Source organism: Oenanthe melanoleuca, chromosome 2 (genome assembly GCF_029582105.1).
Source record: "Oenanthe melanoleuca isolate GR-GAL-2019-014 chromosome 2, OMel1.0, whole genome shotgun sequence".
NCBI lineage: Eukaryota > Metazoa > Chordata > Aves > Passeriformes > Muscicapidae > Oenanthe > Oenanthe melanoleuca.
The window spans coordinates 126,834,335-126,978,513 of record NC_079335.1 but is presented as its reverse complement, the minus strand read 5'-3'; the positions used below and the strand labels follow the sequence as shown (position 1 = coordinate 126,978,513).

Sequence of the window (144,179 nt, the reverse complement as noted above, 5' to 3'; positions counted from 1 at the left end):
CCCACTTCAGTTCTCCAGTTGCTGTTTCTTTTCTGTTACCAAAAGAGTAGAAATTAGAGGGAGACACAGCATTCACTTCAACTGGTGAACAGTTCAGCAGCTTAGTCAGTGGATCAACAGATAACAGATGATGGAAGGGTCTGATAAAACAAGCAAGTATAGTTAAAGGATCCAGTATTTCCTCTACCTCAAAAGGCTAACAAAAGTGCTTCATCTTTTAACTCATGAACTGAGAACTACAGAAAACTTCAGTAAACACGAATTCAGATTTTTCAGAAACAGATGTAGCAGACCTGACAGCAAAATTGGCTGCAAGTAGCTAGGCTGGATAAAGTTGCAAGGCTGTTCTGTACTGCTAAGGAGCAGCAGTATATTGTACCTATATATGTTTGTACTCTCTTAAGTCAGTAAAGAAATTTCCATTGATTGAAAAGATAGCTCCAGGCTTTATATTCCTGCATAATTACAATGGCAATACAAGTAGTATGCATACAGAAATAAAAAAAAATTAACCTATTAGTTTTCTTGGAGGGTTGTTAAATAAATACCTTCTGTTTAATAAGATACCATACCTTGCAGAGCTGTATTAAATTTCAGTCTTTTATATATTTCTGCAGAATTCTGCACTGCACATCTATGGCTTTCAGAGCACTGTAGTTAGCATCAAAGAAGTTTTTTGTTAATGTGAAGGTTGCTGTTGAACTAAGTATATTAGCAACTAATCTTAGCTGAGCAAGAAGACTGCCAACAGCTATTTTAAAAATAGTTTACCTAAACAGTAAGAATATTTCTACCCCTACAAGCTCCAAGTTTGTGCATTGCTGCTGATAGGAAAGATATACGAGCAGTAAGACTCATCTCCACTAAGTTTCCATCTACTCTTCAAAAATGCTTATTCTTGTGCCTTCATTCATGTTACATTTCTTTTATGATCTGCTAAAGCAAAAATGAAAACAACCAAACTATGAATCAGTGAAATAGCACATTTTCTCCTTTTATATTATAAGAGCTTACACCTTTTTTTATTTACTAGTCAGTAAATCTAAGCAAACTACGTGCAAGAGAAGGAAACATTGCCAAAACTTTCTGTAGGAAAACCATTAGGAAAAAGCCTGTGATTTTATAGTTTGTAAGTGCTGTTTAGCTTTATCTATGTAAAACCTGTACTCAAAGCACAAATAATTGAATCTAAAAGTATTTAGGCAGTCTGTTTTTGAGATAATTGTTTATCAAATTGACCAGAATTGTCTCATAGGTTCCTGGTCTTCTCTTGCCTTCTTCTGTCTGTCTGTTTTGTTGCACTTGGGGGATGTCAGGTTTGGGCACTCCTGATTCTGCTCTCTGATGCCAGAGCCCTGTATCACATCAGTCCCTCATGTCCCTGCTGCCCCAGGCTGCTTTAACACCCAACATGCTCCCCAGGAGCAATGCCAGATCTTCCAGCAGGACATTGGTGGTCCTGAGCTCTAGGACAAGGGCTCTCAGCTGCTATAAGCATGAAAAGAAAAGCCAAAACAGGGGCACTTCATGAAGTGCCATCACCATTTAATTTCCCAGAGGCTTAGCTGGTTTGAGAAACTCCATCTCACACTGCACTTTTCATAATTGCCTTTCTCAGGAGCTGCTTTCTCTGCCACCAGTCCCATCCCTGGCTAACTTGTTAATTAACTTTTTTTTTTTCTGCTGACAAGCAGGACAGACTTAGCAAATTCCTTGGTGTCTACAGACAGTAATTTGAAAACTACTGATCATTATATTCACTGCTAGCAGAGAAAAAAAAAAAAAAAAAAAAACAGTATGCAGCCTTTTAATTTAGGCCTGCTGTAGACATCAAGATTTTTTCATCATTGGAAGTCTTCTTTTTCCAAAATTTACCTCAAAAAATTTACCTCAAAATCTACCTCAAATCTTTCCACTTATAGATTTTTGATATGTTTATCAGGCTATATTTTTTTCAGTTTAAGCAGTCTTCAGCAAACAGTGAATTCTCAAAAGACTATAAAGAAAATTAACTACTTTTGAGTTAGACCAAACTTTACATGGGTATTAAGATGCAGAGATTCCCATTCCTATGTAAGGATTAAGAAGACAAGTAGTAAAAGTTTGTAAAAGTTGTAGTAGGGGATTTCTGAGTCCTCTGAATTACATTTAGAATGTAATTGATCTTTATATTTCAAATTATTATTCCTCAAACCTTTTGAATTTAATTTAGTTACTTCTCTGCCTTTCATGCATCACTTAATGGCTTTTTGGAGAAAAATAATCGATGTAAAAAAATGCATTTCATGACTAATAAAAATGTAATTCCATAAAGATTGATTAAACTTTTGGGAAATATTCCAATCTACCAGAAACCTTGAATACCCACAGCTCCAGCTAAAGTCAGAGTGATACATGCCTGTTCAGTACCTCCAAAAAATCAGGCCCATAACCAGCTCCTCTCCTCTCCAGTTCTGCAGTATCACTTGGAAAAGTTTTGTTAATCTTACTGAGATTATCTGGCATCTCTTAGTTGTTAGTTTTTTTCATTTTCTCTCCTTAACCCTGCACAGGTCTGCCTAAAATAGACATTCCCCATCATTTAAGCATCATAATTAGATTTTCAAACACCTAATCACACTATAACCTTTTTCTGATTGCTCTTTAACAATGCTCTTTCTTTAACAGTCTAACAAGGCTCTATGCAGTTCTTGTGAGAACAATACTATATATTAATTTCTATTTTCTTTTTTATCCACCTTGCTTTCTTGTTTATTTTGATACTGTGAGTGCCTTTTCTCTTCAGACTACCCCCAAAGTCATGCAGATCCCTCTCTCTGTACCTGTTATGCAGGTCCCTCTCACAAGAACAGTGGTTAGGTACAGTGAGGTTGTGTTTAAGGGTCTCACTAAGATTTCAGAAATGCTGCTCTGCCAAGGGCAGTACAGACCTGTCCCCCAAAATGAAGGGTCAGTGTGCCTGGATTGATCACACTGCTCCCCTACTGCAGGCCACTGTGCTGGTGTCCTGTTCCCCTACAGTGTATTTTATTCAGCATTCCTTGACCTTGCACACACCAAGTTTTGTAACTTGTACACTCTACGTTTCATAACCCTGAATTTGACTGTTCTAAATAACTGCCTGTCATCTCCAGATTTGACTAATGCGCAAATCTCTTTCTCTTCCTATATATTCTTTATATGTAGAATTTAAACATGTGAAGAGCACTTGGGCATTCAGCTGCTAACCTTGTGTCATGATTGGAGTGGAGAAAAGGTGAGAGCCTAAGTTAAAAACCTGTCAGAGCACTCTGAAGTAACCATGCATGGTTTTATTTATTCTTATGGAATACCTGAATGACTATTAGCTTTAAAAGGAGAAGGCACGAAATGAGATTAAAAGTCAGTGACTTATCAGCATGTCCTAATTTACCTGAGGATTTTCCACTGGGCTTGAACAGGACATCCAGCCTTAATAAGGATATTATCCCAAAAAAGCACCCATCCAAACCCTTGATGGGTTTACAGGCCATATCCAGTCTTGTAAACAAGATGTACTTGTTTTTAAAAAAAAAAAAAAAAAAAAAAAAAAAAAATAAATCAAATCTAGGATAAGGTTATCAGAAAGAGATTTTCAGTGTATGGTTTGTAGGATTAGCCCCAAATAATGACTGAGATTGATAATATTCCTTTTTTACTGAGGAGGGAGAATGCCAGACTGTCTTCACTGAAGAAAAGAATGAGAATGAGACTGATGCAGGAGGAAAGCTCCACATAAATTATTTAGCAGGGCCACAATTGAAAGGAGTCCAAGTAAAGGCTCTATAAGATGGAGGGGGGAAGGCAGGGAAAGCAGCCAACCCCTAAGGGAGCCCATGCCATCTTCTTACCTGAAAGGAAAAAAAAATCAGGCAAATAAGTAACAGGATTTAACTAGATCAGCTAATGCAAGACAGCATAAAAAAATAGAAAATTACCAACTGTTTGGGCTATAGAAGTTTTTTACTGCCAAGGGAAAGGTGAATGCCCTCTGGTGTGTCCTGTCTCCCAGAGGAGCATGCAAGGAAAAAATCATGTGAAAAGGTGAGTCTGAGCTGTGGTGATGTCTCTCTGCTGTTATATTTAGCTAATTTGAAGGACCATGGATACAGACACTAGTTAGTACAGCAAAATGAGTCATGATGGACAGCAATTAAAGGATTGAGAACCTCACAGAGCACAGAGGAGGGAAAATCAGATTCCTGTGATGTATTAGCCTGTGGAATAATCTCCTAAGGGAAATCATACTTACCTAAAGGTGCATGGACAACCAGTACAATTTATGGAAGAGTGTGCAGGAAGTCAGCACTGACCCCATATTGGCCCAAAGAAGTGAAAAGTGGCCTGAGACCTTTCCTCCTGCTCCCAACTTCGAGCCTGGGCTCTGAGCACTCCTCTGTGAAACAAAACATGAACAAATATCTCATCTGTTCCAAACCTCAGACAATAGGTGCACTAAAAATAGATTTTCTCTGCATCTTCTTTGCACTTTTTTTTTCATGTTTTGCAGTTTAGATGCCATTTCTTACACATTTTTAATACCACTGTATTTTGGCTTATTCTCAGGAGTAATTAAAATCTAGTTCTCCCTTAATCTGGGTTTCTTAAAGTAGAGAAATCTCCAGCCACAGATGAAGTGTTGAATATCAATTTGTAGCCTCTTAAGATCCAACTGTATTACTCCAGCTAAAGTGTACTATGTAGAGTTATTATTTAAGGGTTGGAAGAGAAAAAGAGATATTAAAACAAAAATAAACAAAAGCCAATCTTTTATTTTCCTCCCTTTCCAAAACTCTTACCAATTTTGCAAAGAATCCAATTTAATGAGAATAAAATAGCTCATTGAAATTAATAAACAGTATTTTGTTTTCCTTGCCTGTATAGATTGCTTTCAGTTTAATTTGTTAAGAAAAGTGTCCTGATAGAGCCCTACTAAAGGAAAATCCACTCTTGCACTCAATCATTGCATTATTATAGACCAAAGTGAATAAAAAATATCTGAAGAATGCTTAAGGGAGACACAAGCTTCATTAAGAAAATAATCCACTGCAATATGATAAAACATAAGGTAGCTACTCACTCTACCATGGCACAGATGAGGACTTTGTTTTAAATCCATAGCAGATTGAATTTTTGCATGATGTTTTCTTTAAACTGCCTTCCTTAATCTAGAAATACATTAAAATACTCATCTGCCAGCTGTGCTGTTTTCAGCTGTAGCAAACTGATGATTAGTATCCTCCTGACATTATTTTCTTCACATGAAATAAAACATGACTGTCACAGTATTACAGAAAAGGAAAAAAAATTAAAGTTCTTTATGTCTTGTCCTGGGGTTTTTATCTTATCCTTGAATTATTTCCATAATTAACAGGTCTGCTACAATTAAGCATATTTGCAAATATGTTTGGTGCAGAAATGTAAAAACCTGAGTTTGCCAAGATTAGAAAAAAAGCCAGTAACATTTCAGTCTTACAAATTTGTAGAAATGCTTTTCACAGCCACCAAAAATGACTATATTCAGTGTGAAAGCTTGTGACATTCTGTGATACACTGATGGTCAAATCCAGCCCACTGACATCAGAAGGCAAAAAGCATTTTTTACTATGTCTGTTCTTCATTTTCAGCCTCCAAGGTCATTTCAAGAACTCCCTATACCAGCTTAAGAATGAGACTTTATGCTTTAACTATACTTTATGCTTAAAGATACATTTTATCCTGACATACTGTTGACAATTGGCAAGTATTAAATGCACTAGGACTTTTTCTTTTACTTTGATATAGATGACAGAGTAATCAAAACCACAGAACTAAGTGCAACAAAAAAATTCACTTTTCTATCTCATTTTTAAGCATATACTGCATACAATTTTTGATCCTAAGTGCAAAATAAAACTAACATGCCAAAATCCCTTAGTCCATCTAAGCTACAACTATATTAGCAAGCAATACAGACTAACAGAAGTGGCTCTGTGAAGAGAAATAGCTGGAGAGGACCTGTCATCCTCCCTGCTCATATTGCACAGGGGTTTTTCTGCATCAAACAAGCTGTGTTCTGCTCTCACAGATTGACTGCCAGCTCATCACTGGTGAACTCCTGGAGAGCATCTTCCAGTTAAGTTCCACACAAAGGGAATGGTGCTCTGAGGCTGCTCCACAGTGCAAACTGAAGCAAAGTACAGGAGCACATTTGAGAGGCTCACTGAATTCAGTGGGTGATCCATGGATATCCTGTTCCTTTATTCCTCCCTCAAAGCTAAAACCCCCTGGAGTGCTGCTCTATATGTGGTTCAGAGGATGAATCTTCAGACATTGCAGACTGCACTGAATCCCACTTTTCCTCTTAACACATTGGGTGGCACTGCAAGAAAACAAGTTTTTGTGGCACAGCCCATCAGGAGAAGGCTTCTGCCAGAACAGATTTCAGAACTGCTTCAACCTGTCAAACACTTTTACCTTTCACTTCAGAATAGGTGGGAAGGCTTCAGATACCTGTGGTAAAAATGTACTAATCCTGGGTGAGACCTCGAGCACTCTGGCTTCCTGATCTGGGTTCTTTTATCCTGGAGAATTACAGGCTAAGTCTTTCACTGCCCACTCCCCACAAAAGCTCAGTGCAGTCATGGAACATCATCATCACTGCCTTCAGCAGCTGCCAGAAGGAACTTGCAGTAAGTAGATTCTCCATGACTCTCTTGTCCTTGGCCATTTTGCTGAGGCACCAGTGGCTCTGACAGTAGTTTTGCAGCATGGGCACTTCTCTGATTGTAATCCATTGGCTTTCTTCACATGTATCATCAAAAAGCCACCAGGTGAGGGTTTGGATTTTTTTACTCTTTCACCTAGGGGCAGATCTGAGTTGCTGACCTTGGAATGAAGGGCTCTTACATTTCAGTATCATGCTTCCCAAGAGAAGCTGTAACTCAGGCTGCTGAAATACCTAACAATTTGATTTCTCGAGGCAGTCACTGAACAAACTTCTTTTTAACAGCAAAACAGCACTACTCTGGCCTACCCACACAGATCATCTCTTCTGTTAAAGACAGAAATGTGATCTTCACCCAGATCATTGCAAATACTTCTACTGATGTTATCCTTTTCCTTCATAACAGAAAAAGGTCCACCTCAAACCCACCCCAAATCTTTCTCAGATGCAGTCATATGGAGAAATCTGATTTTTCTCCTTTGATTTTAGACAAGAAAGAAAATCATGGCTTATAATAGGCTGTCATTTTTTTGTTTTAGATGTGGTCACTCCAGCTCTAGTAGAAGGGTTAGGGTAGCTCTTTTGCTCTACTCCAGAGGAGGAATACCAAAGGTAAAAGTTAGATGTTTTGTACTTCATCAGATTGCAAACTGGCAAGTACACTTTAATCCACTGGCACAGTTCCTACTTTTCTGCCACTACTCCCAGGGCAATGTCACTGTCACCTGGAGCAGTCACTGATAACCTGCAAAATGTAGTTAGTGTGTTTGTGACATGAAGGACAGGAGAGGGAATGGATCTGCAATCTACAGTGAAAATAGGACAGCATCTCAGTGATAGCACAGGCTTGGCTTCCAAAATTTTAGGAACAAAGTAGAAGAGCTGTCTTTAGCAATTTTTCCTTCTTAGAGGAAACCAGCCTTCATGGGGAAAGCGAGATGAAGACATGAGAACTATGAGGCAAGTAAAAGAATAACATCACAAGCAATGGAACATCTGAAATACTTTCTAGGTACATGGTCAGGACAAGAGGAACAAATAGGAATAACTCAGAGGCTTTAATAATTTGTATAATTAGTGCCACAAATATATTCCTAGTGGAATATAGTAAATACACAAGGAAACACTTAGGGAAGAGAAGCACCTGAGATGCTGGGGTGGAGGAGTTATTTATCAAGAGCACTTTCACTTATGGTGAATGACAGATTCAATGGTTTCTGGGATAGAAAAAAGAGATTTTAAGGCAGTATCTCCTTTTCTAAAACAATGAGAGGCTGTTGGATATGGTTGTTTAGAGACAACCCAAGGGAGGCAGCCTGCTGGTGACTGGGACATGACTTTACTTATTTTGGAATAATTACATTGTAAGGCTCAAAATATTTGCTGCATTTACTGGAGACAGTCTTGTCTTTGGAAGGAAAATTATTAGGACAGTAGCTATTTTTAAATGATTCTGCAAGGGGCAGAAAATCATTTGGGTTAAGGAGATACTGTTGGAAACAGGAAAAAAAAGGCTACAAAATATTGACAGCACTTTGAGAAAGCAGACATCAGCAGAAATGATTTATTATCAGGTCTTTTGCATGGATAATTTGGATTTTTTTTAAAAAGTGAGAGTCCTGGTGGTTACTGGAAACATTATGCCAATGGCACAACTGAAACTATCTCAAAGATAAGAATTCTAATAGAAGACATTTTGACTCTATTAGTAGCAGTCTAGTGATCTGAAAATGGGAAAAGGACCTGCACACAGAAGGAAAGCAAGGGCATATATCTTAAGGATATAAAAGAATTGCTCAGATACATTAAATTCAGCAAGGCTAAGGCTGAGTTGCAATTAACAGGGGACATAACAAGCAACAATAAAAGATTCTACAAGTACATGACACATTAAAGAAGTAAAAGGAAGTATGAAGGAGATAAAATAATGAATGACTCAAGGAAGGCCATTGCATTCAATGCATTCTTTCAATTTTCAAATAGATGTTAACTATGATCCAATACTTAATTAAATTAAATTTTTAAAGGAGATAGCTCCTCTTCCTGAATATGGGTGAGAACATTGAAAAAGATAGAGATTTTCAATTTAGCTTAGTTCAATGACTTTCAATTAAGTAACCTTAACAAAGCAACCCCTGTAATCTCTGAATCATAGCACTTACCTTGGAGAGCTGATGAAGAAGAGTAGAATTCCCTGAAGAGAAATAGAGGGCAATCACAATGTCACACTTCAAAAAGGGGAAAATATCTCTGCTTGGGAGGATACAAACCAGTCCTTGAACTGTTCTTCCTTGAAAGATTCTGGGGCAATTTACTAGAAATTCTTTTCTAAGGCACAAAACAGTAAGTTGGTAATAAAAAAAGAGAAAATATGAACTTAGAAGGAAGAAATCATGTAAAATTGACATAATTTCTTTCTTTGATTGCTGGCCTAACTGGATAAGGGAAAAGACACAGCTGTGATATATTTGGACTTTAATAAGGCTTTCCTAATATCTAAAATAATTTAAATGTTCTAGTATGCAAACCAGAGAACTAACTTCTAGATGTAATCATGTTCAGGGGGGTTGAAAAAACTGTAGAGAACATGATCTGTAAGGGGAGATTAAGGAAAATCACAACAGTTTTGTCTAACAAAGAACTGTAACAATAACATTTTTTAGTGTATCAAAAATTTTTTATATGCAATCGTCAGTATGAATATCTATAAGAGGCAATATATATTAAAGTTGAGACAGAAAAGCTTGAATTGCAACATAGGAGATTGGGGCTTGATATTGGAACAAGCATTTGTCCTTTGAAGAGTAGCTGAAACACCATAATGGAGTGCCTGCTTTCTCTGGGCATGTAATACTTTTGTTTAGAGAAGTTTTCATTCACTTGCTTTGCATAAGTGGTGATAGCAATATTTCAAAGAAGTCCTGTTGCCTTCAAGCAATGATTGCTTCTTGGATCTACCAAAAGCCTGCTAAAACTTGAGAATTATGCAATTCACACAGGACTTACAGAGACAACTAATCTTTAACCCCAAAATTTATGAGAAAATTGTTCCTTGTTCAGCAGCAGCATAACCTTGAATTCAATTGGAGCTCCCTGTTTGGTTTGGCCCACACATACAGGCAGTTCTGCTTTTCTGGTCACTCAGAACTGGCCATCCTGTGCTGCAAGGTATATAAATCCCTTTTAAGCCCCTGTGGGATTCAGGACAATGCCCAGATGTGCAGAAGGTGGAGATTTCACCACACACTAAAAGCACAAGGAAGAAATTTCATGGAACAAAAAGGCACCAGCCTATGTTTTGTACCATGATTCACTGCTTTTAATACTTATAAAATATGTCCTTGAGGAAGCTCCTGCTATAGTCTTCTAGAAGCTGCTGTAACCCTCAGGGTTGAGACTGACTCTAAGTCAGATTTGGTGCTCACCTTTAGAAGTATTACTTCCAGAACAAAGCTGGGGCCTGATTTATTGTGCATCAAGTGTGTATTGTCCTGTACCTTTCCTAGGATGCACAGGCTCACAGTAAGGCTGCTGTATCTTTCACTGTGGTTTTTGTGTACAACAAAGAGTAAAGATTGGGATGGAGGGTCACTCCTGAGTTCCCAGCAGACTGAGTTTTCCCTGCACTCCATCACACAGAGCCCAGGGTGCATGGTGCCCTAAGTGTTTTGTTAGACTTTACAAGCATTTCTCAAACTGATAGCATCCTACATGGCCAAAAGCAAGGTCTAGTGAGTGGAGCTAACAGCATGTCAATACAATGATTTAGCATATTCACTGAAACACTCTGCATGCACAGGGTGTCTGGCTTCCTGGTGCAGAAAGAGAAATATCCAATGAGGGAGAATCCAGAAAGCAGTCAGCCAAATGAGAGAGGATGGGATGTAAAAATATGACCTATTTCAGCATCAGCTGTTCAGAGTCTACAATACAGTCAGTGGTAAATTGTTCTCAGCTTTTTAATATCTCTGAGACTTACTTTAAAATGCTAGGAAATTAATGATTAGAAAATTAAAATTTAATGCATTGCTTATCTAATTCCTGAAATAATAGTGGAAACCTACCATTCAAGCATCCTTGTATCCTTTAGAAACCTCCTCATTTACATATGACACTCTCCATTGCTCATTTATTTCAAATAGCAGCCACTTGAACCTTTCTTTCTGGTTTTTGGTGTTTAGGATGGGGGATTTTGGGTGGGTTTTTTGTTATATTTTCCTTAAAATAGAGCATTTTCAATTGATATTCTGACATCTTTGTTTCTTCTCTTTATAAATACTCACCAGGTTTTCTCAAATGCTTTCATTATTCAGATTTCTTTTGTTGAATTATTTCTTAATATAGATCCTTCCTGTATTTTTCCACTAGAACCTGATGTTCCAGTAAAAAAAATGGAATTGCTTGAATTACACATCTGTCTTTTCTGCATACCATCCAGACTTTTATACAAGTTTCCATTTTTGAAGAAATCTTACAAGAATTGCAGAAAAACAATAGAAAAGTTACATCTGATCTCAACTCTCTATATACCTTTTTTTTTCTGATGACAGGTATTTGTGACTCACTTGAATAGTTTGCAAGATTTTCCTGATTACTGCATCATTTTCTAAAAGATACAAGAGTTTTTGACCACACTGTCTAGTAACTTAAAAATAGGGAAGAAGGAAAGGAATGAAAATGAGGACAGAAAATAAATCCTTTTAACCAGGGTTCTAGTGCCTTTGCAAAACATTATTATCCATAAGTGTGTGAAAGGACAAATATAAATATGAAAGCCTGAAACTACCACAAATAGGAATTACATTCCTGCTAAGAGCTGTACTAAAGACTCGGTGACTGTTCACTCCCTGATAAAAAGCTGAGACTTGACTTCCTCTGCTTTTTTTGTTGGTTTGTATTTTTTTTTCTCATTGTTTCCCAGATTTTCCACTTGTCATGTCCTTCCCCCCTGGTCTCTTCTCTAACACCACGGGCTGCAGCAGCAGTGGAAGATGGCAGAACCGACCATGAAGAACTGATCACAGATGGACCTAAGTCAGCAAATCTTGTGCTCCAGCTTTGAGGAGAGGTGGGTCAGCCTTCCAAAGGTTTATAAATTGAAGGAACCTGTGACAAAACCAGGGAATTCTGCCCCGTGTTGGTTCACATTCCTTTATACCCTCCTTTAAAACACAAAGCAAAAGATCAGCCTGAAGACTTTGAAGGACTTTTTTTAGCCACATCCTTTTCTTTCTGAAGAACTTTGTGAAGTATATTACATCAACAGTGGGGGGAAAAAAACAAAAAGGAAAAAGCCATCCAGCTTACTGGTATTGAAATGCTCTCATATGTATTCACCAGTTTATCCAGTCCTTACCACCCCGGGGCAGCATGCATTGTATTTATAGTTGAGAAATTCACTAATATTTTCTCCACTCTAGGAAGTTTCCACTGCACTCATCTTGCATTGTCTCTAGATAATAATAGTATTGTAAACACCAGTGACTGGCCAGTGGCAGGTTATTCCTTTGAAGAGCTTCTCTTCAGACTAGCACACAGAATCTTTACCTTTTGTCAATGACATAAAACACATGGCATAGCAGATGCCATAGCCTGGATACCAGCATAATGCTTATCTTTCTGTTCTTCTGTATTTGTGGTAAATCAGTGAAAACACAATAAAAATAATTAAAAGCATGTTTCCACTTACTTAAAAGATAATTCTATGGAGCCAAATGAAAGAACTTATTTAACAAAATATACCTCACTGTAAAAAACATATATAAAAGCAATATTGTCACCAATACAAACAATAGAATCTAAAAAAAAACTTAGTTTGACTATGTATTTACATTTTCATTGCTGACATTCTTTTTTTTTATTATTATCACCTTATTCAAAAGTCCAGCTATGCTCACATATTCAAGAAAATGTGCATTTATCCAGCCAGGTTCAGACTTAAACCTTAGAGGTCTTTGTTTAAGTTAATTTTACAATCATTATCATGTGCTTTCCCCCTTTGTGTTCTGACAATTGTACTGAAGATGATATAACTGCAGCACATAAATTTAATAACACTGTCCCATAATAAACACTGAAATGTTGTCATCACCACCTCTCCATACAAACACAAAAAACTCTACCTTATTTTATGTCATTTAATATTTCTATAAGGATCTATTTCAGATTTTAAACCCTTCATATCGTCTATCTCATTATAGTGATCTCTATCACTAGATAAAAGAATGTTTTGGCTTAGCCAAACACTAAAATATTAAATAAAAGTAAATTCAAATAACTTATTTATCGCTAATATAAGTTGAATTTATTTGCACAAAAATTGAGAATTAATTTAACCCAAAGTGTCTCTTAAAACTGGGAAATCATATTTGAGGGTGATTGTGCTGACTGTGCCTGCTTCAGTGGTACAAAAGGAATTTGCTTCTTTTCTATTCATTTTCAGCATTTTAGAAAATAGAGCTTCTAAATACAAAAATGAATGTAGGTGACAGATGTTGAACATTATGAAAGGTGATTTTTGCTGGACAAAATAGTAGAAATAATTTCATATACTGTGAAAATCACGGACCTAATAAAAGTTTCATTTTGTGGACAATCAAATTTTTTGGTGAAGAGAACTACTTAAAATAGTTGAAATCCAATTCTGTGTCTCTTTCAAGAGCTGAAAATGTAATAATTCTCCAACAGCACCCATGTTCAAGCACAAGTTTGAAGTCAGATATTAGGACCTTTTAAATAGAAGGTACAATTTGAAGAGGAACAGCCCACTGGTAAAAACAAAATATTTTCCTTGAGATTCTGTACATGTACAAGGGATATAATTTGTTTATCATGCTTTATCTGAGGACCAGGAGCCAGGATATAATGACCATGCTTACATTTTGAAACAAAACAGGCGGAATGCCAGGAAAGAAGAGCTTAAAAAAAAAGACTGGCACTTGTAGCTAGCTGATAAAATTTTATGAGCCTAAAGCCATAGAATTTTAGGGAATATTTCTGTTCAACAGAATTTGGTTCTGCTCTGCCTGAAGCAAATGCTGGGGGTAAAAAATTAAAAGTTTAACTAAAAAAAAAATCCAAATATGACTGCTCACAGTTTAGCAGGAGTCAAGTATGCTTTACAGGTGGTATTTAACAAGCAAAGAGAACATATGGCCACCACTGCCTTCATAGAATTCAGTCACTTATAAAATATATGTTCTTCTGCTTTGCTGAGTAGCTAAATATCATTATCTCATCATGCTCTGAGGTGGAAAGCCCACCAGGTTACAAATGGTCATGGTATAAAGAAGAACAAACACCAAGTCAGAGTCGTGGTTATTTATTGTTATCTTTGATACTTACCTCCTGTTTTGGTTTTTTCTTTCTGCAGGCATTCTAGAACCTTTAAAATCTCTAAAAAAAAAACAAAAACAAACAAACAAAAAAAAAAACTCAAAACAAACCACAGCATTTTCTTTTCTTATAGAAATCTTTAATGTTTTGTTAAGAATTGAATTCTAGTTTGAAGGTCATTTTAGGAACTGTTGGAACAAGTCATGTTGGTGCTTAAGACCTGATTCAGCCAATTATTTTTGCATGTGTTCCTTTCAAAGTACACAAACAGTCATCCTAAAAGAACTTTTCAAACTGAATATTTTGCAAATGATTCTGCCAATATTTATAGTCTCCAGCACAGCCATATTTTGAATCCTGATAGTCACACACTATGTTTATGTTCCAGAAAATCCAAAATGGATCTGTGCTGTGTTTAAACCCTGAGGCTGCACATTGGTCTGTGACTTTCAGCATTTCTTTCAACCCTGCACACACATTTATATGTGGCCCTATAGAAGTTAAATAAGAAATCAGACTCTGTGTCTTACACTGTCCCCCAGATACTGTTGAACAGACAGGAGTGAAGATCCAGGACTGCTGGGAAAGCTTTAACATTAACATTTTCTCAGAGCAGAGCAGGGCCTGCATTGAACACACTGAAAAATGACATGACTGCATTGGAACAAGAATGATGGAGCAGAAAATCTAATTCTTGCTGTATTCAAGAGGCCCTGTGCTAACCAATGTACAAAATGAAAAAACTCATTGCTCCAAAAAGCTAATAAAATAATCAAGAAGTATATTTTTAGTAGCCTGAGATGGAGAAAATGGGATGCAGTATGACCATGTACTATAGAAGTGGGATATTTTAGATATATATATGTATGGTAGGATCTCTTAAGAAACAGTCTTTGAATAACTAAAAAATAAAAATAAAAATAAAGTAATTTTACAATGTTAATCTCCCACTGCAACAACACACTTTCAGACTATTTTTCAAGTTGACTAATGTTGATAATATAATGTTTAATAATGTTTAATGTTGATAATATTTACCCATCCAATCCTACAGGGAACACTGACAAAAAACCCACCTGATTACAGTGTGAAACCTTCCAAGAGTGGCCTGGACTTTGCCCAGCTGTCTTCTGCTATTTTTCTAGCACTTTTCAGATTTCATGTTATAAACTTAATTTTGGAGCAGTATTATACACATTTATTTGATTTCCTGCACTTTCCTCCTGGCAAAGAAAAAGAAAAGTGAACCAGTATTGACAAAGATGGCTTATATAGATAGGTGATTAGAAGATAGGACATCAATCTTATTCCATCATGATGAAGTAATATGCATGGTGGGCACAACTGCAACCAATGAATAAAATATTTAATTTTAACACTATGGTAAATGAGAAAAAAAGCAAAGAATGCAGCAATTTTGGATAAATAAATGAGTGAACTTCCATAAACTATCTGAAGGGATTTTTTCATCTAGTGTAGAAAAACTGCAACAAGACTTGTTAAAATAATCAAATGGTTTTTTATATGCAGAAGGAGAAGAAACAGAACAAGCAAAAAGGATGTAGAAGCTATTCAGACTCTGTTCCTGTTAGAAAACAAAATATTAAATCAATATCTTGAGTGAGAAGTTCAGTAGCTGTAAATCAAAATGGTATAATGGAAAGACATTGCTTTACTCTACCTGAAGATTTGGACCTCTAACATTTTGCTGTAAGTAGGAAGACCTTTAAAAATATTCATCTTATTATTATCTGTAACAATATCTATCTGTAATATTATCCACAAACTACAGATGTCAATTAGATACTGACTAATTACCCACACTTGAGAAGTTTCTTCATTGTGACAGCAAATTACTCTAGGCAAAGGTAGATCAAAAAAAACAAAATATGAGGATCAAGCAATACCTAAAAGCATGTGTCCAAAATTAGATAAAAGACTTTTAATTTATGCCAGCACAAAGATGAAAATCTACATTTCATTTCTCCAATGTGATCAATGCCCTCCTTTAACAGATGCCAAGAAAGCTCACACACCAGTAGAAGAAAAGGAATTTTACATTTGCATCTCCACTGAACTTTTAACTTAAACTCTCTGCCCTTCCTATTGGCCCAGTCTTTTTCCTCCATTGCTTCTCACAGGATTCAACATACATAATATTAACTGTGCAAATCAAACAGAAGGTTCTTCCAGCACACATCTTCCACAAAAAAAAAGTCCTTGGGTTGTGCTGGAAGAAACACAAAGAAACCTCTTTAGGAGATGCAGGATGTGTTCATGCTGGTATTTAGGGTCAAGCTTAAGGTTAGTTCTCAGCTATACTGAGACATATAATCCACCTTGCTGCAACATGGCCCACTTAGTGCCATCAACATTGACATCTTTGACAGCCAAAGTAGGCCCTCTGTCCAATTTAACATGCAGTCTGCTTTTTAGGCTAGTCCTTGACAAAGACAGAAAGTGATTTAGGATTATAAAGCAGAAGCAGAGCATAGAGGGATCACTGCTGGCAGAACTCTAGACTCATGACCACCAAAGCAAAGCTAATTTGGAACAATTTCGGAAATTGCAGAGAGCATCAAGCTCATGGAAAAGCAGCAGTAAGATCAGTCTAATCAGGATGGGCAGGTGATGGACTGTGAGATGGATAGCAACAGGAGGTGGGCTTCAGAATAAACTTCAGGTCTACCTTGCATATGAAAGTACCACTGTCTTGCATGTATGTTCTAATCTACCCAGCTTTGCTACATAACTGTAATTCATCCTGTTGAAATGTTACTTTTGGAAAGCATTTAGAAAATACAGCAGTTTTGTTTTGTTTGTTTTGCCATTGCCTCAAGGACCACTGAGCAGCTGGTGGACACCCAACATCCCTCATGTATGGCTCCCACTGCCTCCTCCATGAGAGCCCAAAGGTAGAGGAGGATCTCCAGTGATAAAGAGGCAATGGTCAGTCCTGATGACAGAAATAAGAGTGAAAACCTGAGATCTGCTTTTTTTCCCCCTTCATTTCACCTCCAAACATAAATTTTATCACCAGTTTTCTCCTGAGAGCATGTTCCATGATGATGAACTATAAAAATGCAGTTGTTTCTCATTGCTATTGTGTGAACTCAAGAAAATGTGCCTTCCTTTGTGATGTTACATTGTCAAAATGAAGTCTTATATCAGTCAAGGTATAAACAAAACGAAGTTGATTTTTCATTTGACTTCCAGATAAATCATTAATTATAGCAGAGACCAGATCCAATTGGGTTTAGGTGCCTTTAAGAATAAAGGTGTTAGCAGTGTAAAATATGTATGTCAGGTTTCAACAAAAAGGACATTTGGCTAACAAGCTGTAAGCTGTTCAGAGATGCAAGTCAGCATTATTTCTATCTTATTTAAAGGAAGTTTTTTTTTGGGGGGGGCAGCTGTTAGTCATAATCTGAAGTTCATTTTTAATTGGAGCACTTAACTTTACCATAATAATTTTATATGCTGCATCTTCTTAGCTGACTAGCATTAACTGTGTTCATCCAAGGTGCCAGTCACCTTGCTGTCTGTATTAATCACTTAACCATTGAAATGTACCTTCACTTTGCCTTAGGAAACAAATAAAAATTATAAACTATTATTAATTCAGTGGTCAAGCTGCTTTCGTATCATTGTTTGGATTAGAAAAAGCTACATAGGATTTTAGACCCACTTGTAGTTCTACAATCATGTGCTTTGTCCCATACCTCATCAATTAGTTCTTTGGAGTTATTCACAGCAGTTTCAGGGCTGTTCTAAACAATATTTCTAACCTACAGATACTCAAGATATTTTGAATACGCGTATTTTCAGGAACCACACTTTCCCATCCTCAAAGATCCAATGTCAGATTGACATTGTCATAATATCATTGAGAAATATACATGGGCCTACTTAGCTAGCCTGTTCATCTGGGATTTATTGTTATTTAGTGCTCTGAGACAGGTGCAAAGCAAAGTTAACATGCTAAGAAACCAGGAGCTGTAACACTGTTAGAAAAAGCAGTCATCAGAAAAGTACAGACTTCCATTAACTTCATTTTATGAAATACAGATAATTTTATTTATCCTGTGTGATTATCATCCTCTTCTTACTTACTATATAGCTGCAAAAAAAAAAAAAAGTGAGAAGGTTTTGGGTTTTTTGTAGCTGGATTAATGAAGTTACATTTCAAACAAAGCTGAAGTTCAGGATCCCACAGACTCTCCAAACCTGTGGTCTGGTCAATGAGCAGTTTACAGAGAGGAAAAGGGAAGGCTAGTTTGAAACAGCATGCATATGGAAGTAACAGCATTGTCACCAAACTGAGGGCAGTAAGCACTTCAGGTGAAGACATCTGATTAGCTAGTGCTTTTAAAGATGCTGTTTCATCTTTAGACAGCAGTTCCACATCAACTGTACCTCAACAGTGAAGCACACATCATCAAAGTGCCTTTTCCCACCTACTTTCAGCTGCAAAAGTCAAGTTCATGCTTAGTGACTTTTCCCCATGACCTGGTTAAGCATGGTTTGACTGATTTCTACTTTGATCACCATTCTCTTGCAGTGAGGGCAAGCCAGAAATCCTATTAGCTCAGGGTGACTCTCAAAAGGCAGCTCCTCCCAGAGTCATGCAGTGATAAGAATATCTTGTGATTCTTTTAGAAATCACACCTAAGATGTGCTGGGTCCTTGCTTAGCTACCTGTTTTGCATGCCTGCTTCCACACAGTGTGGATGCCCTTACAGTCACTTGCAGTTTGTAGAAAAGATGAGGTTCAGGCATCCGTGATTCACAGCAGGAGAAAGCAAATTCTTCCCAAGACCATGTATTTGGCATCCTGTCACTTATATCACACATTTCTGACAGAGATAGCCTATCTTCTGCCTGCTGATAGGGAGACACAAAGCTGAAGTCAATGAATCTTTCATACAGGAAACTGCAGTTCATCACTAACATAATGTGGAACAGCCCCTACCCACTGAAAGTGTGATTTTCTCTCAGGTAAAAGGATGTCTATTTCATCATTATGTCATGATTTTTAGGTTTTTTTTAGAGACAGCAATGATATTTTAAAATAAGGAAGGAATTTATTTCTGACAGTAACAAAAAATTAATATGGAAGAATACTCTCAGGACAACAGCTATTATTAGCAGCCATTTCCTGTTACTTATTTCTATATATCTAATGCAGCAGGATTCCTTCCAGACCAAAGTCACAAGGGTTGCATAGTCCTCACATAGATGCATTGTTCCAATCCATCCCATCTCAAAAACACTTCATCCAATATTTGGTACTCTCCATGAAGGAACCTGTTTTCCCACACAGTCTATACAGGAGTTCAGAGATACATAACTATGGTAAATTAGTTTTTTGACTGGCTAATGGCACAAGAACCAGATATCTTCATAGACCTATTTTACAATTTGAAAATATTTTTACATTTTAAAGATCCTTCACATAATTTCAGAAGATTTCATATGGAATAAGACCTTTGCTTGGCCAGTTGGATAGACTAATACATGGTTCATAATCCAATATAATTATGTAATATCTCTTGTCAGTAGAGACTGCAAAACAATAGTGAAACAGCAACTGGATAATTGACATCAAAATACAGAAATACTTAGAGGGAAGACATGCAGGGAAAGCCAAATCCCATTAAGAATGGAGTCTAAGGTGACAGTGCCAAGCCAGCTAGCTGTTCCCACCAAAGTTAGCAGAAATGTTTACAAGAGCAGGACACCCAAAAATCAAACTATTTAGCAAGACAACAAGAATTAATTTAGAAGTCAAGCAGGACTGATTTTCAAAGGCACTGCTTACTCAGGCTTTTTCTCCAAGCCTCAAAGAAATAGAGGTGAACTAGAATATAGTTTTTAAAAACAGGACATTTAACTAGAAAACTCAATATGTATTTAAGTCTCAGAGAATCAATTTAGAAAATCTCTATCCTTTATTTTCTTGGGTAAAGCAAATAATGCTAGCCTGTCACAGCTGCCAAATGCACAGCAGGGAAGTGAGACCCTCTTCAAAGTAAAAGTTATCATCAGTAAAATATGGTTGTAAAATTTATGTGCTCTCAAAGCAAACCTAAGCCTTCTACATAAAACTTAGAGAAAACAGGAAAAGCAGAGTGTGGAAGGCAGCAGAATGAAGGCAAACACAACAAATTTTAAATGGAGTTTGAAGCTCGGACCAAAGCTACAGTCTTTGGACCTCAGTGAAATTTTATTTGAGCACAGTAGTGACTTTCATGACTGCTCTAATTCACAGGAATGTGTCCCTGGAGAGTGCACTGACAGCTATTATCCTCCAGGGTGCTGCAGAATAAGACCCCCAAGTGGCTTTGCAGGGGGACTTTTCGAGTGCAGCCAGTGTGTCACCGCAGGCAGCACGCATGCAGCAAGCACCATGACCTGTGTGCACCATCCTGATCCTGGAAAATATAGCTCTTATTTTTGCTCTCATCTTACCTGTTGATTTTTTTTATCTGAAAAGACCCCTGTTACAGAAGTTGTAGCTCAAAATCTGGGGATGTTTATTTCCTCTGAAGTGATAAATGGGCAATTCATAACAGGGCTGGTTTGAGAGCCAGCAATCAATACAGGAACTAAAGTATGGTTTAGATGGCTGCTCTGGATTTCATCTGTGTGCACAGACAACCATAACACAAAACCACCAGTATCAGAGTATTATGTGGTTACCTCATCTCTCTTTCCTAAGGGACACTGCCCTTCATCAGTGTCATCAACAAATCAATTGGTCGCTGTCTGTAAGTGCTCATCTTGTCTTTTGCTGGAAATGTATTGCAACCATTTTTCTGTTACATTTCACATAAAAGGGATTTGCTGAAGCTCTGCAACTGGGATAAACCAAAGAACCGATTTACTGAAATAGCTTAGAAATGGTTTAATATTGCAGTGGTGCCAACAAAGCAGATTTTTAAAAATATCCTTTTGACAACAAAAGAAAAAAATCCATTCCAAAGCTATGCATGAAGGGAATCTTTTTGAAAAAGTTTTCCCACCTGTCTAATGGGAAAAACAACATTCACCTGAAGAGTGATGGGATTTGGATCTACAAAGATTTCACTATTAACTGTATTTTCAAAAGTGAAGTGACAACCAACGCTATGAAATAAAAATATCTTCACCTTGACAAACCCAACAGAAAGGAAAAATGAAAATAAACAGAAAAATATGAAGCCATGTTTAGTTCTTCTGCAGAGTCTCAGTTTTCCTATATTTATAGCTTTTGACTCCTTTAGCAAAATTTCCATTGGTCAATCCATGACCTGCCAAAGCTATTCAAAATGCCTTGATTCTTGGCTTCAGAGCTGTAATTCTGTGATTCTGTGAATTCTTTATTCCACAGATGTTATCTGAAGTGATCTGTGCCCTTTGAGCACTATTTTCCACAGCAGATCACAAGTATTATGCCACAGCAATGGCCATCAGATTCCATGAGCCAACAACACCAACACCTGCAATGCAAGGACTGCAAAACCACTCAATAGAAATCTATCCTGCAAAAAGGAGAGGAGAGTTTGTGCTTATGTTTCTCTGGACTTCAGAAGTAGTTTCTAGTGGAGAAACTGGAATAGCAATAGAAGTATGATTAAAGATTCTTACACTCACTATAATTTAGATCCTTTTCACATCTGCTCCTAATGTAATTTCTCTCCAGTTTCTTCACTACCTGTTTGACAACAAACTAAAATGAATTAAGGAAATAATTAAACAAAAACTGAATTTACTTTAGCAAAAAGAGAAAGGGCTTAAACTTTTTAAATTGGTGTGGATAATTTTCAAGACTGTGCCCTATTACAGATTGAAGGATCACATTAAGAATTTTCCTTAGAGTAATCAAGCTCCAGTTTCTTCAAAAACTTCTGAAGAAAGCAAAGTGTTAATAATAGCAAAGAGTACAAAAATATTACATATAAAGGGCCAAAGTCTATAGCATAATGAAATGAAAGCATGTCTGCAAATTCAGTCAAGGTAAAGGCAAACATTTCCATTGCATATTACTTTAAAAGAAGATAAAGAGCACTGAATCAATAAATCACTGAAAAGATTATTATTTTGTACAAGCTGAAGGTCAGTGCAGGTCATTCCCACTAAAGCAGACAGACCTTGTTAATTTAATCCAGCAGATTTGTCAGGGAAACCAAACAGGAATTTAATCAGCAGCAGAAGGTGGTGAACATCTCTGAAAATTGAATAATCATTGTGCCAGACAGTAAACATCATTACAGAAGGAAAAAAAGGAAAGAACAAAAGTTTCCCCTTTTCATACTGTTCATTAACTTCTTCAAACAGGTAATAAATGATTTAAAACATCTGTCTCTGGAAAACAAAAACACCAAGTGAGAGCAGTTGGTCAATAGTTTAGCACATTTATGATATTTTACTTCTCTTGACCAAGGCTCTTTCTTTTTCTGTATTTTAATTCTTTCTTTAAAAGCTGTCTCATGAAGTAATATTGCTACTGTTCTAATTTTATAAAAAGAGATTAATTCACTGTTTCAGCTCTTATCTGTTCATGGGGAGACAAGAAAATCAAATGCTCTCAAATACATTTTCCCATATTTTTCAAAAATTGTTCAATATGGGAGGCTGACATTTGAAGCACTTCAGCACAGTATATGTCAGCATTTTGTTTGGGGGTTAAATTATTTTTTCATTTTCATTAAACTTCTTCTACCAAAATCACTTCTCTAAATCAGTCTTTCTGTTTCTATCTATGTCTAATTTAATATTTTTCTTCCCATATATATTATAGACTCACATCATAAGAGGATAAATTCTGCCCTTAATAAGCAGAAGTTCAGGTAAGCTGATGTGGTAAAATACTCCATGTCTTCCACTGACATAGGACTTAATCCTTTTGGTTTAGAAAAGAAATTCATAAAATGGAAATTTGGATTCTAAACTAAAATAAATCATTTGCTGAAGTCACTCAGATGACTCTGTATCCAGTAAAGTTAGGTTAATTTGTAGAGACCTCATACTAACAGTATTTAAATTTCAGACTTATGCTAAAATAAAGAGAAAAAATCTCCATTGGAAAGATTTTTCTGAAACAATCTTATATAATTGAAAAATCAGTGGGTCAGAATTCCAGGATTATATATTGATACATTAATATCTACAGGAGAGAGTTATTATATCTCAATTTCTCCACAAAATTTCATTTCATAATTTGCATAATATTAATGTATGCAAATTTTCAGAAAATTCTATCGGTATACTAATTTTTCCATTTTTAGGAAATAAAACATTTTCTTTTATTTTAAAAGCAGAAATACCACTTTCTATTCCAATGTGAAATCAGTAGGCCTTTAGGCCATTGCCACTTAAGTAAAAACCCCACTGTGCCCCCCAAATACCTTTTTCTGAATCAAGAAGACACACAGCCACAAACTGAACTATGCAGGTTTTCCACCTCAGTTAAAATAAATGTGAGACTAGTGAAATAAATAGGAGATTTGTATCAAACATTTTACATTTACATTGGTAGGATAAGAAAACTTATAAATTCTGAATGGGTTCTGCTGGCCTGATCTGACACTTCCATTGGTTAAAAGGAAGCCAGTTTGTAGGTTAAAAATTCCTGGACTTTATTAATTCAGTGCTTATTTTCACTTGAAATAGTTATGCTGTTAGTGACAAGAAGTAAAATGTGCTGAAATTATCTTTGATGATGCTCGAGGTGTAAATCACCTCTTTCATCTACAACAATTTAAAAGTACTGCAAGCATCTTGCTACTCTATCACAGAAATAAGATTTCTGCTCAACTCCTTGGCAGGATCCAACTAGCACATAGCATAAATTAAATACTACTGGCACAGCCAAGGATGTGGAGACAAATTTCAAGGCATTGGTAATTCCAGAAAACAAGAACCTTTTAATCAGCTCCCTCAAGGCAAGCACACTCAGCATAGCACACTCATACAAAGTAATTTTACCTAAGTATGCTGAGAGAAACTTGGGGAACTGCAGCATTTCAGAGAATTCAGGAATGTTTCTGAGGTACTGCACTCAGAATGCTCTGTTTACTTAGATTTTTTCATGCTGTGTTCCATGAAGAACCTGAAGTAGGTCCACTGCTGCTTGTGTATGCAGAGCACCACAGCAGAGGCAAAAAGCATTTCAAAGGTGCTGTCTTGTCAGAGGGCACATCCCAGAAATGATCTGTAGGATGTATCTACATTGTTCTTTCAGCTCAGACCAGGACAGCCTTTGAACTGGGACCCCAGCCAGTTTACTTGCTGCTCTGTGTGCCACATGTGAGAGTGGCTCTGGGTCACACCAGCTGTTAGTGGGGTCCAGGGCAGGACCCACGTGAGAGCAGCAAAACCCTCACACTCACATCCAGCTGTGAGCTCCTCTGCACCAGATGTTGTGCCCTGCTCATCCACCCCTGCTCCATTGCAGCACCTGCATACAGGGACACAGCCAGACTAATTTGGGACAGACTGGGATGGCAATCAGTGATTTCCTTCACAAATTCTGAGACTAACTTTTGGGCAAAGGGCAATTTCAATCTGCTGCATGGATGTACTTTATTTACCATAGAATTTCTCCAGTGTGTTCCATGTATCTAACACCACGCTGTAACCTCTATCCATGGTGTTAGAAAACTGTGATTTTCTAAAGAAATGAGACACCAAAAACCTATCAAATTTTATTGGAAGCTGGGCACCTTACTGCTGAGGAAAAATCTTCAATTATCATGTGGTAGGTTAACTAAAATGCCTTGTATTACCATCTTTTCTGTAAAAGAAAAATATATGCTACAAAAAACACTTGAGTAGCAAACCCACTGCTTGCTAGAAATTCCTGGTGTTTTGCTTTCTCTACACAGCTTGCCCTTAACAGTTGCCATTGAGTTAGACCTCTATATTACAAAATGTGCAGGCAAATGCAAGCTTGGTTCCAAGAGTATCTGCTATTAGTATGCACACTTTAAGGGGCACAGCTTTGCTAAACCAGTATCTGTGACTAGAGAGGACCCACTAGGCATTCTCAGTTCTATCTCCATGCAAACATGTGTCATCTCAGTGTTGTACTTCACTCTATTTGTGGAGAAAACCTTCCAGGTAAAAAATGGATACTTTGAATTTTCAATAAAGATTTTGATGTAGAGAGTCTTAAAAGATAGTGTATAAGATTATTGCCTGCATCTTCTTCCTGAAGCAAAATGTTACAAAAATAAAGCTAATTTTCAAAGTTGTTTTAGAGATAAATGATTCATACCTATCAGCTATGAAAAACCAGAGAGTTACAATAGAAAAAAAAGGGGGATGCAGTGAATTTAACAGAAATGCCACATGGTTCTTTTTTAATGATGCTGATATTTTAATCCTAGAACACAGGTTTGCAAGGCTGAGAAATAAAAGCCTCCTAATTATTTTGCTTTTTAAAGAATGCCTCTCATTCTTCAATAAATCTTTTAAAATTTATTATTTGCATATCAATAAATAATCGATTTTTTTAAATTGTGATCATACAAACATTTCTGAGATGTGGATCACAGCCAAGGAAATGGTCTCTTAATTTCATTTTGTGGGTTACAGTTGTTTTGCAGCATTCTAAGCCTTTATGTATTTATTTCCCCCCAGTGTGTTTTGCTGTTGAGATCTAAGGTTTAGCTCATGACAAAGAATTTGAGTCCCCCATCACCTCTGTATCTAACAGCACACAGCATAGCAAAAGGCTAACACACTCCATGGGGATTCAAAGTTCAGGGGAAAATATCACCTCTGTAGGTTTTGGAATCACACTCCTTAGAAGACAGGTCCAATAAAAGCAGTGGGTGTGCAAACTCTTAGCCTCTTGAAAAGAATGCCTCCAGAGATACTCTGAATCCATCAGTTCTGAGCCTTTCCTATTTGTTTCCTAAAGAGATAATGATTTACTGATTTTGGGACATACTACTTAGAGCTGAGCAAGAAGAAAATTAATATTACTATTGGTTATAATTCTGCCTCTGAAAGACAGAAAAAAAATATATTGTAAAAAATATTTGGTTGAACTTTCTCCCTCTCTGAATAAATTATAACAGGCTGCTCTTCTGCTAATCTTACAAAAATAGAACATGAACAATCTCAGAACTGGGATCTTAAACAGGAAAAATACTGATTATCTTTATTATTTTAGAGCATTGGAAAATTTGCCAGGATATCATACTATGGAGGAAAATATAGAGATGATGCACTATATTTCTGACCAGGGAGGAAGGATGTCAAGTTGAATTTTCAGCTATCTTTTTGAAGATTATGTATAGTCTGTGGAACCTGTTTAACTACAGTAAAATAATTATTGTATATAGGCAATTGTATATATTGTATATATACATGTATATATATAATTGTATATATTGTATATAGGCAATATATTGTATATAGGCAATTATAAAAATTTTAACCCTAGGAGAGAACCTTTTAGAACAAGCCCTTCAGCCACTTTAAATCATCTTTGCATAAACAGGGGATGAGTCAAGTAACACATTTATACAGATTTTCTTTAACTTTTTTCCCAGACTCTTACCTGTTCATGGGGAAGGAATTTTCCTGGAGGTGCATGTAAAAAGAGGGTAAAAGGTGACCTGTGCAGCATATTGCCCCACAGGAACTTGGAAGGGTTTTCCATGAGGCTTGTGTGTTTGGAGTGGGGCTGTGTGAGTCTCTTGCCTCGAGTCCTTTGGTCCTACCTTCTTGAATACTCTGCAACAAATTTACAGTAAAGAACTTGAAAAAAGCAGAGTTAAGCTTATATGTGAAAATCCATAATGAGAGGAGCACTGCTTCAAGTGCACCTGAGAGAACAGAGCACAGCTGCTGTCTTGTTCATCTGTCTGTACAACCAAAGCAGCTAAAGCAGGCCCATCTTCAAGGTATTTATTCAGTTTGTTGTAATGAGTGGCACCACTTCCCACTGTTCAGCTGTTTCCAAAGGGTCAGAGACAATCTCCCTAGTAAGAGAAGACAGCACACCTACGTGTCATGTATGAACTAGTGGGTTAAGAGTAACACCAACCTGTCCTGATCTCACAGAGTTCCTTAGTGATTGAGAGAACAAAGCTTTTCTCTGGTTTTATCTGAAGGAAACTATGAAGTACTGAAATCAGTTGGCCTTTCATGGCAGATTGTTCACTCTGTAATTTAATCTATAGACTTGATCATGTGAGTAAAAATGAAACCTTAAAAGGTTCTGAAAAGGATACTAGATCCTCACCAAATGTAATGTTAAAGATAAGTGATATTTGTGGAAACCCCATTAAGACAATGCCTGGTTTTGATTTTGCATATATCCTTGGCTTTTCCACAGGACATGGACATTTCTGATACCCTGCATTAGCTTTTTATGGTAGAATGAGCTTTTCCTTAAATTAACATACCTTGTTAATAACAGCATTTAAAAGTAACATCTTTAGAGATGTAACAATTTATTTGAAGCATCCAGATAAAATGAACAGCTATTCTAATGATGCCATCTAAAGAATTTACTAATCATGTGGATTGTGTCCCTCTTTCCACTGTGGAGGTTTAAGCAAAACACAGGAATGATTCAGGTACTGGGCAAAATAATTTTCAAGTTGTAAAATGAACATCTTTCTTGATCCTACTTATTTTGTCACTTTGAATGAAACACTGACAGCCTGCTCAAGGTCAGTTGAATGGAGGCCTCCCCACAATTTCCTTTCAATACTACTGGTAGTATTAACAAAAGGCATATAGGATTTCTCAAGATTATCAACATGTGCCTCTAAATGAGTTTCTGCTTTCAATACACATAAAAAAGAGTCTGAATTCAAAAAGTATTGGCTTCTTCCTAAATATGCCAAGTCCAGTGAAGCTGCAGTTTCAATCTTTAATACAATCTCCCTGTGTAGAAACAACTGCTGAAGTGGAAGTGCTCAGCAATAAAATTTTACACTGCACAATTTCTCAAATTCTGACCCTCTTTACTAAAAGCAAAATGGCTATAAACTGGTTAAAAGGGAAGTGGGATGAGAATACATGATAACATTGCAAAAAAATATTCACTGGTCATGTTAAAACCAGCTGGAACATGAAGAGTTCCTTGAAAGAGATATGACATAGAGCTTTTACACTTATAACTCTGTCTTCTTAGAAATATTTGTGCTATAACAAGGAAAATGAAAGTAATGCACAATTATGAACACATGAAGAAGAAACTGAGCCGCCAAAGTAATGGACATTATGAAAGAAGTATGGAAACAAATTGCAGGAGGTCACAGAAGCTGTGGTTGCTGCACTCAGAGAGTGCACTTACGAAAAGAGACTTTCCCATGAAAGGCCCTTAGCTCCCATCTATTCTTCTGAGCTCTGCTCATGTGAAAAATGAGTATATGCTGAATACAGTCTTTGGAGCTCTGTGTCCACCTACTTCTGCCTCTGTGCCATGGGTTCCCAGATCCTGCAGGCTCCTTCACTCCCATGTCCTTTACAATACTGTGCCCCTGAAACACTTGTCTTCCTTCTCACAGCCTTTCTTTGGTTTTTGATTGTTTTCTTATGTTATTGCTTTGATTAATCATTTTAAATTACTAATCAGCAGACAACCAGCCCATTTAACCAACTGTCAATGTGCTGGTTCTTCCTTTCATTTTCTACTCAGTTTATTGCCATATACAATAATTAATGGAGCTCAGCATTCCTTGATAGATAGCTGTTCAATATAATTTCAACTTTACAAGCAGCACTTCAAAGCATTCCTCTGAAACTGGAGATGTAGCTACTCCCAAACCTTTTTGCCTACCTTAGGAGAGAGCTATAAAACACATTTTCCCTGCAGAAGTTTTTCCTGTGGTTGGGCTGTGAACAACTCTTCTCTGTGTCTGTCATCTGTTATATTAATTGTGTTCCCTATAGAGTTGTTTATTTCAGCTTCATTTATCTACTTATTTAATTTACAGCTGTTGTATATGCAATTAGGCAATTATTACTATATTCTTGATGCTAGATTTTTCGTTGGCTATTATTATACTTTGTTAGCTACACTGTGGAGTGCTGGAAATTAATTTCTTTCTCTGAAGATCTATTTGCTTCATTCTTCTAATCTAGAATAAAAGTTCCCCCAATAACAGGAAACTAGGATATAATATTAATATGGCTGTGTATTGCAGAGGTACTTTGAAATGTGCTGAACACACCTAGAGCATTTTCTGAATGGGATGAATATAAATGCACATCCAGTGTCTGTTTTAAAGAAAGTGATCCAATTTTCTGTACCCACCTATCCAGTTCAGGACCTTGGAAGCAGTTTCTCTTTCTGAACAGCTGTTTCAGAGAGAGACCTAACACAGAAGAAAATCTCATCTGTAGCTCTTTCTCTAGTGTTTTCTACCAGCTGTTTTCAACAACTCCCACACGTGTTGTGTTATAAACCCAAGGGATGTGACAGCCCTCATTTCCTTTGGAAGCAAATTAAGGACCCTGAGAGGCTCTTGAATTCCATTCCAGCATCTGACTTTGCAGCTTGGAAGCACTGGATGTCACAACTCCCATCTCCCTGCATGTGGGTGTATTTATTGAATACTAATGGCAGCTGGCTTGAAGCTGAGAGCTGAAGAGAGGTAGGCAGCCCCTTGAATTGACATCAGAATTATCCCCACTTACCTTTATGCTTTTAGCAATAGAGGAGCACAAGACTGATCTCAATCCACTTGAATTATGAGGATTTAATTTTAAAAGATAAGATGAAAAACAACACTTGTTTTGATCTTGCAAGAGCACACTTCAATCCAAGGACATTTCTTCTAAAGTATTTGATGAGTGAACTGAACTCAGTGATCTCATGATCATGCCACACAATTCATGTGCTTAACTTAACTTTCACCCTGAATCTTTTAGCACACAAAACAGCAGAAGCAAAGGAAACAGGGATTTCTGTTGCTGTACAGAAATAAAGTTATTTGTCACATGGACCAATAAAAGGTTATTTGACATCAGGCAGAATCCTAAGAGAAATGGAATTCCATGTGTGTGTTACTCATATGCTAACACAGCTATTCCCTTGCTCAGTATTCTAAGGGTGCTTTTCTAAAAGTCTCATGGACTGACAAACCTTGATTTCTTATGAATCTGTGCTATTTTGGCACACCCATGGTAAGATCACAGTGCACTTCTGATTGTCATTCATCAGGCTTCATGACTTCTATTTCTGCCATAATTGAGCATATTTGTGAATCTTTATAGTTTCAATTAAAATTTTCTCAATCAATTCCAATCTAATAATCCTCTACCTTTAAAAAACACTGTAACTTGTTTTCTAGCATTAATTTCATGAGTGAAAGTTGAAGGATATATATATAAAATTATACAACAATTTTATGCTATTAATTGCTATGATTTTATTGGATTTACAGGTTTTCTACAGATTTCTCATTATCTACAGATTTCTTATTATCTACAGTCCATGCTTCCTGCAGACCACTTAGTCCAAGATATCAGAAAATTTTCCCAAATAATGCAAATTTTCCCTGATGCGAAGAAACTGTTTTAGTCTTTTCTCTGACCAGCAAGATTCAAATTTACACAAATCTCTGTGAACAGATCACATGACACATTCCCTTTATGACCTCTATTTTCCTTAATTGCCCCTAAAAGCAGCCTAGTTTTATGCAACCATAATTAAACTCTCATCCTGTTTTCAGACATCCTTTGGCATCCTACTTATAATTAACTACTTTGTGAGTTTTCCCTCTCTAACTTTCTTTCCTTAATACTTCCCTCCTTCTGTTTTCCCTGTTTACCATTTGTTTTTGTCTTTCTAATCACTTAGTATCATTAGAAGCATATTCATCATTTATTTTTGGAACCTGGTTCAACATTCATTTTCCTCTATCAGTTTCTATCTGTCACATGAAAATTGAAAGCCTTGTTAAAGGTATCAAGTTTATTATTTTATATAATATATCTCTTATTTATCCATGACTACCATGGTGCAACTGAGTTCAGTCACTTTTGAAACAGTACATGAGCAGATTATGTCTCCAGTCAGGGGAGAAAACGCCTTTGATCTATGAACATGTCAAAGACAGGATGTTACATTGCAGGAGGAAAAACAAAATGAAAAGCAGATTTTAACTGTGGGAGGAAAAAAATCCACAGCATCAGAGTTTCCACACTGTTGTCAATTGTTCCACTGCAGTAATTGTCTGTTAGAGTCACACTCTTATGAAATTAATTTCTCAGAGAGTAGCACACCACATAGGAAAGCTGATTTCTGTGCCCCTAATTCTATTATGTTAAGGGTCAAAAACATTCCTGTGCCCACAGGGTTCCACATATCTGAATAAGAGAAGGCCCTGTTGGCCATAAAAACAGGGTTTTATACCAGATATGCTCTCAGAAATTACAAATACAGCAAAACAATGTGCAGCAGGTGATTGGGGTATGCACAGCTGAAGTCTATGCACAAGAATCATGTTATCTGATTTTTGGACTTCTCATGCAGTGTCTGTTACAATACCCATCTCCAAGAATAGATTATATATAATGGAACAAACTCCACATATTTCTAGAGAGGTCTGAATTTCTGTTTGTCCAGCAGTCCAATGAGACAAAAATCAGAGAGCAATGGTATTTCTGGAAGATTGAGAGCATGTGAAAGGGCATGTGGGAGTTACTGTAAGGCAGGAATCTGGGATACAGGAACATTTCTTGATCTTGAAGTGGGCAAAGAAGCTTAAAAGAAAATATTTTGAGAAGAGAGTCCTGAATTGGCCTGGCAACTAAAGATCTCAGCAAACATCAGATGGCACCAGAGAGATTGAAAGCTAGTAACTGAAAAATGAGGAGGAAATATTTTCATAACAATGTTTAACTAAAAGTCTGTTCAAATAGAATCCAGTGAGCTCTCAGAGTCATTTTCATGGTTTCTCTTGCATTTCTACAATCTATTAAGTAAATTTTTGAATAGCAGCACTCCAAAAACTAGTACCCAGCTAGTAAAGGGAGCCTCAGAATCCTTTCTTTTCTGGCCTTATTTAAGTCCTTGTAAGAGGAAAAAAGCCCCTCAACCTCTAAAATCAACAACAATGGAACATTAGTCATAAATTTAATGCAAAAAATAAAATAGTTTTGGAGTGAATACTAAGGCAAGTTTGTGTGGACTTGATTTTGGACAAATCCAGAGAGGATCCAAGCTGTGTGATCTCCATGGACCTCACTGGGATGAAGACCAGATAATCCTCTAGATGAGCAGTAATGACAATCATACAGAACTCAAGGTGTTTTATAGGTCCAAAATCAGAGAGATCCTATACATCTTTACTATGTTCCTTTGCTAAAACTAAAAAAAAAAAAAAAAAAAAAAAAAAAAAAAAAAAAAATAATAATAATAATAATAATAATAATTATAATATATTGGAAAGAATTCACAAAATCCTCTCAATTTGAAACAGTGGATCTCTGGTGGAGACAACCAGTGAATGGACTCAAAGAGAAAAAAGGAATAGGAATATAGGAATGTAGCAGACAGAACCATCTGCAGCCAGAGAATAAGATCTGGAAGGCAGAATCTAGTCTTCATTTTGACTTTAATAACAGAAAGAAAAGGGAATCCTGGATTCCCAGCAGAGTGGGACAATGACAATTGCACAATGTGCATGTTTAAAAGGATGTTGTGAAATCCAAGGCAAAGATCAAAGAGATTGTTTAATAAATCAAAATTGGATTGTTCCATACAGCTGCATAATAGCAAATATAAAACTTCTAAATATAGGCAGGAAAAATTAACAATTCAATAATATTAATGGCTTGATAACCTTAAAAATTAAGACCTGAAACTAAATAAAATGTGATATAAAAATCCTGCTTGAATTTACTAAAGGTAAATCATGCCAGATCCTTCTTGAATAAGATAATTGATTTTTAAGACTGAAAAGATGTGGACAAAGTTGTCTTCAAGAAATTTTCCTGCATTCACCCTAGGAGAAATCATCAGTTAAAATAAAGGCAGGGATTACAAGAATTAAAGGTAGGCAAAAACTGACTGAAAATGAAATAATAGTCAGTTGTTCTGAAAAGAACAGTTGTCATTGTAGTGGAGTTTCTTAATTAACAGTTGCCATTAATGACCACAACATGGTAGAATAATTTTTAAAAGCTATCTGGTTGGATGCCTGTAAACTTGCACAGGAAGAAATAGTGTACTGGAAAACAAATAAAATTTTTATAGGAAAAGGTACAAAGCCCCACAGTCAGGGCATAATAAGTATTTCTGCCATAACCTGGGAGATCATTGTAAGGGAAATGCTAATAAGGAAGGAAAAGAACATTGCAGTCTTGAACTGTTGGTTAGTTTTAGACATGACATTTGCCTACTGCTGCAATGCCTCCATGGAAAGCACAGATATGATTCTGGGTTATATCAGATGAAGCCAGCACTCCTGTGGGAATATGGAAATTACTGCTGTATTACCAGATGCCACTGAGAACTTACCTAGGCAGACATCTTTCTTCTCAAAAACTGTGAACTCAAGCTGGAAAGATGCTGAGATTTTTTGGAGGATAGAGAAACACTACAGTGAACACTATAAGGACTTGGCCTGTTTATCTTAGCAAAATGAAAGTGAGAAGTAAAAAAGATGGGTCTCTATTAGGAGGATAAACACCTGAGAAAATAATAACTAATTCAGACAAAATGCAACAAGAACACTGGGATAAATGGATAAATGTGGTTATGAATACATTTAATTAGGAAATTAGAAGAGGATTTGTCTACAGAGGAGATGGTTACATTCAGAATTCAAAATATATCCTTCAAATCAAATTCTGCTTAAAGATATGAGGGCACAGTGACTTTGCATTGCTACTGCCTACTTAATGTAAACTGGGGGAACATACCACACCCATCTTATCTAAGGGTCACTATTGTCCACAAATAGGAATTTTATCTCCACAAGGACAACTGACTAAGTCCTTAACATATAAAAAGGAAGTATTTACATTTGAAAGAGAATAAGACTTACATACATGGGGTAACAGGAAACTCGTGTTTTAAAAATTCTGACACTTCAGACACCTTTAATTCTTAGACTCAGAACTCACCAGCAAGTGCTCTGCTTTCTTAGTTTTTCTTCCTAAAAAAAACTACTGTGCTGTGTCAGGAAAATTATTTGCAAACTTTGTAGGATTAAGATTCAATTCCTATTCAATTAACGGAGCACTTTGTGAATCTGCCACCCAAAAAAATACTTTTAGCATGCTTTGGGTATTAACCAAATCATTTTTTGAAAAGTGTAATGGATAAAGTATCTGTGACATACTTCAAAAAACATTGTGTTTGTGTCCTGCTGGGGCTGCATTTTTATTTAAAATTCTTTATGTATTTCCTGCTCTGGCTGTCAAAGGGTTGTCAACACATCCCCTTAATTATTTATTAAACACTTTTAGCTTTCCTCTTTTTTTTGTCTTTGTTTTTTTAATCAAACCAAACAAATTGTGTCAACACAAGAAAAAAAATATTAAACATGAGAACGGATGAAAATATTCTCTCAGTGATTGGATGGTTGTATATTGAACACAGAACACAGTAGTTCCTCTGCACTGATTAATATGGCACAAACTAAAACAAACACAGGGCAAATAGACACGCAAAAATAGGACAAATAAAGTCAGAGAGAAAAATATGCAAGGTGAAGAAGAGAGGAAAATAATACAGAAAAGAGTTATATGGATTTAACTCCAGCTGTTCATCAAAGTCTCCAACTACAAAATCCTTTAACTGATTCAAGGCGACTAAAATTCTTTAAAAAGTGCTTTTCATTCAGAATTCTTTTTCATATCTCACAATCTACAAAACTTTAGTAAATTGTTTGCTTTACACTGTATAGAGACAACATTTATTAAGGTCAGTGAGTGTGAGAATCACACTGGTGTCAGACCTGAACTCTGGAAGAGATGACTTGAAAAAAAACTTACTTGATATTTCTTCCCCTACACCTTCAATATCAATCAGCTGGCTCAACTTTTATTTCTTAAGGCCCCTGAAATGGCCAAGGCATTAAAAGATTCTTTCTGTTAAATTTGAATGAGATATACACAACAGTCAAAGTATGCTCCTTTTATCTCCTGTGTTGCTTTTTTTCATTCTAAGTGTGCAAAGTGTTCTTGTTATATTCTCTAACTTTATGTGTGTCTCTGTCTACTGGTGCATTTGCACATGTGTGTGTATAAATAATCCATATATATATATATATAAACTTTTATAATACATAAAGTTTTTTCTATGTAAGTATATTTTTATAATTTTATAATACTTTTCTGTGTGAGCTTTGGTGTGTCAGCAGAAACTAACACTGTGTGGTTGGCAGTCCACATAAATAGTATCACTTTCAGGAAGAAGAGGATTTGGGTATTTCAGTGACATAAATATTTTGGGACTTCATTCTGATGTGATATATCTAAACATATCACCTTATTTAAGAATATGCTAGACTTTTTGGCAGCTCCAGATAGGTGGAATCCAGGCCTCAGTTACTAACAGAGATATTTTTGGAGGTGTATATATACATGTAAGGCAGCCAGTCTTTTCTGAACCTTTCTCTTCAATTTTTAGCTTGAAATTTTCTCTATATGGGATGAAGCCTAAATTGATGTTGATACACTAAGTTGGCCTTTATCTGACAGGTCTAATGAATACTGCAGATTAACTAAAATTCAAAGTCCAGAACCATAAATAATGGAACTAGAGTACAGTGGCATTTCATTTGTGATAGAAAGTAGATATTGTATGGCCTGTTTTAATACAAATATGATACCACTACAGCTTCAGAAGCCAAATAGTGTCAGGGTAAGGGTAAGAAGGTGGTTCTCATTTTTAGGAGTATCCCCATTTTCTGAAATTACTATAGAGGGAGGAATCTCCCTAAGGCTTACTTAATCTTGGTAGAAACAATAATTTCCATTTTTTTTTTTCTCAGAGAATCTGAGAGGAAATACCTTAATTTAGCCAATTCTCAGTGCTTAGTGCAATACTGGCATTGATGTTGTGTGCTGGTTTTGCTGGAGTGCAGTTAATTTTCTTCACAGTAGCTATCATGGAGCTGCATTTTGGACTTGTGCTGAAAACAGGATTTCTATTGCAGAGATAGTTCAGTTATTGATGAGCACTGCACAGATCCCTCCTTCCTTCTCTTGCCCCAAAGTTCTGTGCTAAGGATGAGCCCATATGGTCTGGGATGTCCACTGGGTCATTGGGGTCAGGGGTCCTGGTGTGTTCCCTCCTGATTCTTTGTGCACCCAAGGGTGGGTGGGGTGAGGAGCAGAAAAAACCTTGACACTGTATAAGTGCTGCTCATTAATAGCAAATCTCCATATTATCAACACTGTTCTTACCACAAATCCAAAATGGAATTCCACACCAGCTACTGTGGAGAAAAATAATTCTACCCCAGCCCAAACCAGCCCATTCAGCTATTTTCACTTCCTAGCATTAATATCCTAGATATTTCAATGTCATTTGCCAAACCTGAAAATTGTATTTCATCTATCCTACAGCAAAGAATTTTCTGCAACATTTGCACACATATTATGTACACAGCCCTCACAATTTGAAAGCAAGTCTGCATGGGTTTTAGAACCAGACATCATCTGCAAAAAAACTTTTTATTGCTGCATGCATGATATAACTTACAGAAAACAGCAGAATACAGAAGAGTAGCAAAGACTTTCCCTCTTTAATGAAAAAGATTCTGAAATCTAATTATATATTATTTGCTCTAATGAGGGGTTAATATACAACAATTTAATCTGAATCTTAAAAGGGGCACTGGATCCTTTTCCTTCAGGGGTTAGGAAAAAAAATCCCAACCAACTCTGTCTTTTTTTAGTGCCCAGCAGAAATGCTACAAAGCATTCCTTCAGACTCCTACAAAGCACAATTACAATTTAATTTATGAGTTGTCCATCTCTTGCCAAAATAGGATAAATTTGACCTGATTTATGTGTCCAATTAGAGTAATAAGAGGTTTGGGGGTTTTTTCAGTTTACGAGCCAAGGGCTCTGGCAGAACCTGTGTGTCATAATATAGCAAATAAATTGAGCAGTAATTTGTGCCATTCACAGGTACCTTCCAAACTTCTGTAATGGAGGTTCTTCAACTTTGTTAATTGTTACAACTCTGTTGTAAATTCTGGTTTTGCTTACCAAAATGTCTTTGAGAACTGGGAGGTACAATGGCTAATTCTACTCAGCAGGCTTACTGTTTTTATTAGCACCCACTCACCATTGGGGTTTTCACCACTATAACTCTTCCATAATTTAATCTAAACATTTTTCTTTTTAAAAAATGCCAGATTGGCAAAACGACATTCACAAATCCTGTGCCTATCTACAAAGTAGTGCCAGATTTTTGGAATCCATGAGGATATCCACAAATGGTATGAAGACTTCACAAAATTTGTATTCTGTGGTTGCAAAGAGACCACATTAAAGGCTTGGGGAGAGGGAGGGTGGAGTTACAAAATAGAAGTTGAAAGCTGCTGTCAAACTGAGCTGACTTAGGCACAGTTTCAGGCCAAACCCTCAAACAATCTTATTGAGGATAAGAGGCAGATTAGCTACTGTGGTTTGACTCTGCTCCAACACAGTTGATCCCAAGGTCAAGTAGACCAGATGAAAAAGTCTTGCAGGAACTTGCTTCATTCCTCACACTCATGGTAAGATCTGTCCAGGGTCTGCTGCCTTTAGATGGTTGCTCACTGGACCAATTTCTGCATTTAATAGGCTGCAGACCAGCTCCTGGCTTACCAGAAAAGCACATGTTCCTTAAAAACACTATTTTGTGTGCAGGTTGTCCCAAGGAAGCTGTTTCACATAAATTATTTTTACATTCAAAGACATTATAAATCCCTAAATTCTCAGCTTCACTCAAATTTCCCCTATAATACTATGTGAGTATGAAAGGTTAAAGCACAATAAATGCTAGTTTTTGAAGACAAGGTTTCTACAATTAATAAGAAACTTTTAAACTGGATTGCAAATAGTAAAACACTCAATAATTCACACCTAAACTTTAACAGAAAAATGGTTTCTTCTTAGGAGCTCAAGAAATAATAGTCACCCAAAAACTCTTGTTGCAGAAGCTAAGGGTGCAGAATTCATCAAATTACTCCATCTGCTGGCTGATTTCCTCCAATCCTGGATGATTTCTCTTAGCTATGTATTCTTGTCCCTTTTTAATGCAAATGAAACATTCAAAGCTTGATCAGTGTCCTTTCAAAGCAAATGAAATATTCAGGGTTGCCTTTGATATTCAAAGCACTTCCTGGAATCATGACTCCCTCTTTTCTCTCCATTTCCAGTTTAAGAAGATCTTTGTGTTGCAATTTTAACATATTCTTTCTTCTACAGAAGGCACAAGACAAATGTTTTAACACTTTAGTGACTTTACTAGCCTTTCTATGTTGCACATCATAAGAAGTATAAATTATCCAACAATTTGACTAATCTTGTGATTTTTGGTGTGTTTCTGTTGTTCCATGGAACATTCATGACACGTTAGAAATACAGATGTCCTACTCTTTAACAGAGTACTCAGAGGTTGTGCCTTTTTCCCATCCTTCCCACCCTGTAACTTTCCTACTGCTTAGTCTTCCCTGGACCCTAAACTGAACTATTTACAGCAATTCTGCTTCTTCATAAGCCAGTGTCTTCCTGTATCTTGTATTCAGTCATGCTCATCCAGTATTCATGCAGGACAGCCCCATGCACCCCCTTTTCAGGACTTGTCCACAGGTACACAATTTTCTGTACAGCCTTTTCTCCCTCATGCTTTCAATACAATTTTCTGAATATCACCACAGCCACCCATCTGCAAACACACTGTGAATTTTTTTGCACTGGGACCATCCATTATAGCCTATCAATATGTCTGTATTTAAACTGATTGCACTTCTAGTTTCTTCAAGGTGTTGAGCTAGTGCATGAGTAAATAAAAGTGTACCTCTAAAGAACCAAAGTACGATTTTCTATATTAAATTATCACAATCTACACATTTCCTAATTTATGTGAAGATTTTGAGAGAGATGTAGCTCTAAGATTAAGGTTTTTGTGGTCCCCAGTATGCTTTCTTGAAATTTCAATTCTTGCAGGTCAGGCACATTCTGAAATAGCAAAATACAATAAGCAAAAATATTTGCAGTCTTGAATCAGGACAAGCAGAATTGCTATTCTAGAAGTTCAAATTGATCAAGGCAACAACTGCTAAGTGCAGACACATAGCAAGCTGCTGGAAGTTCTCCACTTCACTAATAAAATAACAGCACTTTAAATTAAATCCACTTGGGCTTGAAACTGTCTGAGTGAACACCTAGGTTTCTTTGACATTAAATTAATTACTTTAGTGTTTGCTCATAATAACCCCCAGACTTACCAGCACCAACCTGAGGCACCTGTTGTGCTTGGTCCCAGGTTCCACTAAGCAAGAGTTCAAGCCTTTCCTCATCTTCCTGGGCTGCTTCTCCATGCAAGTGTTGAGGATGCTCCCCTTCCAGGCCATGCTCCCATGCCTGTGCTGGAGATGACTCTAGATAAGAGTCACCACATGTTTCTGTGGGTTTCATCAGAGGGCCCCAGTTCAAAAGACAACAAAGAAAAATTATTCAGCACACAGATCACAAGTATGTTTATCAGTTTGCATCCTGACAAGGTTGAGACCAACACTCACAAATGGAAGAATGGATCAATGTTTCTCTGCAAGGAGACTTGTGCAACCCAAACTGCTGATTGCTTTACCTCAGGGAGGAAAGGAATGCAGAGCTCAAATAAAAAACTGAGTCACTATCCCTCCTTACCAACACCTCCTAAGCAAATTAAAGCTGCCATCCCATTCTGGAAGTCACAGAGAACAGTGAGACAGAAACATATATATTGCCTTGAAATGAATCCCCTTAGCACACAGCTGGAGCAGCACAACAAAATGTAATTTATGTCTGTTACCACCGACTTGAGCTAGCTCAGCTCGAGAACTCAAGAAGATACAAGTTCCAGGAACTTTTGTGTGAGAGAGCACTTTTGTTCAGATAAAACCACTCCTGCCTTTTTGTGCACCAAAGAAAGGGTGGAAGAAACTTATTGTTGGAACAGAAATACGGGGAAATTAAAGCAAAAAAGACACAAGGCATATCCAGTGATGGAATTTATATAAGAATTTGGTACATTGCCTTCCACTTCTCAATAAAAGTAGCATCTATTCGATGGAGGTATTTCTTTTATCTACTCTAACAAGACTTTTACATTTCAGACACAACACCAAGCTGAATTCTGACTGTAAGACTCAGATTTCAGTGTAGTTCACCAAGGCAAATTGTGCAGATATAATCTGTCTGTAAGTATCTACCAAAGAGAGCACATCAAGTTCACAATGTGCCTTTAGCATATCTTTGCAATTCCTTTTATGTGATGTAGTGCATGAAATGACATTTAAAACAGGTTTAGATACAAAAGGTATGTCAAATATAAAGATAATACCATGTGAATTCTATGTTGAAATCAGTATTATAATGATATCTAACAAAAAGTCCTTGGCAGATTAGTTAAAGGAAAAGAAGCTGAACTGAACTGACCTGAACTGAACTGAACTGAACTGAATGGTCTTTTCAGCGTTTTTATTTTCATTTCATGTCAGGAAATTTGCATAATTAATTGAAAGCACCATCAACAAGACAAATTAAAATAATGCCTCTTCCTTCTTTTTGCCAAGGAGATGAGCATTTTCTCTGTTAAGTTTAGGTGGAAAAAAAAGCTTCCTTGAAAACTTGGAAAATGTAAAGGGCACATAATCTATATGCTTCATACCTGCATCTGCACAGATATGCTTGTATTTATATAGTACTCAAGTTTTTTATACATACATAACTATTTCTGACTCAAGCCAACCAATGCTTTGACTGAAAGGATGCATTTCAACCTTTTCACATCATCATTATATTTTCTTTTCTCAGGAGATCAAGTAGATTACATGTGAGTGAGACACATTCTATTCCTGGAAAGGTCAGTATCTCTGACACTGTGAGAGGATCATCTTATAAGAATTGGACACTGATACATCTGTCTGTCACCAGTCCATCTGTCCATGACTATAGTCAAGGATTCAAGCAGCTCAGCTTAAATATAAGAGTCTTAATGCATCAGTGTGAACTCATCAGTTAACATAGCCAAGCCAAACCAGATTAAGTAAGGATAATAATTGAAAAGAAGATCATTTGAGATCTTCAGTCAGAACACAGGAGGATTGACTAAGAAGATTACTAAACCTAATACTTAGTCCAGTTTCACACCTTCACCTGACATGAAGCAGAGACATCTCACATCCACCTAGAAGCAAAGGGTGAAAAGGAGAGTCAGCATCAGCTAGAAGAGGTGTGAAAGAATGTCAGCTCAGGTTGTAGTTTGTTGTACAAAGTGGAGTAGCCCAGTTGGCAGCTCTGTGTCTGAGCTTGCTTGCTTGCTTTGGCAGCATAAAAAAAAGAGAGGGAAAACTCCATGGCCTCAAGATGTCATAAAGGGTGTCCTTTGTATCAATTGCACTTACTATACTAGCAAAAAAATGAACTTGTACTTCATTAGGAAAAAATATCTCTGCAGTTAAATAACATGTGAGTGCATCAAATAATATTCCCTGAGCATCATGTTCAGTTGTCCTGTGTAAACTTCTGCTCTCATTCATGGTCTCTGTGGTCTCCAAACTCTGTCTTATCACCAACACAACAATCACACCTACTCCAAAATAATGTAACTAAACTTCTTAAAGTGAATTACCGTGTTCTGCAAAAAGCTCATCTTCAGATACTGAGGTGCATTGCAGGAATAAAAGCTCTTCTGATCTGCTGCATGATAAAGCACTACAACTCTAGTATAGTTTTCCAATTTCCTCTTAGGTAGAACCTTTAAGTTACACCTTTCCCCAGTGCAGTCCTTTAATTTAAAATTGATTTTCTCATCAAAAAAACGTGGTCTAATTGCATAAGAGGCTCCATAGCTCAATGAACAATTAGTAGTATTCAGCGTGTTTCAGTCTCAAAGCAGCAGATGTCAACAGCCTCGCAGATTTCAGATACACAAATCAATCAGACAACATCTGAAAACTAGAAAGAGCTTGGTTTATATTAGTCTAACAACTAACAACAGCTTAGTATATATTTTGAGCAAAATGCATTTGAAAAGAACACATCACTTCCCACTTATAAGTTGTATGTTCTTTTCATTCAGGTCTTTAACTTTATCTCCCAAGGTGTAAGAAGAAAAATGTTCTCAATAGGAAGAAAGGTGAAGCTTTGTTTAGGCTCTCAATGTGAAGTCTTGTACCAAGGGTATAAGAAGGAACATGAGAAATTGGACAAAGGGGCTTAGTAATTGTTTAAACCAGAATTAAATTTTTTTTGAAAAAAAATTAGATACTCCCGTTGGCAAGAAAGGGTCCAGCTAAGATAAGCTCTGCAAAAAAAACACCTTGCTATCATTAAATATTCATAATTGATAGCTCTAAATTGTTCTTTCTTTATCCCTCTTACATGCTGCTTTCCTGGTTCTACCATTTTGGCTGCTAATTTTCTTTTTGTCCTGTGATAATGCATAAAAGTTATTGTGAAAGCAGTGTGACCATACTGTGAGTTTAATGTGCACCTCTTGCTGTTATTAGATGGGGCTGCAGGGCAGGCCTGCTTGGGTTTGCTGCCTGGGAATTCCATTATGTAACAAACACAGCTAAAGCCGATAACAGCTTTAGATAAATATCTAATTGAAGATATTTTTCTGTCTGCAGGGGAAAGTAAAAAGCATTCACTACATACCTTGAGAGGGAAATAAACAGCATGAACTAAGGAGGATAACCTGAAAGGAGATGTGTTTTGTACACAACAGGACAAGCTAAGTCATCAGTCCTTTGTATAACAAAAGTTGCAGACAAAGATTATAATTGGACATTGATAATAACAGGAGTTATTATTCAAAGGTTTTTTCAAACCAACCATTACCAGAGATTCTCTATGCCCCACTTTGAAGCTTTAACAGACACTGATAAGGTTTGCCACCCCCTGACTGGGCTCCAACTATCTCATAAAAGCTGCATTTTCTTTGCAAATCCCCTGTCCTTTCAAGTTCCCAGTCCAAGGCACAATTTACAGCACAGTCAAGCTCCTTATCAGGGCTGGATCCAGGCATGCATCCAGTCAACCCTCAGCACTGCAGCTCTCCCAGAGGGAAACCCAGGCAGGATGGGCAAATGGATGTTATCAGCTAAGCATGGCAGCAGCCAGTGCTGATTCTTGCCATTACTGATGCTGATATTGTGTATGTGGCAGTAGGGAAAATTTTTCCTCAGCACAACTTTTATGTATTCTAAGGAAAGCTGTAGCTGAAACAGTATCCAAACTCTAAGTATAAAGTGCAGTACAACTACAATGCTAATTGTACCTTATATATTCCATAACATGTAGGACTTAGAGAACCATGCTTTAGATTTGTAATTTTCACATTTGGAACTAAAAGGGTTGTACCCAATGTGTAAGATTAAGGACAATATGTACTTGAGTACACACTTCCCAAAGAAGTTCACTAAAATTCAAGTACCACTGTCTTTTTGACGTTTCAGCTTATATATATAAATTGTATTTGAAGCAACTCTAAAAATATCACAGATTGCCTTCCTTTTCTGAAAACTGTCAACATGAATTTTCCTGGTTTAATCTATTTTTTTTCTCTACAATGAAGTCCTTCCCTCTCCATTTAAATATGAAAAATTTATCTGTTTTCATCCACATAAATCTCTTTCCAAACAACTGGGTTTTTTTATCCACCATATAAGAGATGAATTTCAGATTACCAGTGACCTCATCCAAAGGCTTTAAATTTTGGAGTTACTTCAAGTTTATATGGAATAGTATCAATGCAACCAAAGACTTCTTCATCTTTTTTTAACTGAAGGACTGCTTAAGATTTTTTAAATCTCCAGAAACTACACCCACTATTTTTTGGCAGCTGGGAAAGTAGGTGGTTGTTTTGTTGTTTACAAATAATTATTTTTCTTTTATAGCTATAGAGGAAAAGAAATACTGTTTATCCCCTGCAGACTGTCTTCCAGAAGGCAGGAGGTTTCTGCACCACTAATTGCAACACACAAGAGGGACAAGTTTTTAAATATATACTTATTAAACTCAGGTCAGATTTCAGAATATGACATCTTTTATCTCATCCAGAACACAGTATTTTGTCTTTGTTTTTCTGTCATTTCCAGCAGAGAGCTGTATTTTCCATTTGCTGCAAGGGTGCTGTCAGGAACATGGAGGCATTTCCTTAATTCCACAACGGAATCTGAACTCATTTCAACACTGAGTTTCCTCCTGATGGGGAGAACCAACGCCTTGGTCACTTTCCAGCCTCAACTGGACATGCCCAGAGCACATCCTTCCTGCATCTAGAGCTCTTTATGTGCAGCAGTGATAGCAGCAGTGCAGGGGAGAGGGGGAAATTGATGCCATTGAGAGGGGCATGCATTCCCTTAGAGCCAAAGCTGATGAGAGAACTCTGCAACAGCAGAAGATCCACAATAAAAAGTCCCATCTCAGGGAGCCAAATCAACAGTGCTGCAATTTTTTTCTATGCCACACAGCACAGAGGAAGCAGCACAGGCTACAGCCATCTCACATGTAAGTCCACATTCAGGCATTTCCAGAACCCATTCCAGTGGGGAAGCAGCTCTGCTGACTACAAAACAGCTGTGAGTTTCTCAGTAGCCACTCCAATACCCCCAGGTAGCTACTTAAAAAAAAGGATATAGCTCAAAAAAGTGCCTCACAGCATGAACTCAACAAAAATAGCAATTTCCATGTGTTGGTCTCTGCAAGTGTTTAACTATATGTTTATGATGTCTCTATCTCCTTGATTTCATTTAATCTGTTCAGGGTTCATCAACAGTTTGCAAAGAATTTAATTATGACAAGTTAACTAAGTAGTTGCAATTGCCATCAAAACTGCACAAACATTCCAAACTGAGCTAATCTAAGAAATCTACAGCTGTGAGTCCTTGGACACAAGCTCATTTAATAAATTCAGAAAATTTATTATTCAGAAAGATATGTGATTCATGTAAATATATGTAATGTATTTCATGTCAGTGGTTTCCCCTGGTTGTCTTGAACTATATTGAGAAGAGAAAAAAAAAAATGTTAAATACATATACCAAAAGCTGGGAAGGCAGGAAAAGCATTTTCCAATTCCTGGTGTGAAAATAAAGGATTGCTCTCTGTAAAGTAAGGATTGATTTTCCCATCCTCAATGTCAAGCTAATTTGTTTCTAATTTTAATGGGATTAACCTACACCAAATTATCCATTGGCTTTTAAGAATACAGCATCTTAAAATACTGCAGGATTTGTGCATTTAACTTCCAGCTTATTTCAGGCTTAAAAAATAGTGGGATCTGATGAATATCATGTGATGCCAAGTAAATCTGGACTGCATGGCATGAAAATTCCCTTGCAAAGAAATTTATTACACAGTGCTGCAGCTTCCCAGAGGACAGGCTGTCAGTTTTTGAAGCTGTCTGGATCACACATTCAGAAGGATACTGGCTAACAGCGTTGTTTAACCTCTCTTCACAAGGAGAACCACTTACAGTTTTGTAAAAAGAGGGTTCTCACAATGCATTCTAATGCCCAACCAAATAAAAATCTGACTAAATCTTGAATATTTATTTTTTAATTCACTTTTCCTGCTATTTTATTTGCTTACTTCATTTTTTATATGCTAAAGAAATCATAACTTATTTTAAGATATTTTTTTCCGAAGAGAAGTTTGTGATGTCTTAAAGATCAAGTGATCTATGGATTCAGAGTTGTGAAAAGCAGACATACAAATAAATGAAGCTGTCTTTAAATGTCCCTACTTTCCACAATGTATTTGACTAATATTCAGGAAAAAATGCACTGGAAAAACACAGAGATAACAAAAGACAGGAATTTGCAGGAATTCAACCTTGCCGATGGGCTAAACCCAGAAACAAAATCAGAGTGTTTCAGCAATGACATTAATATATGTGTGTGTGTTCTTCAATTTTATGTTTCTGTGCAAGTGAGGAACAATTTAAGAACATAAAAGAAAGCTAAGCCCCAGGGTAATACTACTTGAATAAGACGTTATCCCTTTAATTATTATTTTCTATAGAGAACAACTAGATTATTTAGCTACAGTCATAACTAGTAAGTATAAAAAAAGAAATAATTTTTTAAGACAAATCAGTTTCTGGGGCAAAAGAGTGCAATGTCATGGGTGTTACTTAGCTGGATGAACATTTGGCAGGCAGAGGAAGGGCCATAGATGAGGTGCCCCAAAGCCACCAGGGAACAAACCCCCTGAGGGGCTGCAGCCAGCAGCACAGCATGCAGAGATTCCACCATGGGCCAAAGAGGTCAAGTGCTGGCTCCTCCTGTGCTCTCAGACAGAGCCAGGACCAGAAGAGCAAAGGCTGTTTAGCCATGTAGACTGTGCACAGGGAGTGATGGATGGGCAGTGCCTTGGGTGTTCCCATCCCACCCGAGCCCTCTGTCATCCATTCTCTGAGCACTCGGCAATGCCAAGGCAAAGCCATGCTTTTCCTGTCTTGCACACAGCTCACTCAGGTCAATAGAAGACTTTTATCAAGCAGTAAGTTATTCAATAAGCCAAACTTCTTTTGGAGTTTCAGAGTGCATTAGCACGCAACCTAACTGGAAACTTTTTTAACAATAACATTCTTAAAGCTTAGGCGAAGCAGATTTTCCTTTTAAACTCTTTTCTGTTCTAATGTAGGATTGTGTATTTTGTGTGTCTTCAATGCCACCTTGTGGTCAAACGTTCTTCTTATTGCTTTTCTTTTTTAAATTATTTTTGCATTTTTACTTTTTAAAAACAGTACACAAATAGAAATGCAACAAAAAAGAAAAAAAACCAAACTCTAAATAAAAAAAAATATATCCAAAAGGATATCCAGACCAGAATGTGCAAGATGATACAAATACAACTTTTCAGTCTCAACATTTTCAAAGTCTAAACCAAGAAAAAAGAAAGAAAAAAACCAGAAAGCAAAAAACACCACACAACATAAAGAACAAGAAAAAGGTCAGACAAGAAAAAAAATCCAAATTTATTTTACTCTGAAGTCAGTTACAGAAAAGTTCATTGCTGTTGATTCACAGCCCTCCTGGGGTACTTGGATTGAACACAAATTTATGAAGTCTCTGGATATGCTGACTTAAGAGCTAGTGTCTACTTGTTTTCTCTCCACAGATCAATAGCTCCCACTATATACTTGTTTTCTTCTGATATTTAACTACTCTTTCATCATCATTAGAACTCACATTTGTTAATGTACAGCAGAATCCTATTTAACAATGAAGGCTGCTTGGTGTCATAGGATTGTATATATAACATTTAATAGATAATTACTACAAATATTTTAATGTAAAGTTTAAACAGCAACAGAGCTTAAAATGCAACTGGAGAAGACTTTACTGTACAAAGACATATAGCAAAGGGGTTATTCCTGACCAAAGTATTGATAATTCCAAAGAAAATGCACAATATCATTACATTTGTTGATTCCCATAACCTGCAATGGCCTTCAGCATTGTGGAGCCTCAAAAATCGTGGAACTGGCAGTCACCTCTCTCCATTTACTTCCTGAAGTCTCAGCAGAGAAGCACAAAGGCCAAGAGGATGGATGGCTATCACCATATATATCATTATATAGCTACCCCATTATTTCCATGCTGTGAATGTTTCATATGAGACCAGCTCTGACTGGTAATACTTAATTTTAAGGCTGCTCTAACGTGTGCTGCATGGTGGCAGACCATCAGACATTCCTAATCCCCAACAGCCTTTTCTCAAAAACATCACCCAAGTCATCCACTATCCCCAGGAGGCATAACCCAAAATCTGCTTCCAATTGAAACTATTTCACATAATAATAAATCATAAAAAATGTTCATGCAAGAAAGATGAACATTGTTTTAGCTTGTACCTCCACAAAAGAGTGAAGTATTTATCACATGCTGAGACCAACTGGCTTTAGGACATGGAGTACACCTGCTCATTTTTTAAGGGCTGAACTCTTCCTTCATTAACAAAATGTTACATAGTTCAGGAAGCAGCATAGCTACTGTCTGGCAGCCACGGAGTGCATGAATTAATTGAAATCAGTAAGAAACCAGAACACCTTGAGCATGGATACACTTCCTCTATTCAACTGGGTAAGAATAAGGATGTGTGTGAAGAACCTCTGGGAAGAGCACATACAAGTAACAGAAGCATTTGTACTTTGGTGCTACAGACTTAGTGAACTCTCAGGCTTACACTTTAGCACATCCCAAGACTGGTAAGCACAGCAATTGCTACTGTTCTTCTCTGCTGCAGTATTTGCCCTTAGTGACCTCAAAGTATTTTCATAGATATCAGGATGACCATCCTCATATTAAAGGGGAAACAGAGACACAAAGCAGTGATCTTTTCCAAAGGCATCCCATCAGCTGTCCAAAGTGGCCAAGAAGGAAGTCACCAGTCCTACTCCAGGATGTTTCCTCAGTCTGGCTTGTGCCTCCCACCAGCCACAGGACAGCCCCTCTAAAAAGGCTCCTCAGGACATTGCCCAGGGCAGTGTCTGGCTCAGGGGACAGACATTTGGCTGAGACAACAGATACTCTGAAGTAGCTGGGAAGCACTGTTGTGTTGGGGTTTATACTTCTGTACATGTCTTCCAGATAAAATATGAGCATGATGGAAGATACCACTCTGAAATCTCCCTCCAGCATTAATAATCTCTTTTATGCTCTGGGATTTGTCAAAGTTTTGATGAGCAGCATGTGCTGGCTCAAATGCTGGCACCTTTCTTTTCAACACCCTTGATGACTTGGTGAACTTCAGTTCATAGTGGATTTATGAAGTAAACACCTATTATAGAAAAAAAAATCAACTACTGAAAATCAAAATTAAATAACCTCAATGAAAATATTATTTTGCTTTACTTCTTATCTCACCTTCCTGTGTCTTTCACAGTAAGTTTATGCCTCCCTTATGAAGTATTTAATTACAGAGATTACATTGCTTAATTCTAAGTGTTTATTACTTCAGGAGGACTGTTTCATGTCATCCTGTTAGTTTAGGAATAGACACTTTCGTTTTTATTCATGTTGGACATGGCTTAACCCATTTCAGTAATTAAAACAGATTTACTCCTGCTATAAAAACCATAATTGATACAACATTTTAATTCCCATTTGTTGCTGGGAGTGGTAGTTGTATTCACGCTCTGACTTCACGCCTTGTTACAATTTGACAGCAGCTTAACAAGTTATTGAACACCAACTGAGTTATGGTAACTTCAGATCTTCCTTTTCTTAATGCACAGCAGACGTGAGATGCTGCAGCAAAACATAAACTAGGAAATACCCAGGAAGCCAAAACCCCTCAGGAAGGCACTGTGCATGCCCAGCATGGAAATCACAGCTGCCTTCCTGCCTCGTGCTCAGCTCAGAGAGCACTGAGCCTGACCCGACTGCATTTTGGAGCTTTTGGGGTCAGAGCTCCTCACTAAGGACCAGTCAGTGCCAAAGTATCTGCCCTTGACCTCAATCACCTTTTGGTCAGGCTTTCATCCCTACAAAAACCATGTGGAAAGCTTGGCTGCTGCAAGCTGGAAGTTCTTTGGGCTGTATCAAGATAGGATGTTCTGGCACTGTAGGTAATTTAATAATAGTAGTACTGGGGGAGAGCAAAAAAGAACTTTTCAAAGAACCCAAACAAGGTAAGACCCAACACTGAATATTTGTTTATTTGCTCTTACCCAGAGTTTTTATCATATTAGAGGATTTCATGCAGTTTTTTTCTCAAAATAAAGTCACCCACATCCAAGTTTCCTGTTTCTCCCAGATAAAACAAAATATTTGAATAAGGACAATAGAAATAACTTCTCAGTTCATTTTTGGACATTAACAAACTAAACAAACAAACAACCCCATGCTGATATTGGAGTTTTACTCTTCAGGCCACAGAACATGGCCAACCATGGAGGGGGGAGAGTAGAAGCTGTTTTCCAGAATTAGAGCAGTGTTATACATTTTCCAAAGTATGCTGTTCTGAAGAGGGAAGGTTGTCACAGGAAACAGCTGGCCATGTGGAAAAGTCAACAGCTGGGATGAGGAGAGAGAATATAAAGGAAGCTGCTGTTCCTTCCCTTGAGCCAAAATATAACTTTATGTGTTTCAGAGATATCAACATGAATTTGTGAATGAAAGCAGAGGTGGTCAGCATGGCAGTAAGGGGAGAAGCTATTTAATGAGTGAGTTTTGTCATTTCCCATGCTATCAAAACCCAAAAGCCTTTCTAGCAGAAAAAGGGCTTGCTAGCATATGGATTAATTTTGCTCCTGTGTATTACACAGAAAGTGCTGCTGTTCAAGAGTAAAAGTAAAACTAAGAGTATTTTTATGCAATATTTAAAGGAACACAACCTCTTTCAGAATGGAATATTATGTTATGTCACACAAAAATTAAATTGTCCCATAACTTACTGAGGAATTTCCACACTCTATAGGGTTAAGCCATATTCTTTTGTGATGCTAAAGAAGGAACAATTCCACCAACAAAAACATATTAGTGCCAAGCAGATGTGATGCTGAATCACCTCCACAACAGTAGAATTAGGCACCACTACCAATCATTTTCAAATTATTGACTCAATTTTATATACACTCTGACTTCTTCCTCAGCTCCAATGCAGTCCTGTTTATTCCAATCCACATGCACCACTCTACACCAAACAGCTTCAATGTTTCATTTAGTACTTCTAACTCTACAGCATTTTACAGCAGGAAGAAAGACTTATATGGGAAAAGAGTATTTCTTTTTCTTTTGTATAATTTCTAGCCCTTTTCTTAGTTACAACTGCATGTATATCAGTATTTACTCATTTATGAAGATTCTTGCAACATCTGAATTTTCTGTGTGAGCTTGCATTTGAAATTAATGTATTATCAGAAGAACTTTTTCATCACCATTTTACTTTGCTCTACTGATCTGTTAAATGTGTTACACCTCTCTTCCTTTCAAAGGCATTATAAAAAACCTGACCTGTCATTATTTTCATAGGTTTAAAAATAACTATGTATGCTTTATACAAATTAACTGTGCAAAAAAACATACTAAGAATTTGAGTTTTTTCTTCAGCGCCAAAGCAGTATTAATAGGGCAGAACTCAGTAAGAATATAACCAAAATTTGAAAAAATTCTAAAATTTATTTTTATAACTTTACCAGCACCATTATTGAAATGTACTAAATTCTTTCAACTACTTTTATTTCAGAGGCTTTCAGATAATATAGAAGCACATTATTTGAATTACTTTTAAACAAGACAGTCAGGGCAAGTAATGAAAATCAGGATTTTCAATTTCTGTCAACATAAAATAGCACTTGTGAGCCAAAAATTAAATAACACTAGACTATAAAACACAAAGGATACTAAATTACTAAATTACATCTATTCAGAGTACTTTATTTTAACTTTCTCCTCTAAGTTGTATTTTGGTACCGTGTATTAGAATGATTTTTGTTTTGCTGAAAGCTTTAAATTTACAAGAAGTGGGAGTTGGTAGAATTGGGAAAGGTTTAGTCCTGAGTCAATCAAAAGGAGTATCTTCTTACAAAGATAAAAAAGGTTTATAGTTCACCACACTAGTTTATTAATGAACATTCATTAAATACCATCACAGCAGTCATTAGGCAAGTTCCTCAGACACTGAGGCATCCTTGAGCATATCAGCCTACTTCAGTTTCTTAGGCATGCAAAGCACCACAACACCTAAAAGGCAGACAAATGCCTTACAGAATGGAATTCACAAAGCTCCAGTTTTTTTAGGCAATAAGTAAAAAACGTGCTTGTAATCATTGGGGATTTCTTAAGTGAGAGTAAAGGATAAATAGCAGTGCTCAACCCCTTGTAGATCACCTGCATATTTAGGACCATAGTTCCTGTCTTTGAAGTCTCTATTTTTTTCATGAACCACTGACTAACTAAGTCAGGACAATGTTATCAGCTGACACAGATTAGGAAGGGAAAAAATAGTATGTTGTAGTTTATGCCAAAACCAGGGCTATTACAGATCTTTATAGACAATCAGGGAACTATATTAATAAATCATTTTAAGAAAACCATGTTTCCTTAGCTTTGCTGCTCTTTATGAATGCTCAAACTGGATTTCTCTACACTGTTCCATCTTCTAATATAGTTTTTGAAACTAGATAGGAGACAAGATACATGTAACTTTTCTAGTAAGTAATTTGAAGAGCTTCTGACTTGACTTTCATCTCTTTGTGAAGTGATTGCCAAACTTAAATTTGTCAGCCTGCAATGATTAAATCCAGGTCAGTGTCTATCTTTTCTTTCACCACACTTTCCCTGCCTCCATTTTCATTGAGATCTCAATTAGAATTGGCTGAGATAGAATTTTCAGAGGACCATTAATGGTAAGTCACCCTAGGTCACCAACTCTAGTCAAACAAGTGTGCCAAAGTAAAGAGCAAAATAGCAGAAAACCAACTTCTACTCTAGAATTCAAGTATGGGCAATAACCAAACAAAAAAGAAATTAACCTAAAGGAGATCTCTGACTACATTTCTTCTGATATAAAGTTCTCATCAAGCTCTTGTGCCTTCACTCAACCTCTATATTCAAGTTAATGCACTCTCAAGTCCAGTTCCTGAAGCCATCCATACTCATTAGGGTAGAGTTTCACTTCAGTCTTTTCACAATCAAAGCAATCTCAACCACAGCCCATCAGGAATATTTCTTTTAAGTTTAAATGGAATTTCATGTGTTTCACTTTGTACCCTTTGCCTCTTGCTCTGTCATCGAGAAATGTCTGTCTCTTCTTTACTCCCTGGTATTTACACATAGATACAATATCCCCATGCCTTCACTCTTCCAAGCCCAATTCAGCCCATCTTTGCTTATGTCAGCTGCTCCAGCTCTCTAATTGTTTTTGTCAGCTCTTGCTGGACGCATACAAGTATGAAGAGACAGAACTGTACACAGCATTCTAGATGTGGGCTGACAGATGAGGAGAACTTCTTCTCTCAACCCTCTGGCAGTTCTCTGCTTCCTGCAGCCCAGGAACTGAACAATTCATTGTTCCAAGGGTGCTCATGTTCATTTGGTATCTCCAAGGACTTTCTGCCAAGCTTCTTTCCAGCTGGTCAGCCACCAGCCTGTTCTGGTGTATGGGTTTATTTCCTCCCAAGTGCAGGACTTAGCTGAACTTCACATTGGCCCACTTCTCCAGCCTGCTGAACCAGCTCTGAATGATAGCAGAACCATTTGGTACATCCACCACTCCACCCAGTTTTTGTGTCTCCTGCAAAGCTCATTTGTGACAGGTTGGCTGTTAGATGGAAGTTTACAGCTTTTCTCTGGAACCTGCAGCATGCTAGAGCCTGCTGTTCTTGCTCTGCTTGAGCTCCTTGTCTGTTCCAGCTCTGCCTCATTTCCTGCTCCAGTTATTTTTTGAGTCCCTGCTCTGCTTCTAGAGTAGACCAGTGCCCCAGGCAGTGGGAATAAGTCCAAACAAATATCTCATTTTAGATATAATCTCTTGGATTATTTCTGACAATTAGCTTCAGCTATCCAGTGTTGTTTGTAGCATGAAGTTAGTCACATAGAATAGTGCTTCTGGATGGCAGGAACATTTTAATTTTGACCACAGACAGTATTCTTGAACAGTCAGAATCCTAAACTAGAATCCAGCATTAAGTTTTGGACAAAAGGTCCTTTGTATATAAGAAAACTGCTCAGATTTAAAAAGAACTTACAATTGATATATAATATAAATATTAGCAGCAAAATTGTTGACAATCAATTTCAAATCTACCAAAATATCCAACTTAACAAGCTCTAATTAGCACAATTATTGCCATATTGAAGACTGAAGTGTAATTGTGTTGTCAGTCTTTGCATGTGAGCAAAAATTCCCTTACCAGTCAACCATAACAAATGCATTCATGCAGTAGTTCCACATAAAAAGTATTTTTCCAAAATTGGATGGCAGACAACTTTGCTTTATTAAAATTAATTATGGTATCATTTGATTAATATATTTAAGTAATTTCAAATGCATCAGCAGGTTCTGCTCCACAGTTGTCTAGATTGTATCAAATTTCTAACAACCATCTGATAAACTTAGGGTCCTTATAAGTACCTCAGTACCTTTTACATAGTGTTTGAGGGTTCTCCCACCTGCTCACTTCACAAAGACATTTTAGTAACCAAGAAATTATTATAAATTCTGACAAAGCAAATTCCTTTATTCTTTCAAATATCTCTTTAAGCTTAGGAAGGAGTTGCTATTACAATGGCATCCGGCAGCTGAGACTGCTGTCATCACACTGCACAGTTATCACCACAGCCTGCATCCAAACCATCACCCTCTCATTACATTCCTAAAACCACGTTCATTCCACCTTCCTCCCCTGTCACCCATCACCTGTCTCCTTCTGTTTGTAATGTGAAACCTACTTCATGGCCTGCAGAGAAGGTGTCAGTGCCCATGGTTTGTGTTTGCACCCCATCTGACACCAGGGACTGGGGTTTGTAGGAATTAAAGCGATAGGGAAAAAGAACTGCAGGTTTTTGTTGTAGGTGTAGTGCCAAAAAATTCCTTACAAACTGTAAGGAGTTTAAAATATGATACTGAAACAAGATTTTATGATAAATTTCTGAGGTAGACAACCTGGGAAAGAAATGGCTGTGGGAAGATTATTACAACATCCTGACAATTTTGTGTCACCACACGCCTTTGTAATTTCACACGGGAAGTATAATGACATTAGAATGTCATTCCTAAACCCCTGTTCTGTTTTGACTGGGGTAGAGTTCATTTTCTTCACAATGGCTGGCATGGGGCTGTGGTTTGGATGTGCACTGCAATCAGCATTGATAATAGATTTATTTTGTTATTGCTGAGCCGGGCTTGCACAAAGACCTTTTCTGCTCTTCACAGCACCCCATCTGTGAGAGGTCTGAGGATGCACAGGAAGCTGGGAGGGGACACAGCCAGGACAGCCAACCCCAGCTGACCCAAGCAAACCCCCAGACCATACAGCATCATGCTCAGCATATAGAGCTGGAGGGGAAAGATGGAAGGGGGGATGCTTGGAGTGATGGTGTTTGTCTTCCCAAGTCACCACTACGTTTGATGAAGCCCTGCGTCCCTGGAGGTGGCTGAGCACCTGCATGCCCACGGGAAGTGGCTTTGCTTTGCTTGTGAACAGAGCTTTTTTCTTACTTATCAAAATGCCCATGAGTTTTCTTACTTTTATCTTCCCAATCCACTTCTCCATCCCATTGAGGTGGGGGGGTGAGGAAGCTGCTGCCTGGAGCTTGGTTGCTGGCTGGGGTTAGACAATGACCACCACAAAATCCATCAAAGAACCACAGCTATGAGCAATAACCCATACTTTTCCACAAGGTATGTTCCAAAGCATTTTAATTTCAATGGACTCTTGTAGAAATACTGAAAAACCCTCTCTTTTTTAACAATTAGAGTTAACAAATACCTGTATATACCACAGCAGAAAATATATCACTGCTGTTTGCTATCACATAAACAGATTTAGGCAAAAAGGTTTCTTGTAAAAAAAATCTGCATGACCAATACTCTGTCATTGTTCAGTAACCCTTTCCCTGTGAGTCTATTCCTTTCCATGTATTTTTTATATTTTGCAGCCTTGAAGTGTGTCAGGGCTGTTGTGGCTTTGTTAATCTTTATATAAATTACTGTTATTTTTATTATCACTGCTTTCATTATTATAAGTATTTTAAGGCAGCCAGCTCTATACTCCAGTGGCATGTGTGTGGTAATATTCTGAAATAAACAGGACACCACAGAGAAGTACCACAGCTGCCTCAAGGGATAACAGTACAATTGTAGATGTTATGTAAGCAAAAGTAACAAACACACTGGGAAGGGCAAGCATTTCTTTAAAAGTGTGTGATTATACCTAAGGAATATCACTATGTCTGATTCAATCAATTTTTTTTCTTAAATATAAAACAAATTCTTTTGTGTTGCTTCCAAGAAACAACATGCATTATCAGAAAGGAATGCTGTGAAAGGTGTTAGTTCAAAAAATTAAGAATGGAAGTGCTTTCTGTATTTGTCTATAAATTATATACTTGAAATCCAGAATGCAATTTTTACAGGGAATGAGAAAATAAAATACTGCTATTCTCCTCTACTTTGAGTTGTTTTTCAACTCATTTCATTGAACTTTAACTGTGGCAGTCACATGGTCTTTACTTGTACTTTCAACAACATCTAAAAGTATCACTGTTAAAAAAAAATTTGATTTGCTTTGTTGAGTCATGTGGTTTTGTTTATTTCTCATAATTCAAGAGAAGTAGTACACAGTTTTGTTACTTATGCATGTTGGATGAGATTGAACAGCCCTCTCAAACAATCTTGAGCCTCTCTGTTTTTTTACTGTAGTTATTTTCCTCAGCTTCCCATTACTTGGCACCGGTGACTTAAATCCTCCAGAGGAATTCAACTATTTCAAGTAGCTTGAGTGCCACTACTTTGAATCAGGATTTGTGAGATAAATCCAAGCCAAGTAAGAAATTTGTTTGACTTTAACAATGTTACTCACTAAGAACAGCTGGTCCTTTACTACATACTCATTCAGCAGGGAATACACCAGTTGTATGCTTATCTGATCTCCTTCTGACATATTCCCTTGGATAAAGAACTTATTAAATGACAGTAAACCAAATATGCTGTCTGATGTCTCTGTTCTCAAATGGCCTTAGTCCATAAGGGACAAGCATTCTCTACCAGCTGCATCTGCAACTCCTACTCACAACATGAACACAGAGCATTCGCCACTTCCATTTCCAACTCCTATTTAGGAGTCAACACTGCAGTTTCTTAGGCTGTAATTTTCAAAATCAGGTTAGATTTGGTAGCATTTCAAAATGAAATTTCAAGTTGTTTCATAATTTTCCAAATTCATACATGATTCTTTGTAGCACCTACATTTTTATGTTCCTTTTCACAGGCTGCTGAGTTTGAGGATTTTGAGCAAGACTCCTCTTGGTGTTATCTCACTTATTTTCATAGGCAAAAAAATTAATGCAGTTAAATTTTGTGTGCACTGTCTCACTCAAAGGAAGACCTCTGTCAATATCAGATCAAGTCTTAAGCTGCAATAAGAAGAGCACTGCCAGCTGGTCAAGGCAGGTCATTCTTCCCCTTCCCTCAGCCCCCTGAGACTCATCTGCATTGCTGTGTTCAGTTCTGGACTTTTCACTACAAGCAAGACACAGGTGTACTGAAACTGCTTCTGTGCAGGTCATCATAAAGAGGACTAAAGCACTGAAACACTTCTCCTACAATGAGAGGATGAGAGAGCTGGAACTATTCAGCCTGGAGATCAGAAGGCTTATGGATGCTCTTAACAAGACATACGAATACCTGAGGGAGGAAGACAGTAAAGAATATGGAATCACACTCTTCTCAGTAGAGTTCAAAGGAAAGACAAGGAGCAATGGACACAATGACGATTTTCACTATCTTCTCAGTGAAGAATATTTCCCTAGTACCCAGTGTGAACCTTCAAACTGCCATTTGTGATGTCTGACTGTTTTTACACTCACTGGCACTACCAACAGGAGTTGGGCTTCCTCACCCTTGTACTTTCCCTTCAAGTACGGAGGGTAGTATGTCATCCCTTAGTCTGTTCTTCACCAGATGAAACAAGCCCAGTTTTCCCACAGCTCTCCCCAGGGAGCATGAGCTGTGAGCCCTTTACCACCTTGGTGAGCCTCTAGTGAACGCCTCAAGTGCCATCCTGGAAACTCAGCCACCATTTAAGTGTTTCAAGCTGGCTGAACCCAGCCCACTTGCACTTGGTTAAATTACAGGGAAAGGTTTCCACCTTTCCACACCAGTTTCCTCTCTGTAGCATCATTTCTGAGTCACCCAAGAGCATGCTGTAGTCATCTTGCTGACAATAATAGTTACACTCAGCTTACTCAACAAGTTCTGAGCAAGATTGTGAATGTGGTTATATGTAGGTCTGTGAGTTACTGGAACACTGAACCATTTTCCCACCATTTGGCAAGTTGTTCTCAGAACTCCTAGTCTAAAGAGCGGTTGCAGAAGCAGACAAATTGTCCTGACCACAGACTTCTCCATGTAAAAACTCTGATGAAACTGTTATCAAGATTAAAGAACTGTCTGCCAATCTTGTCAATTATGCAATATTTATTTCTTCCATAAAATGTAATTAAGCATTCCTTCATGTTCTTTGTTAACATCACACACAGACTTTGATCAGAATATAGAAGGAATAAAACACAAACGGGCTAAGACAGTGTCACCAGAGTATTTTTGTTCTCTGGAAAAAATTCTGACACACTTCAGCAACCACAAAAGTAGTATTCTTTCTCCCTAAGCTCCTACAAGAGTTAAAGCATATTGACACTATTCCAAACCTCTGGAGCTAGCCAAACCTGCACAATTTTACATTCTTGTCAGTGACATCATGCCCATTTTGCATGTTCCAAGAGAAATTATCTCATTTTGAATCAACTCCTGATTCCTGTGGTGTTTCCTACCTTCAGCCTTAGACTGTTACAAAGCACATCTCAATACCAGTTCAAGGCTGTGAACATGCAGTGGCATCATCTGGGTGTAATGGTCTGCAGGACTGCCATGCAGTTTGCTTTCCAGTAACCATCCTAATATAAGTGGTACTTTGAGTGACATGGAAGTCATGCCTTAGGGTAGGCATGAAAGGAAAGATTTCACTAGCATTTGAATCTATTTCCACTTTGTCAGCACCCACATAAAATCAGCTTTCCATTTTTATTCACAGACAGGCACCTAATAGTACTCAAGATGCAGACTAGAGAGGAGATTGCTTGTCCAGAGATACCTAGAAGCATCTGTGCAGAGCAGCTTACCAGGTACTTATTTAATAGCCAGCTTCACACTTTGGCTGCCTTTTCATCTCATCTTCTGAGAATGCATATGCAGGAGCTGAGCTCTTGTGTGTTTAATGGAAAGGCTAAGGATACCTTAAGGATATTCTGTCTTTAAGATAGTCTGTTCTATTCTGGAGACTGGATGTCCAGATACTGCAATCTCTCAGCATCTTGAGCTACCTTTTATAAATGTAGCTCCCATAACACTAGCTTACACCAGGGCTTCTGAGCAGTGCTTTGCCAAGGAGTTCACTCGGGACATGCTTTTAGCCCCCTGTACGGCAAAGTCTCCCTAGCCGGGCTGGGAGCGCCCGGCACACCTTGTCTCAGGCAGCCTCCTCCCCTGCGCTCCCACCGCCAGGCGTCACCCTGCTGATGGCAACGGGAAAAACCCCACACCGACCTGAAAAAATAGCAGCGAAGGAAATCAAGCGGCACTTGCACAACGTGAGAGCATACCCAAGTTAGCATCCCTTTGCTAAAAAAAATTAACTAATGGAAAACACTTGGGAAATAGCCTTTTGCAAAGCACAGAAAAACATGCTAATGAAGACAACTAAAAAAATTTTTAGAAGGTTTTATTCAGGAGATACAATTTTTCCGTTCTTCTAATCCTCCTAAGGCAATCTCCTCTTTTCTTCCATAGCATCATTCAGCTGGAGTCTACTTCCATTTAACATCTACTGAAAAGCAGAAAATAAAAATCTACTCCCCTCCCAAGATACAAAGACATGGAAATTGGCATAATTTCTGTGAAGACATCCTGAGGAGGACACAATGAGCTCTGCCTGAAAACATTTCTGACACGAACGGGCTACGTGTCTTTCAACGCCAGGAAGCCACTACATGTCAAAATACGCACTAGAACAGAGGTTTCACAACACAATGACAGTTCGCACTACTGTGTGACTAAAATTTCAGGAGCCTTTTCAAAATCGCCAGCATAGGTCAAAAAAAAAAAAAAAAAAAAAAAAGGCAGCAAGAGAAAACCCCCAAAAAATTAAAGTGAGGACTGCTCGTATGAGGAGCAGGGATCACTAGGGCATTTTGTCACGTTCGGAGGAGCGGGCAGGGAAGAGAACGCACTGACCGCAGAGCAGCAGCAGGCGCGGAGCCGAAGGGCGCCGGGCAGCGGCCCGAGCGCGCCGTGCCCCGCAGCCCGCCCGCCACAGGCCCGGCCCGGCCCGGCCCCGGCTGTGGAGGCGAGGGGCACCGGGGGAAAGCGCACCTCGGCACCTCCTCCTCCTCCTCCTCCCTGCGGCGGGGCGGGGAGGGAGCAGGTGAATGCGCCCTTTGTCCGGCCGAGGCCCCAGCAGACCCGCGGCCGGGGCTCCCAGGCCGGAGGGAGCCCCTGAGGCCGCGCCGCCCCCGAGGCCGCTCGGGACGGGGCACGGCGCTGCGCCGGGCGGAGGGGAGCGGGATGGGCGCGGAAGGCGGGGCCGGCAGCGGAGGTGGAGGCTGCGGCCGGGCTCCCCCGCCTCTCACTCCCATCTCCTCAGAGTCCGGCGGGCGCTCCGCTGCTGTCCCGCGGCCGCCTCGCCCTCCGAGCGGCGCTCCGGGCGCTGCCCCCCGCGGACGGAGCCGAGCCGAGCCGCGCCGCCGCTGCTGCCGCCCCCCGCGGCGCGGAGGAGAGGCCGGGCTGCCGGGCCGAGGTGAGTGAGCCCGGGGCGGACAGGGGCCGGCCGTGCCCGGAGCCCTGCGAGGTGTCCGTGTGCTGCGGCCGTTCCGCTCGGGCCCCGCCCGCCACGCGGCCGGGCCGGGCCGGGGGCCCCGGCGGGCTCGGCTCCTGCACGGGGAGCGCCTCCGGCTCGTTCTTGCCGAGGAAGGACGCCGAGCGACGCTCTCCGGCTCACGCCCCTGGGCTTTCATTCGGTTTTCCACTGAGCTCAGCAGAGTTTTGAAGAGCAGGGAAAGTTCCGAGCTCCCGTGCCGAGTGCCTGCAGCGTCCCGCACGATGCAGCGGGCACCGGGAAAGCGAGATACTTCTGCCCAGCAGCTTCGTGCTGTAATTTTCCGATAGTGCCGAGAGAGGGGTGCAGGCACTATCCCGCGCCTCTTCCATCCCCTCCTCGTTATTGTCATAGCCTCTACCCCTTTCTCAGGAAAATCTCCCAGTGACTAGCAATGATGTTTTCCCGGGAAAATGTCAGTACAGTGTGGATCCCTGATGGTTCAGCGTTACAGTGAGCCTGCTGTCTCAGTACAAAATTCAGCAGCGTACTCACAGCGCTGGAAACTTGGCTTTCAGCAGCGGGACGCCCTCCACCCCTCGCTGGCAGCTGCCTCCCAGAGCAGAAGGGATGTGCACGGAGGATGCACATTAATATAACTGCTGTCTTTCATAACGGTTCTGAGTTAGGTTACTGTCTCTTGCAGGACTCCTAATTTTTCTTCGGATGTATTCCAGAAAGACATATAGTCTAGAATACTTCTTTCAGCAGTTTATAAGGCACTGAATAGTGAATTGTAGGTGCTCTTCTTCTAGGGTTTTCAAAGGCTATTACTCTTGTTACTGGGAAATAATTTTGTGTTGACTGGTATCAGAAGCCAGGTGGAATATGATGCTTCCTTGCATGCAGTCGCATGGCTGAAACCTGTAGTTCCGTGGATGAACACGTTCCTTCATTCACACACATTTTCTTTTGTCTTTCTGTCTTGTTTTCTGCTGCATAAACCTTTAACCCTGTGTTTAACATTGTATTAAACATTGTATCCCAAAAGAACCAATAAACCAGCTTTTAGGATCGGCAGCTGGCATTCTAGCTCATGGGTTGCTTTTGTTCATATCACGACACCATTTATTCCATCCTCATCAATATAAACCTTTAACTGGAAACTAATAATGGACTCTTTGTTTCAAAAATTTCTGAATGATGATAGGAACACAAGAACTGGGTGAAGCAAGATTTTCCATACAGAGCTTCCCAAACTAAATTATGCTTCTGTATCTCTAAGACAGTGTGGTGGCCAGAAGGTAGGCCTCAAGAACAGTGGCTGCCCTTCATATTATCAGTTCCTTAAATATACATGTTCACTGTATTGGTTATTAGGTTTTTTACAGGTAAGTTCACCCTCCTAAGTTCTATTTGTAAACTATTCTTTGAATTGTAACAGCTAGAAATTATGTATATTGAAACATATAGAAGTAGAAATTCTAAAATCTGAGGCTTTATGAAGATATATGATTTCCCAAAACTTTTGATAAAATTACCAGGACTAGCCCTAGGAATAGGGGGGGGAAACAAGCATGCCTTCATCCGTCCAAGCTTTCTTGTGTGCAGGATATACAAAGGATAACCTTTTCCTAAACCATTAGCTGGTGTAGGAAAGGGTTAACAGCCTGACCTTCAGACAGAACTCTTGTTGACCCTCCTCTGCAACACTTGTCTGAAAGGTTATGCTCAAAGGGAGAGCTGACTACCAGGAGGGAAAAATCCAAAGAGAAATACTAAGGAAAAGAACACTTCAAAAAAGAATGCTTCAGGTGCCTGCTGGCCTGGCAGAGAGCAAACCCTCATAGCAGACAGTAAAAGACTGTAAGACTCACCCACTGAAGGAATCAGACACAGTAAAAGAAGGAAAATTGGTAAAGTCTGATTTCTCCATATAATTTCTCAAAAGATTTATGGATATAAAAGAATCAGTAGTTAGAAAAACAGTTTATATCAAGTAATTCAGCTGTTCAGTAGGAAAGTATGTGGAAGAGCCACCTAGTAATTTGCTTAAAGGTTGTCACAGAAGGTCACTCTGTGGTATGGCACTCTGAGCTTTCAGCAGCATGGTGCCAGTGCCTCCTGCAGTGTGCAACAGCATGACACACACCTGGGAAGTCCTTGTTGCATGGTCCTTGCAGGCCCTGTAGTTATTTCGTGCTCTTCAAAACACTGTCTTCCCTGCTATCCTAGGATTTCCAGAAACATCTCTTTCAGTTTATCAATTCTCTTCCTTTTTTCTTCTTTTTCTACCACCTGATTTTTTTGTCATCCCTAATAGCTTAGAACCATTTCTGTTGCTACTGGTGGTGATGGGTATTGCCAAAATACCTGGGAACAGCACGAGCAAAGCTCCAGTTTCTTGTCCATCTTGAATGGAGGATATACCTCTAAAGCCCCAGAGTGACTTTCAGGTATTAGAAACAAAACATCTTCATGGGCTTCTTGTATCAGCAAGTCTCATGAACTTAAAATCCATCTTCACAACATTTTACATGTTTTTTCCTGCAAGCTGTTTCAAACGAATTTGTTGCCATTTAAAAACTTTAATTAATGCATCAATTCTGCTGGTGACAGGGTTATTAGGCTTAAATATTATTTTCCATTAGTAATTTTGTTACGTTGATTTATGCTTTCTTATTCTCTGCTTTACCCAGAAAATAAGCTGAGCTTTTTCCATTCTCAGAGGACAGACTTTCCTTTCTCTGGTTGACTGTACCTTCCCTAGCAAAAGTGTGGAGGACAAGGAAGAAAACATATTGAGGGAAAATAGGCCTCAAAGTTCCAGTATGGCATTTCAAAACCTGTTTTACATCCTGTGTTTGTTCTGCAGGGAGTTTCCACAATGGAGAAGAGGGAAAGTGGTAATCATGCCATTGATCAGAATGCAGGTCAGAGCATCATGCCAAGAAGAAATACAGGAAATCTTAACTACTTGGTAATGTTTCTGTAAAAAAAGCAACTCATATGTCACATAGAATAATGCAATCCTTGATTCAATTTTGTCCAGAGACAGTGTTACCATCATACTGGCATATCATGAATATTTCTGAAGTGTTGTCACAATATTGACATGAAGAGATAAAAAGATAAAGAACATCTAATTCAATTTAATCACAGTCCATGATAAAAAATAAACAAAGTTTGGGACAGCTAAAAACTACATGAGGGTAGCTGCTAATTATATCTTACCAGGCGAGCAAAACTCCATAGGAATAATTCAGGATTTTTACACAGGAATATAAAATATATCTTTGGGGGAATCTTCATGGTAGCAACATTGCACTCAGAAAGTTTTCCACATCACACCAAAAATCATCTAGAAAAAAAATCCTTTAATCCTTTCTTGTGCATGGTATTTGGGCTACATCATTAAGTCTATAGCTGAAATTTGACATTTGAAGTCTCTAACTTACATAATAAGCTGAAATGATGCTTCACATAATGTAATCCTTCCATCCTTGCAGTGGATGGAATGAGAATCTATTTGAAAATCACTGCAGATAATGAAGAATGGGAAATCTATGCTACAAGTGCCTTACTCAAGTGCTGACTGTGTGCTTTGAAATATTATGTTTCCAAGTTACCTTGTCTTTCATAGTGCATATGTTTTGTGTGTGGTTCCACTGCAGTAAGTTGTAAAAGTCATGATGGCAAATAGTCATTACTGAAGTAAGTCATTACTGAACTTTTTAATCTTCTCTTGAACTCACTTTGTATTTCCATTCTGTTTCTTCCAGAATGTGGATATGCAAGTTGCCAATCCATCAGAAGCAGCTGCACTTTTTGATTTACATCAAGCACACCATTTTGGTGAGTTTGAACACTCTTCAGAGCTGCACTGCAAGCAGGATCTGTTCCCTAAGTGGCACTTGCCAATGAAGATAGCATCTGTGATCTCATTATTAACATTTATTTACACTTCCATGAGAGATGTCATATATCCTTTTATAAACAGAAAGGAAAACGTTTTCTATAAAATTCCAATCCTTGTCATAAACAAAGTTTTACCAGTGACTTCAATTACCCTTTTAGCATTAGTGTATTTACCAGGAATATTAGCTGCTGGTTTCCAGCTGTACTTTGGCACCAAGTATAAAAGGTTTCCCCAGTGGCTGGATAGATGGATGTCATCAAGGAAACAATTTGGACTTCTCAGTTTCTTCTCTGCCACACTGCACGCCTGCTATAGCCTGTGCTATCCAATGAGAAGATCATACAGATACAAGCTGCTGAACTGGGCATTCCAGCAGGTATGATGGGCATGCAAACACCAACCCTTCTGCATTCAGAAAATCCTTGGTTTGGTCATTCAAGCAAGTCTTGAATGGGGATGGGGAAAAACCATTTTCATTGCCTTTATTTGATTTTCAAGTACATTCACAGAGAGCACTGTTCAGGGATGGAGCCAGGACCTAGTTGTCAAAGCATATTAAATAAGTTATTTGCTTTATTTGGGATTTTTTTCCATCTGTAAAATGCACAAAATTTTATCTCACAGGAACGTTTAAGTCTTTGGCACACTATTAGTTTAGTGTAGGTTAATCTTCTCTGGACCTGTGAAATCTAGAAATGAAAACTGAGCACTGAACACAACATTTTTAGACACCTTTGCAAAGTGAACTGGCCAGCAGTGAAGGAGGGCTGAGCTAAATCACAGTAACCTGTATTTGCACAAACTAAATTTGTGAATACTGGTGGCTCACATTTGGAATGATACCTACCTTGTTTAAAGACAGGATTTCAATGATGCTTCTGACTCATGGTCAATAATTGGCTTGCAGAGCTCTCCAATGTCCTCTGTAAATATAATTCCTAATGCTCACCTATTTCCTTGGGTGCCATATATAATGTGGTGTTAGGGGTATTCCAATATAAGGTATAGACTGCAAGCATATGTTTTTATTACCTCTAAAGTCTTTATTATTAAAAATTATTAAAAGCACAATATGATGATGTCAGTAGATTCTTAAGATTTTTGTAAACAATCAAATTACCTGTTGAAAACTCTGAAATCAGCTTTACTGGTAATCTGACTTGAATGGATTACTAGAAATTTCCTTCAGATTCCAGTCTTCAAGATGCAGAAATGATCATATTTGGGGCATATTATGGCATGGTGATCACTAGCAGGATCAAAATGCTGCTGCAGGTAGTTGTAAATAGGAAGAGCTTTGAGAACAGTTTATTAAAATCACAAATGTAACAAGTTGTGTTGTTTTTAAAAAACAGAGCTAAACAACTACCCTAGCAGGGTATTTTTATTGAAAAGGCCTGCTTAATTACTTTCCTGAAGTAGTGCTATTATTATATTTCCTGTTGTTATAATCTCCCAGATATGGTATTTAGCCATAGGTGGGTTTTTTTCTTGTCAAAACCAAGATTTGTCCTTGCTGTGAAGGCAGGTTAAGAGGCCTCAGAATCAGGCTCTCCTGGGCTGAGACACTGATGAAGTCTAAATTCTTCTGTCTAAAAGCTCACCTTTGCTCTGCTCTGCAGATACTAGTGAAGACTTTGTCATCAGAAGTAAATAGCAATTACATTCAAAGACTTTCAAACAAACCAAAATACTGATTTTACTTTGCTCACTTTATTAATATTATGGTGAAAATAGTGAAATTATATTTAACACAAACAGCCAAGTGTGGCAGTCTGTAATTTTTATCATGTTCTTTCGGCAGGTCAAACAAAAGAAAGAAAATGCCTGGATTGAACATGATGTTTGGAGAATGGAGATTTATGTGTCTCTAGGAATTCTGGGACTTGCTTTGCTGGCCCTGTTGGCAATAACATCAATTCCATCTGTCAGTCACTCTTTGACCTGGAGAGAGTTCCACTACATTCAGGTGTGCATGAATGTCATTACTGCACGTTCCATTTGCAGAACTGTGTGTTATCAGCTAAGACCATTAGGAGTTAGAAATATCAAACACAGAGTTAGTGAAACCAACCGAAAAGTTTGTTCCGTACTCTTTGTTAACTGGTTTGTGAGAAATGTTCTTTCCATTACTCTTTCATCAAGAGAACAGGCTGTTGTGTTCAGTGTATAAAAAGGAAAGACAACTCCATACCACTTTTCTTTTTTTCTCCTCCTGACAACCAGCAGCCGTTGTCCCTTTGAGACTTTTTCTTAGCTCTCATGCTGAAGTAATGTTCTGAGTATCTTATCTCTCCAGAATATCCCATGTCCTGCTGAATTTGAAGTAGATGGCATTGAACCAGTCAATGCTGTTCCCATATGACACAGTGCATTCTGAAAGAGACATCTTAGAACAGATGCTGGATAATCAAATCCAGCCAGTCTCCAGTTTTCTACGGCTGTGTTTGTTTCCTTAACCCAGGCATCAGGGTTGCTCTCAGTTCTCTTACATCATATGCAGTAATAATCAGGGTGGTTCTGCTGACATCAGTATGGTCACACTAGACTTAAGCAAGTGTTGGATTAGGCTCTCAAACACCAAAATCAGAAACTTCAGTAAGGACCTGGCATTTGAAAATCTGATTTATTTTTTAAAAGCAGATCTGAGGTGTATAATCACCAGTTAGTGATCTGCATGCTCTATGAAATCCATCATTTGTAAGATAAGTGTACAGAGAATATGAACAAGTCAGAAGGAAGTCTCCAAATGCGAGACTGCTTTCACTATTGAAAGATTATGGTGAAGTAACCCAGAAGAGTAATACTTCTATGTTGGATTTATGTTATAAACAAATAAACTTATTACTTAAAAATCATGTTCTGTACATTCAGCAGTTGGAAAGACAATATTCAACATCACTGATGAGTACAAGATTATTAAGTGACAAGAAAAAATTACTACTGAATTTTCTTTACTCCTGAATTTTGTAGACAAGCTTAGCCAAATTTATCACTCTTAAGTTAAATGAAAGACTTGAGCTTCCTGTAGTTGAGCAGTGCTTTTGCCATAGTACTAGATTTACTAGATTCTGTGATTTTACTTTAGCTTAAAATTTTTCTTTGCAAGTAATCAATTAATCCCTTAATAGATCTGGTTTTGAACTCAAAATGATTTATCACAGAATTAAGGCAATTTGGTATATAGATGGCATCTGTAAATTGAGATTTTCAGGATTGAGCATGTTTCAGGAATAACCAGCAATCTCTTCTGTTTTTTAGCTAAATATCATAGCAGTACTTGAAAAACATGCCTCATCCATCTTCTTTTACAGTGGCATAAAGGAGTACAGTTGGAGTCTTGACTTAGAGTTCTTAGCTTTTAGTTTTAAGTCAGTGGTAGCTTTGACTTGAGCCTGTTGGTCAAGGCCTGTCCAGATTTCCATATTTGCTTAACTGAGTACTTTTTTGCCAAGTTGGGAAAAATAAAACTTGCTATTTTCTTTCTCTTTGCAGAGCAAGATGGGATATTTAGCCCTGCTGCTATGCACTGTTCATGCCCTGGTGTTTGCTTGGAATAAGTGGGTTGATGCTAACCAATTCATCTGGTATACGCCACCTTCATTTATGGTTGCAGTTTTTCTGCCTATTGTAGTTCTGCTTTGTAAATGCATTCTGCTCCTCCCATGTTTTAGGAAGAGGATAAGAAAAATCAGAAGTGGTTGGGAAGCTAAGACACAAGCCAATCAAGCCAGCATAACTTCCAGACTGTAGATCAAATATGGACATTTTCCATCTATGTATGGAAATATGCTCAAGGCCATGAAATTTTCATTCATGAGCTGTTTTCACATTTGCTATAGATGTTTCTTTCTCACTTTTCTTTTTGACTTCAGAAATATGAGATACTTGATGCAATTTTCGTCATTTTCAAAGATGGAAAATGAAAACATTTATTTTATACTTTAATCTATTCAGTGTTTTGGTATTTGATGATTTCTTTGTGCTGGCTCACTGCTTTTAAAATCCAAGTGTTTCATTATCTCAATCTCAGTTCTTTCGTATGCAAAAGCAATCATAAATCATTTCTCCAGATGACCATAGAAAGTAAAAAAACGATTACACCACAGAGCCCAGGAATGCTTTCTGCTTCGCACAGCCATGTGTGTACCTTCATGAAATCTCAGAATTATAATGGGACAGAAATGAGAGAATTTATTATCCCATTGCCTCTTAGCACCTGCAGCCTCTGTTTCACTATGCCAAGTGGAGACCTTGGCATATGAGCCAGACAGAGAAACTGTGTATTCCTGCAAGGTCTTGAATGTACACAACTGGGCAAGCAGAATTACAGGGATCTTTACAAGGTAAATATCTCCTGAGGCTTGGGCACAGTCTAAAAAAAGAGTTTTTAGATTCAGATCTCCATCTTATCCAGAACCGGGTGTGTCGCTATTTACTTGAAACCATGAAACATTTCCCATTTTTTATTCCATGAACATGTTCTTTTGTTTCTGATGCTGGAAATTTTCCATGCTTTTGACCTAAGCCTACAGCCCTTAACATGTGTTAAACTTTATTTGCACAAATTATTCCAGTGGGATAACTCTATCAGGTAAGTGTGTTTTTTTGTTTACTCTAGAGCCAGCACAATTGTGTGACTGGAAGAAAAACATTAAAAATAGACATTTGAATCTTGCCATTGATTTGGTGAGATTCTCGTGTTAAATGATTTCCAAATGCATTTTCTTTTACAGGAATTTTCCAGTAACTTTAATAAGCTCATTAAAACCTGCTTTCCTTACATTGCATAGGTCTGGCTGAAGTTTTAAATGAATAATTGATTTGTTAAAATCTGTTTTGAAATGTGTTATTCAGTAGCAAATATTTTCACCCAGCATCAGGAACATTTCTGCCAGTCTGCCTGCAGGAATTGACTAGGACTTAGACTGTTGATGCTACATATTGCTGGTATCCTCTGAATGAGAACTGTAATTGCTAACAGATCTGGTATTAAAACAAACAGAAAACAACACATACCTAAAAAATATGTAATACATGGTGCTAATGAATCTGTTGTCCCTTTCTGGACTTTTACATGGAGCATACATAACAGACAAATTAAATAGCTCCAGGGATATTACATTTTGTATTTTCCTGGTTGTTACCATTCAATTATTGCACTTAAAAGATGGCCTTTTGTGAATTTGCATGTAGTGTAGTACTGAGAAAGTAACTGAAGACATAGTGGCCTGTAGAATATAAATTGTAATCTGTGGCATTATATATCGAGCCAGTAATGCACGTCAGAGGCCAAAACCCTACAATACAGAAAACTACTGCAATGTTAATCTAAGTTTCTAACAAAGCAGGAAAAGTATGGTGCTTAATTCATTTCCATTTATATTTCCATGAATGAAATAAATCTTTTATAAGTAATAAGCTCTATGCAATTGTTACAGAAGGTAGTGAAGATAGCATAACTTCATTCATTTCAACTAGTTAATATGGTTTGAATTGATAACATAAATTACAGGGCCAAACCAGTTTCAAGATCATCACATACTATCCAAACTGACCTTTTATGCTCATCATTCAGCTGTGGGCATTAATCACACTTCAGACTTTTCTCTCTAGCATTGCCCAGAGGCAAACCCAGAAGTGTCTTCTACAACATGAAACTTATATACAGTCTACAAAAGCTATTTAAAAAATCACACTACATCCAAACACTCAAGCATGCTTTTCCCTACTGATTGTTTCAAGTAGGTTTTCTGTGTCACATCTAGACATTTCTCTAGAAGCTACCATTGAATGCTTGTAGCCAGAACCTGAGACTTCATATTGGAGTCTCTTCACTGCTTTGTAAGTCTCAATAAACTGTGTCTTAGTAACTCACTTCCCAGTCTGCAGGCTGCTCAGGGAAGTGGTTGACTCACCATCCCTGGAGGTATTTAAAAAACATGTAGGTGTGGTGCTTAGGGACATGCTCTAATGGTGGGCTTGGCAGTGTTAGATTTATGGTTGGACTCAATGTAAATGACTCTGTGATTTGCTTTTTAGGCATTCAGATGCTAACAGTGAGGGAGATTTATATAGGGCTTAGAAGAAAATGCCATTGACAGTATTAAATTTCTCTATTTGTAGCAGACATGATTTAGTTCAATACTGATGAAACTAAGTTCATATGTACATTTTAATTTATGTTTATGTACCTGTTTCAAAATTCAATGTATTAATAGGCCTATATACTATTATAATACAATAATTGAATGTATGTGCACATTTTAGGCACTTATTTATGTAACACTAATTAGTTTTATAAAACTGTGTGTTATTAAATGCTTCAATGTATGCTGTATCTGCCATTGTGTCATATACATCCAGGGTAAAAAGGTAAAAAGGCACAGTACACTCTAGAAGAGTTGCTGATATAAACAGTCAAGGGGAACCATTTTCTCCACACTAGTGATGAGCCTGGAACCTCCAAAGGAGAGAAAAAGACGTGGAAAGAAAAATGGACACTTTCATAGCGTAATGAAATCACATTTTTCCTGACAGAACCTTTAACTGTATATTCTAGCACTCAGAGATTCTGTGAGAAGGAAGAGAAGGCTTTGGAGGGAGACCCAAGATCTGGAAATACTGATCAAAGACCAAGAGAAGTTCAAGAATAGCAAGTGCATTGAGGGAGGGCATGTACGGGCATACTTCTGTCTAAGAATCCATCATTCTAGTGGCAGTGGCTTTTAAATGTCTCTACAAGGCCTGCAAAGAACTTTTTTCTGTTGTTACACATTTCCAATGTGTTTGAGAGACACAGAATTGAAACTCTGGAGATACAAATTGTTAGAGGGGCCTGAGAAATTTTATTCCAAATTCATTTGAAGAGGTCATAGCCAGAATACTCTTCCCAAGAAATGATAGCAGCAATCATTGTTCAGGAAGCTAGAGCCAGGTCTGTGTTGGCTATTGTGAAACACAAATTCCTGTTGACAGCAGCATTTACTGTAAGCAGTCCCTCCCTTTGGCCACTCTTCTCTGTTCTCTCAGTGCTGCAAGGCTTTAAAGATGTGAAGTTCATCAGACCAGGGGAGTGGATCCAGTTGAAAAGTAATGCAGAGAGAAGAATGATTCAGCCAGATCCACTCATGGGTCTGATTCAGCTCCCAGCCATGCACGTGTCAGTAGGAAGGACGAGAAGAGGAATGGTGTAAACAGGCAGTTTAACTTAAACCAGCCCTAAATGAAAGGTTCCAAGTGCTCCTAAAAGTTAAAACTTACATTATTTCATCCTATTTCAGTAGCAAGAATATTCCCTTCATTTTTTTTTTTGGTCACGTTCTTAGTTTTCCATGAATCAGTGGGCAAAAATGTGTTCTAGAAATTGTCATCAAAACCCATATAAAACTGACTTCTGTGTGACTGTGGGCTACGTGGTTTCATTTGTAGAGATGATAATCTCACATCTGCTCTTTTCTCCTACATCAATAGTTTCTAGGATTGTCCCTCAACTACAAAAATGCTATGTTAACAGTTTTTGAAATTCAAACTAATTTCTTTTAAACTGGTTTTTCTGTAAATGGCATGAAAGGAGTAATTTTTTAAAAACCCAAAAAGACCAATTTTTGAAAACATCCCTGAAGAATGTAATCTGCTGCAGTTGCTTTAAGTGTCTGGCAATGGCTGATCATTTCCACTGATGTTTTTTCAGTAATGCCAGGATTTCTTGATCCCATGAGCATACTCTGTTGCTGATGGCAAAATTACTTCTTATTATTTCTTTTATTAAAACAAGTCTCATTGAATTCAGTTGTATTAGGGTTCAATTTTTGCATCATTTTTTGAACTTTTCTGTAGATTAAATTTAACATTTGAATGGGAGCAGTGAGGCTAATTTATTAAGTAGGCATAATAGGTTTTCAGAGATTTTTCAGCTGAAAATACATAAAACCAATCCAGGAACCTAACTCTATAAACATAAAAAAGACCACAGCTACTTTCAATAAAGATGATACAACAGAAGTTTGAGTTGTTTTGTAGTTTTTTGTTTCTTTTTATGTATGTTTGACCTTCATAGCTTGAAAGTATATTGCTGAGATAAATATGCTATATCTTTGACTTGGTTAAAGATGTGTAGTCTCTGTGGGACTTGTAGAATAATACCATTGCTACTGATAGAAGTATTTGGTCCTTAAATTTCATTATTTTGCGCTCACTACTGAAAAAGGCAAATGTGGGGATTTTTTAACTGGATGGTCAAATTTGTAGTTTGCAGTCATGTCCAGTCTTTATATACATGCTTACAATTTATTGTGGAATTTTCCACATGAATAACTCCATTACTTGGAATGGAGAAGTATCTTATTGCTGGACTTAAAGGAATGGCCATACAACCCACCTCTAATTATTTCTCTGCTTTATTTTTTCAGTCCTGTGACTCATATTTCTCTCTTGCCTGCAACCTGTGCAGGTACCAGAATAACTTCTGAACAATGTATCTCATTCATTCAAAAATACTCTTAAGTATCTAACAGGAAATCCTTAAAAAGAAAATAAACAAGCTGGAATTGGGAAAAAAAAAAAAAAAAAAAAAAAGCCACTTTCAGAGCTCCTCAAGTATCTCTGCAATTTTAGTTTAAAAATCTCATCTAAATTGTTGGATATTACTCAAAATTACGGTTTTCTCCCTTCTGATATAGACTTTATATATATTTATTTATTCACATCATTTTTTCACATCTTTATTTATTGCCTGTTAATGAATGACAGACTGAAGTGTATTCTGGCACTATGAAATTATGCAGAGGCATCAACACATGGAATCACATGGCATCAGAAGGAACAGGACAATTGGAGATCTGTGAAGAAGAGAAAAGGAGACATCACGAGCACTCAGATTTTCTTATGAGAGGAAAGAGTAAAGGAGCCCAGTGGATGTTAAAGGATAAAAATAAGTAGGTGGAGGATACTGAATGAGATCAATGAGCATCATCAAGTTAGTAGGGAATATAAATTTTTAGTAAGAGAGATGGGTAAAACGGAGGACAAGTGAATTGTCCTGGTGTCAGAGTCTGAAAACACTGAAGTGAATCCTTGAAACAGAGGGGATGGGAGGGTTGGTTATCCACATGGAGCTAGGGAACAAAATGAATAAATACAAAGAGCCCGGGTGTGTGTAGAGTTTGACCTGCAACTATTAAGTTGCAAATATTTCTCTAACCCTGAAATACCATTTGAGGCATTTTGGGGGAAATCTGTTCAAAATCTACTGATGAACACCAGCGAGGTTATAAGTGGTTCACTGACCATTTCTGAAGTTTGGGGAATGAGTCATAGATATTGCTCCACTTTTCATAATGATCTATATATAAACTGAGTTGTTTTCAAATAACAGCAGACATTGCTGTTTTATTTCCTGGTAAACTGTACATCATGTGCTAAACTAAGGAAAAATCTTATGTAAGACACAATGAAACTGAAGCACTCAAACGTTACTTACACAAAATAAGGAACCAACTGAAACCAGATTTAGAAGGTGCATTACACTATATTCAGAAAATTCCTATGAACTTTAGTTTTATCCTTGCGCTGATATCACTATTCTACTTCAAATATTAAATTGTCACCATTTAGTTCTTGCAGAGGCAAAATTTCCAGTCAAACAATGGGCCTTTTACTTAGCTATTCAGAGCAAGATTTGTCCCCTACAGTCACAGAAATACTTCATGTCTTCACTGTCTTTGATGCAACTACCAATGGTAAACTTGTTCACCTCTTCCAGTGTTTGGGGTGGACTCTGTCTGGCCATGTACCTTCCACAAGGCACTCTTATCGTGGGAAGAGCAATGAAATTTGTTACCATTTTTTATTATCAGCCTGGCCTGAAACATGGGTAAAAACTTCTCTTTTGCATACTTTTGCTATTAATAACAATTGCTGTTGTATGTTTCTTATTCCATTGCTTTGCTCTTTTAGCTCTAAATTGCTATTTTAATCCATAGTCTGTGCTTTATTGTCCCTCCCTTCCTTACCAGAAGAGGCAGGCAAAAGGGAATCACATATTTTGACTCCTGGTGTCAAAACAATGTCCCTGGAAACTCTTACACCTAATTGAGTTCTTACACATTTCTAACACGAAGGTGCTAAAAAAATAAGGAAAAATTAATGGTGGGGAATGCCAATAGTGATGAAGAGAAAATTAAGTACATAGGGTAAGTAGGAATGAGATACACTTAGCTGTAGAATGAGGTGAGGGTGAGTGAATGAAGCAGGGGGAAACTGTGAGCCTACATAAATTTGGGAGATGGAAGGGGAGTATAATTTAATTATAATTTAATGCCCCCTTCCCTCTGTTTTCAAGTTCTATTCCAATCTTATCCTCCTTGATGCCTCCCTTTCCCCACCTTTGATCCCTGCCTAAACATCCCACAGTAAGCCTTGCATATCAAGTCCCACATCTCTTTAAAAAAACACCTCTTGAGTTCACATTACATTCCGGGGAAGCAGTTTCTTCTTTGATGACCCTGGCAGGTTTCACCCCAGTGACAATGATCTGGTCATTCCCCTTAGATAGTCTTGGCAGTAAGCAATTTGGTTTCATTTTCATTGATAGCTTGCTGGGCTTCCTTCATCTGTTACTGCTCCTCTGACCCTCTCTGGGTCTTTGTTTTTGCCACAATTAGCATTTTATAATTTAACCCAGCAATACAGAGAAGTGCTTCTCACATGAGCAGAGTGTGGAGCAGCTGCATTACAGGAAGACACTAAAAAGGCAGGAGCTCTTCAAATGAGAGGGGAGAAGGTGGAAGGGGATTAAATCAAGATTTACAAAATATTGAAGATAGCGGGCAAGATAAGCACAGAACTATTTTTAACCAAATCCACCTTACCAGGAATAGAGAGAATCCAATAGAAATAGCAGATCAGTTTATAGCCGATTAAGAATGTGCATCTTTTTGCAGTGAACAAATTCTGGACCTTGCTGCCACAGAGGGCTGTGGAGGCAAACAGAATCAGCAGGTTCAAAAGGACATTAGACAAACCCAGAAACAACAGCCCCTAAAGCAACACCAAAAGGGCTTTGTAGGTATGTACCCTATGACATCACTAGGGTAAATATGGATTTGGGAGGAGAGTACAAAATACAGCAGCCAAGATTGCACACTCTACTTGAACAGCATTTTGTTTTGCTGTATTAGTGGGTTAGCTAGGCTATTGGTCTGACCAAGTATGGTTTCTTATGTTCCCTTACATCAAGAGTAAATCTCTCAGACTAATACATTCCTGTAAGTTTCGTGGCTGGAAAACAAATATGTTAGGAATGACAAATACTAATGAAAAAGCTATTGCCTTGATAGTGCAAAACTGCTTAACTCTTAGGATCTGTAGCAACTCGTTGGTCTCAATTCATATTTGTGGAATTAACTAATAATAATTCACAGGACTGAGAACTCAATTAGTATTTCATTGCTCTATAAACATACAGATTTTCTTTCTGCAGTGCTAAGTTGCTACTGAATTATGGTTTAATTTTTGTTTGTCAGGGAAACATCCAGCACAATCCCATTCAGTGAAACAAAATGTTCAGAATCAATTAATTGAAGACCTAATCTATGACAAGGTACATGTAATAATGAGATTACAAATATTTTATATATTAAATATTTTTACGTTTTCACCACCATGATACATAATACACAGTTTAGTACCTCACCAGTACAGACTGGGGGCTGACATGTTGGAAAGCATTTCTTAGGAGAAGGACCTGGGGGTCCTGGTGGACAACAAGCTGTCCATGGGCCAGCAGTGCCCTTGTGGCCTTGCAGGCCAATGGTGTCCTGGGGGGCTTTAGGAAGAGCATTGCCAGCAGGTCCAGGGAGGTGATCCTGCCCGTCTACTCAGCCCTGGTGAGGCCTTACCCGGAGTGCTGTGTCCAGTTCTGGGCTCATCAGCACAAGGGAGAAATGGAGCTCCTGGGGTGGGTCCAGCAGAGGAGAGTGAAGATCATTAAGGGACAGGAGCATCTTTGTTAGGATGAAAAACTGGGAGAACTGGGCCTGTTCAGCCTTGAGAAGAGACAGCTGAGAGGGGACCTCACCAGTGTCTGTCAGTATCTGAAAGGAGGGGGCCAAGAGGATGGACCAGGCTCTTCTCATTGGTTCCAACAATAGGATAAGAGGCAAAGGGCAGAAACTGATGCACAGAAAGTTCCACCTGAATATGAGGAAGAGATTTTTTATGTGCAGGTGACCAAGCACTGGAACAGATTGTCCAGAGAGAGTGTGGAGAACCTTGCTGGAGATATTCCAAGAACCATCTGGACACAATCCTGTGCCATGTGCTCTAGGATAACCCTGCATGGGTAGGGTAGTTGGAACAGATGTCCCACTGTGCTCCCTTCCAACCTGAAACATTCTAGATCTTGATTCCACTTCTCTTCTGCTCTCAAGAAAAACCTGTGGTCTGCAGCTTTGTGAAGGAAATATGAAATCAAAGAGCTAAAAAAGTAAACACGCTAGTCTTAGGCTGTCAAATGGTGGCCAAGCCACAATCCAGCCTATGCTTTTCTCAGCTACTTTACTATTCAGGCAAGTATTAGCATCTTTTGAGTGAGTTTTTCAGTTTTGCAATATCCATACTTCACTAGGAAGTAGGGTTTGTCTGTTCTTGGTTAAGAAGTCAGCTGACTGAAAGCTGTGGTCCAGATGCAGTTGTTTGAATTAGAAAAATAATGTATTTTTCCCCTGACTTTGGGTCCAACAATTGTTGCAGGCATAAGATCCCACTTTTACAACCTACTGTCTCATTTTGTAGATACCTTTTAAGATGCATAGCCACAAATCAAGAAAAAAAATTCTGACCTTCTGTTACTTACACCACAAAGCAAATGTTGTTTCAAGGAGAATTGGAAAGGTCCCACATGACTGTTCTCCACATGAAAAAAAGAACAAAGGTCCTGAAACCTCTCAACTGGGCATCACAATAGCTATGGAAAACCATAGTCAAAGAAATCTAGGAAAGGTTTCCTTCCTTCCTTCTGCTTCCTTCTGGTGAATAAAATTAATCAGATAGATCATAAAATCAGAAACAATCCTCACTTTTTTCTACTTGGATTGCGTTAGAAGTGTAAACCTGGATTATTTTTTTTTCTTGTGTGGGGGGAAAAGGGAGGGAAGAACAGTCCTCTACTTCAGGTGAATCAACCTTATTTTGTAATTTCTCTTGGGAAGAAAGAGATGCCTTGTCTTGCTTCACATGACTTGCCAGTATTTCTCAACTACAGTTTATTAAATGTGCTCTATAGAGGCATTTCTTCTCTTTCCTTCGTTCTTTCTCTTTTTTCTATCTTTTTTTCCTTTCCTGTTTCTTTACTACATTCTTCTCTCCTCTCAAACGAATATCTAAATGGATTTAGTTTTTTTCAGTTTGTCCTTCTGCCCTTGCTTTTAACTACTGAAATTCAGATGCTACAGGGTCTGAGAGAAGTAGTGATACATGGGCAGTTACTGAAAAGGGGACATCACAAATCAATGAAATCCAACAAGTGAAGGAAGAGACTCTAGTCGAGGTGTTTACCATTCATTTTTGTTCTTCATTTAATTAGTAGGTTTTTTCCTAGTAAATAATAACATTTCTCTCAAATTAATTTTGTCCTTACAAAGAAAGAGCAAGAAGTATAATTTTTATTTTTACAGTAATTGCAGGCTGCCATAAGAAAATATTAGTTGGTCTAAATGTTCCTGGCTGGGAAACACTGTATTTTTCTGATAGGTTATAAAACTAACTGTGTTGAGCAAAGTATGCCAAAGAATATTCCATTTGGTTTTGTTGCCCTGATGGGAAGCAAAATTTTATGTGTTTGTTTACACTCTTTTGCCACAAGGAAATCCCCAGGGCTTTGCCTTCCCATTGCCAAGAGGAAGAACTAGAATATCTGTTCCATTTGCAATTTGGAAAGTCCTTTGTTATGTTCTATCCCATAAAGGAAGAAATAATAATGCTGCCCTGGACTTTGCTAAAAAAAGAAAAATACCTGCTAATAGAAAAAAATCTCCTATTTTAACAGATTGTTTGAGATAGTCATTTAACAGGGTATCTGGGAACTACACTGACCATAGATTTTGGTACCTAATTTGAGAGAACTGTTAAGTATCCAATTTCATCCTCTTACTACAGAGACATGGTCCAATTTTGCTGAGAGCTTAAGTATATAAAAAGTATTTATATACCCTTGCTCTCATGCTAATCTCCATGCAAAAAAGGGCCCTCTATGCTTTTCCTGTTTGAACAGATCAGTTATACAGCAATGGAAGGAAGGCTGTAGTTGTTTTAGTCCCAATTTCAAACAAGAATTTTCAAACAGCAAAACCTCAAAAAGATAGAAAGAAAACACAAGAACAAGTTAAATCCCTCAAACTGCCTTGATTTTAATTTTTAAATGTACTAGATACCAAGTTAGTGGTGTCTGTTCAGCAACCTGGTAAATGACCACGTCTCAAGAGTTTCCTCATTTACCCCTGTGCCAAAGGCTAAAGTCAGACAGGTCTGCACATAGCAATAGGAGAAACAACTGGAGAAGAAATTAATAGTGTAGGTGAGGAATGACACTGAATGATATCCATGGGGTTGTGGGTTAGGAATGAAGGAGCAGGGTCAGAGCTGGCACACTCTACATAGTGCAGGCTGGAGGACAGAAGCTGTGACTCTTTCCCATGAAAATGTAGCTAAACTCATGAGGCCAAACAGCTGCTCAAGAAACAGGTAACAAATCATGCATCATTACTCATACACCTGCATAAGAAAAAAGCTCCTTACTTGTTAAAAGAATCAACATGGATCTAATGATCATGTCCTAAGGGTCGGCATCTTCACTTCAAGACTTTGTGCTACAATAATAATGTTTAAAAAACTCCTGCAGGAAAGCAATGACAAAGATTCTAATTTACAGCCTCCTTATTAAGGCTTTAATTAAAACAAATTAAGAATTCTAAGACTGTCATTGCTCTGATTTTGTGTGATATCATTTTGAGGCACATGACTCGAGTGCTCATTTTCATGTAAATACTTTTCTGGTAACAGAAGTCACATAAAGTAGCATATAAAGAGAATCAACCACAAATAATGCAGGAAAGAACTTTCTGCTTTTTTATTTTGATGTATTTGTTGACTGGACTACAATTTTTGAGCTCATATTATCATAGCTGTATTGGCTACCAAAAAACAAGCCTGGGACAATGACTTTTGAATCAGTAGCAAAGGAGAATATTGGAAAATGCAGCAATATACAGCTGAAAATCAAGCAATACAGTTTCCATGCACCTGTTTACCAAAAAAAACCCAGAAACTTTAAAAAAATATGTTTTCAACATCAAGAAAATTACTTATTTAGTAATTGGGAAGGGGAATGAATGGCTTCTGAACTACAACAGAAAAGTGCCACAGTCATCTTTTCAAATTCTGCAGCATGATTGTCATGATTACATATGGAAACAGATGTTTGTATTGATTGCATGGTTAATTTTGTTTAAGTCCTTGGTTAAAACATTATAGAAACAAGTCAGCATGCACACACAAAAGATGAAAACTGTTACCTTCAGTGTTTCAGTGTCATCATATGGCTTCTTTCATGCACAATCACCTGTGCATTCATCAGTTTTTGCTGCAACGTGAGAGACACATTCTCATGTGGGTTGATCAGTTTGAAATGCATTAAAAACAAAGAATTGAGGATTATACCTTGTTATATACACAGCAGAGGTTAATGGAAGGTAGAATTTATTAGGTAAATCAGAAGATGTTAAAATCAGAAGCTATGCTTTTACAGGGAAAAGTTCCATTTGTCTTCAACTGGAAATTTCCATGTCAACAAGATAGAATTCAGATCTTGGGGCTCAGCTTTGCTGTTAAGTGGCTAAACCATGTATTTCTCATTTTGAGTAACACTGAGCTTAGAGCACAGCTCCCACCTACATAGAGTATACTGGGCACAGAGCAAACATGGGGAGTGACCTCCCCACTAACCAAACCTGGGAAGCTATTCTGGGCTGCAGGGACACCCAGCACTCCCCTAGAATCTGTTTTCATGAGAAGGGTGGTGAAATGCTGGAATAAGTTGGGCAGAGAAGTGGTGGGTGCCCCATCATTGGAAACATTCAGTCAGGCTGGATGGAGCTCTGAACAACCAGATCACTAAAGATGTTGATGCTCATTGCAAGGGTGTTGGACTCTGTGACGTTCAAGGGTCCCTTCCAACCCATATATCAGTTCTGTGACATATGATGGTACGATTCCACAGCCCTGCAGCTGGCACTGGTTGCAGCAACACCCTTCTGCCAGAAGAGCAAAAGGAAAGGGGGCTGGTGATCAATTCCTGCTGAAGAACAGCTTGGGCAAAGGCAGGGCAGGGCCTGGAGGCACGTTTTGCCCTCCAGGCCATGAGCTCATCTGGGGATGAGCCAGCTGCTCACAGCTGCTCCTGTGTCAGCAGCACCCCAGGTCCAGCTCTGCTGAGTAACAGAATTGCTAAGGTTAGAAGGGACCTCTGGAGATCATCTAACCAACACCTGTCGAGGCAGGGTAACCTAGAGCAGGTTACACAGGAAAGCATCCAGGTGGGTTTTGAATGCCCCCAGAGGCAGAGTCCACAACCTCCCTGGGTGGCCAGTTCCAGTGCTCTGCCACCCTCACTGTGAAGCAGTTTTTCCTCATGTTGAGGTGGAAATTTTTGAGTTTTGGTTTATGGCAATTGCTCCATATCCTGTTGCTGGGCACCACTGAAAAGAACCACTCTCTTGACACCCGTGAGATATTTCTATGCATTGATGAGACTCCCTCTCAGTTCTCCAGACCAAACGGGCCAAGCTCCCGCAGTCTCTCCTAAGAGAGATGCTCCAGATCCCTCATCATCTTTGCCGTCCCCTGGACGCTCTGCAGTGGTTTTTCTTGCACTGATGAGCCCAGAATGGACTCGGCACTCCAGATGTGGCCTCAGCAGGGCCGAACAGAGGAGGAAGATCACCTGCTGGCCGCACTCCTCCCGATGCCCCCAGCACACCACCGGCCCTCCTGCCGCAAGGACACACCTGCGGCCTCACGGTCCCCTCGCCACCCGCCAGGGTCCCCGCGCCCCCGGAGCCGCCCGGCCGCAGGGGGCGGGTCGCAGCGGCGGCAGAGGCGCCGCCTCCCGCCCGCCCGGCACTGCGGGCCCGGCTGCGAGCCGAGCGGCGGCGGCGCGGAGCTCCCGGCGGCCGGGCGGAGGTGAGCGCGCCGGGCCGGGCGGGACGGGCCCCATCCCCGCCGGGCCCGCGGGGCTCTCCCTGCTGCCCATCGCGGCCGCGTCCGGGCGGGCTCCGGCGGTGCCCGCGCCCCGCGGAGCGCTGCGGCCCGGGCTCGGGCAGCCGCGGGGCGCTCCGGTACCTGGCGGGGCCGGCGAGCCCCCGCCCCGCGGCGGGCGGGCCCGGCGGCGCTGCCCGGCTCCGCTGCTGCCACGGGCGGTGTTGTCGTTGCAGCTGGAGATGCCGGCCCGGCCCGGGGCCCCGCCGAGCTGCCCGGGGCTGGATCTCCGCGCCCGGCCCGCCGCCAGCCCCGCGCCCCGTGAGTGCCGCCCGAGCGGCGCCTGCCCGGCCGCGCTTCTCCTTCATTTCCCGGGAGCAGCTCTTCGCGCGGGTCACCGCCTGGCTGACACAGCTCTGTGATGTGCTCCTAGCTAACTGAAGGGCATATGACAAACCTATGTCACTTTTGTTAATTTTTATAACTCCGGAATCAGTGAGTTCGTAAAAGAAGGTCGGTTTTTTTGGAATCTGTTCCTGAACAATCTACCTCAGCTGCTTCTTATCATTTGATTCCCATTTATTTAATATCTGATTGCACAACAACTTGATGAAAAATCTGTTCAGGGATGAAATTAAGCTTTGTTTTCCTTAGTGGTCCTCCCTCCTTTTAGCAATATGTGTTTAGTCTGCCTGTCTTGTAATCTCTTTAGTTCTGAAGATATTGCTTTGGTCAGAATTTTAAGCATTGTGGGCTGATTTCTTAAGTGTCTGCTGACTTGAAAATCCTTATCTTATCTTTAACTTTATCCTTTACTCTAAACTTACCTTTTCCACTTTGACCTCACCGTCTGTCTCCTTGTAGAAGGAAATTTCTTTAAATTTAAACCTATTCATGGTTGACTTTTCTGCTGAGCGCTGAAATAAAGAAGACATTTAACAACTCATCCTACTTTGTATGAGTTATAACTTACTGCTTTTCCTTTTAAGTTATTAACTTTGCCTTCTGCCTTTTGTCTTTTTATGGCATTTATGGAAATTTTACTTGTTGCCATTTATCTTCTTCACTAGTTACAAACTCACTTCTGTACCATCCTTGTTCTGATTTTATCCTTACATGATAGCACTGTCTCTTTGTCTTTTTATAGTGCTCCTTAGCCATGCACACAATTTTTAGTTTTTTGTTTTTTTTTTTTTTTTTTTAATCTTGTGTGATTTTTCAGGTCAGGAAAGATCTCCTGTTGCATATATGTGAGTCTTACACACTCTTGCCTCTGAATTGCAGTTGTCCATTTAATAGTCTGTTTCAGTAAGCTCTTGCTCTCTGCTCTTGTCCATCTCTTAGATGACTTGTCTAAAAGTCACATCAGCCTGTTCCCTGAGTGTTTTTTATGAATTCTGTTAGTTTGATTCTGTTACACTGCATTTTCCTTAGAACAGGCAGTGAGAAACTTTGGCCAGCAGGCCAAATTCAGCTCACCAGAGCAATTCATTCATTAAGTCCTGTGTGTCCACTGTCCCCAGGATCCTTTGGACTAAAACTGAAAGTAGGCTGCAGCATGGTTAAATGGTACTGGTACACATTTCCTAATGGTGGTTCTCTTTCAGTCTCAAAGTTTTGCAGCACGTTCTGGTTAATGTATGCACTGAAATGGGCTGCTGTAATCACATGGTGAAAGCATACATGCTCTGTCATATCCAGTTACATCTCTTACCTCATATATTCTCATTATGTTCCTGGGTGCAAACCCATCCTGATACAGGAAATACTGGTAGTTTGGTCATGTGTTAATTGCATTTCAGGTCACATGGTAAGGAAAAAGTCAATGCTTTTTTGAGTGAATACATAAAAATCTTTGTGCTCTGCCTCTGCCAGAAGCATTCACTGTTAGAACCTTTTCTTTGAAAACTAAGTTTGTGGTCACTTTCATGTATTGCTTTTTCTGAATGCAGTTTCAGTGAGTTTGTACCTTCTAGTCAAAGCTGAAATGAAAAGTGCCCATTCTCCTAGTAGCTTTCTCTAATTTCTGAAACACAAAGCTACTTTTTATTGTGGGAAGTTGTTCACCACACATGCTATATTACTAGGCAATGTCTTGTTAATGACCCCCACTGATGATTAATTACCATCATATCAGCTCTTGGATGGTGGCTCAGGAAAAGGTTCTGTGTATCTGTTGTTGACTGCTCCCAAGACAGCAAGCTTACAATTTCTTTTTGCTCCTCTCCTCATTGCTTCCTTAATTTTCAGAATTTATTCCTGTTCTACGATTATATTGGCTTTGCCTGGCAAGACTGGTAGCAGAATGGCAAGGAATGCTGTAGGGGTGGTTTCTGTGAGAAGCTGCAGGAGTCTTACCCTGTGTCTAATGGGGCCAGTGTCAGCTGGGTCTGGGATGGACTCAGGACCCAGCCCATCAGCAATGGTGGCAGCACCTCTTGGATAACATAGGTAAGAAGGGGAAAAAATGTAATTGCAGCTGCAGAAGTGAGGATGATGTGAAGGAAACAACTTACATAGACACCAAGGCCAGCAAAGAAGGAGGAGGAGAAGGTGCCCTAAGCACTGCAGCCTGTGGTGCAGCCCATGAGGTTCATGGTAGAGCAGAGATCCACCCTCAGCCCATGGAGGAGCTCCACACCAGTCTAGGTGGGTGCCTGAGAGGAGGCTGTGACCCCATGGGAAGCCCACACTGGAGCAGGTTTCCTGGTAGGGCTTGTGACCCCATGGGGAGCCACCCTGCATCAGCCTGTTCCTGAGGGATTGCACTCTGTGGAAGGGACCTCACTGGAGGAGTTTGTGAAGAACTGTGTAGCCTGTGGGCAGGACTCACACTGGAGAAGTATGTGGAGGACTCTTCTGTGGGAGGAACCTCATGCTGGTGCAGGAGAAGGACTTCTCTTCCTGAGGAGGAAGCAGCAGCAGAAACAGCATGGGAAGAACTATCTGTAACATCCATTCTGTCTCCCTGTGCTGCAGAGGGGGAGGAGGCAGAGAATCAGGAATAAAGTTAAGCCAAGAAGAAACTTAGTGGGGTGAGGGGAAGGTGTTTCTTTAGGATTTGTTTTACTTCTCATTATCCTGCTCTGATTTTGATTGGTAATAAAGTGAGTTAATTTCCCCAGGTAGAGTCTGGTGTGCCTCTGGTGGTAATTGGTGAGTGATCTCTCCCTGTCCTTATCTGAATTCATGATCCTTTTATGGTATTTTCTCTCCTCAGCCCAGCTGATGAGAGGAGTGATAGAGCAGCATCTTTTTGGACACCAGGCCTCCAGCCAGGGTCAACATCCCCCAACAATGCAGAGCTACCTAGGTCATAACTGTGGTTTCATGTGAAGGCTTCCCTCCCAAGGGTTGTTTTGTTGCATTTTAATGTCTTTGTTAGAGCTTTACTGCAGTTCTGTGACCAAGGATATAGCAGTATTTATTTTATTTTTCTGCAAGCCTTAGCTTCTGTTCTTCCAAACATCCCTTACTACACTGAATTTGAGTCCTGAAATTATCTTCTCTTTAATTACTGTGTGAAATCTGTCTCTTCCTGCCATTAGCTTTTTATGGAAGGCTGTCCCATGTGTTTGTCTCCAGGATTTATCTTACTTGCCTGGATAGAAAATTGTTTTAAGCATATTTGTGACTCATGGCCTTGAATCCTTTACCCTTGCATCCACAGTTAATCCTTACACATCCATGGCTAGACCAAGCAGTCTGACCTAGAAATGTCATTAGTCATCTCACTACTAGGTCTTGATAAACTTCTTTCTTGTTTTTGCCATTGGATCCACATGGGCTGCCCATTTTCCAGGCTGACAGGTGAGTATGTCAGGTAGATGTTTGTCATGGTGTCATGACATTTGCAGCTTTCAGACCTTTGCATCTCCTCCTTCATGGCCAGGAGTGGATGTAGCAGTAATAACCTGCATAAACTCTTAATGGAATTCAGCTTCCATGTACTCACTGATCTCATGCTGATCACAGGCTAGTGCTCTCTATATTCTACTGTTTTCCAATTTTCTTTACATGTTTCTACTCATTATTCTATTGATCATTAGTTTCAGGAGCACAAAGTTATCTTGTGGGCCAGTATTCCAGTGCAGTGGAAGGTAAGAAATAGGAGAAGATGAAAATACTGTTGTTTACTTGAGTAGCTGTATTATTGAAGTGCTTGAAGTACTTTATGTTTCTTGTTTCTCCTTCTATTGGTGACATATTGTAAAACAAAATTAATTATCACATACTTGATTAAGGAGAAAATATAATATGAAACTTAGAACCAAAGATTTTGCTTCCAGAGGTGTTAATGGATATTTTGGTCTCATAAAATTGTATGATGCTGACTTTTTCTGTTGTTTTTTCTTTTTTCTTTTCTTCTCTATTTTTTTTTCCTCTAAAGAAATAATTTTAGGTTTGGTGTCTTGGAAGTATGGAATCAATCTCCATGATGGGGAGTCCCAAGAACCTCAATGAAGCTTTCCTACCAAATGTTGCCAATGGCATCAAGGATGCCAGTAAGGTCACAATAGGCATCATTGGAAGTGGAGACTTCGCTAAGTCATTGACAATCAGACTTATCAGATGTGGGTACCACGTGGTCGTAGGGAGCAGAAACCCTAAACATGCTGCTGACTTCTTTCCCCACGTGGTTGATGTCACTCACCATGAAGATGCAGTAACTAAAACAAACATCATTTTTGTAGCCATACACAGAGAACATTACATCTCCTTGTGGGATCTCAAACATCTACTTGCTGGTAAAATTCTGATTGATGTCAGCAATAATACAAGAGTAGACCAATATCCAGACTCCAATGCAGAGTACTTGGCATCACTTTTTCCTGATTCCCTAATTGTCAAAGGATTCAATGTCATTTCAGCTTGGTCACTGCAGTTAGGACCAAAGGATGCCAGCAGACAGGTAAATGTTTTTATTTGTATTAATTTAACTTATTTTTAAGATGAAAATGACAGGAACTGAGTGTAACAGCCAGAACTCATGAGATTTACATTCCCTGACTTAACATGCCTAAAATGTTGGACCTTTCACTTACATTTAAGTAGCCAATAAAACCTCCAGAGTTTAGTTCATCCCACTGTAAGGCAAATGAAGTAAGTGGTGCAGTTTTTTCCTGTGTTGCCTGATTGTCTTTAAAGATTGCAGAGGAAATGTGGATACTATCTTAGGGTGAAAAATTGACCTTTCAATGACTACAGACAGAGGAGAAGAGTTAGGTGTTAATGTTTTCTACAGGAAATATGTTCTGTACTTTATACAAGGGTAGAGACAGTCTTTCCCAGTGTGTTTTAGTTGCAGCAAAAGAGATGCACAGAAATCTGAGGTCCTGATCCCAGAACTCGGAATCAGCTGTTCTAAAAATACTTGCATTCAATGTAGCAGCAGAGTGATTGAAAGATATTATCTAGCTTTTAGAGTGCCCCAAAATCATAAATATGAGGGAACAGAAGGAGGCACATATGTTTCTAAGTAATCATTCATTTGATCCGGGGCTGCTTGGGAACATCATGTTCAAATGCCTTCCCAGTATGTTCTGCACATCCATCCTGCATATGGAAAATGCACCTTTATGTTTTTTTATGCTGAGGTGATGTAAAGGATTTAAGCCTGTGCAAGCATGCAGTCCTTCACAGCTTTATGAAATCCGAGAAATATGTAAGAAATAACTAATGTAACATGACTGCTGGAGACTAATTCAGTTTTCTGGCACTTCACATAGATTTAAATGGAAAGGAATTGATATGGAATTAGCATAATTTAAAAAAAAACTTCACCATACTTCTTTTATCCCCTTTCAGAATAGCACTACACTAAAAATAACTCACATCAGTCAAAATAGATCATATTTACTTCAGTGCAGGTGATCAGCAAATAGTGTTGGGCAAACTATATCCCATTGTAAATTTTAACAGAACCTTCAAATACTTTATAGCAGTACACTTCTTTCACTGTATAATTAACTGGTCTTTAGAACAAGTTCTTATTTGGCTGCTGGTTTTTGTCTTTTCTGTTAAATGCTCAAATCTGAAATCTGTGGAAATCTGGGTTGTGAAATTAAGCTGAAATTGTTACCCATGGAGAGATTACACAGTTTGCTGCTTCTCACTCTGTGTATGCTATGATTGTTTAAGGATCATTGTTCAAGATTCCTGTATTTTTGAGAGATTTTGGGTTTTCTCAAATGCTTTTAGCTGTTGCTTCAAGTTACTCCAGTCCTGTAGACATTTCAGTATGACAGGTTGTGGTGTACAGACTACCAAGACATCCCCCAGTATTAAATCCAAGAAAAAGCCAATTTTGTTGTGGTTACTCTGTTGATAAACCAGTGTGCATATTTGCACTTTGGCTAGATTTTTATGTAATTTTATTGTCATATTGGTGATACGAGCTGGGATAAAGTGTACAGTTTTAGCAATTGTGTAGTAGCTTTAGTTTGGAAGCCCTTAAAGATTTTGGTGGGTTTTGCTGGTGTTTTGTTAACCTTTGAGTCTTTTTCTCTGCCTAAAGATAATTCCCTTGACTTTCCCAACAGGTCTATATTTGCAGTAACAACGTTCAGGCTCGCCATCAAGTTATTGAGCTTGCCCGTCAGCTCAGTTTCATTCCTGTTGATTTAGGGGCACTGTCATCTTCAAGGGAGATTGAAAACCTGCCTCTGCGGCTGTTCACCCTGTGGAAGGGGCCTGTAGTGATTGCCATTAGCCTGGCAACATTTTTCTTCATCTATTCCTTTGTCAGAGATGTCATCCATCCCTACATGAGAAATCAGCAGAGTGACTTTTACAAGATTCCCATTGAGATTGTGAACAAGACTCTGCCAATTGTTGCTATCACTTTGCTTTCTCTAGTGTATTTATCAGGACTTATTGCAGCTGCCTATCAGCTTTACCACGGCACCAAGTATCGGCGGTTTCCTCCTTGGCTGGACAGCTGGCTCCAGTGTCGGAAGCAGCTTGGGCTGCTCAGTTTTTTCTTTGCAGCAGTGCACGTGGTGTACAGCCTCTGCTTGCCTATGAGGAGATCAGAGCGCTACTTGTTCCTCAACATGGCCTATCAACAGGTAAGACAGTCTGGTTCAATAAGCCAAAAATGCCTTAGCTGGGTGAATATGGCTCCTGAATGCAATAATTGGGTTTTTCTTGATCTGTTCTATTGCTTTTGGCATAAAATGTTGTGGGTAATCTTATGAATAGGTGGTGCCAAATTAGGAGACTAAAAGAAATACCTGTGCATTTTGCCCACCTTGGGGGTCAATCTGCAGTCAAGTTTGTGTGACAGGGGGAATCAAGGACATGTCCTATTGAAATTCCTGATAACATATGCATAAGAAGAGTGTTGGATAGACAGGATAAGAGCAACAGCAGGAAAATTTTGAAGCATGGTCCTTTCTATGTATACTTAACACATAGGGCAAGTATGTATACTCTAAGTGCATTTACAAATACATGAAAAGTACAAGGGCAGATACTGTAATCATACTTACAGATACTTCTATATTCCAAAAATAAAAAAAAGAAGATGCTGATATTTTGTAACATTTTGGACCAATGCTAAAAATACTTTATTTTAAAATTCTGTGGACATCATCTATTGCAGGCAATAGAAATTGACTCATAGTTTCCAGGAACAATTGATCTTGCATAACCCTGAAACATTCTCCAGCAAATTTGTCATCCTGTAGAAGAGGGTCTCATGCTGTTATCTCAGTGAGACAGCTTATTGCAACCTTTAAAGTGGCAGAAAAGCAGAATTGCCATTCACCACATAAAACCTGTAGGAAAGAGAGATGTGATAGAACATAAAGGAAAATCAAATAAGGAAATAAAATGAAATGTAACAAATTAACAGGGAGTGTCACAAGCTCCAAAAGAGTATCATCAAAAACTGAACTTAAGAGAAAGATGGGAAGGGCAAAACTATATTAGGCAGCAAGAAATCGTAATTCACACTTAAAATTAGTAATACTAAAGGATTCATTGGTACTTTTACTAAGAAATTATCTTCATTTTAATGATACTGTAAAACTCTCACTTGCTGGTATTTTTCATGCACCTTTTTCAAGACATGTCCTATTGCAACAATTAACCTGGAAGTGGAAAAAATAACTGAATATCCACTTTCTTAGTTGTTCAGGTCCTCAGTTGTTTCTTTTTTCTGGTAAAGCTCTCCAGAAAGAACTATCTTGGAAAAAGCTGATGTCAATAGTGAAAGAGAGAAACAAGCCTGGACTCAGCATAGAAAAGCTGAAGGAAATTATGCTAAACTCTTTCTAAATGTAACAAACTAGAAATAAATTGCAGGTTTATCCAACTTATGTTGCAGAATTTAATTTTGCAGTGTCTGAAGAACACAACTCCTTTTTTACAGTGTATAAAAGTGTGCAGAATTACCCAATTTTGTAACAGTATTGTTGTAAATGGTATATAATGTTACATTTTCTTTTAGCATCTCATCTAAATTTCCATGTTTAACATATTTTTAATCTGGCAAGAGCCAATACCAGAAGTAAGCAAATAGCTGTTTTTCTCCCAGGCATGAAGAAACCTCTGAAATATTTGACCCCATTTAATAGTTGTCCTGTGACTGTGAACTTTAAGTCAGCAAAATAACTTCTGTTGGTATTTTTAATATTCTTTAGAATAAAGTTCTTCCTTTCTGCTCTTTCATCAGGTTCATGCAAATGTTGAAAATTCTTGGAATGAGGAAGAAGTGTGGCGAATTGAAATGTATATCTCATTTGGAATAATGAGTCTTGGATTGCTTTCTTTGCTGGCAGTAACTTCCATCCCTTCAGTAAACAGTGCCTTAAACTGGAGGGAGTTCAGTTTTATTCAGGTGTGTTGCTTTTTTAATAAGGGAGTTTTGGTGTTAAAAAGAATTCCCTTGATCATGATCAAGATCATGAACAAAAGCTTATTGCAATGTGACAAAGAGCCTTTTTTCCCTCTGTCTCTGGTAATTCAATAAAAACAGTTATTTAGCAAATATGTTATTATGAAGGCACATTAAGCATTTCATGAGTGTTAGAACTGGACTTTTCATTTTACACTTCTTGATCTTAAAGAACCAATATAACAAGGACCAAATGTTCACTAGTCTATTTCTTTTCTGTTCTTAGAATTTCTTGCTAAATTCAAAGATAAATTTGGACAAACCTACTAAATGCAGTGATACTGATGAGATACTTGTATAGGTAGATGCATGCAGCTATTAAAATTGAAGATTTAACTTGCCCTGCAGGATTTTCATTGCACAGCCTTCTGACAGCCATGGTGCCATTGTAAGTTTTGCTTCCTGTCTGCTGTGGGACTTGACACAGCTCTCAACTGCATTATTCCCATTAGCTGAAAATACCCACTAGTAAAAACGGAAGCTTTGCTAGTTAAAATCAGAGGCTTTTCGAGGCCCTGGAACACCATCTGCTGCATGTCTTCCTCAGGTAATTACCTAGAACATGCAAATCCAACCAGCATTAAATACTGAAAAATACGGGCTTTAATGAGCAGCTCCATGCTTGCTCTTACACATAATTGCCCATAGTTTTAGGTAGCAGTCAGGTATAAGAAATTTTACTAGGATTCAGTCGGGTGAAAATTCCTAAGAGTGCACAGTTTTGGGGTTTGTTATGTTTTGTTTTCTGACTTTGGCTTTAGTACTGTAGTCTTGGCTCAGTCTCTTCTGATTAACATTTTTTTAAGGTTAGCCTAATAGTATTGCCTAATTCTGAGTCCTGTTCACTTCAGAATGTGGGCACTGACTTGAAAGTTCAGGGCTTGGGTTGTGCTTCATAGTTTACAGACTTTTAAAGAGATGGTGGGGAACACTTCAATGGCTGTAGTTGTTTGAGGTCTGCAATGTCTTCCCTTATGATTTCCATTGCTAGAAAACTGCAGGTAGACCTACAGAAAGTTGGCTGAAAAGTTTTTCAAAGTGACAGAACTGTTTATTCACAGTCATATTCTGAAGGCTTTGAGCCTTCAGAGAGACTAAATACTCAAGTGTATTGTTAAAACATCTCTGCCACTTAGAGTTCTCTGTGTGGGGACAATAGTACTGCTGTTGGGTGATATAAAACATTAGTACAAAAGGGAAAAATATGTATTCACTTGTGAGTAACATGATGCCTTTACCCACTAATAACTTACAGCCACAAACACAGCATTTTTGTCTTATTTTTCCTTACTCATATTTCCAAATCTCATGCTTGTGTGATTGAGTCTAAACCCACAAAACAATCACAATGATGTATCTACAACTACTTACTTATTGCAGTTATTTCCATTGTAAATTAAGTCAAAATAGTTTCATATTTAAATAGTTATGAACTTTAATGACCCATCTGTCAGTATTTTGAGGAATTTGTTTGGGAGTAAGTTGTTTGCTCTGGATGTATGTTACAGTTCATACTGCATGATGTGCAGAAGATAAAACTGATATTGGTAATGAGCTATGATTATTTGCAATTCTTAATCACAAAAGTATTGACCTACTAAAAGTTTACTTAATAAGTATTTACTTTGTCATTAATTCTCAGGATGTAAGTTACTCTTCATTTAGTTACTTGTGAAAAAAGTCTTCTTGCCTTTTTCAATCAGAAAACAGACTTTCAGTGATTACTTACTAGAGTAAAAGGAGTCTGTATGTCTGTGTAAGTTTCACTGTCCCCAGTATGCAAGGAGAACAGATAAAACGTTATAATACTTCCTCTCTTTTATACTTTTCTTCTACTGAAGTGCAGTGAAAGGAAATTAAGGAAAATGGAACTTAAATTTCTCAGTCTTCTCTAAATAAGGGGAACAAACAACAGAACTACTAACCTGTCATCCCATTGCTGCTATTCTTTCAGCTGGGAAAAGCAGTATGTCTCTAGCTTTAGTCCTGAATCTCAGATGATTTACCACAACAGCTGCTGAACTTGTTTCACATCTGGCAGACAAGAATCAGTCAGTCAGCACACTCCGTGTCCCACTTCAGCACTTCCCATTCTTGCTTGCTCATCTTAGCAAATGCAGTTTCATCATAATAAGGAATTGGCCTCTTCTAAATAGTTTTACCACTAGAACATACTCATTCTTTGAGTCCTACTAGGAAAATCTGAGTTTATTAAAATGTGCAGTATAGACTAGCCTTGTTCCAGCAGAATAAGCCCTAAGCAGCATCTCCCCAACCTACAGTAATTCAAAAGTCTTTGAACACACTCTTCCTAATAATCTAAAGAAACACCAGTTGTCAATATTTTTGCACAGAAGTCATTGCTGTCTTTGATATACTGAATTATTTTGGAGATGTCTCCATCTTACCTAGCCTGGTTTCAAACACAGGTGTCAGCAGCCCCAAAAATTCCAGCCTGCTTCATCAAGGGAAAAGGACTTTGAGAGGACAAGCAGTGCAGGCTCCGCTCCTTTACTGCATATGAACAAAGTGAGATATGAGAAGGTTTAATAGTGCAAAAGGAAATTACTGTGTCAGTCCTATAAGGAGCTAAGAGACCAGCAGAAAACAGGAATTGCTACAGTCCAGAGCTGACCACTGTACAAAACAAAGATCTGATTACTTGAAAGGAACAGTCATAACATCCAGATAGAGGAACCACAGAATGAGACGGTGATGAAGAATTTTCTCAGTAGGAGACCCTAGATGATTGAAACTCAGTGTGAAACTTTGCAGTGACCTTAACATAACCCAGAGCTGAAGTTTACTGAGAAAAGCAGCAGGGAAGAAAGCTGGGGCTGATAAACTAATGCATCAGTTTTCTTAAATGCCACTTCAATATTCTTATTTTTCTCATCTAAATATATTTGGATAAGGAGCAAAGGAAGACTTAGGCAAGAAATACAAAAGAATTCATATTTTGTCAGAGCAGGCAAAATAAACAGCTTAAACCAACAACTGTAAACAGAAAAAAAAGACATTTATTGAAACCAGTCCTTGAGTGTTCACATAAAATACAAGGAAATGGAGAATGCTGTCTGCAAGCTATGCTGCACTGGGTCCTTCAGTCTAGGGAGGAAAGTTAAACTGTAAATACATAATGTAAACATAAATGATTGCTGCTTTTGTTTTCCAGTCCAAGACTTTAAGTCCAAAAGCCATCCTTTAAAGTGCCAGTGAACAGAGCAGATTGGTTTTGAAAGCTAAACTTCATGGTTTTTAGCAAAAAATTACACAAATCTGCCATTTGAGTGGTAGGAAGCTGACTTTTTTTGTACATACTCCTTTTCTCTACTAGCACAATCCTAAAGTTTTCTGAAGGCAGTGTGAGTAAAGTATTTCTCATACATTCACTTTGAGGAAGGGCTGCCCTGCCTTGGTTCTCCCACAAGAACAGGATATTTTTTTCCCAGAGTAAAGAGGACTGAGGCCTGAGTATTTAGCAGGTTTATGGGTAAGATTCCAGTCACAGTTTTTAAGTTTAGCAATAGCCTGTAACACAGAGAATCTGAAGTATATCTTGCATAAATGTAGAGTTTAGAAAATATATTTTTATATATAAATTGCATGGAACTACTTGACCATTGTGAATGTAGAAATTCTTGAAGCAGATTTGCCCCACAGCATGTTTTTGTCTCTAAATATGTACATTTTGCTGGTAACATTTTAGGGGTTTTTCTCTTTCATCTTTCCTGCTCCTCTGACTTTTATTGGTTCCTTTCTCAAACAATACCAGTTTGTCCACTTTATCAGTGGCCTTGGCTGGGAATCTCCCATATTGGCTAAAAGCTGACTTTGATCAGGAAGGAAAAGAAACAAAACAGGGAGAACTTAAAGAAAAGCTGAAAGATTTGGGAGTCTATAGGAAATGTGCTAATCTATTACTCAGCTTTCAGGAAACACAGTATTATCAAAGATAAGAAAGCAAAGCAGCCAAAGATATTCTTCCACTTTTCCCAGCAGCCATCCTAAAGTCCAGGCAGAGGGTTGCCAAGAATTACAACTGATACTGCTGCTCACTGCACTGTTCAATGTGAATTTACCAGTGAAGAAACAGTGTTGCTTCTTGCTGCTTACAGAAATCCTGTGCCCTTACAGGAATTATCATCTGGAGCCTGGTAATGATAATTAAGGGCCCAGTTTAAGAACATAGCATTAGTAGCTGACAATCTATAGCAATGTCTTTGTTAGTTTTTTAGAGGTGTGGTTGAAATTGTGCAGTATACACTAGCACATGCTCTACCAACACTTCTGAGAAGCATATGGCAGCTCTTCACAGTGAAAAAAAAAGAACTTAATACAGGTGTATCATATCTTTTTCTTGTCCTTTTGTTGTTAGTTTAAAATATACTTCTGATTATGTACTTCTTAGTTCCCATTTTGACCATTAGATAGAAAGACATTTATAGATGTCTCAAAACTATAGCTTGCAAATGGAATTAAAATAAGCACTAAAATAAAAATAACTGGAAATGGCTGTATAATATTTTCCTTCTGTTTCTTTTTTCAAGAATTGTTATATTTCTCAGTAATCCTGATGAAGAAATGAGGGATATGATTCACTTGTGCCATTCTCCCTACAGGCAGTGGTAAAACAATGAATTCAGGATAGTCATACCAACAAAAATCTGCAATAACGTATTAAAACATCAGGTTTGATCATATTGTTTGCTGTCCAAATTTCTTACCAGAAGTTCCATTCAGATACCACATATGCCATTTTCATATCCTCAAGTGTTTGTCTAAGTATTCTGTTTACTATGGGATATTCTGGGAACAAATTGTTTTTTTAAGAAAAAATATGCACTGTATCTAGATATTAACAAAACAGCCCTGAAACCATTGGCAAAAAAAGGTCAAAAAACAGGGTACCAGTCCCAAGAAATTAACAGAAATATTTTCCTTTTTTACCATTAGAGCTGTGAATCCTTGCAGATAGTATTAGCTCAGACATTCTTCTTGCCTTAGAAACTGCTTAATCTTGAGGTAGAAGGAATTAATTCTTTCACTACCTATTATAGACCCTTAGGCTGCATTTCTCTTTGCTGTCTGTTTGCTGAAATTAGACCATACGTTGGTAGCCTAGTTACCTTAATTAATGCTCCTTCTCTGTTTCAATGATGTTCTACAAATGTTTCCCAGCCAAGTTAGTCATTAAATTAGTTTAGGCCAGAAGGAGTTTTTCTTCAATTGATCACCACCAGAAGTCAAAGAATAGTAGTATTCTTTTATCATGGTTTGGGAAAGTTTAGGTGGATGCATTGTCAAATCTGCAAAGCTACAGGGTCCTTAAAAAAGCAGATTCACAGAACTAGTGAACGACCCCTATTATCACCACCTTCTGTGGCAAGGTCTAGATTCATGTGCTGAGAGGTCCTTCCTCTGCAGGCTGCTGTGGAAACCCTCTCTTTCACCTTTTATCCAGCACTGCCTGTTAATGGTAAGCTACACCACTGCTTTGTGCTATTACGCCCAAGCCCTGCAGTTCAGATATTCCTGTTAACCAGTCACAAGAACTGATGCAGAAGGTAAAGGGTGGTTTGTGCTAACATCAGACAACTGGATGTAGGCCTTTGTGAGGCAGAAGTAAGCTGTGCATCTCAGAGTGATAAAAATATGCAATTTTAGGCCAAATCTCTTCAACATAATTACATTGTTCCATAAACAGGAATCTTGGAAATTATCTATCCTCATAGTTAAGATATAGGAAACTTAATATCCAATCACAATGGATGTTGTTCTAGTAACTACACTGGAATTGTTCCTTATTGGCATACTTACCCTGAAGTCGATTTCCATTACTTAGAATTTGGGTAGACATAATTTATTTCAGCTTTGACTAAGGCCTGTAGATGTTAGCAGAGATACTCTGAAAATCAGGGCTCAGTTCATCTGTAAATTTCAGAATGTGAATTTAAAACCATATATTGCTAACTTAGTGTAGTAAATAGTTAAGAGATTTTAACTTGATGTCTAATAGAAATGTTAAAATAATGCAAATAATGTGTTAGAGCTGTCAGGTGAAGGACCAAGTGCTATATTATATCTCTTTTTTTTTTCCCATTTTCTCTTTCTTCACAGTCTACACTTGGATACATTGCTCTGCTCATAAGTACTTTCCATGTACTGATTTATGGATGGAAGAGAGCTTTTGAAGGAGAGTATTACAGATTTTATACACCACCAAATTTTGTTCTTGCCCTTGTTCTGCCTTCCATTGTAATCCTAGGTAAGATCGTGTTACTTTTGCCATGTGTGAGTAGGAAACTGAGGAGAATTCGAAGAGGATGGGAGAAAAGCCATGTTATTGAAGAAGTAACTGGGTCTGTTCCACATCTCTCCCCAGAAAGGATAACTGTAATGTGATGATATTTGTTAACACTGTTGTACATGTTTGGACTTTGGTTTTTTGTCATAAATGTGCATTTTTAGGAGTTTAGTTAAGTAGGAGCCTATGTAAAGTCTCTTGCTTGACATGTATTACAAGCTCTTACCAAAACTATGAAAAGTTTATAACTAGAAGACTACTGATTCTGATAACTACAAAAATATTTTTGTTTTGGATTACAAAGGGCAAATGATTATGAAATTAAAAAATTTTAATGTTCCTTTGCACAGTTATGTCACAGCAGTATTTTATTAGAAACAGGCTTTACAGATTTTTTTGACTGAGAGCGTGTGTGTCAGAGTGTTTATTAATATGACACTTTATGGGCAGTGTTTCTTCTATTAAAACCACATTTCTGGGTTAATGAGTTCAGAATGTAAAGTAAATTCTTCAGGAAATAACCAGAGTTTGAAACAAATTCATTTGTAATGATCACAGAATCACAGAATGGTTTGATTTGGAAGGGACCTTAAAAACAAGTTAAGTTCCAATGCCCCTCTCATGGGCCTTGACATCTTTCAGTAGATCAAGTTGCTCAAAGCCCCATCCAGCCTGGCCTTGAACGCTTTCAGGTAAGGGGCATCCACAGCTTCTCTGGGCAACCTGTTCCAGGGCCTCACCACCCTCACAATAAAGACTTTCCTCCTAATACCCAATCTAAGACTACTTTTTTTTTCAGTTTGAAGCCATTCCCCTCATCCTGTCACTACATGCTCTTGTAAAAAGTCCCTCTCCATCTTTCATGAAAGTTTTCTTCAAGTACTGGAAAGCTGCAATTAGATCACTCCTAAGCCATCCCTTCCAGGCTGCACAAACCCAAATCTCTCCACCTTTCCTCACAGGAGAGGTTCCCCACCCTCTGACCATCTCAGTGTCCCTGCTCTGGACTCACTCCATGCCCTTTATGCCCTTCCAGAGCTGGTACCCAGAGCTGGGTGCTGTGTTCCAGGTGGGGTCTCTCTCACCAGAGCACAGCAGAGGGACAAAACCTCCCTGCCCTGCTGCCCACGCTGCTTCTGGTGCAGCCCAGGGCACGTTTGTGTCTCTGGGCTGTGAGTGCCCATGGCTGGGTCATGTCCAGCCTCTCACCCACCAGCACCCCCAGCTCCTTCTGGGCAGGGCTGCTCCACATCCATCCATCCCCCAGGTGCAGCACCTTGCACTTGGTTAAGTGTATTATTGCACATGTACAATAGATTTTTTTGTGTGTGGTTTTACACCATTCCATGATTTGAATATGCAAACCCAGTTTCAATTATTTTACATATTGTAAGCAAAGGATATTAAACTAATACTGTCTTGGTTTTTTTCCAAAGTATTTTGTAGGATTTTAGACCGTTGACATCTCTTTATTTCCACACATCATATAATGAAGATTCAAAACTATACTATACATTTATAGAAAGATATGTGTGTAACCTAGTTTTTGATTTTTCAATGATTTTAAAATATGAGGAAATATTTTAAAACAAAAAGAAAAGCTGAGAATTCAGCCACAATAAAAAATCCATTTTCACTGTGAAACTTCCAATATATTGGAAGCATCACAATACTCATGTTCTGTATGTATCTCCACTGGAGCTTCAGTTATTATAGATGAACTACCCAGAATGTGTCTTAAATTCTTAGTATCTTTTTGTGCAAATCCAATCTTCTATTTTTATATAAAGGTCTAACTTTTACAAGTGTCTCTGGGATATGCCTGAAGTTTTGAGAAACCAAATTATTTTTCTTATCTTAAAAATCTCTAAACCTTGACATTTGCATTTCCTGTTGGATTCTAAATAAAGTTCACAATTATGTATTACTACAGCTGTATCAGTAGTAATTACTCTTCTCTAACAGAACCAAACTCAATTCATACCTTTAGGCTGCTACTGCTTAATTAGCAAAACTTCTTTTTCAGTGAATCAGATTGTGTATTTTGTCCTAATTTTCTTGTATTAAATTATATTTTTCTTATCTATATTTGCACTGTTTAAAAATCTCTGATTTTCTTAGCTGAACCTTCACTTATTATTTGTTGCTTTGTAAGAATTTGTCCAATGATGCATCAGAAATATACAGAATTAAGCTTGAATTTATCCTTAAACATCACTGGTCCTGTAAATCTCATTATCTCTGCTTGTAATGAAACAAACAGCTTCACAGAAAAAGAAAATTCTAGAATCAAACTCTGCCCCCAGTTATGCCAACCTAAGCCTAAAGAATTCATGTTAGTTGTTCTTAATTTCAAATTCAAAATATCTGCAATATATTTTTTTTTTATTCTAGTATCCAGATTCTCCAAACTTACACATCAAGTCTGGGTTTGTTACAAAAGGAGAAACAGTTGAGCTTCCTTTCATTTTAAGCATGTTCAAATCTAGAGATGAAAAATAAAATACTTGCATGATGTTTTTTTCAGAATTAAAGCATTTTTATGTTTTTAGACATGTTTTGTATTGAATGAGAGGCCAATGGATGCTTCTTGAAAATGGAGGTTTGTGAATACATTTTTTGAAAAAATAACTGTTACATGTGTCAACAGATATTTGATACTTTTTTTTAGTTCACAAATTTTCAATTTCAAGTAGTTGGAAAGCTCAGATTTATCCTCTTTTTAAGCCTTGGTGATGGAGTCAATTGGAAGGAAAATGATTTTATTTCACCATTTTTGCAAAAATAAGTTATAATAACGACTATAATTGGTCAGGCTAATGTCTTTGAGACTTATCTCCAATAGCTGACAAGTGGCACATGTTTCCAAAAAGAAAGCAGGTGTCCAGTGATTTTTTTGCTAACATAACTTCTCAGCCTCTTGGAAATCAATAACTTTGGATTTATTTGAGACAGGTGCTGCATCTGGATTACTGTATTTAGTAGCTACATTCTCCAAAAATTTATCAAGCATTTTAGAAATTTGAAGTAACAATTACAACTTCTAACTTAACTTTGTCTGTAATTGCATTCCAAAAGGTGTCTATTTCTTAAAAGGCTTGCAGAATTGAATGTCCTGGACTGTTTCCTATTTCATTATTGCAGAGCAAAACCCACACACGGTTGAAGCATTGTGCTTCATTCCTTTAAAGAAAATGAACTTTAAAATCTTAGCACACATCAAATCTTGGAAAGTTTTAATGGGATAAATACTACTCTACGTTCTACCCTAGTCTTGCACATGAAACCTAAGTAAAATCACTAGAATTGGCTGGTATAACTGGGAGTAGAATTTCATATCTCTGAACAAATTTAGGCAGAAAGTACTACTGTTGACAATCTGACTACATTTGAAAATTGAATATGCTGCTATTATTTTACAGTAATTTCACATTTCTGTAGAATATGTAATTAACATTCATGTTCCCTACAATTATTTAATTATTTTTATGCAATTGTGATAATATTGCAGAACTATGATATTGTACTAACTGAATATTACTGTCAAAGTCTATAGATATTGTACTGTAATGCATCCACTGACAGTATATACAGAAATGTGTTGGCCCTCTTTCCTATGCAAAAAGTTACTTCATCATTAAATTTCTTCAACAGTGATTAAACTGCTCAATTTTAAACTGCCAAAGATGTCTGGAGAGAATAGTGATGAGTCATTCCTATTTTCAAACTGTGTAGAAAATTAAAAATTTATTTTAATTTTATATGTTATTTGAAAGGTTGAAATGTTGAAGTATTAATAAATAGACAATATTTTTAGATCAACTATATGAAGGCATTTTGTGAAATATTTGTGCTACAAAAATGGCATCGTTTCCTGTTAGGCCATGTATTTACTTCTAACTGGAATAGCATGTTTACTTGTGATTCAATATTTTGTAGTGTTCTTTAAGGACCAGTTCACTCTAACAAGACACTGTTAAGCCTGAAGGTAAATGATGCTCATGCATTTAGCACACTTTATATCCAGCATATGTTTAGTCCCACAAGGGATCTTTATTCATCTGACCAAACACATTGATTTCTATAGAACTCACCATAGGACTTCTCATTGGAAAAATACCTGAGGCTAATTGTTTCGTTTAGATTGCCTAAATATAAACAACTAAATTAATTTAGACATCTTAGTTACTTAGGAGAATAAATACATATTTTAAGGAGCAGCTTGCTATAAAATTATTTTTGTGTAGTTTTATATAAATTACTTAACTGCCTAATGAAAATAAGTAATTAAATAAGCCTAATTTCTCTTAATTATTGTACAGTTAAAAAAATAGTGCTTAATATGTGATACAGAATTGTACATGTATTATAAAATGGAGATTTCTATTTATTTAGCAACAGGTTATTTGTTTTCCATGGATATTAAGCTATTCTTTCCTAACATTGTCTAAATGAGTTTTATTACAGATTCCATGTGTCTTTAATTTTCTCTTACAGTTCTATTAACTGTGGCAACTGTGTACAAGTTAATTAAGTGCACATGTTCTTGAATTATTTAGCATTTTTGAGTTATTTCGAGATTAATTATTTTGTAATTGTTTTGCAAGTTCTTCAGCTTGTGGTAATGGTTACTGTGAATTGGTGCCACATTTAATTTTTTTCTTCCAATATTGTGAATTATATGATGTGCCAACATAAGAAAGTACATTCATATTTTTATTTGGCATTAATTGCCTATAAAATAGTGTGTCTCGATATTTGTGTCTGTATGGTATTAGGTGCCCAACTAGCATTAAAGGAAATAGTTAATTAATATAAGGCAATGAGTTCCCAAGTGGCAATAAATTTCACAGGTATGAATATAATTAGGAAACAGCTTTCCTCTGAAAGTTAGATATATCAGGTGCATAAAAATTAGATGGATTCAGTTTTTCAGTGTAATATTTTCACATATGCAGTGGTAATGAATACTATGCATAGGTCCTTGTAGACAGTGCATCTCCTAATACACAAGGTTTTGATTTCTTGGCTGTTCATCCTGTAGTATTTTCTATCAATGTAATGAATATGTTGCAGTACTGATATTGTATCACCATATGATACTGCTTGAATTCATTAGATTAAATTCATTAGATTACAGCCTTTAAAATAAGTAACACGTTTAACTGACTTGAACAATGATCTCTGTCATTATATATTATTTCTCATGCCTTGTTGGCAGTGTCTTACAGTGAGCATAATATGTCTCCCATGTGTAATATTCTCTTTGTAGTTGTGTTTGTCAGACTGTTTGTGCTGTCTCTCTGAACAGGGCTATTATAAATTATTAGTAATGATCTTATCTATTTTTCCATACACTGTGTTTTACACAAAAAATCAATAAAAATTCAGTGTAAGGTATTTTGCTTTTTCTTCTGTGCTTATGCAGAAAAAAATTTAGCTTGTGTTTCTTTCAAATATATGGGTACTCTGATCAGCATTTTCTCTGAGTGATAAATGTGAATGTGAGTTCATGGAAGTATTCTAAGGGCAATTTATTTCTTTTTCAATGTCTGGATAACAGCTTTTTCACACAGACACACCGGATAGCTATATCCCTTATCCTGCTCTAAGGCATTCTCCATGGTTTCAGAACACAAGTGAACACTACAGTACTATCAGCATATATTCAGTCCACTTTTCATTCAACAAGAAGTTTGGCCATGATGAGATTGCTAGGCACCAGTATGTTTGCCAAGTGTCCTGCCATGTGTATGAAATAGAATTACTGTTATTAAAAAAAAAATAAACAAAACAAAAAAAAACACTAGGTGAAGCACTTTGCAGTCCTTCTTTTGATCAGCAGCACAAACTGTTCTGAGTTCAGAGAAGGAGAGAGGCATGGGTCAGTGGAGCTGGCAGAATTTGCATTGCTTTCACATTAGGCTACAAAGACTTCCCAGACTCCCAAATGGAATATAGGTATTTTTAAAATTCAGAACATTTAATATTGGCTTGTGCCATGCCTAACCTAACAGCAACATTTTGGACCTTGAAGTTTTTCTTTTCTTGGCTTTTATTTTTTTTAATCTCCCCATTTCTCTCTATCTTAGTGCTTGTTCTAGTGGATGTTGATATGTCAGCAGCTTGGGCACCAAACTGACTCTAGTCTTACCTTGTGCTGTACAAGAGTGTAAATTCTGTGTCCTGGATTTACTGTGTTACTTTACAATAATAAAGATCAGTGTGAAACTTCTCAATTCCATACCACCCCATGACCTCAACATTGTATTTTAATAGTACAGGTAGGTAAATCCAGATGTTGAAAGCTCTTTTGACTTGATGGGTTTAAGGCTGAGTCTACTGCCTGCCACTTCAAGGTCTTTTCCTTTTATTCTGTGAATATCAAACACAGAAGATCTGTCAGAACAGACAAAAAAAAAAAAAAAAAAAAAAAAAAAGGACAATGGAAAGGAAGTCAAGGAGTCAAAGAAAGAATCTTAGGAATACTGATTTCTGTACTTTAAAGTCCTCAGTATCATATTTGATAGAGTGCAGGTGGCTTTGGACACAGTCTACAAGTTCAATACATCATTTGACTAGAGCTGAAGACCCTCACTGCAGCACATGAAAGGTTTATACTGAGAAACAGTCCTGTAAAAGCTCCCAACCAAATTTGTAAAACAGTGAACAGCGCCTCTCAGGTGCTAGAGGAAATAATTCACTCAGCAAAGTCAACAGGAGATAATGGCAGACTTAGATATCTGACCGTGATCTACGAACATGCAGCTGTGTCCTACACACAGAGTCCTGTGGTTTCATGAAATTTAAGTTTTAACTCAAGAATAGAGTTTTCTGTGTCCTTATGCCAAAATAGTTTGTCCGCAGTCAAAACAGAAATCCTGTCTACATCAAGTCCACTTTTTTAACATATTTCTTAGCATTTGTAAAACTGAAAATCCAGTACTCTCACAAGTAAGGCCTTGGTGTCTTGAATATTTTCATTACCAACTGAAGAGGTAGATGTGATAAAAATACACAAGATTGGAGTTTATTAACTTTTGAGTAAAGATTTTCACAGTTGATTGCAGGATTTTGAGGACGGGCATTTGGTGTTTGCCAAGGGCGAAAGAATTCCTGTGGTCGAACTTGCATAATGTAGTTTTCATCCTAAATTTTAAAAGCTTCATGTTGAAGAAGATGCGCAGTGAGCAAATGGAGCTTTACAGTATGATCTTTGGAACAGTGAGCCAACAAGTGCCATGTGACTTAAACTTATAATTTACAGACTAAGTTGCCCAATTTAGGTATATTCCCTATACATTTGTCATTCAAAACACAGAGCAAACTTGAAATCACTTAGGCTACCATAGAAATAAATGCAAGCAGTTTTTTTATATAAGCTTTAAAACTTTGAATACATACAACTTGAGTTCCTATCTGGGCACCAAGGAAAAAAAAATATATATAATCCAGCTTTTTCAGCAAACTGCCCGCAGACCTATGAGCACTGTCAGCACAATTAAATCAGATGCTTAATAGAAAATCTTGTTCCATTCAGTGTAAGCCCAGATACAAAACAAAATGTTCACGGAAACAAATATTTAAGTAGAACAAGTAAAGTGGTTATAGTAGTGGAAAGATGTGTGTATATGGAAGGATGAAGAGTGTCAAATACCAGCTCCAAGGCTGGCAACTACCTTGTCACATCATGTGAGGGCTCTGTATAATGTGCTACAGGTTCTGCCTTCGTAAGATCTGTGTTCTATGATTGCAGCTCAGGATGCAATGGATGTCAAAGTGGTCATTACATTTTCTAAATTCAGAGTCCTGTACTATGCTAGGCTATATTTTTGCCATCATTTTGGAGTTGCAAACAGGATGAATTTCTACTAAACGCAGAGTGTGCGTGGGTATTTTTGTGTGTACACAAATACATGATATTGTGTATTTCCCCTTAGATGGAAAGAGAACTCTAAAGCATATGTGAATACTAAATGTGAAATGCACCTTATTTCTGCAGGAGGCAGGTATGAAATGGGAGGGGTGTAGCATGCAAGCTGGGAAAACTGAAAATATGGACTGCGTTGGTTATAGCTGGAGCCATAAAGGTGTGTTTCTTGATTGTTATCAATCACTTCTTTTCATACCAAACCATCTGGAGATTTAAACAGCTATCTTAGCATTTGATAAATTTATTCATATATTCAAATATTTGGAATATTTACATTATATTTATATACATTTATCTTCCGTTTGGAATCACTGTAGTTAATTATTTGTCAAGGAAAATTGAGGTTGGCATCAAGAATGCCTGCACTCAAAGACTTGGGATACATATCCATGTGCATATCCAACGTGACGTGTGCAACTTGCCAAAGTTATCCAAATCCTGGGAAAGGCAGCTAAAGGGAGCAGTCCAGTAGAGCACCTAGGAGCACACCAAGCGCTGTGTAGTCCTTGAATCTCAGCTGTCATCTAAGCCTCAAACAGCTGTTCACTGTTTGCAAGTAGAAGATATCTACATCCCCTCACCCTTCTGTTCCTGCCGTTATTACTTTTTTGGATTGGTCGATGCAAAGAAAAGGTTCCTTTCGCCCTCTTCCCCGCTGCCAGGCTACCCCAGGCAGCGCTTTCCTGTCCGGGCTTTGCCATGGTGGCGTCTAATGGAAGGTTTTTCATGGTTAGTGTTATTTATCGACCTGCCCCTCCCCTGTGGGAGCCGCCGCGCCGCTCCCATGGCAACGGCCGGGCCGCGCTGCCGCCGCTCTGAGGCACCATGGCCTCGCTGGCCGCGGCCGAGCCCCCCGGCCCTCGGGCGGCCTCCCGCTCCCCGGCCCTCGGCTCCTCTCGCAGCGGCGGCGAGAGGCGCAGGAACGCCCGGGACTCCCAGGTGAGCTGTCCCGCGGGCAGGGGCACCGCCAGCCCTGCTGCTGGCCCGATCCCTGCCCTGCCCTCCCTGCCCTGCCCTCCCTGCCCTGCCGTCTTCCCCGGGCTGAGAGCAAACCACCACCTGTGCTCCGCACACGGCCGGGATTTCCCCGTCCCTGAGTAAATTCCTGTTGGCTTAACGCGGCTATTTCACATTTTAAATCCCTTAAAAAACAAAATGTCAAAATTAAAAATGATAATAATAATTAAAAAAAAAAAGGTTGAAGGTGTTGCTTTTTCAGGATGCACCGTTGAGATCGGCGGATTTGAATCACGTCATCACACTACTCAAAGATTCGGGCTCGGTAAGTAACCCTGGTGCCTCGCTATCTCACACAGTAATGCGGCTTTGACAAATGTTTTATGCAGGTCCTGTAGCACCCGCCCTGAATAAACTCATTTATTATATTTATTATTTATTATATCCAGCACAGGTGGGTGGAGCTACAGAGCACAAAGATGAGTATTTCTTCTGGTACTTGAATGTTTCTAAAGATGATCAGTGTTATAAAAAAATTGTGTCAGTTATGGGTTGAATTTTAAAAAATGCATAGAGGAAGAGAAGTTCACACAGAACTTAATAAAAGACAAAAGCATGAGCATTCAAAGACTAGATATGCAGAATTTCATATTTGAGATTTTTAGAGTCTGAAACCTACAGCTGGGAAATAGATACATATACAACCTTATTGAAAATATGTCATGAATTTATGTAATTGCCCGAGTTAACTGCTAACAGTTCTCCAGTGAGGTAATTTTAAATGAAGGAGAAATATACTAAGATCAATATTGAAGAATAAATACAACTACCTATGCACACAGGAGAAGCATCATCTTATGGGCTTTCACAGATGACTTTTAGTCTCCACAAGATGATTTGGCAGATTCAATTCACTAAGCCATAAAATAATTTTGATCCAAAATATGGATAATTTATGCTCTTAAACAAGGACCTGATTAAACTTGGCACATTTTAAGTTAGTACCCCTCAGAGAAGGAGTTATATATTCCCCTCTTCCCTTTTTTTAATACAGAGCTGATAGAATAAACTTGCTGACTGAAGAAAAAGGTATTGGGTGATACTGTTTACTGCTGCTGTAGACAGCATAAGATGTATGATAAAATGCCTATAGGATTCTGGGCTTTTACACTCCTGAAACAACTTCCTGGCCTGCCTCAAGGTGCAGGTGCTCAGGAGAGCTGAAATGGATGCTGCACATTGCTGACACAGCCTGACATAGCCTCACTTCAGTTTTCAGCTTCGAATTTGAAGGCTGTGGTGGCTTTCCTAGTGGTGCAGAGCACTCTAAGCCACTTAGATCTACATGCTTACACATTTATGTTGTATGTGACAGAGGTTTGGTTTTCTTAGTTGCTTTACAAAGAATCACAAAGAATTTAAGAGGAAGAGTCCACGTGTTTAGACAGGAGCTTTTGAAAGCCTCTTCAGTTAGAGAATAGACTTCATACTTAGAAATAAGGCTTCTTCATGGAGTTAATCTCCTTCAAAGCACTTTGAGGATTTCGTTGTAAACTTTTAAGTCTGTTTCCACTTTAATTTAAATTTAAAATTTAAATTTAAAAAAGGGTATAAACATAATCATTTAAGGTTCTAGGGCAAACTGCAATTAAGACCTGCTTTTCTTTCTTTTACTTAAGAAAGATTTGGAAGAGGAGCAGCTGAAAACTCTCAAGAAGGTAGTCAAGCAATTTGAAAATGGACTTGTATCCTTTTTGCCACTCTAGAATTCTGAAGTCATGGTGTTTTATGTATGGTAATAGTCTGACTTTTCAGCAAAGTATTTGATGCTGTACTGTGTTTCCACATGAAGAATAGGAATGATCATATACCTTTTCATCACTGGCCTCCTTGTCTGCACACAGCCAAGTTTGGTAGGTTGGCAAGATCCTTGGATATTAGATTCATTTGTCACAAAATTCGATAGAGGGTTCTCATCTGTACAGTGGCTGAAAGTGTCCAAAATGTACCTGGTGTAATTTATAAACTCAGAATAGAAAAGCATAATTGCCACTACTTAAGAAACTGCAGATAAAATAGCAAGATAAAATAGACTTCCAGTAAGGAGACATTTTAAAGAAAAATGAAGTCAGACTAATTTATCTGAAACTTTTTTCATATTTACAGTATAAACTGAAAGTTTCCAGTAATGAGAAGTAATCTAAGGAGGGTGTTGGAATGTGGAAAAATGTGATTAATTTCATAAAGTTCAAATAATTGCACAGTGATTTAAGGCATCACATTGCAACTGAGTTGTGTACTTAAAGGCAGTTTCTGTGAGTCAGTGGATTGGTAGTAACTTCTCAGTCTCAGTTTTCTGTTCAGTTTTGATTTTGTGCTTCTACCCTAAATTAAATAATCTTAATATGTATTTGGGTCCAGATTTTCAAATTTCAGTTAGTCACTTGGGACAGAGGAGAGAAGAATTTACATATCACAAGGTTGTCTCAGAATTTAGGTAGGTAAATCTGACACTATGATGTAAAACTTTCATCCTCCATATTTAGAAATTTTGTACTGAGCTTCCAGTGAGTTCAGCTGAGAAGACACCTAAATCAGATTTGCAAAAGTTGAACTTATGTAAAAGTAAGGCTGCTTCAAAAAGCCCAAGTATAGACTGACATACTTCTTTTAAACACCTATGTAAACATTGGTCTTATTTTTTCTTGGTTTTGTCTTTGAAGTGTGATGAGCCCAGTTTTCAGCTTTTTCTTCTCATTCATAGTGGTATGGATGATCTGATTTCCTTAATTTGACATTAAAAGCCCCTTAAGAATGTAGTACAAATTACCGAAATTCTTAACCTGTGTGCAGAAAAAGTGAATGAACAAGAAGCTTTCACTGAGCCTTTATGTGAACTTATTAAATTGTTTGGGTAAGTACCTTAGCCCCTCTTTTAGAGATCTAAATACTGCTTATTAACAGGTCTATGCATTTTCTAAGGCAACTGACATATCCATACAGCATTTATCTACAAAGTACCTGTATCTGCAAGGTGTCAATTGCATCATCCTTCCTTTTCATCAGCTGGCTTTTACTTGTGTCCAGTTTCCTGGTGACATGAATGAGGGACCTATTTTAACAGTTTGATATCTGTGCAGTTACATGTTACATAATTTACATAATTCAAAACCGTGTTGTACACGGCCCCATCTTGCTTGGAAGCAAGGTTCCCCAAGGTCTCTTATTGCCTTGAGTCAGCCTGGGACTGCTGGCCTCAAAAGATTCACCAGCTGAGTGGTACTGAGGTGTGTTTTGCTGTTTCAGACAAGCTCTTAAGTGAGTTTAAAAACCCAAGGTGACACAAAGACACTTTTAGTACCTGAAGGTAAACATTACAAAATGACAAGCCATATTACAGGAGAGAATGAACCTCAACAGGATTTAGGATTTATATTTTCTTTTAAAATGTATTGCATGAGCTTTGGGGCATCTTTGTTGTCATGATGTGTATTAAGTAATCTGTAGAATAGAATTTATGTATTATCCACACTTGTCAATAGTCTTCTCCTCAATAATTCAGTAAAGTTATTTATGGTATACTTGTAGCTACAATTACTCATGTATTTTATTTCATTTGAGGAGGAAAAAAAAAAAAAAACAAACCGCCTGATAGAAAACTAGTGGCATAGTAAAACAGATATTCAGATAAATTTTTACATAGCTTCCTCTCAGCTGTTAGGTTTAATAAACACAGAACTTTTCAGCTGAATCTTTTAGTTCCCTAGCACCATCAGTTGTATAGCTTTTCTTTGCTGCCACACAGTGGGGAATGTGGAGATACATAATGGAGTTTAATTTTCTTAGGTGTTTGCTACTAGCATGACAAAACTGAGAATGAGTGTATGAACTCAATAAAATGTAGCTGACTTTTCCTCTTTTAGAGCAGTTCAGCACTAATTGTGGTTTCTGCAATGAATATATTTTTCAAAATTGCACCCTTGGGTTTTGCTTTATTTTCTGTACTATGGAAATTCCACCACAATTCACTAATTCTTTACTACTTCATATGACAGAGAAGCCTTTAACCAGAGGCAGGGGCTGGTTTTTTTTAGAATTCAGTTTTGGGTATATTAATTTCTCCAGTAAAATATTCCACTCTTGTAACTGCTTCTGTTTACCTTTTTTTCCCCCTATGTCTTATTCTCCCTCCCCTGCCTCCCTCAACATTTCTTCCATTGTTTGCTCTCTCCTCTCTTTTTCTCTGGCAGTGTTTACAGAGGTAAACCTACCGGAAAGCTGCTTCTACAGTATGTACTGCAGAGACCTTGGCATAATATTAGAATGTTTACTGTTAGACAGTTTTTAGTCATGTCTGAGTATTTTGAATATGTTATTGAGTATTTATTAATATCCTGTTTTAAAAAAAGAATTTGTTGTTGTGCTGTTTGGAGTCAGGTTATTTGGTTTACTTTTACTCGTTTCAAGAGGTCTTGCCCAGAGATACAATCCGTTTTTTCTACCTCTGCACATGTCTGTACATAGCCTAGGTCTGTAATAGCCTGATAGTGTCTTGGTTGTAGGATTTAGTCTTCCACGTTTAATGACATAAATATTACCTACGAACATGTACCACTAATTGCCAACATGTAATTGCAGATTATGAAGCTTTCAGTGTAGAATCAGCATTGCAAAGAATGTGTCCATCCTAGAAAAGGTGTCCTTATCTGAAAAAATTACCAAGGAAGAAGGGAAGAGGGAAGAGCTACTGAACTTTTATGGTCACTTGATTAAAGCATGGTTGTAATATTTTTAAATTTCATTTTGCAGGTTACCATTTCAAAAAAAGAAATCATCTGATGAGTTAAACTATTCCGTTGAAGTTTCACAATCCATTGCACAACTGGGTGAGTGTAACCTGATACACCACAATAAAATTATTATTATGCCACAATAAAATCAACTGTATTATTAGCACAATTTTAATTTATTGTTACTCCTTAGCAAATGTAGGTAATTTGTTTAAATTATTCATTCAATCCTTGGGCTTTTTAGTATTAAAAACAATTTTTACTTTGCTCTGCAGCTAACCTGCAGATTGGCTAGCAGAATTACCTATTTGCCAGTGTCAAAAGCTACATGAGAAAACATTATCAGTAGAGATGAAGAAGCAAAGGTGTATATAGCCTGTTTTATTTAATTTTGATCTGACAAATGGGGGTATCACTGTAAACACTGAAACCTGGGATGTGAGGAACATGTATCCTTCCTGTTTCTATGCTCTCTTTATTTCGTATCATATCTGCTTAGAAGAAGAGTTTCTAATGACATGGTAGTGTTGACAGCAGCTTATTGTAGTAGCTTTCCTCAGAATTCCACAACTTCTGGAATAACATCCAGTGTCTTATATGTAAGTGTCTGTAGCCATAAAGCTGAGCAGGTAACTTTTTGATTAAACTTATGCTACTCCTCTAAGATGCCTTTGTCCTCTCCAGTGTGGGAGTCTGTGTCTCTTGAATATTTTATAATGAAACTTTGCATGAAATCACAGATTTGTAGGGGATATGACCAAAGGCAATACTAAGTGCTGTAAAAAGAAGAATACTTTCTAAAAAAAATTTTAAGTCTTAATTACATTTATTTCTCTTTCTGACAGGCTACTTGATGAGAGTGCCAAGCTCTCAAGTTAAAATACAGATCTGTAAGAGCATTGTTAGCTTTTACAATATAGAGCTACCAGGAAAACTACTTTCAGGTAAAGCACGGTATTTTTATTTTTTAATGATCCCAGCTACTTTGAAATGCCTCTTTTAATTAGTTATTGATTATATTTTCTTTATAACTATGGTTACTGTATCTCATATATTAAATATGTAACCTTGGTAAATGTGCAATTAACATGTTTCATAGAGGTGCATATTCTGTATCTGAAATAAGTTCATCAATATACAAGAAATTAATTATTACACGTACAGAATAGCATTAAATAGCATCCAGAAAATGTGAAGTGATACGAAATCTCTGAAATGGAGGGGGGAAAAAGCAGTTAGGATCTGAAGTATAAGAAGGGAGATGTAGTTTGCAACATTTTGTATGCAGCCTGGAGAGAAGCAGCTCTGGTTTCACTTGTGTTGTGAGGGATAGATCTGAACCCATTAAATTTGATTGTGTTCATGTTATATGGACACATTTGAGTATAGGTTTGAATAATCGCGTGACCTGTCTCTGCAGAAAGAGGCTATGCATGAACTCAGGCATGATCAGAATCCACTAGTATATAAATCCTTTGACTCTTATGGTGCCAGGGACTCTTGTCAGGTGAAGTCAGTCATGGATCCCCTCCCAGAGGGATACAACATCACGTATTCTGATTCAGCACTGGATTTATAGGCAGCCAACCTCAAGTGAATATTGCCTCAGTGTGGCTCAAGAGAGCAGGTCAGGGTGCGTTCCTGATGTCAGTGTGCTCCCCTGCTGTGTTCCTGCAGTGTGGCACTAGTCCTGTACACTTCTACAAGTTTTCATTTATTTTAGGAGGCCAAAGATGCTGCTGCTGCTAGAGCCCTTTCAAGATTCTAGAAATATGAAAGCATCCAAATCTGTTTTTACCTGACAAACAAGACTCAAATCCTGCAAGTGTGCTTTTAGTTCTGAATCTGTAAATAATTCCATCAGGATAAGTGAATGTTATTGAGCAATTTAGGTCTTTTTCCAATTTAGAAAGTAAGATACGTTATCTTGAAATGAAGAATGTGTTTAAGTCTGATTTTTTTAAGTCAAATATTTGATCTCTAAGCATATATGTAATCTTGCCAAAGTTTGACCCTGCAGAGTTCTCTTATCTATAAGGTAATACCAACTTAAAGCCTGTCAGAGTGTGTGCTTAGTTAAACCTCATTTCACCTTGTGCATTATCTGTATTTATCAATCTTGTACTTTATGACATTTGACATATATCTGTATATATATACATAAATATATATTTGAGCTGATTAAGATAAACTTTGCTTTCATGAGTTATTATAATATAAAACCAAATTTATTTTCTCAATGCTTCACCTTCCCCATAACTCACTAATGAATTACAGATTTACATATGCATAGACAAAAGTAAAAACACATTAGAAAGTCAAGCATGTAAATCAAAGTTTGGATTCATCTGTTTTAAGTAATATGATGATAGAATGCAATAATTCTCTTGTGACTGGCTACTGAAGAGAACTATGTTGTGTACTAGCCACTTACTGATGACTGAAGAAAATTTTTCACTTCTACAACCCTGCTTTAGCTTTCATTGTCTAAATTCTGAGAAGCAATTAATTTGTTTCTGTAGCACTGAAGTCTCATTGAGGGTGAGTCTGTTGGATATGTTTTAGGCACTACTCAGATATGAGAAAAGCAGCTCTTGTGTATTGGATTGTTTTTCTTAACAGCTTGAAATACGATACTTGATTTCAATCCTTTCTTGAGAAAGGATGAACATTTTATGAAGTAATCAAAATTCTGAGTATTTTCTGCATTATAACTAAAGTTGTTGAATGTGCAGGTTACCAGCCAACAAGTGCAAACTATAAAATCCGAATGGCTGAAGAAGGAGGATTAGCAGAAGCTCTTGTTTTGTCACTAGCATTAGTTGAAAATCAACTTATTGAGAAGTTGTGGGTACTTAAAGCTCTCCAGCATCTTTCTACCTCTGGTAAGTACAAACTCTTCTTTCAATAATCTCATTACCACTGGTCTTAGGTCATTTTTTCTGTGAACATGCCTGAAACAATTACTGACCTATAGAGAATTAATTACTCCAATTTACATAATTTCAGGAATAAGTTGCAGACAAATGGTGAAGGCCCAAGCAGCCAGCAGGCTTTGTTTGTATCTAAATGGTCCTGATCCCTCAGGACAGCTGGTGTTCCGTTCCTCAGATATCCTATGGAGCTTGCTAGAAAATGCCTCCAAGGAAGAAGTGGTTAATCAGCTCAGCAGCTTGGAATGTGTGCAGTAAGTACAGGGAGCATTTTATGAATTTGTTTTGTAATTTTTGAGACATCTAAAGCAATCTATTGTATAGCATTTTGTTTGAAATTAACAGAGAAATGTGAATGTGCCTCTTATTACATCCTCATTTTCAGTTTTCAGTATTAACAGAGTTGTTGCTGTAACAGAGCAAGAACAAGGTGCTCTGCTGCATAGTGCATGAGGAATAGCTCTATCTATTCCTTTGTACCATGAAAGAATAAATTGCAGCATTTTCAAGATCCCACCTTAGGCTCAACAGGCCAGTATTCCTTCACTGTTGAAATGCTGATGTTACAAAATTACAAGGAATTTCTATGCCATGATATACAAGGATTATTTCTATATCCTCTGCTGGAGTAAATAACAGGTTCTTCCTTAGTGAATTAGACTGTCTTAACTATTTAAGATTAAACTGTTTCTTTTCAATAATCATTCCGCAATTTCCAGTTCCACATTTGAGTAAATACTGTGTCATTGTATTAATTAATTATAACACAAACAGTGGAAGATGCAATTTTCAATACATGCATCTTGCATCTATGAAATAAATTTGTCTAGTGGTACCCAAAAAAAATCCACTTCATAATAAAGTTTTAAGTTATTTCTCTTGCAGTAAAACCCTAAGGCTTTGAAAAGTATGATGCTGAATGAGGATTCATATACATAGGGCTGTCCAACATTAGAATATCAAAGGAAGAGGTAAAATGCATTTCATTTTATTTTAAGCACTTTGAAAGAAGTATTTGCCGACCTTGTCACACGTGGCTTCCGGCACTGTGATCATCAGCTGCGGAATGACCTCTTGGTGATTGCCACATTACTGGCTGAAAACCGTGCAGTACCTGTGATTGTAAGTATTCCAGAGACTAATAACTTCTCCTTTGCTTTTTTAGGCTTGGTATTCATCCCCATTAGGGCTCTAATACTTTTTTCTACTGTGTTTCCAGTGCTTTTTTTCTTTCTTGAATTTGCTGAGCAAGAAAACATCTTTTCTTTCTGCAATTGTCTTTACCTCAAAGAGACTTAAAATCTGTAGGTCATTAGCCCAGAATACTAGCATCAACCTTATTTAATACTTAGAAAATCACATTAACATTATTTATGTGCAAAATCTAATGTTAATTCTTGTATTCTTGTATGGATTCTTGAGTGTGCCATTCTCCTACAATAAGTTTTGCACTAAATCTCATTTGTTGTTTGAAGATGTAGGCTATATTCTGATGACCCAAATGTTTGCTTCATAACTAGGAACAAGAAAGGTGTCCAAAAATCACCTAAGGAGCTCTAAGTAAGATTCTGAGACAATAACTACTTAGATGGAATTAATTAGAAGCATATAAATTCTTTTAAAGATTACGTCACATAACGCACTACCATGACTTGCCTGAAATGTAGATGACTCATTCTTTTGTAATATTCCAGAATTTATATGAGAAACCTGCAGAGAAATTAAGTTTTTATAGATGTTAATATTGATTTAGTCTCTTGTTTTACATTTGAGATTTACAGATTCAAATGAAGTTGTGACATGCATACTGAATAATTAGGCAATCAGATCCCTGGGGATATATTGGCTATTCAGGAATATATTTACTCTTGAAGAGAAGTTTTCAAATTGGCTGTATTACTAAATTAAGATTACAAACTTTTCATTCAAGCTTTTAATTTAACATCAACTAGTATGAAATGTCTATTGTACTATTGCAGCATTAGAAATCTAAAATCATATTAGAAATCTAAAACATTCAAATTGTTTATCTAGCTGTGGAAACAGGGAATTTTATTCCTACAAAATAAATTCCTACAAAATAAGTAAACCAGATATGTATTTTTAATTCCTTCTACTAAAAGGAAGAAAAATTGTTTCTATGCAAAGAAAATATTAAAGCAATTTAATTTCAGTTCTTTACTCTCAGCCTGCCTTGAGATTTTACAAGGTATAAATATCAGGTAGAAAAATCATTAGCATTACCATTTAATCTTGCCTTATAGATCATACTAGAGCAATTTGCTTCAGAATGTTCCCTTTTCTTCTTAATATACTATCCAAGGAACTTCAGAAAAGTCAGTGTTGTATTTTACATAGTTCACAAATGAGCACAGGAGTCTAAGCCTTTGAAAAGGAAAACTTTTCTCATCATAAGCAAACTGTAATATATACATGAAGTTCATAATTATATTAATTATTATTTCTGTGTTAGAACAAAACTGTTTTCTAATTGCTTACCTCAGAAACAAAACTCTTTTGCCTCTAATGTACTGAATAGACACCTCCTGGCTTTTGTCCTATCCATAGTTACAGAGAGACATCATTGTCCTTCTGTTAGCAATGTAGGAGCCATGATTTACAAGATTTTATTTTCTGAGCTTTTCATATGTGATATTGGTAAATTATTCTTGCCCATACATGCAGTTTTCATATGTTTACTGGTAAATGCACTGAACTTGAAGTGCATTGGTATGCATAACTGAAGCCACAAAATTGTATGTACTGGTGACCCGGATGTAAAACTTGACCAAATGCATTTTAAAAAACACAGCTCTAACAGCACTGAGAATATGGTTTTCTTGTGTTAGATTATATAGTGAATACAAGTGTTTGGGACTTCCCCACAGAAGCTCAGACTTGTACTGAATGAAACATGGGTTTAATTGTACCCTTAGGACTGCAGTTAGTTATTGTTGTATAATGTCCAAATGGTTGTTCTCTTCTTTGATAAAATTCTGTTTATTCTGCCATAGAATACATTAAATTCTCTGTTCTGAAAACATCAAAGCAAAATTAAATCATAAGTCTTAATTTCACTGCAATCTAATTTAATTAATGTATGTTTTTTGAATGCCTTTTAGGAAAGTGGATTTGCAAAGCTCTTAATAGTACTTGCAACATTTACTGAAGGTAAGAGATTCCAAACTGCATAATTACACTATTTTTGCTTTTAATTGTGATTTTTTTTGTAACTTATCTACCATTTTCTTCGTAGTTAAACTTCCTAATCCCTTGGTAAAAGGTTTTAAACTTACCTACTCATACGAGGATTTTGAGATGAAGAAGTTACTATTTAATATAATAGGAATCTTATCTGAAGAACCATCTGCTGCACAGGTAAGTTGTAACACAACAGAAATAATAAGTTTTAAAAAAAAGGAAAAGACAAAGGAATCATGAGAATATTACTTATCTGTCCATCTGCCATAGTCCAGTACACTGAAATTATCTGTTCTCCAAATCAAGAATTCATACACAACTTCAGACCAAGTCCTGCTATTGGAAAGCAGCATACAATTTCTATTTTAGAAAGTTACAAACTTAGGCCATGCTATGCAAATGGCTGGCAAATGACTGCAGAGCTTTGAAATACTCCTGAAGAACATAATAAATTTTAGCAAACCACAATCCGTGGGAAAGCTACAGAATATAAAAAGTTTGCCTACTAAGTACTTATGTGTTAATGTGTTAACACTTAAGTGTTCATGACATGGTTTCTCAATAAAAAAATAATGTTGTTTGTGTAGGACAGAATAAAGTTGACTCATCCTTCAGATTTTTCTTATTTGCATGTGAAATCTGTAAACTGTCTCTCTTTTTCTTTGTCTGGACTCTGCAGCTCCTCAGTGAAAATCATGTGATGCCAGCTTTGCTTTATTATGTAAAACTAAATCATCAAAAGCCTGGATTTCCTGGCTGGTCTGCTGCCCAATATGAAGAATTGCAGCTTCATGCAATTGCTGTTTTAGCTTCAGTGGCTCCTGTGTTAGTAGATAAATATTTGTCCTGCCAAGCGAATACTCTTCTCCTTCTGTTTCTAGAATGGTGTACAGGCCAAGGTCAGTGGGTACTCATGGCTTTCACACACAGGTAACCTCAGAACAGTTCAACTGAACCTACTTTCTTTGCCAGGAAAGGAAAATGTAAAACTCATGATGTCAGAGGATTCTTTTTCATAGGCCACCTAGGAAAAAAATGTTTCCAAAAGCCAAATAACCATCCTTTTTTTTTTTTCCTACTGAAGGATGAGCTGGTGCCCCTTTCCCTGTGTGCCACTATATTGATATTCCTTCTCTACTGTCTGTGTTTCAAGTGAGGCAAGCCCTTCCCTTGTGGCAAGAAATCCAATCAGTAATTCCTGCCATGAGGCAGGACACGTTAGCTCAGAGTTGTACATAATGAGACTGGTTTCAGACTAAAGCTGGCTTCTGGGCATCAGAGAAGAGTGTGGGCAAAGCAAAAAGATAACTAAGTGCATTCAGTTTTGTTGACCAGATTTCTAAGGATAGATATTTTTCATCATAAAATTGGTATGTCTTCCTAGGAAGAAATTTTTATTTGGGTTGAATGGACTCAAAAGGTTGATATCAAATGTCATGCTAAACATAGCATATTTTGAGTTTGTAAAGCTGCTCATGAACCTAGTAACGTTAAAAATGTATAATAATCTTAATTGTTCACGAGAATGTTACCTTTCTTATACATGTAAAAATAAGTATTGTCCTACACAAAAGGCTTGTTACCAGATGGTTTTAAACAGGAATAATTTCTAACTTCAATGGACTTTTGGGAGTTTTGTTGTTATTCTGGTTTGGGTTTTTTCTTTTATATTTGTTTTTATTTTTCTTGAGCACATTATTCTGAGCATAGATTGTCTGCCAAAATGAGTATTCCTTGTGGTTCCTCCACAGATCCTTTCGTTGGTCGAGGTCACAGTTTCCATGGAACAGGTGGTCGTGGTAACAAACTTGCACAAATGCGCTACAGCGTCCGGGTGCTGAGATCTGTTGTGGCCCTTTATGATGATGCTGTGAGCATTAATTTGTGTGACCAGGGAGCAATTAGCCAGCTACTGGGTAAAGCACAATTTGTATTGCTCTTCTTTAATTAGTACATTTCTGTTGACACTAAGAGTGTTCCTGTGTTTATTTAACCTACTGTTAAATTTTGGTTTAAGTTCCAAAGCAAACTGGTTTAAGTTCTTTTCTTACAAGTTCTTCTTGAAGGAAACAAAACAAGAAAGATCCTTTGGAATTCAAAGAGTATGTTCTAACAAAAAGCCTAGAAATTAAGTATTTTATAGCTTCAGTTCAACTCCAGTGAAAACTCTGCAGAAACCTACAGCTTTTAATGAAAGCAAAATTAATACTGTACCCTACATATCAGGATCAAGTAACTTTTCTTTCTCTAGGAGAATTTTGTATATGAATGCCCTCTTCCACATAGTGGTTCCAAGGCTGATTTTCTCATCAATGGTGGTATTTCATGTCTTTCCCACATTTCCACTCTCAGTTCAAACATTTGTGAAGCTGTGGACTACAGTGAACCAGCCAGTTTGTTGTTTTTTTCTAAGACTTCCTTAATTCATATCAGTTCCCTGAATTCCTTGCACTGGCAAAGGGGCAGCACAGAGTCTGAACAAAGAAGAAATCAGTGCAAGCTGCTGTCATTAGCTCTATCATGAAGACTAAAGGCATGAAACTGCAGCATCAGAATGCGGGACTTCTGTTAAAACACAGGAGATAAAACTGAACTTACTGTAAAAATCTTTTAATATAAATTTTTTGAGTTTTTAAAAAAGCAACAGCTGTAATAGAATTTTGACTTGTGTATATGGGCATTCATATATATAAAATATATCCATTTACAGACATCTTAAAGTATGCAGCAGACAAATCTAAAGAAAAAGAAGGTACTGTTCTACTGGAAATCCAAGCTGACATACTATTTATTTTGTCTGTTCTCTGTGAAAATGATATCCACAGAAAGGTATGTATCTTTCTATCTTACATTGTGCAGAAAATGTCAAAACATATTATATTTTCTTTTAAGGGACACTAGTTTTTTGTTTTAATTGAAAAGCAGGTGTCAATTGTAGTTCATTGTTAACAAGTCATGCTTTTTCACACAGCTAAAATACAAAAACACTCAGAAATCCACTAGTAAGTGTTGAACCTATTTGATTGTTAATCTACATTATTTTAAATTTGATATATGAAAGTGTGTTAAGAAATGAATTAGCACTTTGGGAAAACTGAAAATCTTTTTTCCTATGTGTATATCCTGCTGTAACAGGTGGACCAAATTTATTACAATATAAATGTTTACATTTTCCATTGTATTTTCTCACATGTTTAAATTGAGTAAATATTGCTTAAGAAACATTGCTTTAATTAACCTTTCAACAGGAACTCTTCAGCTGTGAAGGAATTGATATACTTATCCCATTCTTTACAATGGATCCAAAGAAGTTATATAGTGGATTAGGCCACCACTGTCTTCTGCTCAGTGCACTCGACTGCTTGTGGTTAGTGAAGTATTTTAGCAGCAGTAATTTGGAAAAATGTCAAGTCTTGTATTTTTTAGGTCTGCAATGCTATGACCTTTCTCTGCACATGTAGGCCTTTCTTCTGTTTATAATGTATAAAAATTCTTCATAAAACTTGACTAATTAAAAATGATGCAAAAGAAGTGGAATGTAGTGCACGTAAGATTTTTTAAATATGGATTCAGTGTGACAGCCTCACTCCCCACAGAGTGACCTCCTGACATGCAGACTTACTCAAAACTTTTTAAGCCAGGCATAAGGTTAGAGTCTGTAAATAACTTCAGAGAAGTAAACAGCAGGCAAGAATAGACCAATATTAGCAAAAAACTGTGTAAGCATAAAAACTGTTTGTAAACTGGCTATATTGGGCTAGAAGTATTTTAAAGATTGCCAGTACGTAGGAGGAAAATAAAAACTTAATTTGTTTTAAGGCAGAGGTTGATAAATACATTAAAAATCGATTATGTTTGCTGGGGGAAAATAGTGATACAGGTGATCTCTTTAGTTTCTCTTTTAATGACCATAGCAGAGGAAATAAAGAAACAACAGCAACATGAATGCTGGATGTATGAAGATTTTAATCTGGGAGAAGCAAACTGTTGCCAAAAAAAGGCTTGCTTGACTCACCCCTTTGATTTTTCTGGCAGAAATATTCACACAGCCCTGCAATAAACCAGATTAGGGACATGACCTGGTTAAATTTTAAACTCTTTTACTGAGTTAGTTTCAGTTCAAATACATATTCCAATTAATTGAGAACCTGCCAAATTTCTTATGCTGCATCAAGGAAGGTGTGCCACCTGCAGGAGAAGAAGGAGCAGTCAAGTAGTTATTTAGTTACAGGTGTAAATGAAAAGGCACATGAAACATGATTTTTCTACTCCCTGAAGGTATGAAGCATATTGCATACCAAATGGTATGCAATTCAGCAAAATGAATGAGATTATTGTACAATGTTCAGAAGCATAAAAGTGTTTCTACATAAATGAAATTATTTCTGTTTAAGGTCCTGTGTCATTGGATGTCACATTGCAGAGGTCTCTTTTATTGAAAAACAGGGCATTTTTCTCCTTCTGGATTTGTTGGCAGTAGGTATTTTTATTATTGGTTTTGTAGAATGAAAGAACGGGAAAACAACATAGAAAATTGTGGGTTTTTTGTTGCCATATCTCCTAAGACTGATATAATGCAAAGAACCAAAAAAAGCCAAAAAAAAAAAAAAAAACCAAAAAAACAGTATATTTAATTCCTTGAGACAGACCCATATATCTGCTCAGAAATTATTGGATAGGTTTTCCATGGGGGTTTTTATGGGGGGGTTTTTTTTGGGGTTTTGGTTTTGTTTTTTTTTTTTTTTGGTACATATTTGACAGAGGCGGTTTTTAATTTGACAAAATTATACTGTTTTTGAAAAGAAAACCCAAACTATGCTCTTAGTTTGGATGACATCTCTCTTTGGAAAAGCACTTAAGTTAGTAAGAGCACTTGATGGCTTTAACAGTTTTTATGTTGTTTAATGTTTTTAGTTTTGAAGTTACTTTGTACATGTATCTTGTGTGTAGAGCTACTTCTGTGGATCTGGCACAGACATTTCACCTCTTCCAAAATAAAAATGCACCTTCCTTGGTTCATTCACTTATTCATACTGGTTGTACTGTCAGCCCCTGCAGACCCTCAGAATAACAAAATCATAGAATGGCCTGGGTTGGAAGGAGCCTTAAACATCATCCAGTTCCAACTCCCCTGGCTGTGGGCAGGGCCACCTTCCACTAGAACAGGTTGCTCAGAGCCACATCCAGCCTGTCCTATCCAGCCTTTGGGGTTGGGACATCCACAGCTTCTCTGGGCAAGTTGTTCCAGTCCCTCATCAGCCTCAGAGTAAGGATTTTTTTCCCAATATTTCTTCTAAACTGACTCTCTTTCAGTTTGAAGCCCTTGCCTCCTCTCAGCTGCTGCCAAAAGATCTGGCCACAAAACAGATGTGCTGTGTGGTTCTGCTCAGCCTCTGCCTTCAGAGATGTTTCTTACAACACTAAATCTTGGTAGCAGTGTATTCTCCAGCACATGATCCTGGAGGCATGTACACAGAACCTATTGTGTAATTCCTGTAACACGGGAATGCATCTTCTATGATCCTACACTCATGCCCCTCATTTTCCTTGATTTATGGAACTTTGTATAGCAGGATTCCAGAAACTTTAAGGATTTACAAGTTTTACACGAATTTTGTACAAATACTAGTGGTGAAAAGCTTGCAGTTACTTGATTATGTAGTACACAGTTTCTCAGAAAGTAGACATCACTGTGTTTTCAGCAGTTTAAAACTTTCTTTACTTTGTTCTTGACCAAGTTAAAGGAAAAGAACCTGTGCAATATAATTCTTGGAATCTTGGTTGAATTTTCTGACAACCCTAAAACAACTTTGCACATGAGTGTCTGGCGAGGGAAGAGAGATCAAACAGCAGCTAATCTTCTAATACAGTTATGGAGACAGGAGGAGTTGGATTTGGGAGTCAGACGTGATAAACATGGGAAGATTGTTGGTAAGTTTTATGATGCATGTGGAACTGTGAGCAGTCTAGTAAAATAATGACATTATTTGCATTTGTAGTCTGAATTCTGATGACAGTAAATAAGAGCATTTACAGCTTTTCACTATAATTCTTACCAAACTTAAAATATCTTCTGTTCCATTTATTTTTTATTTCATTTTATTTATTAATTTATTTTCATTTCATTCTGGCCACTATATGTCATTTTCTACATCAGCTTGGAATGAACCAAGTATTGAACAGAACCATGACCAGCCTTTCTAATGCTGGACAGTTAAACTGCTTAATTTCTTCCAAGAAAGGCATTGTGTTTTGTTATATATTGTAAAAAGAAGTGAATGCTGTTCTCACAAATTTTTAGTCATGCTAATTAAAATTTCCTGACCCAAATTATGTTATGTATTATATCTTGGCCAACCAATCAAAATTACCCACATGGTGTCCACAAAGTGAGATGGATTTCCTCTAAGTTTGGGAACATACTACATCTTCATTCTTCTACTCTGGTTTTGTGTTTTTATATTACTAGACACTAAGAGACCTATTGTTACCAGCTTCCAGAAACTGCAAAAGGTCATTCCAGTGCCTGCCAGCTGTCCCAGTTTTGCCATCATGGAAGTTGCAGAGAGCATACGGGCAAAAGTTTATTCACTATTTTGCAAGCTAGGTAAGACAAATGAATTGCCTTGTCAGTGTCATACTTGTCATTAAACTGAACTTGTTCACTGGGGATCAGTAAAGTCACTATAAAAAAATCAAAAAGGTCAAAGGAAACGTGATTCAGCATCAGTACTCTCTAATTAACAGATGTTTGGTTGTTATGTTTTTTTAAAAAGTCTCTCTTTATTGAGATATCAAGACTCCCCTCTACTTTGCTGCCCCTACCACCAGGAAGAATTTTCTTAGGACTAAACGTAAAATTAGCTTCAAATTCTCTGCAATTTATTTTCCCACACACAATATCTTTTTCACATATTTTAGCACTTCTACATTTATTTCTCTAGATTGAGAAAGATATTACTCATTGATTGAATGTTCTAACATAACCTCTAATTATTCTTTTTTTTTCTGGAGTCTTTCCAATTGATTAAAATTCTTCATTGTCTGAAGTGTCCCAAAGCTGAACTCAGTACTCCTGCAGAAGCCCCACAGCCAGATAGAGCTTTGTTACTCTACACACCTTGTAAAGAAACATTCAGATGTAAATGTAACAATAGCTGTATTCCTAGGCATGATACTGTTTGCTCACTCAACTTAGAATGTTGTACAGTCATCTACCATCCTGGATTTGTACAGGTGGTTATTCCTACACTTAGAATTTTCTGTTTGTCCTTACTGAATTAAATTCTGTGGGTTTAGATAATTTTTCAGAGTGCAAGATTAATTTGCATTTTGATTTTTTCTTTCAAAGTATGGCAGCCCCTCTTATTTTTTTGTTATTTGCACACTGAATATGAATACTCATTTTACCCTTGTCTTGAAACCTAAACTTAAGTCAAGATAAGTGATAAATTCTTCCACATCCATGACATTTTTTTTTTTCTGTCTGTAGAACAAAAGTTGGGTCATAATTTTCAGTAATTTATGTTGGATACTAATTTTTTTACCTATTAAGATTTAGCTGCATAAACATTACTTGTCTAATTATTTGTTTCAGGGGGTTTTTTTAGGCTTATTTTTGTTTTCATGTCCATCCTCTGCAGGTTCAGAGATAATCAGTAATTGTTCTGAGATTGCTTCAGCCAGTTCTCTGCTTTACCTAGAGAAAGAACTGGTTTGAAAACATCCTTAATTTCTCTAATAATCTATAGCTACTTGCTTCTCTGTTGTAACCCAGGTTCTTACTAATTTTAGTAGTGTTAATTATCTTAAATATTGGATCACAGCTGGATTCTTTACTAAAATAAAAAGACATAAGATTTTCCTCCAGCTTTCTCATATATTCACAGATATGTTCCATGTTAGTTATATACATTGTACTGTACTGTGAGGTACTGAAATTATAAGAAAGTAGATAATAACATATGGAAATATTTCACAGTCTTTTCTCAGCAACTTTCTCTTACTATTAAGCTCCATAACAGCTTGTAACACAATGATCTAAAAAAACAGTTGTGGTAAATGGTCTGTATTTAGTATTATATGTATTTTAGTATTATTATATGGTATTTCTTAGCTTCAAAACACAATGTAATTATACTCTAGACAGATGCTACTTTCCCAGTTACCACACAGATGATATGATGAAGTCTAGAAAGAGATTTGATAGACTATATTTAGATTTTTTTAATTAAGTGCCATTATCTTTCAGTGTGAAAAAAAGACTAAAAAACATAGTCTCAGCTATGTTTCTCAGCCAGCCATACTTCCCTATCTTATTCTTTTCTTTTTTTTATATATATTTGGAAATTTTAAAAGGTAGAGTCATGATGCTCAAGGCATTATGCTGAAGACAAAAATCTACAAGATGGGGGGACACTCTCATTAGACAGTTTTGAAACTGGTGTAATTTTCCTGTTGGCTACTTCATAGTTGAAGCAAACTCTTTATGTGCTGAACTGCTGCTCTACACCCTGTGATCTGTAGACTCAACTGTTTGTCTGCTTTAACAGAAAACAAACCCTTACCACTAAAGTATAGCATCCTGGCCTACCAAATGATTGGAAGGCTGACAGAACCATTCATAAGTAAAGATTTTAGTACAGAAATTTTTTATCAGCAAAGGCCTGCTCAGGATCAAGAGTGACTGACTGAGGTGTGTATGATGAAGATTTTGCATGTGTTCATATGACAGATGTCTTTTTTTAGAATACTATATTTTAAGATAAATTCATCCTACTGATGTGATTAATATTCTTTTAGGTTTTGAAAATTTACCTGGCTTATCTGCTAAGGATTTTGTTACACTTGCTATTATTCAACGTTATATTGACTTTAAAGTGAGTATAGTTCGAGCAAATACTACTATTGTACCTGCATTCCCAAAAATAGCAAGTTTATCTCAGGACATAACAAATGACCCTTCAAAAGCTGTCCCCTATGTCACAAGTCACCTATAATTTCACATAGTGAAATCCAGTACTCACCAGCAAAAGAAACAATCCCACCTCCAACATTGCATCTATATCCATGTTCTTGCTTCATACTGCTACAAATGTTTGTTACCATGCAGCTAATAAGACTAGAAACTTATGCTAGTTAAAAATAACTCAGAAAAAAATAGTTTTAACTGTTTGCAAGATCAATACAGGAATGTGCCAGGAGTAAGAAATTGGGGAAGGACTGGAGAGGAGGACTGTGTCCTCTCACAGTAGGGTCAGTTTAAGGGATGCTATTCAAAATGACATTAAAAACACATTCTTTTGAAGGTTCTTCTGTGCTTTGCTATCTTTGTCCCCAACAGTATCCATCCCTCCATCCATCCATCCATCCATCCATCCATCCTGTGTAAAGTTAAGAATGGTGTGCCTATAGGAAACCATAGCAGGCTACCAAGCTTTGTGAAAGCTGTCTTGCTCAAAAGATGCTTTTCTTTATGATAAATTTATGCTAAGGAACAAAGTCTGTGAGAGCTTGCAGAAAATTGCAAGACTCAGTCTTTGGTTGATAATTCCAGTTACCATTGATGGCTCATGTTGCAATTTGCTCTAATAATGTCTGCAATTTGAGATTTTAAGTAGCAGGCTGTAGGACTCAGCACTTTGCTCTTGTGATTTGGTATCTTGAAGCTATTTCTTCTGAATTTCTGTAGTTATCTTCTATAGCATTCTTGTTACTCCTTTTGGAATCAAGTTTGGTCTTGGGAAGACTTAGGGAGGCTTATCATGAATGAATCTGGCACAGTATTAGTGCATAATCTTATATAAAATTTCCAAGAAGTCAAACAACAATGTTTTGTTGTCTGTTTTGTTTTGAATAATTGGAACTGAAGAATGAGATAAATACCAAATCATATGGTGTATATTTCACACACAGATTGGAGAGGTTTGGAGTGAAATATGTGCAGAGATAAAAGAAGAATTCAGGCCTGTTACATCAGATGAGAGAGCCTTGAAAGTTATTTCAAATATATTAGAAAATACTGGAGAAGTGGTTGTTGCTCTGCAGACTGAAGTGCTTGAAGCAGAGCGCCAGCTCAAAATCCAGGAAGATGCAGAAACTTACAAAGAAGTAAGACAAAGGAGAATTTAAATAAGGAAAGCCTACCTAATCTTTTTTGTTCATTTATGTGCTGATTTTCTTATTCTATAATGTTGAGAATCCTGTCTGTGTACACTGCTTGAAAATTTTAATTTTTAATTAAATTAGGTTAACCTCAGTCCGCCCAGCTTGTATAATGTCCACAGTATTTAGAGAGCAACATGAATAAGTGAAGCAGTATCATCAGTGATGCATCAGCAGTGGGGTAACAGGAAGCAATCTTTATTTTACTATGGAGTTGCTCCCATGTTCATCTGTAGCAGATAACAGTACAAAGTTATACCTATTACAACTGTTCCTGCTTCTTAAAATGAAATATAGGTCTCTATTATAAGCTCCCTTGCTGAATATTCACAGACCTTTATTACTTCAGAAAGCAGGGCTTTGTGCTTCCCAGCATACTGAGAATGAGAAGGTATAGACATTTTCCAGCTTTGGTTATAAGGCAAACATTTTGGTTTTTTGCTCATCTACTGTCTCACCCTCTCCTGCTTTCTGAGGAATAAGATCAGTTGACCCAGTTAGTTGTCTGAAATCTTATGCTAGTGTTTGGGGATTGTCCTGCATTGTGATGACTGCACTTTTGTCACCTGAACTGATTCCATCTCTTTTATTCAGCATTTGAGAGTAAGAATATATAGAAAGCATTCCTGAAAGAGCTGGGCCTCATCCAACATATCTGTTGGAAGAGAGGAAAATTAGTTTACATGAAGTAAGCCTCTTTGTTTTTAAAGGCAGTGCATAAATGAAGTTTTTAAAGGGCAGGTACTTTACTACCACATTTTCCTCCAATCTCAGGTAAAATGGATGAGCTAAGGTAGCCAAAGGGCTGCAGGTGAACATTCTTTTTAAATGGCACAAACAATGGTATCAGAAGAGATTTGATATGCAAATAGGATTGTGTTGCATGCTGTAAATCTCATTTATATTACAGATCCAGGCTTCCCAAACACAGAGAGAACTGTTAAATAAATCTTGGGAAAATTTCTTGACTCGGACATCAAACTATGAGGCATTGAAGGTAAGAAACCTGATGGAGCAAAAAATTTACAATCATGGTGGAGTCATAAGAATTGTGAAGTTCCAAACACAATTTCTTAATGAATTATAAGGATATTCAAGTAGAAGTGATAGTAAATTTTATATTCACACAGCACAGAAGAAGTAACCATAAGATATATGTAAAAGTTATGCAATCTTTGATTCTTCTGACTGCAATCACAAATTGGGGATCAACATTGTCACTTGCAATTTAGGAGTGAGTGTATTTAGGTGTATTTCTTCTAAAACAAAACTACAAGTCTGTTTGTTCTTACTTTATTTTTTCTAATTCTTCATTCTCTTTTTTTAGTACAGCAAATATCTTTCAAGATGGGAAATATTTTATGATGAAAGGAGTTTCTTCTATCAATATTTGCACTTTCCCAAAAGAACATAAAAATATTAGAGTCCTGGTTTGGCAACCAGACTAAGTTGGAAAATTAATGAAATCAATCTTAAAAGAAAAACTTTGGCAGCTAAATTTAATTTTTCTTCATTTCCCAATGGACTTGCAAAGGAGAACAATTTTCTTTCAATGCATGCATCTCCCTGGCCTCTGGAAAGATGTATGCTAGAATTAGAAATTAAAAAGGACAGAAAAAGGACCTCAAGAACTACAGACTCATTAGTTGTATCTGAGTCACTGGGAAGCAGTTTTAGGCACATGAGGGGGAAGGAGATTGGTATAGAATGTCATGAATTTACCAAGGACAAATCATGCCTTGCCAACAAGTTGCCTTCTGTGACAAAATTATTTATTCTGGAAAAAGAGGAAGGAGGATGCCTATTCCCCTGGCTTTAGCAAGGTTTTCAGTTGGTCCTGTGTAGCATTCTTGTAGTCAGAATGAGCATATATAGACTAGATTACATACAGGTAGACTACAAGCTGTGAGAAAAACTGGCTGGACTGATGGGCTCTAAAGGACAGTGGTCAGTGATTGAAGTTTAACTAGTATCACTCAGTTTTGAGTGATATTCCTCTGAGTTAATTATAGGGTTGATAATATGGTGTTGATTTAACATTTTCATTGGTGACTTGGGTATTGGATCAGTATTCATCCTCATCAAGTTTGCCCCATCCCTGGAAGTGTTTTAGGCCAAACTGGATGGGGCTCTGAGAAACCTGGTCTAGTGTCCCTGCCCACGGTTGGAACTAGATAAACTTTAAAGTCCCTTCCAACCCAAATCATTCTGTGATTCTGCAGTTCTGTGACACTGAGCTGGAGGAAGCAATCCATATCCTGGGAGGTAGGGTTACTATTCAGAAGCTGAACAGATGTGCTGACCAAAAGTTCATGAAGTTCAGGAAAAGAAAATGTGAAGTCGTTCACCTGGGTTGAATTGAGATTGTATTGAGATGCCTCAGTCCAGCTGGTGTGCCTGGGGAGGTGGCTGTGTGCTCAGTGTGGGGTGAAAGCTGCCCATGAGGCAGCACTGTGCTCTTGTGGCCATGAAGGCTCACAGCACCCAGGGCTGCTTTGCACAGAACACTGCCCTCAGTCACAGCAAGCAGAGATTCCCTTCCCACCCTTGCAGTGCCACATCCATTTATTCTGGTTTTGGGTGCTCAGTACAAGAAGGAGTGAAAAAACAAGAGGAGGGTACTTATATTAAAGGCAAATAGAATTATAACTTCATTTATTTTGTCATGTTGTTTGTATATTTTCAAACGAGTGCAAATGACACAATCAATGCAGATTAAAACAATTTTACCTTTTTTTCTGACTATCTTTAGAAAGCAAAAATTCTTCAGGAAGAATTAATAGATGCTTCCAGACTTAAAGCGAAGATTCAAAATGGATCAGTCTACTCTACTGATATTCCAGAACTCAATATAACAGTAAGTAAGCCTTAATAACACTGTTTTATTTTCATTAATAGGTAAGTGGTATGGGGTTTGTTCTGGCTATATACTGCTTACCTTTTCTTTAATAATTTTATGACAAGCTCCAAGCACGTAAGAAAGAATCTGTATCTTCTGCAAATTACTGCTTCCCGTTCTGACATAGTCTTAGATAAGCACTTGGACAGAATGAAATTCAGATCTACAGATTACTCTGAAAAAGTGTGGGCGAGATGGGCCTTATGCTATGTGACATGTACCTGTTGTGAGACAGCCATTCCTGAAAACCTTGGTGAGGTCAAGACCTCCTCCTTTCATTGTTGAGTACATCTGTGCAATCTTTGATACATCCAAAGAGGTGTCCTTTATCAGTAACATGTCCCTGACTGTCTGCAGATAAGCCACTTGTTGCATCTGCAGAAAACATTTTGTTCTCATTTCTATCAGTTAATTGAAGACTGAGAAAATGAAAAGCCTTTGTTAAGATCTAATTCACACCTAACAGCATATTTGGATATTGAGTTTTGATAAAAAATGGGGGAATCCTCAGTCTAGCCAATAACTGTTTTTAAGCTAACTGGATTATTTCTGTGTAAGCATCACAGCCAAGGAGGTTTTAAGGGGGATAGTTTCTTGGCTGCTTATAAGTTACATTTACATGTGAGGAAAAGCTAAAAACAAGAAACATGAGGTGCTGTTTCCAAACTTGTATGAAGGCAAGAGATTCTATTTTGGGCTACCTGGCATGAATGAATAATGACAACTGAAGGTGGCTGAAACTTGAAAAAGAAAAGAGGAAGTTCATGTTTGATGTGATGGAGAAGCAAGGAGCCTAATAGGGAGCAAGGGGATTGTCTCAGAGTGCTGAACTAGAATTTTTCCCACACTACCTTAAACTTCAGAAGGATATCCAGGGGCATCTCTGTGAATGCAAGATGAAGTGGTCTGGACCAATTCATTAAGTACTTGCATAAAAAACAGTGAGACTGTTAAACAGCAATATTTTCCAGAAAGTATCTGAAAAATTTTGATACAAGCATGAGTAATCTGGAAGTTGTTAGTGGAGAGAAATATATTGTTAGATTTTGTTTTAAAGGCTTGAACCTCAAACCAAGTATGTTCATATCTTAGAGGGAGAGGATTTAACACGAAAATACCTTCATGGTTCTACAATGAATATTTCAATAACAGTAGATAAAAACAAGGAAAAGGTTAGTCCATTTTGCAGAATAGGTGTCTGAGAAAACGTATCAGCAACATCATATAACATTCCTCAGGTATGTTGCTTAGGAGAATTACAAATGACAGACATGGCTGGATTTTTTTTAATGCAACAGTCTTCTTCTGTCCTCTCTGCCAATCACCCTCAGCAGGGAGAGGTTAAGATTAAGTTAATACAGTTTTTGCAAACCAGTCAAGGTCAAGTAATCAAACGTGTGAGCCACATGCACTCAAGGAGTTGCATTTGTTTTTAGTAGGTTGCAATTAGAAGACAGAGCTGTCACTCAGGATATTTATTCCAAGACCCAAACCTGTTCAGTATAAAGAGTAGTAATGAATATGGAAATGGTATATGTCTTCCAGTCTTGGAGATTTCCTGTAGCAATAGTTCTATGTATTTGCATTTTGAGAGAAAAAGGGCTTTTTTTTTTTTAAGTAATAAGTAATAATATATAGTGAAATTTTGAGGTCATAAACTGTGGCTGACATTCTATTCAAATCCAAATAAAATTGTAAGCAAAGTTCTATTGGGTAAAGACTTGATTGTCTTTTTTTCAATTCATAAATCGACACAAAGGCAGAAAAGCAGAGCACATAAAAGTAGCCACTGAAAAACCACTCTCCTTTCTTTTGTATTGATGGGAACAAATTGTGAATTTAGTATAAAGGATAGCTTTAGTGGCCCTCAGAAACCTCAGCAGGTATCTCCACCAAGTGAATAATATTTTCAAAAGGCAGTTAATGATTTAACTCTCCTCTCATTTTAAATGCTAGCATGAAAGTCAAGCAATGTATTATTTTTGTATTTCAGGTCGGACCTGGTCGCTTCGTAACTGTGGATAGTACGCTTAGTCAGCAGAGTGGAGGGCCACTGGCTGATACAGAGCATGCTCCTAGAAAGTCCTCTGTTTATAAAAGAGCCTTAAAAAAAGTTCAAAAGAGATAAAACATTGGACTCAGTCAAGAAAAAATCAGTACCTGTAGGATAGATGCTGTTCCAAAGAATGCTGTGTTAATATATAGTTACCTATATGTAGATACAAGATAAAATCTCTTTTAATGATTTGAAAAATTGCTTAAAATATCACAAGAGTAAAATTATAGTTTCCCTTAATTAATATAATGTGGGGATGTCTTATTAATGAAGTTCCCTAGTACAGTATGGTGCAAAGGTATGTTAGTCTAGTAACTTTGTATGCTAATATCCCCTGTCAACAGGTCCAATGTTTTCATTTCCATCTCTTGCTGACACATTCCATGCCTTGCAGTTTAAGCATCTCATTGAGCAGGGTGATAAATCTTCACATGAGCAGGTGATAAATCTTCACATAAACATATCTGATTCTTCATTTTCCTGAATACCATACCCACATATTTTTTGTCCAAGCCCATTTTGTTTCCTGAATTGCCACTTTTAGAATCAGGACTTCTGACATCCCAGTTTTCATCTAAACACTCACTAAGGAGCTTGTTTTTGCTAACAGTTTCTCCCAGCCTGTTGGAGAGCATTCTGCTGGAACATCTTTCTCCATTTGGGTTGCTCACAGCTCTTTAACTGATCTTATTAATCTAATAATTGTTGGGCTGTTATTCCTTATAGAACTCATCCAAACAGAACTCATCTTCTTCCCCCTTGGCACCTCTAGAATGCCTGCACAAACTGGTGAGCAGCAGACCTTTGTGCAGATGACTCAGTTTCTAAGCTATTTTCTTTTTTAATTTGGTCAATGCCAGAATTCACTGTATTACAATAACACAAGATTCCCTGAGGCTCTTCATTTTAAAACTAGTTGCTATCCAGTGCTATGGCATAAATTTCTGTGTTGCAAGCTTTTATGCTGTAACATACAAACTGACATTTAGTCTGTCTTTTTTGCCTGTCAGCAACATCTTGAGAAAAGCACAAACTTCTGCTTTTTTAACTGCCAGCTTGAAAAAAAGGAAATAAGTTTGAGCTAAACAAATTCCAACTCCTTTTTTTTACTTCATGAAAGAGGGATAGGATAGGTATGTATATAAGCATATCTTAAAAATGTTTGTCATATAACAAGACAATGGTGGCATTAAAAATAAAGGCAAATAGTTTTATTTTAAAATTGACTACCTAATTCTATAAAAACAAGAATCCTAAGAAAATATTGAAATAAAATAAAACGTACATATGAAAAATGGTATTTGAAGTTTAGAAAAATCTCTACATGTGTGTTTTTCAAAGATCAGAAGGATTTTTCTTATGGGCAGGTCTGTTAAACACTTGTTGAGTTATAAAGTCTTCACATTGTAGAGTTATGGTGACTCTTTGCTTACTGATAATTTTAACTACAATCTAATTTCATTATGACATTTTCCCAAAACTATCTGTATATAGTTTTTTTTATTAAAATAGCCTGATTGTATATTTCTTGCCTGCCTACAAGAAAGGTAGCCAAGGAATATAAAGATTCTCACCTTAAGTCCTCTGTGTCAAGTAGTCTTGCTCAGTTTTTTATGTTTATATTTCTTTGACACCTCTGCAGCAGCCTTGCTGCTTTATTACTGGTTTAGAGAACGTATGGTCTGTTGTCTTTTCACAATTAAAACCAAACACTACATATTTTACTAGGAGCCCAAAGACTGTGATGTTTGGAGGGCTTCTAATATGCTTTCCTACATGCACATATGTGAATGTGTAGGTGACTCATTACTACTGGCAGCAAGGCAAAGGCCCATTAAAAAGAAAATGTAGAGGGCTTATGTAAGTCCTTCCAATTTCTGAGCAAAAGCTACAGCAATACGCTGTAGGCAAGGTATGGATTAACAACCTTTAACTGGAAATCAGTTTTGTTTATGCAAAAACTTTAAATGAGGCACTGAGCCCCACAACACTGTCCCACAACTGTATTGTTTCTGCTACAGACACCCTGACTGCAAATGAGCAGCTGCAAATGCAGATACTCTTGTTTGTTGAGCATTAATGTTAATTAATAATGACTAGAGAATGAAGGGGGCAGAATTTCCCCAAATACTTACATTTATCCTTCATAAATCAATACTAACACAAGGCTTACAGCAGCACAAACAGCATTTGATTTTGCAAGACAGCCATGGACCATAATTTGGCTGTTGCAGAGGGTAACACAACACCCAAGAAACAGGGCTTGCTGTCCCTGCTGTAACCCAGGGATGGAAAAAGAGGGGCTACTGGTGGAAGAAAAGATCATCCCGTTCACTCTTAGTCCCTCATGCTGACATCCCAGGAGTAGTCAGCTGTGGCTTTCCACAGCTCCCATAGATGTACACCTAGCATGTCCACCTGGAATTTGTTGTGCTGCTGCAATGTACCTGGGGTTCATAATCACCTGCCCCTTTGGCAGGCACCACAGGGTGACAATAGCAACTGTTCAAACTTGCTGGAAACATTAATGGTGGATGCTGAGCACTTTTGTGTCTTACAGAAAAATAATTTAAACAGACTTACTGCCTGAAGAAGGATGAAACTTTTAAAACTGCATAGGATACCTTACTCTGGCATTCAGTTAAAAGACCACTAATTTTTTAATATGATTTGTGCCAGTTAAAACATTTGTTGCAAATGCAATGCAGTACACAGCTTTATAAACTGGATATTGCTGGGGCAGGTTAGATGATGCTCTTCATCATAATGTATCAATTCCTGAAGTTGCTGTGTTTGGGTGTGTAATAACTCCATTTGCCCAAAAATATTATTTCTATGAGGAGGTTAAAGTGATGTTCATGGGTCAGAAGAATCTCTCACTACTTTTGTACCCTCTCCAGAATACTGCAGGAGACATATTTTAGAAGATGCAGCTCAACATTGTGTTTAACTAAACAAACATTTCCAAATCTATGAAACTTGTTGGATATTTTACAAACTATATTTGAGCTAGGCATTATGTGGGATGGATTTATTGTTACTTATGAAGGTTTATATGCTGTTACAGCATGAGTACTATTTCCTAAAATAATTAAAACCACCTCTAATCTCATGAAAGGCTAAAATACAACAGGGACTGAACAAACTTCATTGCCTGAGGAGTAAAGCAGAGAACAGTCAGCATTTCTCAGGTTTTTTATGCTCAGAAGAATTGGATTAAGTAGGCAGTTATTCTTCTTGGATTATTTTATCCATTCTCAATGGTTTATACTGAGAGCAGAGGTTGAGTTGAGTCCCTCTTCTGAACCACTTGGTGCCTGGGTCCCATCTCAGCTGCCATGTGCCTGCAGTGACAGGGCTGGACTGTATCACCTTATTTGTAGCCTTGTGTAAAGCACTGTTCTTCATGTCACCAACTAGTGGCTTATCAAATAACAGTATAGTTCAGACCTTGCTGCTTAGAAAAATATTTTAATTAATCCATAGCTTAGACAAAGCAATGATAAAATACAAAGTCTAGATTGCACAGGACATTACAATGAGCATAATCCTTCCCTTTAGCTTAATGTCTCACTTCTTTTTTTTTTTTTTTTTTTTTTTTTTTGCAGTTTCTGAAGTTAATAGTATGTGCAATACAATATATAAAATACATTGTTTACATTTTCTCTGTTGCATAATGTATAAAAATATATTGGGTTTCCATCAAAATTAACTTTTAAAAAGAGAATTACTGGAAAAGACAAGACTCCACAAAAATATGACACATCCAGACTTTAAAGTTTACATGAGAAAACAAAGGTGTTGACCCAGAACACATTCACACATGCACTGAGGAAAAGGCAAGCTTGGTAGACTGCAACACAGGAAAGCAAAAGTGACAGTGTCGGGGTTCATGTACTTATTAGTTTAGGAGTGATTAAGTACTTTATACAAAAAGAAAAAGGGAAAAAAAAAAGATTGAACCATGCCAAAGGATTTGTCCAAACATCTATAGTATATATTGTGATTTTGTACTCCTTCGTTTTGATGTTGCCTTGTTTAAGTATCTTCATTTTCTCCCCTTTTGGCCTAAAATGGATTGGTGTAAGCAGACCCTGCAAGATTATGAAAGACAGGTAGTTATTGTCCAAGCAATATTTTAGAAATGCTGTGATTAAATAATCTTCATGTTCATTCCAAGAACCTGAATCATCTGACACGGTACATCAGAAAAAAGCCTATTGCTGAGGAGGAATGGGGGCAACAGATCTAGGACTGATTAATAAGATGTAAAGTCACCTACATGACCTCAGTTCAGACTCAAACCCGATCATGATGACCAGAACCTGTCACTGTTTAGTGATTCACAGTGACCATGGCATCACATTATATGTCAGTAATTCTAGTAGGCAGAATAGGGCTCAATCTGTCAGGGATTTGAGCTTCCCTTCTGCAGAATGATGGTTCCCCAAAGCTGAGACTGAACTCCTAATACCAGGAAACTTTCAGTATTGTAATTACTTCACTAATGTATTGTCGTTTATGTGCACACAGTGATAAACAGAGAATGCAGCATCCATTTCCACACACTTCCACATGCACACCCAGCATTTTTTACACTTTGTTAAATATAGAAATGTAGTACCCTAACTACTACTGTCTTGTGTATTATGAAAGTAGCTACCATTGAAGGATGCAAACACTTTGGACAAGTAGAAACAGAAAATTGGAAATTATATTGAGTTGTCTAAACAATGAAGGGTGAGGATGGAGCATTGGTTCAGTTTAATGTTAGCACCACATCCTATAGTTACCTTCTAAAGTTCTGTGTGAGTATGTGGAAGAATATTTGGGAGATGTTAATTGTCTTCTGCCCATTCCATGGGATCTTGAGAGCACACAGTCTACATACATATCCCAGAAGTTCTGGGCTAAATCATTGAAGAGTTCATTGTGCTTGGGCTTAGGGGACTCCTTTAGGAACATCATGAAGTCCCAGAGAGCAATGACTGTATCTGCTACCTTGAGTTTCTTCATTTCCACCAGCCCATGGGACGATACCTCCCAGCACTGATGGTCAATCTCAAGCAGGCTTGGAGGAGTTTCTTTTTGATACTCTAGACTGGCATAAACCAAATTCACTATCAATAAACAGCCCAGCTGAAACCACCATCGTTTCCATACAAATTCCATACTTCAAGAAGGTACCTGAAAAGAAGTGTATAAAATCACAGTGATTCTGACACTATATAGTTCATTGTCACATAATTCTCGTGGGTATCCCAAGAGATAATTTATACATATATTCAGAAAAATACTTTTTTTCCAAACCATGAAATAAATACCAGTCCATGAACCCAAATGCTGGAAGCTAGATTTGCACCTAGAAATTGTTAATGCCATTTAGAACCCAAAATGCCCATGAAAACCCAAAGCAAAAAGTTTGAAGTGATCATAGCCAATGTCAGAAGTGCTCCTTGAGACCAACACTTTTTCCCTTCACCTCCTGTGCTTGGATTGTCAGTAAAATCAGGTTAATAGTAGATGCTTAAATAGTACTAGTGAAATGCTATTTTAAGTTACTGCCAACAAATAATTATAAACAGCCAGTCTTTCAGGGAAAGTCTGACTCAGAAACATGTTAAGGAAGGAATGGTAAATCAGACTGTACACTGTATTGGGTGAGTGTAGGTATGTTAGGAACTCATTCAGCAGCTGGAAGAGGGAAAATTCCTTTCTGGCTTATATTAGAAAATTAAGTAAGATTTTGGCCTTATTATTTCTAGTATATATGCAAAACAGAGAAACTATCTGGAGAATTGGAGATGGAAAGAGCAATAACACAGGAGGCATAATGAGAACTTCAAATGCTACAGAAAATGTATTCTTTACTATACAGAGATTCCCCCTGGGAAAAGTGCAGTCTTCCTGTGATGTGTATTCCATATTGAATCAAATTTAGACAGAACAGCACTAAAACACCTGATAATTTTTTTATCAGCCCTTTCTATCAAGATACAGTGCAGTGGAAGAGAAGAATAAAGATAAAGAGGAAACCATTCAAACAAAAAAGAAAAGCATAGGAAGAAGTCTGAAGAAAAAGAAGACAGTCAAAACTTTCACACAGTGCCCCTTATTTTGGTATCCTAAATCAATGCCATTTTAAGTAGTTGGTGCCATGCTTTGCACAGTTTCCAATTCATAGTGTAAAATATAATTACAAAAATGATGTGAGGTTTTGTATAGAAAAAAAAGGCAACAGCTGTGTAAATTTTACTGGGAATTTGGCCAATTGCAAGTGTGCTCTTCCACTCAAATATCTCTGGGCAATGTCAATATTAAAAACTAGTCTGTGATATCTTCAAAGTGCTAATATACTGACATCCTTCCTGCAATTCCTAGTGATGCAATTAAAGAGAGAATATTCCATAGATCATACAACATTTATGTGGAATGTCTGTAAGAATACAGAGTTGGGGGGACACCATGGAGTTCACAGTCACACCAAACTGGGTCAGGAACCAGGACAGCTTGAAATGTGCCTTTTTGCTGTGGCTCAGGGTCCTGGGATGATTTTAATTTGAATGTGTAATCACAGTGCTGCAGCCACCTGGGTCCCTAGTCATATATTCCTTTACTTCAGCTTCAGAACCCAAGGAACTGAGCCAGACAGATACACTCCAACCTACCCTTCCTGAAACCCTGGGCCAGCTACATTTCAGCAGGCAGCAGGATTACCTGCTTCAGCATCCTGAGAGCTTGTCAACATGCATTAGTTTTTCTTCTTTGGGTTCTTAGAAAACTGGTTCTAGCAAACAGGTAGGGATGGAAATACTTCTCACTTCAACTTCACTAGGCACCAGCATTCAGAGGAAGGACACATTGACAATTTCCTACAAAGTAGGAGAATAGCAGCCAGGAAATCACCAACATTTTGAGTTGTTCTGATTTCATGGTTTAATCCAGCTAAAAACTGAAATGCTAAAGGCCCATTTGAACAGCACAAATAGGAGCAGAGACCACAACAAACCTCAGAGACTTTGAACTAGTAACTCCCACTAGTCAGTACAAGAGAGAGGAATTCCACAAAGGCAGTAACTAAAGAGCCACAGCAGAAGTTGTACTTACAGTATTTAAGCGAGGAGATGGAAAACAGTAGCCTTGAAAAACAGAAGCCACTTGGAAAAAAAGAAAGACATTCATGAGAGGGCTCAAGTGCCTGGCAGCTGCTGGATGCTCCGAGGATGCTGAGGTTACAGTGCACAGAGACTCAGCCACTGGCAAAGCAGCAGCAGCAGCAGCAGCAGCAGCTGAACTCAGGTCGGTGGAAGGGTGGAGGGAGCTGTGGCAGCCCCACCTCTTTGTGCAGCAGCACCCAGTGTCAGCCCTGGCTGGGCTGGGGCCTCACCTGGAGAGACTGCCTTCGGGGTGAGGGAAGAGGAGGGGCAGGGGGCTGGCAGAGGGAGGAAAACACAATGGACAGCAAATCTTTCTCCTAATCAGGAACATGAACACTCATTTAATAAACTCCCACTCATAAACCCAGGCTTCCATGCATGTTCCTGTTTGCCCACCAGAACATGCAGGGACAATGCTCAAAGTAATGAAATGAACAAATATGCAATAAAATTTGGTCTGTTAGGGTTTCACAACATGCTTTGGTGGAGTTCAACATGACAGGAACAGCCAGACAGTTTTTTCAAGTAGAAATGCAGTAATTTCTGTCTAAAAGCTAATATATACAATACTTAAGCACAAATACAAATATGCTACAACACTACAAATGACATTGTTCACAATAATTATGTATCTTCTGGGAGCTTTACCAGCTAAGCTATGTCAACACTGTTTCAAAATCTTGGTTCAAAAAGTAAGCCATGTTTGAACCTACATAACTAGATAGAAGGAAATATCAGGAAGACTGGAATATAGTTACCTTATCTCTGAACTCATGGTTTCATTGAAAGGAGCTAAAGCTCTATTACATGTAACTATTCTTTGGAATTCTAAGGCAGTGTTCATAAAAAAGAAATTAAAACATTAGAAAGACTTCACAAGGAATCTACCTTTAAGTGAGTTCCTTTGTATCACTAATAAAAAATAGCATTCAGTAGTAAGTTTTCAAGTTAAGAAATTTTCCGTTTTTGTTTGCTTTATGCACTATTAAATTTATTAGTGTTATCAATCTCGCAGTGAAACTGCCAAAATTTCAAAGGCATTTAAAGGCGTGTAAAGGGGTTGGTAGTTCCACAGCTGCTTGGCTGTGGCATCAATTCCTTCTCATTTCATTCCAGCTTAAAACACCTAGGTGTAGAAGCACAGGATACGGGTGCAAACACACTGATTTCCTTCTACTCCAACAGCCATTGAAGACAGCCTTTGATCATATTTATTCATCCTACAGATTTATTTTTATCACTCTTCTCTTGCTTTTTCTTTTTCTAGTTAAAGCCACCATTTTTAGTTTTAAAACAAGGTACTCCAAAACACACCTATAGAAATCAAAATGCTAAGGAATAGATTTTTGTTGGGAACATCCTTTCATATAAAAATATCTTTTTAAAATGCCACCTCGTCAACAATGTTCTCTTAGGAATCTACATGAAAATTCATTGATAATATCTTAAAAAAATCACATCTCTAAGTGAAAAAGGTTCTGAAAGCTGACTTCTATATTTCATTTTCCTTTCTCATGTTATCCACTTTGTCGGTCATGCACTGCAGGATCATCACCTGTGGGAGAATGACACCTGGAACAAGGATGAACCCATGAATTCAAGCTGGTAGAGATCAAAATTATTGGCAACTAATAATCCTGGGAAATGTTGCATTAAGTTTGTAGGATGGAAGCATCACGAAGATAGTCACTGATCATGTTTATTAGGTTAGTCATTAAAATTTCTATTTCAGAATAAGAAAAGTCAAGGAAAGTCAAGAAAAATCAATCTGTGACCACCTTTATAAAATCTAATATACCTGAAAGCTACATAAGAGCTTGGGCTGAAGGGGAAAGTCCTTAAAGGAGAAAACCTATCCATGTACTTTGGAAAGATTTTTTTGAGCTAATGACTGAAGTATAAATGGGGTTTAGAGAAAAATTCTGTTGTGTTTTTAATTCTCCAGGGTTTCAAAGAGAATTTCAAAGCTGCAGCATATGCTACATATAAACCCAAAGACTCCAGCACAGGTACTTGACACTGAGTTTTATTAGATGGCTCATATGGCTCATAGTCAAAGTGTCTATTTCTGTGATTTTTTAATGTTTTAGTTGATAGCTGAATCTGGGCAAAATAAAATGTTTCTCTCAAAATTCTTCCAATATTAACACCTTTCCATAGCATGTGTTTTAAACTGTTGTACATTCACTTATTCCTTCTATTATGGCAGCTGGTGTGCTTCCACCTAGTGGGACTTTACTGTACTGAAGAGTGTATCCTTGGTTTTGGTTAAACCTATTAATCTTTTTCCATAAAACTGTAAAATTAATACATCAATATTTTACAATATTTGGACCTTGGGTATGTTGGTGAAGTTATTTCTCTCAACTAGAAAGACCAATATGCAAACTGTGTGCATGTTCAGAAAGGCAAGGAAAGAAAAAACTGACTTTTGTTTTTTTGATTATTTCAACTCTACTTTTAATAAAGCTGTATTGCCAAAATATTTCAGCTTAATTTCTACATATTTCCATCAAAGTTAGTTTTTTCCAGACTGTGAAAAACACCATATATAGAACAAATTTCAAAAAACTGCTGGTGGAAGTTTTAAAATTGTTGGAGGAAGAGATTTTATGGCTTCTTCTTGTTAGAGTTGATGACAGTATACTACTTAGTAATTTCTCTAATGAGAGAAAAGAAAGAGAGGGGTAAAACTGTAATTTGAGGTAGCTGTACCCTTGTGATTTTCAAGCAATCATATACAAATATGTGAAGTACACAGTAAGAATGAGAGAGCAGGAACTGAAGCATTATTTATCACAAAACTCAGAATATTGACTATGTATAATCAGTTTGGAAACCTTTAAAATGCTACCAGCCCTATGTGACTGAATTATATATATATCTTTCTGACATAGGCACACTGGTACATGAACAGGATTGATTCACTGAGGATAAAGAATTGAGTCACCCTCTGCATCACTGATTAGCAGCTTCTGAAGTAAAAAAATTACAGATGTTCTGCCATCAGACTTGACAGTGAAGTGCTCACAGCCCTGTTACTGCAGATGAAGTATGACACACCCAATGCAAACAGGAGAGAAAGGTGATAGAATCAGTCCTGCCCTGGCAGACAGAGTCTCTTCAGGAGACCAGATACATTTTTGAAGTCAGGTATTTGGACAATGAAACATCTAAATATACTCCAACTTCAGTGTTAAATAATTCTGCTTCAGTAATTCTTAGCAATGTGTGATGAGCCACTTAATGTTATAAAAGGTTCCAGAAAATGCACAATGCCACATTTCAAATGAAATATTGCTTAATTCCCTGCTGGCAGCTTGCTTCTTGGCATAAACTTGCTCTCTGTTGAAGCAAATACAGTGTTATGTCAATAAATTCAACACCTTCAACTCATAACATATAGGAGACCGTCTTTCCTTAATTTCTGTTTTTTGAGGTCAAGTTGTGGATTGATTACATGAGATGAATTAACACTGGTTAATAACTCTGCTGGCATTTCTGGGCCAGTCTACACAATAACATGTTGACCTCCTGCTGCAGGTTAAGGAAGTGCAGCACACTGAATTTAAGGCTCTGCTAAGTGGAGCAGCTTCAGACCAGGCTGCTCTTAACAGTTGTAAGGACTAAATTCAAACCACAAAAGCAGAACACAGCACAAAACCAGGGTGTAATATGATACATACTTGTACTGGTATCCGGAGGGCTTTGGGGCTGTGATTTGATACTTGAAGAACTATCTACAACTTACCTGCACATTTTTCATCTCACTTAGAAGTTCTTTTGCTTATTCCTTCTTTCTATTTTTTCTATATTATGCTGACACCATTAGCTTTACTGAAGTCACAGTAACACAACCTAACTGTTGCATTCATAAGGATTTCTGAACCTTGCCTACTATTCAGAGAAAACTGACAGGTCGTTCTCATATTATTAATCATAAATCTGGACAAAATGTTCTGCTGTTTGTACTATGAATTGGCATGGTAACACAGAACAGGAAGATCCTCCTGAATGACAGGGCCTATTTCCCTGCCACTACAAAAAAAGCTCTGTTGTACAATCACCTCGTACATTTATCAAGTGCCATATTAAAAATAGAAATATTTTTGTTCCCACTCATTCCATGGAAAAGCAGTTTTTTTAGTCAATTGCAGTAATGGCTAGAAACATTATTCTGGTTTTCTGATATATTTAGTACTGAATAGTACATATCTGTTTGTTCTTGTGTCTTTCCCCTTCATTTCAATGGTTTTTATCCTTCATGTTTACTTTCCTGGTATATTTATAGACAGCACTTGTGTTTCCTCTCTAGTTTTGTTTTATTGCAGTAAACAAGCTGAGCCATCCTAAGATCTGTTCTTTTGAAAGGCTCTCGAGGTCTCTGGTGATAAACCTAATTTCCCTCTCTTAGTTCAACCTTAGCTCAGTTATAGAACAATTGATTAGGTTTTCACAGTACCCCAAATGAAATTTCACTAGGACCTTACAGTGACATTTATACCTCCCTACATTAAATGAAGTCCATCTCCTGAGATCCTTCCTTGTGGTGGTTTAATCCCAGCCAGCAACTAAGCACCATGAAGCTGCTCCCTCACAAAAAAAGATGGGGGAAAGAATTGGAAGTGTAAAAGTGAGAAAACCTGTGGGTCGAGATACAGACAGTTTAATAGAGAAAGCAAAAGCCATGCAGCAAACAAAGCAAAACAAGGAATTAATTCACAAATTCCCATGGGCAGGTTGGTGTTCAGCCATCTCCAGAAAAGCAGGGCCCCATCACACGTAACAGTGACTTGGGAAGACAAACACCATGACTTCGAACTGTTCTCCCTTTCTTCCTCTTTCCTCTGGCTTTTTTCACTGATCTTGATGCCACATAGTATGGGATATGCTTTGGTCAGTTGGGCACAGCTGCCCTGGCTGTGTCCCTTC

At 37.7% G+C, this 144,179-nt stretch overlaps 5 protein-coding genes across 6 annotated transcripts; 3 read left to right on the top strand and 2 right to left on the bottom strand.

Annotated features, from left to right (window-relative positions):
- Nucleotides 1-59,355: 59,355 nt before the first annotated feature.
- LOC130248837 (translation initiation factor IF-2-like) lies at nt 59,356-61,188 on the bottom strand. Its single transcript, XM_056482861.1, has 2 exons — nt 60,197-61,188; nt 59,356-59,509 (listed from the first exon to the last, which is right to left on the bottom strand). The coding sequence occupies exons 1-2, from the start codon at nt 61,186-61,188 to the stop codon at nt 59,356-59,358; spliced, it is 1,146 nt and encodes a 381-aa protein (XP_056338836.1).
- Nucleotides 60,475-72,699, top strand: STEAP1 (STEAP family member 1). Its single transcript, XM_056485578.1, has 5 exons — nt 60,475-60,758; nt 63,652-63,756; nt 64,559-65,071; nt 66,500-66,664; nt 68,191-72,699. Exons 2-5 carry the CDS (start codon nt 63,664-63,666, stop codon nt 68,446-68,448), a joined length of 1,029 nt encoding a protein of 342 aa, XP_056341553.1. The 5' UTR covers nt 60,475-60,758; nt 63,652-63,663; the 3' UTR covers nt 68,449-72,699.
- Nucleotides 72,700-82,138: 9,439 nt separating this feature from the next.
- On the top strand, nt 82,139-102,963 carry STEAP2 (STEAP2 metalloreductase). Of its 2 annotated transcripts, none has more exons than XM_056484609.1 (5): nt 82,139-82,461; nt 86,351-86,860; nt 88,491-89,018; nt 90,629-90,793; nt 96,971-102,963. In XM_056484609.1, exons 2-5 carry the CDS (start codon nt 86,369-86,371, stop codon nt 97,253-97,255), a joined length of 1,470 nt encoding a protein of 489 aa, XP_056340584.1. In that variant the 5' UTR covers nt 82,139-82,461; nt 86,351-86,368; the 3' UTR covers nt 97,256-102,963. The 2 variants fall into 2 exon arrangements, with proteins under 2 accessions (XP_056340584.1, XP_056340583.1); XM_056484608.1 differs by having other exon boundaries at nt 86,339-86,860.
- A 2,929-nt stretch (nt 102,964-105,892) lies between these two features.
- CFAP69 (cilia and flagella associated protein 69) lies at nt 105,893-133,380 on the top strand. Its single transcript, XM_056484607.1, has 23 exons — nt 105,893-106,029; nt 106,310-106,372; nt 107,727-107,792; nt 108,852-108,961; nt 110,857-110,933; nt 111,683-111,781; nt 113,573-113,722; nt 113,847-114,024; nt 114,769-114,892; nt 116,893-116,941; nt 117,027-117,148; nt 117,651-117,870; nt 118,723-118,887; nt 119,682-119,800; nt 120,220-120,338; nt 121,366-121,447; nt 122,710-122,902; nt 123,441-123,578; nt 125,774-125,850; nt 126,887-127,081; nt 128,046-128,132; nt 129,888-129,992; nt 132,028-133,380. Exons 1-23 carry the CDS (start codon nt 105,916-105,918, stop codon nt 132,160-132,162), a joined length of 2,787 nt encoding a protein of 928 aa, XP_056340582.1. The 5' UTR covers nt 105,893-105,915; the 3' UTR covers nt 132,163-133,380.
- A 2,778-nt stretch (nt 133,381-136,158) lies between these two features.
- Nucleotides 136,159-137,642, bottom strand: FAM237B (family with sequence similarity 237 member B). Its single transcript, XM_056484606.1, has 2 exons — nt 136,884-137,642; nt 136,159-136,184 (listed from the first exon to the last, which is right to left on the bottom strand). The coding sequence occupies exons 1-2, from the start codon at nt 137,260-137,262 to the stop codon at nt 136,159-136,161; spliced, it is 405 nt and encodes a 134-aa protein (XP_056340581.1). The 5' UTR covers nt 137,263-137,642.
- Between the last annotated feature and the right edge of the window lie 6,537 nt (nt 137,643-144,179).

What these genes read in the sequence shown, in the direction of transcription:
- LOC130248837 (XM_056482861.1), bottom strand. Translation starts at nt 61,188, where the DNA reads ATGACAATAACGAGGAGGGGATGGAAGAGGCGCGGGATAGTGCCTGCA. An exon ending in GCGCCTGCTGCTGCTCTGCG is followed by an intron (nt 59,510 to 60,196) that starts GTCAGTGCGTTC and finishes CTATTTTTTCAG; the next exon opens with GTCGGTGTGGGGTTTTTCCC.
- STEAP1 (XM_056485578.1), top strand. Translation starts at nt 63,664, where the DNA reads ATGGAGAAGAGGGAAAGTGGTAATCATGCCATTGATCAGAATGCAGGT. An exon ending in TGAACTGGGCATTCCAGCAG is followed by an intron (nt 65,072 to 66,499) that starts GTATGATGGGCA and finishes TTCTTTCGGCAG; the next exon opens with GTCAAACAAAAGAAAGAAAA. An exon ending in GAGAGTTCCACTACATTCAG is followed by an intron (nt 66,665 to 68,190) that starts GTGTGCATGAAT and finishes TTCTCTTTGCAG; the next exon opens with AGCAAGATGGGATATTTAGC.
- STEAP2 (XM_056484609.1), top strand. Translation starts at nt 86,369, where the DNA reads ATGGAATCAATCTCCATGATGGGGAGTCCCAAGAACCTCAATGAAGCT. An exon ending in CAAAGGATGCCAGCAGACAG is followed by an intron (nt 86,861 to 88,490) that starts GTAAATGTTTTT and finishes CTTTCCCAACAG; the next exon opens with GTCTATATTTGCAGTAACAA. An exon ending in GGGAGTTCAGTTTTATTCAG is followed by an intron (nt 90,794 to 96,970) that starts GTGTGTTGCTTT and finishes CTTTCTTCACAG; the next exon opens with TCTACACTTGGATACATTGC.
- CFAP69 (XM_056484607.1), top strand. Translation starts at nt 105,916, where the DNA reads ATGGCCTCGCTGGCCGCGGCCGAGCCCCCCGGCCCTCGGGCGGCCTCC. An exon ending in AGCAATTAGCCAGCTACTGG is followed by an intron (nt 118,888 to 119,681) that starts GTAAAGCACAAT and finishes ATCCATTTACAG; the next exon opens with ACATCTTAAAGTATGCAGCA. An exon ending in TTCACTATTTTGCAAGCTAG is followed by an intron (nt 123,579 to 125,773) that starts GTAAGACAAATG and finishes ATATTCTTTTAG; the next exon opens with GTTTTGAAAATTTACCTGGC.
- FAM237B (XM_056484606.1), bottom strand. Translation starts at nt 137,262, where the DNA reads ATGGAATTTGTATGGAAACGATGGTGGTTTCAGCTGGGCTGTTTATTG. An exon ending in CTCACACAGAACTTTAGAAG is followed by an intron (nt 136,185 to 136,883) that starts GTAACTATAGGA and finishes ATAATCTTGCAG; the next exon opens with GGTCTGCTTACACCAATCCA.